This window comes from Pleurodeles waltl, chromosome 4_2 (genome assembly GCF_031143425.1).
Source record: "Pleurodeles waltl isolate 20211129_DDA chromosome 4_2, aPleWal1.hap1.20221129, whole genome shotgun sequence".
In the NCBI taxonomy this organism is placed as follows: Eukaryota; Metazoa; Chordata; class Amphibia; order Caudata; family Salamandridae; genus Pleurodeles; species Pleurodeles waltl.
Window position 1 is genome coordinate 854,133,980 of NC_090443.1, and position 144,179 is coordinate 854,278,158.

Genomic DNA, 144,179 nt, shown 5'->3' on the forward strand with positions numbered 1-144,179 from the left:
ACCCCTGCCAGCACTACCAATGACACTACCAACACAGCTACTGTCCATCATATGCCTGCAAGCGTGACAATACAGACTATTCCAGGGTCCCAGAACTATAAGAATGAATTGGGTGGTAGGTATTAGTAATTTTTTATGTATATTGAAATAGTAAACAAATGTTGTTTTACTCTTCTCTAAATTAGATAAGCAGCACCACCATGTGACAGTTTATCTAAGTATCAGAGTTGACGACAAGTTGCTGGTGCTGAGCCCCAGAAACCACTGGCTCAAAATATGCACTGATGGTAGAGCATTCAGAAACTCGCCATTTGGACCTCTAGTTCATACAATTTAAAATAAATATACTGAATAGTCGAATATAAATAAAAACATAACAATAACCCTTTTTAGTAAACTCATAATAAAAAACGTTTGAAACTCCATCTTTGACAAAGGCATGAGTTAACTTACCCTTACACGCTACAAAAATCCAATGCTAAAGTTAAAAATAAAAAAAAATCTCCTTTTGCCACTTAGGGGTACATTTACTAAACCTTGACACAATGCAGGACAGCAAGCAAAGTTGCTGTGCTGCGTTGTGTGAAAGGGGGAGAGCACACATGCTCCATATTTACAATTGTGTTTACAAAGTTATGGAGAATTTCTGATGCCTTCTAGCGCTGGTGCACAATGGTGCCATACTGCCTTCTGTGTTATAGGAAGGATTGTTTTTGTGCAAGAAGGGAGACCTTCCTCCACAAAAACAAACCTTTGAGGAATTATCCTCTTTCTAAGTGTGCTGAAGAATGCAGCACACCAAAAAAGAGGAAACAACAGAACTAACGATATTTCCCCTCGCTTAGGAAGGTGTAGCATTTAGAAACATTCCCAGATTTACACCAAAATGTAAGAGTGGATGCATGGAAACGCCCATGCACCACCCATGAAATGCCTCCCAAGTTGAAATTCAATGTAACACAGCACAAGCAGCTGCCTTGTGTTAAATTCCTTTACAAAGCCACCCAGAGCCAAGCAAATCAGTCCTTGCATGGCTTTATAAATATTACTCAAGGCTTTGCGTTGGCCTTGCATCGCCTTGCATGACACAATCATAACGCAAAGACTTATTAAATATGGGCCGTAACTTTCATGTCAAAATAATCTGGAGTCAGTACAGATTGTTATGAAGAACACTCTCATATTTTCTAGGCCGATGGGGAAAATATTTCTCTATCTAGAAATGTATCTCCAAGGTGGAAAAATAAATTCACTGTGCACCTTCGCACGAGCTTTAAACTTGCAGCCATTATGAAAATGGAAAACCCATCAATTTAGGGCTTAGTATATGTACAGAAATGTAAGATTTTGATATATTTAAGTGTCAGTCACTGGGACAGTTGTGAATCCTGTAAAAGTAGTGTCTTTAGGAAAGCCACAGCCATAAGCCTGCAACCTCTTATTCCTGGAACGTCTGCTTGAAGAGTAAATAAAGGCTTTACCTTGGCGTAGCCTCCTGTTTTAAACCCTAAAGAAAATCACTGACCTGAGGGGTACACTCCAGCCCCCTTCTAAAGTGACACACAACTTAAAAGGGACCATTTTTCACCGAAGAAGGGAGCCACTGCCCATGACTGATGGCCCAAGAGGTTAATTACGAGTTCAACTACCAGTTAATTATTCAAACTCAAAGGGTTTCATATTAACTCAAAGTTTGTGGCCATAACAATTAGAATGCAAAATGCTCTTTGAATATACATGTTACCTGTAACCATGGCTACAGAAACATCGCTCTCCATGGGTATTAGCTATTGCATAAGAAGGATAAAAATAGTGCACATGATACTGCAATGTTATCATCTTCATTGCCAAGTACTGGAGGAGGCCAACAATTAAGTATATATATATTTTTTTCAAACACAGAGTTACTTGATTAAAGCAGCTATTTGCAGTTCTTATTTGGGAGTGGCTATGTGAATCATACTGTTTCGAAAATACAACATAAATTGTTAGATTGTTGTTTAGCAATAACACACTCGCCTAACTTACATCTCATTTTCATATGTAATATTCTGAGAACCATTTTATTCCTGTCCCAGTCTTGTCTGTTAGAATATAAAAAGAATGTCAGACACCCATCTACGATGAGTGATATTATTCTTTGAATATTATAAAGCACGTCTCTTAGAGCAATTGCATTAAATGTCATTCACCTCCAGCTGATTTCTGGGATGACTTACTTCAGCTGTTTTTCATTTAACATAGCTTTCTGTTTAAGGTTATATACTATCACTTACTTACCAGTCTCTTCCTGAAAAACAGAGGATATACAATATAGGCTAAGGATTGTACTTTCAAATAACAAAAAGTCACATTTCACCTATGTAAGAATTTCATATTCATCACTGCCCAATGCGTACGTGTGGCGATGCTGTGTTAGCAACGTCATAGATAATACATTCCTCGTAGTAGAAATCAGTCACGTGGAGCAGTCTTTTCTTTATTGCTCCCACATAAAGCCTTGTTGACTTCACTTCGTAGTTCTGGACACGCATAATACAATACAAAAATGCAAATACATGGGATTGGATAATCATTCGGATACTGGCACGGCCAGACGGGCCATTCTGCCCTCTGGTATTTTGCCACATTTTGCCATTTGCTTCAGTCTAGGAGTCTGCATTTAAGCTGGCTTTCGCCCACTCAAGTACCAGGATGCTGCAGTGTGGGCTGGTGTGAATGTTTCTGACAGGGCTGTTTTTGGTTTCAAGCCTGGCACTGAATGATAGGTTAAAACATCATTTGTACAGAGCTATGCTTTGAGGAGGTCAAGGAAAGGTCAATGGGAAGATGGCGTATGGGACAGTTTCCAGTGGGTATCAACTCCAAAGGATGATAAGCATAAAAAGGCAGTCGGTTTGACCGTTATTTAAGTCTACGGGGCATTGGAAGGTGGTACATGTAGTGGCCTGGATTTTTCCCAGTCCTTGGAGTTACCGATACCACAAGTATCGGTAACGCCCAGGGATGTGGGGAATCCAGGTCATGTTCTGGGCCACTTTTAGTGAGGGCCTTGGTGTTGAATACTTGGGCTCAGATTTACGAATACTTTATGCTGTGTTTGTGTTACTTTTCAAATGTGAAACCGAGGTAAAGTGTTTTGCTAGGGTTTACTATCCAAGTCCAACTAGGCCATGAGTTGGATGATCTACTCTGGGGCTTAGTATCCAATGAAAAATCCTTCTCACTTTGCTTGTCTCATGACACTACAAAGCACTCTTACATTTAACAGCTGCCATACTTTTTTGGGCAGATTACGAACGAAGGCAATGCAGTGTAGCAATGCAAGTTTCCGTGCTGTATGGCATGAAAGGGAGAGAGCAGACATGCACCATATCTACTAAGATATGGTACACGTCTGGTCTCTTCCAGTGGTGGCCCACTCTGTGCAGGCTGGCATCAATGCAGGCACCCTTGCACTATGATGCAGGGGTGCCTGCATGACAGGTAGAATTGTTTTTGTGCAGGAAGGGACACCTTTCTGTAGAATAACGAAAGAGGAAGTCGCAAGGAGAAATAAATATCTTTTTCTCATTACACCTGTCGGGTAGCAACCACATTTTGACCCAAACCTAGGTCTACAAATCTTTGTAATTCTGGGTTTGCATTACCATACATGGATGAATATATGGGAACGCTCATGCTTCACACAACTAATGCTCACTCGGGCCAAAGTAAAGAGAGACAGCACTATTATGCTATCATGCAAATCCATGGAAAGTAGATGTGCGTGGCTTAGTTAATACCAAAAATGATTTTGCATTATGCTCGACCACAAAAGTGATGCAACCCTAATGCAAAATTATAGTAAATCTGCCTCTTGATATCCAATATAATGTGACTAAGGGCCAGATGTAGTAAAATTCTGAATTGCGACCCGCAAATTGCGAGTCAGACAGACTCGCAATTTGAGAGTCGCAATGCAGAATGTAGGATGGTGTCCCTGACACCATCTGCAACTCACAAGGGGGTCGCAAAGGCCCACCTCATTAATATTAATGAGGTGGGTCGCAATTTGCGACCCCCTTGAGACTCGCAGCACTCACAGGGATGGTGACCTGCTGGGGACAGCACACCACCATGTCTGTGACTGCTTTTAAATAAAGCAGTTTATTTTTTTTGTAATGCAGCCCGTTTTCCTTAAAGGAAAACGGGCTGCATTACAAAACTAAAAAATTAAACGTTCCGTAGGACCACTGCCTGCTTTGAAAAAATGTTTTTAATGCCATTCACTAAGGGGAAGGAGTCTCATGGGGACCCCTTACTTTCTGCGAATGGGTTATCACCCATTTGAAATGGGTGCTAACTGCAATTGTTTTGCGACCGCATTTGCGGTCACAAAACATTACAGCATCACGCTGAAACTTGCAATTAGGAAGGAGAACATTCCTTCCTAATTGCGACTCGCAGTCCCGTTTTGCGAATAACCAGGTTACCGATTTGCAAAACGGGTATTGGGCATCACAATGTGCTTTTTGCACGTAGCAAACAGCATTAATTGCTGTTTGCGACGTGCAACACGTTTTGTACATCTGGCCCTAAGTTATGTATTCTACAGCTACAAAATGTATGGTATTATTTTATGCATAATTAAAATGTGCTTTACCTTTGTAAACATTAACTACATGCTTATGTTATCTATGGATAAAAACTAATCTTGGCTCCCGGCATCCTGACACAGAGTTGTCATGTACACAATGACCAGAGATACTACAACCTTAAAGAAGCAGAATGTATAAGTGACATGTTGTTATGGAAGTCATGAACACTTGCATATTTGGAAGATTAATTAATGACCTTTTAAATTCAGAGGAGATGTTGCAATGAATTAATATAAGAAGTGTCCTGCTTGAAGGTAGAAAAGTGATCCAAAGATATACAGGACAGATGTGAAGCCTAATAATGTGTGAGACATGAATACACCTGAATGTGCAGTAAAATGCCAATTAATCTTCCCATTGTAGATAGCTTTTGTAAAATCCACATGATGCATAACTTTAAAGAAGAGAATTTAAAGAACTTCAGTAATATGTTTCAAAGATAAAGCAAAATGGCTGATTGCTTTAGTTCACCATAATTGAGAGTGATGTTTTGAAAATAAATATTTGTTAGTTATTGGAACGGTTGTGGTTTCATTTTGCTCTAGAAAGTCCCTCTTTAACTGTGTGGGGATACCCACAACTCAACATTCCAAAGTCTGTGGTTAGCCATGGCAAGAAAATAGAGTCTTGTGGCTAATAGTGTGTCCCATATTGCTCTTGAAACAAGGCTGGGAATTGAAATGTCATTTCTACTGGAGACGTGCTTTACAGAAATGTAACCATAAATTACATATTTGTTTTAGTGGTGGCTGCTGGAGCATAGCTGAAACCACCAGAAAACCTTTGGACAATTTTCACCCCATAGAGTTGTCTGCTAGTTCTTGTTAATTTAATTATCTCCTACTGCTGTGGTTTGAGGGAAAGATGCAAAGGCACTACCTCTCATGGGGAAGTAGCTGCTGCAGGAACTGTTTATGGAATGTTAAGTTGTTCTGTCACCATGGTAAAAATTGGATTCTAGATTTAATATTACTATTATAATCCCTGCCACAATTCCTTATACTTAATGTTAATGGCCATTTGCAGAAGCCATTTACAACGCCTAGTGTGGCAGAGAATTATTAATGCACCAGCTTCTAGGAAGCTGGCCATCAGGCTCCCAAAAGGTTTCAAGGACATGATGTACAATGTTTCCATATGCAAAAATGTCCGCAAATTGTACACCAACTTTTTGGGCATGGAAAGGAATTTTGTGAACCCACCTATGTATTATTAAGTTGGTTCACAAAAGTTTGCTTGTAGTGGGTAGCAATCCAACATATGTCATCAATATTCTGGTCATAAATTACGACTCACTAGGATTGGATATAAACACAGTAACTACCATGTCTGTGATCGTATTTTAAAACAAGCATTTGCAATGCACTAGGGTCTCGCATTTCTCTGAGTTACAGCTATTTGCAGTTGTAAACTCCCAACCGGATTTTTCTTTCCACATTGAAAGAATAAAACAGCGCGATCGCGCTGCTACAGTTCACTCGTAATGAAACCTATCTGCAAAACTGCCATTAACTTTAACCTTAACAGCACTTTTGTCGATAGGTTTCATTACGAGTGAACTGTAACAGGGTGGATGTTATGCAAAGCGCTCGACTTCTGGCAAGCGAGATCGCGCTGCAAACAAAAGATAAAAAGTAGTCCACAAACCTGATTGGAAACAGTGAGCCTCGCATGTTTCCAGTACTTGGTCGCTGCGTTCGAGGAGGGCTAACTACCAGAAAAGGCATGACGTATATGCGTGCCTTCCAATAATGAAAGCAAGCAGATTTTAACAGGAAAGCCCACGAACCAATGAAAGACAACTGACGTGACGTCAACGGGGCTCTGAGCCCTTTTCTAATTCCTAAAGCATCTCGCAAGTGACACAGGCTCGACCCTAAAAAAGTTAAGGTTTTTTATTAATGAGTCAGTTTTCCTCAAATGGAACGGGACTGCATTTAAAAAGAAAAGAGATAATTTTTTTTAATTTGTGTGAAACTTAGCAGTGGTCTAATAAACCATGTCCTACTCCTCAACAAATATTTTGTTACATGCAGAAAGGGGAAGAGTCAAGAAGGGACCCCTTCTCGTTTGAGGACAAGTTAACACCTCCTTTCATGGGTCGGTAAACTTTCAAGTTTTGAGACTGGATTTTTGGTTGCAAACCAATGAAACATACCTTCATGAGTGGCTTTGTAGAATGTATGCCCTAAACAAGCTCTTTCCAAAAAGCAATTTGTTATGTTTCAAAACCTATTTTGCAATTCAGTAATGTGTGACTGAAATGCAAAATTGGTTTAGCACATAACAAAAAGCCATTTTTTTAGTTGCAAACTCTGTGATTTGTGTGAATCACAGGCTTTGTGACTGCAAAATGGCTTTGTACATCAGGACCCAAATTACAGGTCAGACCTTTTACCTGAATTTCCAGAGACCAGGTACTTTATGGGCTTATGGGAGCTTTGATGTTGACCTGTTCAGACATGGGTTCTAGAGATCCAATTGAAATTACTTTAGTAATTCTACTGTTAGTTGGCTCGTTAGTATTTTTGATTTCGTGAACATGTGAAATGGGTGTGGTTAGTGCATGATTGCTATATGAGATACACCTATTTCATGGTGTGTAATGCAATGCCTGCATCTGTTTAGGTTATCATCATATTCACGTACAATTTTCTGTTTGACATATACTGTATGATACAAATGTATATAGTTATTGAACACCTGTCCCCTGTTTCTGCATTTTGGATTTTTTATTATCCTTTTCATTAGGACACTATTCTCCTATCACTAACATGTTATGTTATGTTACACAATTTATAGAGCGCATGGCTACCCTCGGGTTTCCCAGCGCTACTAGAACCTAACGACACAGAGGATGAGAAAGATACGTAGCAAGAGAGGAAAAAAAAAAACATGTACATTAGTAAAATTAAAATATGGTCTCCCCATATTTCATGGGGTGAAGAATATGTTACCTCATTATCCTATCTGGGAGCAGAAGAGCTGCCACATTTTATAACGATACTACTTTGGGCTAATAACAGAATCTACTAAAAAGGGCTGTATGTGCTGCTGTCTAAGCTGACTAGAGTGTTCTCGGAGAAGCTCCCTGTGCCTTAATATTACAAGTCTACTAACATCCACATTAAAATAAGTCCATGAGCATAGGAGATGCTTAATATTTTCGCTGGGGAGAAAAGGACTGAGTGATGTGGGAGGGAGAGTGTAAGAAATGCGGTCTCTAGTTGGCAGTGGTTTGCACCCCGTCCAAGTCGGGACCCTCATTCTAGTCAGGATAAGGGTGTCACACACCTTAGATAACCCCCTTCTCACCCTCTTTGTAGCATGTGCTGTAGCACGAGCAGTCAGGATTATCTCAGAGAAAATGTGTAAAGTGTTTGTACACACACACACACACACACACACACACAGTAACACATTGAAAACACCACAAAAGTACTCCACACCTGTTTGGAAAAATAGCCAATATTTGTCTGACTAAAGCAAGACCAAAAAGACTAAAATCCAACATACACAAGCAAAGATATGAATTTTATGAATTAAATCTCAGTAAAGAGCTTAGAAACACAGTAGCTCCAAATGGGGCTGTCACAACGTTGTTGACCTAGTTGTTCCCAACACTCCAACTCTACTCACAAGGGAGTGAGAGTCAGTCACAGAGTTGCATGGACCCGAGGTACAATACCTTGGAAAACGATGAGGAAGCAAAGACTGTGGAGGTGAGGCATTGGTTACTTGTGGTTGCAGGGGAGGTGATGTGGCATCGGTGGTGAGGCATCAGTTCCTTATGATCTGGCAGGGTTGATGAATCCAGCAGGTCAAGATATGCAGCGTTGACTTCATGGTGTCACAATCACACCACAGGGCCACAGTTGCTGTGGCAGAGTCAAATTCGGGTGTCCCAGGCGTTGGGGACATGGCACTTAGGACTCACACTGTGGTGGGAAATAGGAGGTGCTGCAGCAGCATCGGGCCTGCGGCGTCGGTCCCAGTCATTGCACTCAGCGGGGACCACAAGCTCCTTTTACAGACAGCGGCATGGAGTCAGACAGTGGTGCCGGTTCTAAAGTCACTCTGGAGTCGATGCACTTGGTTTCTTCTTGTTTACACCAGAACTCAATCCTAAGGGTTCAGGGACTGGATTCGGTACCACTTGGTGAGTCCGGACTCTCAGCCAGAGAGCCCAGGTGCTGGCAGATGAAGTTGATATTTCTTAACAGGAGGCAAGCTCAGTTCAAGCCCTTGGAGGAACTAGGAAAGCAGGATGTAGAAAGCAAAGTCCAGTCCTTTCACTCTTAAGACAGAAGCAGCAAGCAGCAAGGCCAGCACAGAAAAGCAACAGGCAGAGTGGCAGTCCCTTTCATCATCCAGCTCTTCTTCCTGGCAGAAGATCCTCACTTCAGATGTGTTCTGAAGTTGTGATCTCAGAAGCCCATTAAATATATTCATTTCTGTATTTGAAGTAGAAAAACTTCAAAAGAAAGTTGTTGTAGTGCACAAAACACTGCCTTTCCTGCGCCTTGCCCCAGACACACTCCAGGGGGTTGGAGACTGCTTTGCTTAAGGACAGGCACAGCCCTATTCAGGTGCAGTTGTCAGTTCCTCCCACCACTCTAGCTCGGGAAGACCCATCAGGATATGCAGGACACACAAAAGCTCCCTGTGTGTGACTGTCTAGAGTGAACTCACAAACAGCCCAACTATCATCCTGACCCAGACATGTATTCCACAGCTAGGCAGAGGCCCAGAATGGTTAAGCAAAAAATGCCAACTTTCTAAAGGTGGCATTTTTAAACGTGCAGTTTAAAAACCAACTTCACCAAAAGATGTATTTAAAAAAAAATTGTTTAGAAACCCCAAACTCCAAATCTCGCTCTGCCCCCAATGGGAAATTACACTTACAATATATTTCAAGACAGCCCCAATGTTAACCTATCAGAGAGATAGGCCTAGGAATAGTGAAAAATAAATTTAGCAGTATTTTAGTATCAGTACATGTAAAGCACCCCTGTACATGTCATACCTTTTAATTACACTGCACCCTGCTCATGGGGCTACCTACGGCCTATCTTAGGGGTGACTTACATGCAGTAAAATGGAAGGTTTGGGCCTGGCAAGTGGTTCCACTTGCTAGGTCGAACTAGCAGTTCCAAACTGCACACATAGACACTTCAGTGGCAGGTCTGGGACATGTTTAAACAGCTACCCATGTGGGTGGCACAATCAGTGCTGCAGGTCCACCAGTAATATTTGATTTACAGGCCCTGGGCACCGCTGGCACGCTTTACTAGGAACCTACTAGTAGATCAAATATGCCAATCATAGATAAACTAATCAACAATACAAATCCATCCTGGTGGACATCTGTTGGCCCTCCTCTGTGCAGCTCCACCTGTTTGCGGCTGCTGCTGCCTCTGCTGCAAGCGAACTGAGAGTCTGCCTGAATTTCAGTTCGAGGCTCCCACCTGCGCCTTATCCCTGGTGGCCTAGTGGCCATCTGTATGTCAGTATCTTGCTGTCACTCTTTACTTCTGCTTTTTACTTCTGCTTATTTTTCTGTCATTTTTATTTTACTTTTTCTTTTCTTTCTTGTTTCTTCCTCTGTCCTTCCACCCTCCCTGCATTTTCCCATGCCGCTGCTGCCCCTGCGTCGCTGCACGCTCCCTCCCTGTGAAGTGATTTCCCCTCCCTGCCACCTCCCAGCTGACTGGACCCCCCACCTCCCTCCCCTTTTTAGTGGGGGATGTGTACAGTGGGTGTGCCGCTGACATACCACAGGCACATCAAAAGCAAGCCTGTCTGGACTGAGCCCAGCGCCACAAACCCTGGTTCTCCGACATTACATAGCTAAACGTGGAGGCCCTCCATGCACTGAACACAGAACAATCAGCTGCCTGCCATCTCACATCACCCAGACACACCCATGGACTGGTTTCCTGCCTCCACTACCACCACACACCCACTGTACACCAAGCACCGGACCCTCCCACTGTGGAGACATTAAACACCAACCCGGAGGATCTCAGCTGCCTCCTCCTCAACATTCGCTCCCTCCACAAACACGCCGGAGAACTCTGCGACCTACTGGACTCTACCCACCCGGACATCACCTTTCTCACTCAAACTTGGACAAACTCATCATCTACACCAGACATCACCATGGCAATCCCCAGCGACTACAAACTGCTCAGCAAAGAATGGCCTTCTCGTCGGAGCCCATCCAAGCCCTCCAACAACTACCCAGATCCGTCTCATTGAACCACCACACACCCTGCACCACTGGCCGCCGCCTTCTCGCCTAGGCGGCCTGCCCATCATTCATAAATCCTCTCTCTCTGCTTGATAACCAATGCAGAAGAACAGTCCCCCTCAATGAAGCACCTCAGTTTCCAGACACATGCCACACCCTTTGTCAACTTTCCGCAGCATCCTCATCTACAGGCCACCCGGCCCCTGACCAGACTTCCGTGACTCCATTGTCAACATCATTGCTCCTCACGCTCTTGTCTCCTCGAACTACTTCCTCCTTGGCAACCTCAACTACCACATTGACAACAGCGATGACGCCAACACCACTTCCCTGCACAACCACCTTGCCATAATAAGACTAAATCAACTGGTCACTCCCCGCCAACACACACTGCAGTACACATGCTCAATGCCATTTTTTTCACCAGCAACATCACCATCGACAAAACCTCCACACTTCACTGAGCTGACCACCACTGCATCCATTTCAACATCACCTCACTGACCATCCATCTGTACACACGTGAAGCTCCAAGTAAAAAATGGAACCGAAACACCGAGGAACATCTCTCCAACACCCTCAGCAAGTCTGCCCCACCGCAGATGCTAACATCTCAGCACGGAACTTCCACCAATGGATCTCTGAATGCGCCACTACCGTAGCACCTCTCCGTAATACCTCAGCTAACCCCCACCTCAAGAGGGCCAGCTGGTTCTCCTCCACACTCCAGGAGTCCAGGTGCACATGCAGATGGCTAGAGAAAAGATGGAGGAACAGCAAGTCCCTGGAAGACTTTGAGGCTTTCAAAGCAGCCACCAAATCCCACCACCACCTCATCAGAATCACCAGGAAAGACACCTTGCAGGACCGCATCAGCGCCACCACTCACAACACCAAAGAGGTCTTCACCGTGGTCAAAGAGTTTGCCAACCCCTAATCAGAAACAGCAAGCATGCCTCCATCAAAAGACCTCTGCGACAGGCTAGTCAACTTCTTCTATCGGAAAATCAAAGACATGTACGACAGCTTCAGATCCCAAGACCATCCAAGCCCTCCAACAACCTTCCAGATCCATCTAATCGAACCACCACATACCCTGTACTGATGGACCACCCTAACCACAGACGAGGCCCACACCATCATGGGCAGCTTCCACTCCGGAGCCCACACAGACCCCTGTCCTTGCCACATTTTCAACAAGGCCAACACATCCATCTCACACAAGCTCTGACACACCCCCAACTGTTCCATAGAGAAACACCCCTTCCCAGAGGACTGGAAGGACACAGAGATCCGCAAGGCTGACCCCTTGGACCTCAAGCATTACCACTCCATCTCTCTGCTGCCTTTCCCAGCAAAGGTCATCAAAAAGGCCATCAACACTCAGCTCCATAAGCACATTGAGGACAACAACATCATGGACACCTCCCAATCAGGCCTCAGAGCAATTACAGCATGGAGATAACCCACTTTGCTGCCACAGATGACATCTACTCACTCCTCAACCACAGCCATGCAGCAGCCCTCATCCTACTGGACCTATTGGCTGCCTTCGATACGGTCTCACACCTCACCTTCTGCTCCAGGCTCCACTCAGCTGGCATCAGTGGAAAGGCCCAACAATGGATACTCTCCTTCCTGTCTGGCTGAACATAGAGAGTCAGACTCCCATCTTACCTGTCTGAACGGAGAACAGCTGCGGAGTTCCACAGGGCTCCCTGAGCCCCACATCCTTCAAGATCTGCATGGCCCCTCTCGCATCCATTGTCAAGGATTACAGACTGAACATCGACTCCTATGCTGACGATACCCAGCTGATCATCTCATTGACCGAAAACCCCACTACTGCGAAGAAGATTTTCCACAATGGGATGGAAGCCATTGTCACCTGGATGAAAGACAGCTGTCTCAAGCTCAACTCTGACAAGGCAGAGATCCTCATCCTAGGACCATCCACATCAGCCTGGGACTATTCCTGATGGCTATCGACCCTCAGCACCCCCGCCACCCTAACAAACCACACATGCAACCTCAGCGTCATCCTGGACTCATCGCTCACCTTGACCCCCCCAACTCAACTCAGTCGCATCCTCCTGCTTTCACACACTCTGAGTTCTCCAGGAAATCTACAGATGGATCTCAAAGGACTGCTGCAAAACTGTAACCCATGCCCTGGTTACCAGCAGACTTGACTATGGCAACACCCTCTATACCAGTACTATCCAGAAGAAACTCAAGAAGTTATAGCACATCCAAAGTGCCTCCGCCAGACTCACCCTGGACAGTCCCTGCCACAAACGTATCTCCAATCACCTAAGAGACCTCCACTGGCTTCCTATTGAGAAGATAATTAACTTCCAGCTCCTCATACATGCCTACAAGGCCCTCCTTGACCTAGGATCCACCTACCTCAACCACCCCATCACCTTCTACTCCACCACCAGACCTCTCAGCTCCCCTCAACAAGCACTAGCCACTGTACCTTGCATACGCAAGACCTCGGCTGGTGAGAGATCCTTTGCCTACCTCACAGCAAAAAGCTGGAACACCATACCTGTGCACCTCAGGCAGTCACCATCGCTACACCAATTCGGGAAGGACCTTCAAAACTGGCTCTTCAACTGAAGCTCAGAGGACAAAGCCCCTTAGCACCTTAAGACCCTTATGGGTGGGTTGTTGCACTTTATAAACCCTGGTTTGATTTGATTTGATTTGGACAGAGAACACTTGCACTTTAGCACTGGTCAGCAGTGGTAAAGTGTCCAGAGTTCTAAAGCCAACAAAAACAGGTCAGTAAAAAGAGAAAGAAGGAGGCAAAATGTTTGAGATGACCCTGCAAAAGAGGCAAAATCCAACACAGAGGGTGAGCAAAGTTAAATAGTCAACAGTTAATTTAGTAGTCTTCTCAAGTATTTTCTTTGGGACATGCCATCTCACAAATTTGTCAATGAATGTCCACATTCATAGAATTCATTGACATTCGAAAATACATTTTGAAGTCCCCAGAAACCAGTCCATGTGGTCTAGAAACCATCAAACTAATTGTCCTACTCCACTATAACAGCATTGAAAAAAAATGACCTAAGAAGCCTACTGTTTTAAAGCCACAGATGACACTTTTCAGTGTAAAGCCCCCCTTATCTGGAAATCTGTTTATAGTTGCATGTTTTTACTTGCAGAGTTGCCAGATTTGCCTTGTTTACTACATTTAACAATTGTATTTGTTACTGGTCTCCTTTGTTATTTGTAAGGATTGGGTGGAATGATAACTATCACAAGCGCTGTGAAGTCAGGAGGCGGGGCAGGAGCCCTTCAAAAACCCTTTCGCGCTCCCGCCGCGCGGGAAGCGCTGTGAAGTCAGGAGGCGGGGCAGGAGCCCTTCAAAAACCCTTTCGCGCTCCCGCCGTCGCGGGAAGCGCTGTGAAGTCAGGAGGCGGGGCAGGAGCCCTTCAAAAACCCTTTCGCGCTCCCGCCGTCGCGGGAAGCGCTGTGAAGTCAGGAGGCGGGGCAGGAGCCCTTCAAAAACCCTTTCGCGCTCCCGCCGTCGCGGGAAGCGCTGTGAAGTCAGGAGGCAGGGCAGGAGCCCTTCAAAAACCCTTTCGCGCTCCCGCCGCCGCGGGAAGCGCTGTGAAGTCAGGAGGCGGGGCAGGAGCCCTTCAAAAACCCTTTTGCGCTCCCGCCGCGCGGGACGCGCCCGGGCGAAGCCCGGGCCAAGGGCGGGCCCATCCTGCGCCCGTCAGCGGCTGACAGAGGCTGGGCTGGGCCACCCCCCTGACATCTATCTCCCAAGAAGGCCACATTGGACTTAGTCCCACTTGTTTTGTCATTGCCAATTCTGTATCCCGAGTCAGCTGCTCCATTTAATCTGACACCTTATCGTTTAACCTTGCACCTACACTAACATCAGATGGGCAAAAGGAAAGCAATAGAGGCAGGGGCCGGGGCAGTGCTAAAAGTCAAGCGAAAAAGGCATAAGCATGCAGCTAGCAACTGCGTCATGGATAGGATCGACTCTCTCCTGGGCGAATGCAACGGAATACTAACTAGCCCCCAGGGAAATATTTCTATTGAAACTGGGGGGGGGGGCCCACTTCAACTAACAGGAAGGATGGTCCCATGAAAATCGCTGAGATTTTCGTGAAACGTGGGCAACTAGTCACTGACACTACAGGGGTGGGTGAAAGTAGGAATGTTATCACCCATGCCGCCCCCTCCCCAGTAGAAGACCTACCATTTGCCACCAACGATTCCATCCAGCTCAGTAACCGATTCAATCCCTTAACCAACATCCCTGAATCACACGACTACATCAACCCAGACACCCTGGCAGATGGGCCAGCAGCAACCAATATGCACTCTCCTCATGTAACCCCACAGCATATCGAATGCATACAAGTTCTAAGGAAGGAAGTCACAGAACTCAAGCATATGGTTAACTCATTACTTGCAATAGTAAAACAGCTAACCCACGCAAATAACACGACCACCACTAACCTTGCCCAAAACCCAACCCTATCAGGCATCACAACAAACCCGCCCAACCCCTCAGCTTCTTGCCACGTCGGCCCTCACCCTATCGGAGAAAAGACCACGAACTCTCACCAGACACCCTTTTTCCACAACTCAGGCATAGAAAACTCACTAGACATCTATCATAAAACCCTCAAACCCATGAGCAATACCGCCTCAAAATACTCTGCACAACTTGCCACTGATCAGTCCCATTTAGGTAATATAGTTCTAATGGTTAACGTTCCCAAGTTAACCACATTGACACGCAAGGAAGGGGTAGACTCTATCAAAAACAAGGCAATCCATTGGATTCGCCATGTTAGAGGCTGCCGATCCATAATACGCGAGGACCTAATTAATGTAGTACGACGGCCAGACCCGGGAACTCACTTTGATATCCTAAAACTGACACTCAAGAACAGGACCATGGCGAACAATCTGGTGGCCATAGACGCAAGAACAAGCCCACCAGCACACTCATGCATCCAGTTTAAACACCCCAGGCCACCACGCTCCACGAGGAGTGCCCGAGATACCACCCAGCAGAAAACCTATCCTCTCTCGGTAAATACGATTGACTCACAGCCCCACCTAAAATCCTTGCAGGCAAACCTTGCAACCCTCTAACATCTATCACCCCCAGATCCCCCTTTTACCCTACCACTGTTTGTCCATGTATTCTCCCCCCTACCCATGACACCGAGACCACTTCTGGTTCACTGAGCAATCATGACAACGATGCTCCTTCCATCTTGCAGGCACATTGCCCACCAAACCAAGTGCTGCTGCCTAGGCCTGCAAGCACTTCCTGGATCAGGACCAGGCCAGTTCCAACAGAAGAACATCACCAACCACCGCAAGCCTCACGGGCAAACATTGGTATCAACCCATCTCTGCTCCCTCAACCACATCTCCCAGACCAACCCCCGACAGCCAACCTTACAAACCCCAGGCATCTAGACAGGATAACTCAGCCACAATCTGGGGTACGACTTGTTTCATGGAACGTGGCAGGTCTGAAATCTATTCTTCCCCTTCCATCCTTCTCCTCATTTATTGACGAACATGACATATGTCTCCTCCAGGAAACATGGTCACTCGACCCACTCTTCCGAACAGGCTACACAAATTTCCACATCCCCGCTGTGGCCAGCACGAGAGGCAGACCCTCAGGGGGTCTGACCATCTGGATCAAAACATCACTTAGCTGCCATATATCACAGCTACCTACCGTCTCTCCCGACCTGTTAGGCCTTCGTCTATCCTTTGGGCCTGACTCTGTGGTGAACATCTTTAATATCTACACTCGAGGGGTCAGGGGGGGTCAAGTCTCCAAAATCCTCTGCGCCCTCGTAGCCCTCTTACAAAATTATCCCCGCCATCACAAAACCATTGTGGCTGGGGACTTCAACGTCACATTCGAACCCCTTGACTGGGACGATCTCAGGTCCACCCGCGAGGAAGATCAAGCCTGGTCTATCCCCGCCCTGTCAATCCCACCCATCAAGAGATGGACGTCGGTCGCTATTCAGGTCAAATCACTGACCATGGAGTTTGGACTCAGGGCGCTAAATGGAAGAACCAATTCAGACACCAACGGTAGTCACACGTACAACAAAACGAACCACTCCAGCAGAATCGATTATTGCCTATTCGATATAAGATTATGGCCTCTAGTCATCGATATGACGATCATCGAAAGGACTGAAAGTGATCACAACCCTCTCTCTGTCCACACATTAGACCTAGGTAACCTCCCAGCTATGTCTAACCCTGCAGCAGTAGCACCTGAGGGTATTAGCCTGGCCAACAATAAAAGACACCTAAAATGGGACAATATCGTGGCTCGGCCCGCACTCATCAACGCTGCCAATAACACCCTAAAATCCACACTAATGGACCTAGAGGCAGGTTCTGCAACTCCCCACCAGGAAATAAGCTCAATCCACACCTCCTGCTTTAGGGACATTGCAGCTCACTTCTCAGCACCCCCAGCCCACGACGACAAACGACCCAAAGGCAGGCACCGCTGGTTCAACAAAACGTGTCGGTCCCTAAAGAAGCACCTAGTTCAAGCCATTAAATCCAAGGACCCCACCGCCATCCGCGTAGCTAGGAAGTCCTATAAATCTGCAATATGCATAGCCAAGCGTGACCAAGATAACAAATGGTGGACAGCACTCAGCGACGCTGTGCGCAAGAGGAATTATAGTCTGTTCTGGTCCCTGGCAGCGCGAGGCCCAGAAACCAGTGGTTTGGACATTACAACCAACATTGCCCCAAGAGACTGGATAGTTCACTTTAGTAATCTGTACTCCCCTGATCATGATAGCCCCACCTCTGTTTGTACGGGCCCCCCCCTAATTCACTCATTAGCACCCACCACCGCAGCACCCCTGTTGTTCTCTCAAAGTGATATAACCTACTCTCTAAGCACTTTAAAACGCGGCAGGGCCCCTGGATCAGACTGCGTCCCAGCAGACCTATTCTCAACAGACCTAGCATCCTGGTCAAGATACCTCACCATTCTAGCTAACGCAATAGCATCTGGGGCGCCAATTCCCGACACTTGGAAAGCGGCCATTGTTATTCCAATTTTTAAAAAGGGCGACAGATCTCTTCCCTGTAATTATAGACCTATTAGCCTAATTGACTGTGTCCAAAAAGTCTTCTGCCATTGCCTCCTAGGGAAGATCGAGGAATGGATAACTGACCACGATATCCTTAGCCCCCTCCAAGCCGGTTTCCGAAAGAAGATTTCCACCATTGATCAAGCCCTCAGATTCCTATTATTATATTGGAAAACAGTGTTCATTGGCAAAGGCAGCCTTTATGTAGCTTTTGTGGACCTCAAATCTGCTTTTGACCTAGTACCTCGCAACAAACTTTGGGTCACTCTCTCTAGGATGGGAATCCCGGAGCACATCTTTGCCATTTTGATACGACTCCATGAGGACAACTACGCACAAGTCAGGTGGGGCAACAAGGGCCAACTAACTGATAGAATCCACGTTTCCCGGGGTGTGCGGCAAGGTTGCGTACTTGCCCCGACCCTCTTCTCCCTGTATATCAATGAAATTGTCCCCTCCCTCCTCAGACTGCAGGCTGACGCACCTTCACTTGGCACACAAAAAATCCCAGTCTTACTTTTTGCCGATGACACTCTTTTGATATCCAAGACCCCCAGTGGTCTAAGGAATCTCCTTGCGTGCTTCGAGCATTTTTGCTCATCTCGGGGTCTCGAAATCAACGCCTCGAAAACAAAATTAATGACTCTTAATCCCCACAGATCCTTCAAAGGGAAATTTTCTTTAGAGGGCTCCTCACTTGAGAAGGTGGGCATTTTCAGCTACCTGGGCATAACACTCACTGACAACATGTCCTGGAAGCCACACATAGGAAAACAAGCCCTTAAATTAAGACAAACAACTGGGGCTCTACTAAAAAATTTCCACCTCTCACACACAAAACCAATTCGCCCAGCATTACAGTTATACGAAGCCCAAGCCGTTTCGTCAGCGCTTTACGGGGCTGAACTTTGGGGCTATACCAAAACCCAAGACCTAACCACCGCTGAAAACAACTTCCTAAGAAACCTTGTGTCCATCCCGCTAAGCACCCCACTGTTCCCTCTTGTCAAGGATCTCGGCATCAAACGCATTGGTCACAAAGCCCGCCTGCGACCTCTGCTGTACTGGCGGCGTCTCTGGACCACTCCGGAGCTTGACATCTTCACTGAAGCTCTACAGGTCATCCTAAAAGCCGACCACTCTCACAGAATCCCCTGGCTACGATCTATCAAGGTTTTACTATACTCACTCGGGCTCGATGATCTCTGGAACTCACCAGCCACGTCAGTCTTTCCCTCGAAAAGCGAACTAAAGAAACTATACTGGCAAATGGCCAACCACGAAGACACAAGGGCTGCACTCCACACTACATTATCTTGTGACTTTGTCAACCTAAAAGAGTCATGCAAGTACGAAACTTTTTGGGACCTAATCACGGCCCCAAGGGACAGGAAACTGTACTTCCAGCTCCGCATTGGAACACTCCCATTAAGACTTTTCACCAGCAGCTGGTCACACAATGAATCCACTGCATGCCCTGCTTGCAAAGCCCCCGTGGAGAATCTCCCTCACCTCCTTTTTGCATGCCCCGCGTATACCGCCCCCCGTAGGAAATGGCTGGCCCCGGCATGCTGACTACTGGGAGTACTCTGCTCTGCGCTAGCCCTGCGAATCCTTAGATCAGACACCAGGCCAACGCTAGTGATCGCTATCGCCAAATTCCTCGGAGCCAGTTGGCTTGTCAGAGGGAAAACTCTTCTGGACAAAGACTCCAAATAAGACAGTCCCAACATCCTGCGCAGCGCATTTAATTTCATTTCATTTTATCTCATTTTATTCCATTTTTACTCCATTTTTATTTCACTTTTTTCATTTTCTCTTATCTTTTACTCCCTTTTATCATTATATTTACCTGCAATTTTATTATGTGTATTTATTTGTATTTATTACTGCTCGCGCTTTTTTGGCTCTTGTAGCCGCAATAAAGCTTCTTTGAATTGAATGATAACTATCACAATTCCTACAAACCATTTCATTGTACAAAAAATCTTATTTCCTATTTTGTTTTTGATTGCCACAATACTCTGGACATTGATACCTTCACTGGATTCCTTTTCCTTCCTAGTATATACACTACATATTCATACTAACTTTACATGGTTGTGAAAGAGTGCACCACAGTATTCTGCAGGCAACTTGGATCTTTTGCATTTTTGGACTATAAACCAAATTGTTGTGAAAGGATATCTACCCCTCCTGTATCTGAAGTTGAATGTGTATGTGAGAATGTTAAGGAACTGTCAGAAGATTACCCATTAAATCAAACTTCCACAGGAGCAGATTAATTGTTTCCAACTCCCTCCAACAGATGTGTGCTCAGACTTTAACTGATTAACTGATTATCTGACCCCTGTATCCTCTAGGGGGAAAAGGGAATGGGAATAGAAAAAGAGAGACCGCCTCCAGATCCAGTTCCAGCTTGTGTTTCCCACGATATTCAGTCTGTGTCTCTGAAAACCTGCACCTTTCTTCTTATTGGGATTTCTTTAAAGGAAGGACCTGCAGTCGGGTGAAAAGAGTATAGAAAGGTACATTCCTATTGTGCATTCAACTGTTCAGCCATACACATTCACTCAATTCTATCATTCTCCTAACCTGGATCTTTTGAGAGACTAGCCTCTCTCTAAGAGAACAATGCTAACTTAATAACTTCTTTTATCCAGGAGTCAGATGTTTCCAAGATTCTCTGGAGCACAGTTTAAAAGTTCACAAATACACAAACTACTAATGTCTTTTACAGGAAATGAAAACTCCTTCTCAAGGTTCAGTTTTCTCAATCACAGTCTCTAGGAATTAGTCTAAGAACTGAGGTATGTCTCTAAGACCGACAAGTCTGCAAAGCAAAGAGTTCTTAAATATATTTGTACATATGTATATTGGCAAGTCTGGAAATCATACAAAAGGATTTCTTACTGCAGTTGCTTGAAGTTCTGTTAAGCCAAAATGAATTCTCCTCAGAAAGTCGATAGCCAGTTGTTGGAAGAAGGAAAAAATTCAGCTTCTTCAAAAGGGGAAAGTAGCTGGTGTGCACACCCTAACAAGAAAAAGAATTAATTACTCAAAACTGGAAGAATTTTCTATGAAACAAAGCGCCTCAGGAACACTGCTCATTTTGCTCAGGATGACAGTCGAAGTGCACAACTCCCAGAGAGAAACAGCTGGAGGGAAGCTTCAGCACAAGACTAAAGTACAAAACACTAGAGTGCTGACCTCACAAGGATTTGCGCCCACCATCTTGAGTGGCAGTTAAACCTGAAAAAGCTAACGAACAGCCTCCGCAAGAGCCACCAAGGTGAGGACGCCGCTGCAACCAACGTGGGTACAAGGAAAAGGGGAATCGTTTTTGCTGAGGGAAGCACTTAACAACGCTGGCAATAGTTTTCCTGACAGTACCCACCTCCAAAGAACTCCCTCCCACAGAAGGATTGTTGGGGAAAGTGTTGTGAAATTTCTTTATCAACCTTGGAGCAGGCACATTTTGGAAGGCTTCAGAGGACCTTTCTTTTGGGCCAAAACCTTTCCAACCAATGAGGTAATATAATGTACCTTTTTCAAACTTTGAGTCTAAAGTTCTATTCACTTCATATTCTAAATGTGAATCTACTTGGATAAGATCCGGAGGGGTGGTTGTCCTAGCATTGGGAGGGCTTCTTTTAAGTAGCGAGATGTGGAATACTGGATGAACCTTAATCTGAGGGAGCAAGGCAAGTTTGACTGTTACTGGATTTACAATTTTCATTATTTTAAAGGGTCCTACATATCTAGGCTGGAATTATTTGTTCCCTCTTAAATGTAAATGTCGAGTGGATAGCCAGACCTTCTTACCCTCGCAATAACCAGGGTTGCCTCTCCTCCTTTTGTCAGCATGTTTCTTGTAAGAAACCTTCACCTTGGTCAAGTATTCTCTAGCAGATTGGTAGGTCTTTTGAATTTTCTTACTGAATTCAATTGCAGCTGGGACTGAGCCTCTTTACCTTCCAAAGATAATGTTTGGGTGCCTACCAGACTTCAAATAGAAAGGAGAATAACCAGTGGAGACATGAATTGCTTTCTTGTATGCAAATTCTGCTGTCCACATTAAATCCGGCCAATCATTATCTTGGTCAAGGAGATAAAAGCGGTGTAGGTACTGCTCTATCTCCTGGTTAACTCTTTTTGTCTGTCCATCCATTTCCAGATGATAACTGATAGAAAACGTGAGTCCATTCCAAGTTGTTCCATAAAGGCTCCCCAGGATTGGAAAACAAATTGGGGACCTCGATTTGAGATTACAACCACCGGAATGCCATGAGCTCTCAATATGTGCTTTGAAAATAACTGTGCTAACTGAGAGGCTTGAGGAACCTTTTTCAGAGGGATGAAATGACTCATTTTAGAAAGGGTGTCTACAAAAACTAGGATTGTTTCAAAACCTTGACTTGAAGGTATATCTACAATCAAATCCATAGTAATGGTGTGCCAGGGATATGGTGCAATGGGAAGAGGCTGAAGCTCACCTTCAGGAGCTAATCATGTTGTCTTTCCCCGAATGCATTTATCACAGGTTTGAACGTATTGTCTTATTTGAGGAATCATGGCAGGCCACCAGAAATACCTCTTAATTAATTTTGTAGTCTTCAATATTCCTTTATGGGCAGCTAAAGGATCATCATGACACTTTTGTAGCACTAGTTCTTGCAACTCATGAGTTGGCAAATATAAAGCATTTTCAACAAAAAGAAGATTTTCTAAAAACCTTCTTCCTTCTTTTTTTTTGGGGCCAATCTGAAATTTCTCGGACAGACATGGATTCTTGAACCTTCTTTTTTATTTCGGAAAATTGTAAGGTACAAACTAACTTGTCTGCTGGAATAATAGGAATCTTTTCAGCTTCTCCGGCTCCCGGTATATTATTCAATGTTGATAATGCATCTGCCTTACCATTGGCAGAACCCGGTCGATAGGTAATGGAAAAATAAAAATCTGCAAAGTATAAGGAACATCTCAATTGCTTTGGAGTAAATGTCTTAGCAGACTTTAAAGACTGAAGATTTTTATGATCGGTGAACACAGTGACTACAAGACGAGCCTCTAATAAATAAAGCTGCCACTCCTAAAAGGCATCCTTCACTGCCAATAGCCCTTTGTCAGCAATTGGATAATTTCTTTCAGGAGGAGTTAATTTCCTGGATCGAAATGTCACTGGGTGAAGTTGACCTGTTTCCTTGTGCCTCTGAGACAATACACCACCAATTGCTTGGGTTAGGGCGTCAGCTTCCACAAAAAATGGCTCCTCAGGGTTAGGATGGAGAAGGATCGGGGCTGTCATAAAGGCTCTTTTGAGGAACTCAAAGGATTCTTCAGCATCAGTTGACCAATGAAGGGGCCAAAAGGTTTGTAATGGGGACCACCTTTTTAGAAAACTCTTCTAAAAATCTGAGGTAGAAATTGGCAGAGCCAATAAAACTTTGCACCTCCTTCACCGTTTTAGGAGAAGGCCAATCCAGGATTGTTTGAATTTTAGCAGGACCCATGAAAACTCCATTTTCTGATAAGACGAATCCCATGAATTCTACTTCCTTTGAATGAAAGGCACACTTTTCTAACTTCACATATAGGTTATTTTCCAACAATTTCTTTTTTAACTGCTCTCAGTTGATCTACATGGTCTCAGAAATTCTGGGAGAAGAATAAAATATCATCAATGCAGACTACTTCAAATTGATCTAAAAACTCTCTCAGAACATCGGTCATAAAGTGCTGGAAAGCAGCTGGCGCATTACATAGCCCATAAGGCATCACTTGGTACTTGTATAGACCAAACTGGGTTCCAAAGGCCATTTTCCATTCGTCTTCCTTAGCAACTTGAATTAAATGGTACGCTTCGCGAAGATCTAGTTTGATGTAGCTTTTTGCATCTTTTACCTGATGTAGCAATACTGAAATCAAGGGAAGGGGATATCAATTCTTCATTGTAACTTGATTTAACCCTCTATAATCGATACAAGTTCTTAACTCTTCATTCTTCTTCTTCGGGATGAAAAAAAGGGGGGAAGAGACTGGGGATTGAGAGGGACAAATAAAACTGTTTGCCAAATATGTTTCCAAATATTCTTTTAGGAACTTGCTCTCCTTTTCAGTAAGTGTAGGAAAGTACCATCTTGCCTGGCATGTTACCCCCATATTTCACTGTATGTATGTTGTTTTAGTCTGTGTGTCACTGGGACCCTGCCAGGCAGGGCCCCAGTGCTCATAGGTATGTGCCCTGTATGTGTTCCCTGTGTGATGCCTAACTGTCTCACTGAGGCTCTGCTAACCAGAACCTCAGTGGTTATGCTCTCTCTGCTTTCCAAATTTGTCACTAACAGGCTAGTGACTAAATTTACCAATTCACATTGGCATACTGGTACACCCATATAATTCCCTAGTATATGGTACTGAGGTACCCAGGGTATTGGAGTTCCAGGAGATCGCTATGGGCTGCAGCATTTCTTTTGCCGCACATAGGTAGCTCTGACAATTCTTACACAGGCCTGCCAGTGCAGCCTGAGTGAAATAACGTCCACGTTATTTCACAGCCATTAACCACTGCACTTAAGTAACTTATAAGTCACCTATATGTCTAACCTTCACCTGGTGAAGGTTGGGTGCAAAGTTACTAAGTGTGTGGGCACCCTGGCACTAGTCAAGGTGCCCCCACATCATTCAGGGCAAATTCCCCGGACTTTGTGAGTGGACACCATTACACGCGTGCACTGTACATAGGTCACTACCTATGTACAGTGTCACAATGGTAACTCCGAACATGGCCATGTAACATGTCTAAGATCATGGAATTGTCACCCCAATGCCATTCTAGCATTGGGGGGGGACAATTCCATGATCCCCCGGGTCTCTAGCACAGAACCCGGGTACTGCCAAACTGCCTTTCCGGGGTCTCCACTGCAGCTGCTGCCAACCCGTCAGACAAGTTTCTTCCCTCCTGGGGTCCAGGCAGCCCTGGCCCAGGAAGGCAGAACAAAGGACTTCCTCTGAGAGAGGGTGTAACACCCTCTCCCTTTGGAAATAGGTGTGAAGGCTGGGGAGGAGTATCCTCCCCCAGCCTCTGGAAATGCTTTGATGGGCACAGATGGTGCCCATCTCTGCATAAGCCAGTCTACACCGGTTCAGGGATCCCCCAGCCCTGCTCTGGCATGAAACTGGACAAAGGAAAGGGGAGTGACCACTCCCCTGACCTGCACCTCCCAGGGGAGGTGCCCAGAGCTCCTCCAGTGTGTCCCAGACCTCTGCCATCTTGGAAACAGAGGTGTTTGTGGCACACTGGACTGCTCTGAGTGGCCAGTGCCAGCAAGTGACGTCAGAGGCTCCTTCTGATAGGCTCTTACCTCTCTTGGTAGCCAATCCTCCTTCCTAGGTAGCCAAACCTCCTTTTCTGGCTATTTAAGGTCTCTTCTTTGGGGATCTCACCAGATAACGAATGCAAGAGCTCACCAGAGTTCCTCTGCATCTCCCTCTTCACCTTCTGCCAAAGAATTTACCGCTGACTGCTCAGGACGCCTGCAAAACCGCAACAAAGTAGCAAAGACTACTACTAGCAACCTTGTATCGCTTCATCCTGCCGGCTTTCTCGACTGTTTCCAGGTGGTGCATGCTATGGGGGTAGCATGCCTCCTCTCTGCACCAGGAGCTCTGAAGAAATCTCCTATGGGTCAATGGAATCTTCCCCCTGCAACCGCAGGCAACAAAACACTGCATCACCAGTCCTCTGGGTCCCCTCTCAGTACAACGAGCGTGGTCCCTGGAACTCAGCAACTCTGTCCAAGTGACTCCGACAGTCCAGTGACTCTTCAGTCCAAGTTTGGTGGAGGTAAGTCCTTGCCTCCCCACGCTAGACTACATTGCTGGGTATCGCATGATTTGCAGCTGCTCCATCTCCTGTGCACTCTTCCAGGATTTCCTTCGTGCACAGCCAAGCCTGGGTCCCTGACACTCTAACCTGCAGTGCACAACCTTCTGAGTTGTCCTCCGGCGTCGTGGGACTCCCTTTTGTGACTTTGGGTGGACTCCAGTTCACTTTTCTTCTAAGTGCCTGTTCAGGTACTTCTGCGGGTGCTGCCTGCTTCTGTGAGGGCTACCTGACTTGCTGGGCGTCCCCTCTGTCTCCTCATCCAAGTGGCAACATCCTGGTCCCTCCTGGGCCACAGCAGCATCCAAAAACCATAACCGCAAACCTTACAGCTAGCAAGGCTTGTTTGTTGTCTTTCTGTGTGGGAACACCTCTGCAAGCTTCTTCACGATGTGGGACATCCATCCTCCAAAGGGGAAGTTCCTAGTCCTCTTCGTTCTTGCAGAACACCAAGCTTTCTCCAACCAGTGGCAGCTTCCTTGCACCCTCAGCTGGCATTTCTTGGGCTCCTGCCCACTCTCCACACTGTTGCGACTCTTGGACTTGGTCCCCTTGGCTTACAGGTACTCAGGTCCAGAAATCCACTGTTGTTGCATTGCTGGTGTTTGTTCCTCCTGCAGAATCCCCCTATCACGACTTCTGTGCTCTCTGGGTGTAGTAGGTGCACTTTACACCTACCTTTCAGGGTCTTGGGGTGGACTATTTTTCTAACCCTCACAGTTTTTTTACAGTCCCAGAGACCCTCTACAAGCTCACATAGGTTTGGGGTCCACTCTTGTTTCGATTCCACTTTTGGAGTATATGGTTTGTGTTGCCCCTATACCTATGTGCTCCTATTGCAATCTGCTGTAACTTTACATTGCTTGCATTACTTCCTTTTGCTATTATCTGCATAATTTTGGTGTCTGTACATATATCTTGTGTATATTTATCATCCTCATTCTGAGGGTACTCACTGAGATACTTTTGGCATATTGTCATAAAAATAAAGTATTATTTTTAGTATATCTGTGTATTGTGTTTTCTTATGATATTGTGCATATGACACCAGTGGTATAGTAGGAGCTTTACATGTCTCCTAGTTCAGCCTAAGCTGCTTTGCCATAGCTACCTTCTATCAGCCTAAGCTGCTAGAAACACCGCTTCTACACTAATAAGGGATAACTGGACCTGGCACAAGGTGTAAGTACCTCTGGTACCCACTACAAGCCAGGCCAGCCTCCTACAGTAAGGGCATAGATTCTATTGCAAGGTAGATTCGCACCTGGCTCAAGTTCGATCCTGTAATCATAAGATCTGTGAGGAGGTAGCTTCTGTGCTTCTGGTTGGTCAAACACTGCAGACAATTCTTTATATTCTGGGGGAATGACAACCTTTTCCGGAGCACAAACCACATTGGATTTAGTAGCTACAACTTGAGCAGGAGATGGTGCACTACTTATCTCTTGAGGACCATAACAATGCTTCCGACAGTAACTTGAATTTAATTGGACAGTCCTCTTTTCCCAATTAATTTCAGGGTTGTGTTCCGTAAGCCACGGTAAGCTCAAGATCAGCTGAAATTGAGGAGCATCTACGAGATTGAAAGATATCTTTTCTTGGTGTCCTAGATGATCTTTCAGAACTATAGGTTCAGTTTCATCTGTGATTGGACCTGAAGACAAGTTTGTTCCATCCACACCATGAACAGGCCCTGCTATTCTCTTTTCTACAAAATGTATTCCCATTTTTGTGGCATACTGGATGTCGCAGAAATTTCCCGTAGCTCCTGAGTCAATCATCACTGCAACCTCCTGCAGCTTCTTTTCTCTGAAGCTGAGGTCAAAAGAGATGGTAAGATGAGGTTAAGCAGACTGGGAGGTGTGTGCCACTAATTGGGATTCTGGGCTGATTGGTGTTTTAAGTCAACCATGGCTACTCTATTGGTAGAATGAGTTCTCTCTTTTCCTGAATTATCTTGTTTAGGCTTCTTTGGGCATTCTCTTACAAAATGCCCAGACAACCCACAATAGAGACATAGGCCCTCATTACAACCTTCACGGTCGGTGATAAAGCGGCAGTAATACCGCCAACAGGCCAGCGATAATTATTTTTTAATTTTGACCACGGTGCAAACCGCCAACACAGACAGCCACTTTAACACTCTGACCGCCTCGGTGGTAGCAACAGGCACTGCGGCAGTAACCGCCAACAGCTAGGCGGAAGACAATGTACCGCCCACTGTATTATGAGACACCAATCTGCCACCTTTTCCGGGGTGGTACCAATGCCATCAAAAGCATGACGAAAACAGTACACGAAAGGGAACTACTCACCTCTAGACACTCAAGGAAGAACCACAACACCATGGAGCCCGAATTGCATATACTTCCCATGCTGGTCTACCTCCTCCTACACCAGGAACACGAACGGCGGCGAAGACGACGACGGTGAGTACTGCACCTAGCACACACGCGAGGGGGAGAGGAAAAAGAGAGTGACACACACACAGGCAACACCCCCACCCTCACCCCCACTCCCACCCCCAACACCATACACATAAACAGATGCAACAACATTACATATCCAACCAGTAACCCTCAGGAATAATGCAAGGACAAAAGAAATTTATTAAAGTGAGTGTAATATTAAAAATTTAGATAAATACGTCCTTAAAGCACAAAACAATATGTACAATATATACAAATGGAGGGACAATGCCCACTTCAAAATGTCCGTGGCCCACAGAGCCATAACACATAGGCCAAGGCCGCACTTGACTCCTGCCTCAATATGGAGAGAACACTGCTGGGGCATCAGGTCGAAGATACACAGGCACCTCAGGGGGAAGGGGAACGGGGGGCACCTCAGCCGGAAGATGGTGCAACGCCACTGCTCCTGGAGGGGGCTACATGCCCTCTGCTTGGTCCTGGGGAGTGCAAAGCCACAGTCTCTCTAGTGGGTGGTTTGCCCACTGTTTGTTCCTGGGGAGTGCAAGGTCACAGTCTCTCTAGTGGGTGGCTTACCCACTATTTGGTCCTGTGGAGTGCAAGACCACAGTCTCTCAAGTGGTTGCATTCTTCCATTGGTTCTGGAGGGGGCCTTGTGCCCTGTGTGCTTCATCCTGGCAAGGAGGGGGTGAGTGGATGCCTTCTTCCACTGGTTCTGAAGGGAGCCTTGTGCCCAGAGTGCTTCATCCTGGCAAGGAGGCGGTGAATGGATGCCTTCTTCCACTGGTCCTGGAGGGGGGCTTGTGCCCTGTGATGCAGATCCTGGATGGTGCAAGGTCACAGTCTCTCACCTGGGTGTCACACCTACAGTATTCCAGGGGCCAAGACGCACTACAGCCCATGTAGTCACGACTACACACTGCTTGCCAACGGTGTGGGCTGCTCAGTGGTGGCAGTTGTGGGGCTGGCGGCGGTGCTTTCAGTGGTGGAGGGAGGCTCCAGCCCTTCCCCTGCAGCCTCGGACGGCTGCCCACTGGGGCTGCTGCTGCTGGCAGTTGTGCTGCTGGCAGTGGTGCAGGAGGTGGTGCAGATGGCGGTGCTGTCTGTGGTGGGGGAGGCTCCTGGCAGTGGTGCAGGTGGTGGTGCAGGTGGCGGTGCTGGCGCCGGTGCAGGTGGCGGTGCTGTCAGTGGTGAGGGAGGCTCCAACCCTTCCCCTGCACCCTTGGATGGCCATCCCCAGCTGGGCCTCCTCCGTCTTCCTTGCCCAGCGGCACATGTCCTCCAACCGTTTGCGACAGTGGGTGCTCTGCCTGTGAAAGACCCCCAGGGTCCGCACCTCCTTGGCGATTGCACGCTAAATACCCTTTTTCTGATGAGCGCTGACCTGCAGAAAAAGATATATTAAAAAAGGTATTAGTCATCCTGTCCGGACTGTTACACTCATGGCCCACCATATCCCTCCCATCCCCTTACACACAGACATTGCCCACCAAACATGCAGCACTCTGCCCAGGACCCTTCAGCCCCCCAACACGAGGCTTACAGCACTCCATACATTCATGCCCCATGCATCGTGCTCACAGTGTACACACCTGTTTGTCTGGAGGACCATAAAGTAAATGGTACAGGTGTAGGACCCCATCCACTAGTCTCTCCAACTTCTCGGAACTAAAGGCAGGGGTCCTTTCCCCAGACACTCGAGCCATGGTCGCTTCTAGACACAGGTCACAGCAGCATTTGCAGTGTAGGTCCTCTCCTGTTGAAGGTCAGGTAGCATGTGAGTGAACAGAAAGAAAATGGTGGTCACGTCCGTGCCGGTGCATACCGTCACCACCGGCGTGCATCACCATTGGCTCCTGAAACCCTTAGGCCCCAATGACAACCAATGATGTGTTGCACAGCGGTCGTTGACCGCCTCCCACAACAGTGCACAGCGTCAGCGGAATTACCTAATTTCCACTTGTTCCTCCTCACACGTCAGGCGCCCACCATTTCAGGGGGGAACAGGCCATGGCACCTAACTGCGTCAAAGCAGACATAGGCACATCAATGGACCTACACGTTCACATACTGTTTCTGTAAAAAAATGCAAGGCATATTAATCTGAGGATATGTTTGAATATGACCATCTGCTCACTGTTTTTCACCCTAGAGTTCAACCGGTGGTAATGAATAGGAGATGGAGACATACCCCCGTGTACAGACCCCTGGTGGACCTGATGTCAATGGAGGACACGGACATTATCCTAACCTATGGACTTGATAGGGCCACAATCCATGGGCTGTGTGCCCAATTGGAGCCAGACCTGATCTCAGCTATCCGCCACCCCACTGGTGTCCCCCGTCTTGTGCAGGTCCTGTTAGTGCTCCATTTCTTAACAAGTGGGTCCTTCCAACAACAGTGGCAATGGCAGCAGGGATGTCACAGCCTATGTTCTCAAACATGCTGACCAGAGTGTTGTCTGCCCTGATGAAACATATGCGCAGCTACATCGTATACCCCCAGGTGGAGGATTTGGTCACAGTGAAGGCTGACTTCTATGCAATGGGACATATCGTCAACATCATTGGTGCTATTGATGGTACACATATTGCCTTTGTCCCTCCCCCCCAGAGAAATGAACAAGTGTTTAGAAATCAAAAGAGCTTTCACTCTCTGAATGTGCAGATAGTGTGCCTGGCAGACCAATACATCTCCCATGACAATGCAAAATATCCTGGATCTGTGCATGATGCCTTTATTTTGAGAAATAATAGCATTCCATATCTGATGTCTCAACTCCAGAGGCACAGGGTGTGGCTTATAGGTGAGCCCATGGTCTTCACCCAGTGTCTGTTGGTATATGGGTGTGGGTTTGGCCCTAAGGGTGAGTGTCTCCAGCTATTGGCTAACAGGTATCCTTTGATATTTACAGGTGACTCTGGTTACCCCAACCTCTCATGGCTACTGACCCCAGTGAGGAATGCCAGGACAAGGGCAGAGGAACGTTACAATGAGGTATATGGGCAAACAAGGAGGATCATTGAGCGCACCTTTGGCCTCCTGAAGGCCAGATTCCGGTGCCTCCATCTGACAGGTGCACCCTGTGCTACTCACCCAAGAAGGTGTGCCAGATTATCGTAGCATGTTGCATGTTGCATGTTGCACAACCTGGCTTTGAGATGCCAGGTGCCTTTTCTGCAGGAGAATGAGGCTGGAGATGGTCGTGTGGCAGCGGTGGAGCCTGTGGACAGTGATGAAGAGGAGGCAGAAGTAGAGGATGTGAACAACAGAACAACTATAATTCAACAGTACTTCAGGTGACACACAGGTAAGACACTGTAACTTCACCTTCTATTGCAGTTTTGTGTTGGACATTATACATGGCAGCCCGATTTTACAAATTCTATGGCCACTTAATGTACCCTTTGGCATCTCTATTTTCAGATATCTGTGCCCCACTCTGGCTCCTGGTGTGTTTACTGCTGCCCACCACCGGCCATACCTATGTACATATAACTGTACTTTTGATTTGCAATGTTTAAAGCTCGTTAAACTAATACATATTTCAATCAATTGACAGACTCCATACTTGTATTAGTTTCAAGGGTGTTTATTTATGTGATAATAAGTGTAGGGGGTATTGCAATGGGCTGGGTTGATGGAGGAATGTCCAGTATAGAGTCCAGTCTATTGGTATCACAGGTGCATTGTCCAAGGGGGCACATGGAGTGGAGCAATGGCAGTTCAAGGTGGACAGGGTGACAGAGTGGGACAGAAGGGTGACATTCAGGAGAGTCTTATTTCCTGATGGGGGTATTGGCAATGTTCTCTGGCTTCTGCCTGGATCACAGGGACCGTTTGTGGGATGGTTCTCCTTCTGCAGGGGGTGGGGTGCTGGTGGCCTGTTGGTCCTGTGGCGGGCCTCCTGTGCACTAGCGGCACCAGAGGTGGAAGGCTGTTCATTGGTTTTGCGAGTGTCAAGGACCCAGTGGTGTGCCACTGCCTCCCTCATGGTGTTGGCCATGTCAGCCAGCACCCCTGCAATGGTCACCAGGGTGGTGTTTATGTCCTTCAAGTCCTCCCTGATCCCCAGGTACTGTCACTCCTGTAGCCGCTGGGTCTCCTGTAAATTGTCCGGTATCTAGCCCATCTTCTCCTGGGAATGGTGGTATGCTCCCAATATGGTGAATGGCTCCTGGAGAGTTGGTTCCCTGGGCCTGTCTTCACCCTGTCACACAGCAGTCCGCCCAGCTTCCCTGTTGTCCTGTGCCTCTGTCCCCTGAACCGTGTGCCCACTGACCCCAGGTTCCTGATTGTCCTGTGTTTGTGGGGTGGCCTGGGGTCCTTGTATTGGTGGACACACTGCTGATTGACATGTCCTGGGGACTGAGGTCTGAGCCCGCTGGGTGGGTACTTTGCTGGTGTTTCCTGAGGGGGGAGGCTCTATGGTGGTATGGGACTGTTCCTCAGTAACCGACTGTCCGGAGATCCCTGATGGGCCAGGTTGGTCAGAGCTGCTGTCATCACTGTGGGCCTCTTCTGTGGGTGGACTGGAAGTTGCTAGCACCTCCTCTCTGGTGACATTGGGTGGGGGATTAATGGGGGTGTAAATGCAGTGTTAGTGTTTCTGCGTGTGTCATCTTGTGCATGGGTGTGTTGTCCTGTATGGTTGTTATTGCCCTGGCAGATTTGCTTTTGAGTGAGTAGCTTTTTGGTGGGCTAGGTGATTTTCTCCAGTGTGCATGCAGTGTTGATAGGTGTCCATGCAGGTCTGTGAGGGGTGTCCATGCACTGGTGTTACATGCAGGGCTTGGTATTGGGATGAGTGGGTTGTGATGGTGGGGTATGTGGGAGGTGGTGAAGTGATGGGAGTGAGGGTGAGGGTGGGGGTTTGTGATGGCATGCAGGTAGGGGGGTGATAGTAATAGAGAATTGACTTACCAGAGTCCAGTCCTCCTCCTAATCCTGACAGGCCCTCAGGATGCATGATCGCCAAGACTTCCTCCTCCCATGTTGTTAGTTGTGGGTGAGGAGATGGGGGTCCACTGCCAGTCCTCTGTACAGCTAGGTGGGGTCCTGCTGCTGTGGAATGTACCGTCCCCCGTAGGTCGTTCCACCTCCTACTGATGTCGTCCCTTGTTCTGGGGAGCTGTCCCATGGCGTTGACCCTGTCCATAATTCTCCGCCATAGCTCCATCTTCCTTGCAATGGATGTCTGCTGCACCTGTGATTTGAATAGCTGTGGCTCTACCCGGATGACTTCCTCTACCATGACCCTTAGCTCCTCCTTTGAGAACCTGGGGTGTCGTTGCAGTGTCATGGGTGTATTGTGAGTGGTGTGGGTGAGGGTGTGTGGGGTGCTGTGTGGGGGGTGTGTGATGTGGGGTGCATGGATGGTGTATAGGTGTTGGCAGTGTGTGTCTGTGGTCTTTTCTGTGGTCTTGCTATCTCTCCTGTGGCACTTGTTTGTAATGGTAAAGGGTAGTGTGGGTGTGTGTATTATAGTGGTGTGGGTGTGTGTATGTGTGTCAGATTTGTGTTGTTGAAATTGTACAATGTGGTGTTATTTTGTTTTAGTGTGTGTATTTTTTGCGCCATTGAATGTCCGCCGCTGGGATTCATGGGTCATAATGCTGTGAGAGTAGTTCTGTTGGCGTAACGGTGTGGGTTTGGATACCGCCAGTTTATCACTGACCTTTGGGCTGGCAGACTTGGATGTGTGGCTGTATAGTGACGGATTGCTTTGTGTCCCACCCTTCTGCTCCGAAGCCACCAACATCATCTGCGGCGTCCCCCAAGGCTCCTCACTGAGCCCGACGCTGTTCAACATCTACATGGTCCCCCTCGCACAACTGGCCCGTCAGCACAACCTCAACATTCTCTCTTATGCCGACGACACCCAGCTCATCCTCTATCTCACCAAAGACCCACGCACCGCCAAAGCCAACCTCCACGAGGGAATGAAGTCCATCGCCGAGTGGATGAGATACAGCCGCCTGAAGTTGAACTCTGACAAGACGGAGGTCCTCATCCTCGGATGCACCCCCTCCGCCTGGGACAACACCTGGTGGCCCACCTCGCTGGGAGCCCCGCCAACGCCTACCAACCACGCACGCAACCTGGGTTTCGTCCTCGACTCCTCCCTCTCCATGTCCAAGCAGGTCAACTCAGTTTCCTCCTCCTGCTACAACACCCTCCGCATGCTCCGTAGAATCTACAAATGGATCCCGACGGAAACCAGAAGAACGGTGACCCAGGCCCTCGTCAGCAGCAGACTAGACTACAGCAACGCACTCTACACAGGCATCCCAGCAAAAGACATCCGACGCCTCCAACGCATCCCAAACGCCTCCGCCCGGCTGGTCCTCGACGTACCCCGCCGCTGCCACATCTCCAACCACCTGAGAGATCTCCACTGGCTCCCCGTGGACAAGAGGATCACCTTCATGCTCCTCACCCATGCTCACAAGGCACTCCACAACGCCGGACCAGCCTTCCTGAACAACAGACTCAACTTCTACGCCCCCAACCGCCAACTCCACTCTGCCAACCTCGCCCCCGCCATCGTTCCCCGCATCCAGCACAAGACCTCCGGTGGCAGATCCTTCTCCCACCTTGCCGCCAAGACCTGGAACACCCTCCCGACCGCCCTGCGACAGACCCAGGACCTACTCGCCTTCAGGAGACTTCTTAAGACCTGGCTCTTCGACCAGTAGCAGCACTCCCTCAGCTCCTTGAAACCCTAATGGGTACGTAGTGCGCTCTACAAATGTTGTGATTGATTGATTGATTGATTGTGGGTCATAATATGGGTGGCGGTAATCCGCTGAGGCGGCTGTATGTTGGCGGCAGTCAGCATGGCGGTAAGTGTGATTTACCACCAATTTCATAATGAGGGCCTGAGTCTCTGGTGTCACAAAGCTTCGGTTAGGACCTATGTCGTATTTCCCCAGATTATTCGGTGGAGTTCTGGAATAACTTGTCAATTAACCTGTCATATCAATTGTCAGTTTCATTGGAGTCATCATTCCTGTATGTACATCGGACCTTTCCATTTCTATACTTGTATTCCAAATATTCTATTCACTGCTTTTATTGTTTCCCTGGGCAAACAATGGTATAACTGGACCAATAGTAACAGGTACAGACACAGCATCTGGACTTGATTGAACATTTTGATCTCTAGGGTACATTGATCCTGTATTCTGACTTGCTTATGCAGACATCTCTGTTGGTGACCCTATTATGGGGCGCTATCCTGGGACTGTCTGAGCTTGCATTGGAAAAATTAAATTAGGGGTAGACTCCATCTGGATTAGTGTTGGCTTCTGATAAATCTCTCATTTGGGCAGCTTGTATCTACAATAGGTACATCTGGATAAATTCTTGGTGCATCTACATGCGGCATAGGTATCTGTGATGTGGAAGTGGTAGAAACATTGTGGCTAATATGTATTCGCCTCTGTGTAGTTTCAATAGACACCGGAGCTTTAGGGTCTGCACTGCACTAGCAGGTGTCTCATGTGCTGCATATGGTGGGGGACAACGTCTTAGTAGCTGCAAAATAAACTCATCATCATCTAAGTCTTTGTCATAGGTCAAAGATTTTCTAGACTCTTTTGTACTATGCTCCATTTCCTCAGAAGGATATGAATCCCTCTTTTCAGTACTCTTTCTGTTATGGCTTTCATTCTCCTGCGTAACAGCTGGAAACATCTTAATTCCCTGTAAAGTCTCAGTTCTCCAATTTTTTTCCTCACTATCCCATTTTGCCTCAGCTAAAGTTTCTCAGCTTTTCGCATTCTCACAAATTTATGTTGCTGTTGCTGGTTGGACATTAACTCCCAAATAGCTAAAGCTTCAAATTGTGCAGGTCTCGGAGGAGTTTTCGAATCATACAGTACTCTCCTCAAATTTTCTAAAATCCTCAAATTAAATGTTCCATGGGCAGGAAACGCTAAGCTCCCCTCTTTCTCTGTGTCTTTGCACCATTGTTTTAACCAACGACATGGTGCAGCACCTTGTTCTTCAAATACGATATATGCGGGTGTACCTCCTGGCAGTGTAATCTCTCCTAACTGGAATTAACACATCTCCCCTTAAGGGACTCTTTAATGCTTTGAAAATTTTCATTTCTGTATTTTACACCATGCTTCAATCAAATCAGGAAGCGAATTTCAATCTCAAAATCCTTTTCATTTGCCTTCTTGACTAATAACGCCTCATGGTTGTCCACCAATCCATTTGCGGCCTTTCTCAACAACCAACCTATCCCAGTGCGGCTCTAGTGATGTCACACTCACACGTACAGCAGCTGACAAAGCCCTTCAGCTCGTCTTCCTCAATTCAGATCCGCACCAGTAAATGCAAATATCGTGAGCACTAAATAAAATCAGCACACAAACAAATCTGTTTACTACAGGTAGGTAACACAGGCCCTCATTCTGACCTTGGCGGGCAGCGGAGGCCGCCCGCCAAAGTCCCGCCGTCAGGTTACCGTTCCGCGGTCGAAAGACCGCGGCGGTAATTCTGACTTTCCCGCTGGGCTGGCGGGCGGTCGCCTTCAGACCGCCAGCCAGCCCAGCGGGAAAGAGGCTTCCACGATGAAGCCGGCTCGGAATCGAGCCGGCGGAGTGGAAGCTGTGCGACGGGTGCAGTTGCACCCGTCGCGTATTTCACTGTCTGCGCAGCAGACAGTGAAATACATGTAGGGGCCCTCTTACGGGGGCCCCTGCAATGCCCATGCCAGTGGCATGGGCACTGCAGGGGCCCCCAGGGGCCCCGCGACCCCCCCTACCACCATCCGGATCCCGGCGGTCCGACCTCCGGGATCTGGATGGCGGTAGGGGGGGTCGGAATCCCCGCGGCGGTGCAGCAAGCTGCGCCGCCGCGGAGGATTCAATGGGGCGGCGGTACACTGGCGGGACCCCGCCAGTGGTGCCGGTCCGACCGCGGCTTTACCGCTGCGGTCGGAATCCCCATTGGAGCACCGCCGGCCTGTCGGCGGTGCTCCCGCGGTCCTCCGCCCTGGCGGTCAAAGACCGCCAGGGTCAGAATGACCACCACAATCTCTTCAGAAACCTTACTGAATTTTCAACTGCGGCATTTAGCTCTAACAGATACTCCTTCTATCTTAGTTTCCCTGACACGCAAGCAAAATTTGACCAGCAAATTTTACTCTCAACTGATCATTAGATCCTCCTGGTGCACATAGGATTCACCAAATCTCCGTTGAAAACTATCACTCCTTTAACACACACTGAGTTCGTTAACCATGCCTGATTGACCTATTAAACGAGTGTCTCCTACGCTTATACAATACTTCGGAGTCTTAGAATATGCAGGGTCCATATACTAACAACCATGTGGGCAATTTTTTAGCACAAAGTGCCACACACATGTGAAGTTTGATGACTTCCCTATACACACATGTTGGAGTATGCAAACTCCCTAAATAACTTCATTGGAGTACGCAAACTCCTTAAACAATACTCATTTGGAGTATGCAGACTCCCTATTCACTCGCAAACATCACAATTCACCTGCGATTTGATTAAGCCATGCAAGCGTAAAACCTATTCCATTCACACTCTCACTAGGAATACTGAGAACATCTCCAAACAAGCACTGGCAAAGGTTCTGGGAAAGTCACAGTAGGTTCTTAGGGAGACACAGGGGTACATTCTAACATTGGCGGTAAGTGCCGCCTGCCACCGTCGCGACGGCCACCAAAAGACCGTTGCCGCGGCTAACATCCATCTGCCAAAATATGACCACAGACAGATTTCCACCACAAGAAGGGCAGAAATCTGGCTGTGACCATACTGGTGGACGGTGTTAAGGTGGCGCTGATACCACCAGCAGTGCCACGCCAGTAGACCGCCGCCAGCCGTATTATGTCAAATAATATGGCCTGGCAGTGTTCTGGTGTGGGTGGTCCTCCTATCAGTCACAGGGAAGGACTTCCCTGTTACTGGTAGGTCCTACCTCCATGGTTTTCGTGCTGTTACAAATGCCACAAAAACCATGGCGGTAGGCTGGGTTAAAATGCCGCCGGCGGTACAGTAGCGGCCGCCGGGTTGAAGATTGTTATCTTCAGCCTGGTGGCTGCTACTGCCATGACAGACGGTGTGGTATGTTGGCGGGTTGGCTTCAGCCAACCCGCCAATGCCATAATGTGACAGGATGTACCGCCAGCCTGTTAGTGGTACTACCAACACATTTACACCAACCGCCGGGGCCATAATGACCCCCATAATCTTTTGTTTCCACTACCAAGATCTGGAATATTATGGCTGATACATCTGGGAAACCATAGCGATCTCTTAAGGAGATGCAACACTCCATTGCTGTTACCAAAATCAGAAAAAAATATCAATACCTGCAAGATTATGGTGGCCTGCTAAGGCGGCTAACCATCCGACTCTTCTAACAATAACTGGACAATTATGGTGACCTCTTAAGGAAACTAACCATCTGACTCTGTTACCAAATTCTGAGAGCGTGTTTAACCTTATTTGATCTCTGGTAATTTATTCATAAGTCAGAGGTTTGATGGATCTTTTGACTATATTGAGAGTGATTCCCCCCATACACAACCTTAACTCTTGGTTGGATCAGCAACAACATAACATGAACAAGAAATCCATTATCAAAGACATTGACTCAGACTCACCATGACCCATGTGGCCATGAATAACCACGCCTTTTATTAATATTAGAAAATGTATTTACCTCTATTAACAATGATAACATCACATACGTAGTTTAATCTCAAAACCAAATGATAAACATATACAAACAACACAGGCTGACCAAAGCATTGAAAGAATCTCAATTTAACTAATGCATTAATTATTAAACCTTCCAAAGTTACGGTACATATTAGTAGCATCAATAACTGAACCACAAAGATATCATGCATCTAGCTTCAATAGGTGAACAAAATCAATTCTTAGTTAGGGACAATTATAAAGACATTTGGACATCCTAACAAACCCTCTAATCCAAATGGCATGTTTGAGCTTCATGCAAAAGCAATTTTAGGCAAAAGTTAATTTTGAAAACATCTAACTAGAATGCAAGCAAAATAACAGTTGGTACCTAAAAGAACAGAACAAAGATCTACAATATAAACAATAGCATTTTGTTATACCTCTCCTCAATGGATCAACAAGCAGCGATTTCTATTCGCCAGTTGGACATCCGTCTGGTCAGCCTCAGCAACGGTACAGTAAAAGGGAATGACTCAGACGCGGATGGCCTCTAAGTTAACTGAACCAACTTTAGAAACCTTGAACTGAGTACACATCATCCACAGCATTCACGCAATTTCTCTATGAGGATGGTTAAGGGAGTAAAAGACATCTGGAACTGTGGTACTCCACGAACAGGACTTGGACAAGGTTTACAAAAGAAAGGCTGACTGCTCTGCAAAGTATAGTCTGGTTATACCAAATTCCACAAAGCATATTCTCACGCTGTCATTGGTCAGGAAATTGTACGTTCGCAGTAGGACCAATAGATTCAAAATCCTAATTCTAAAATATGACTAGACAGTCTTTCACACATCGAGGATTGGCTACTCTTCTCCCTTTCCCATTGTCAGGGAACTTCTTTGTTGCAATCCTAGCTGTGGTCAGTGCATCAATACCATTGTATTTTGTATGTTTACGCCGATTTTGCGTAAAAAAACAACGCAACTGCAGCGCTAAAAAATTATAAATATGGGCCCTGTTATTTTGGCAAGTTGTCAAGTTGAATGGCATTTATTTATGCCATTCAACTTAAATGAGTCTTAATCAATGCTCATATTCTAGAAAAATACATAATATTAATACGTTATTATGTTCCACCAATACCTTTTATTCTACATGTGCACATTATCTAAACTATAATTGTGAATTCTTTATTAGTTCTATACGCGTGATGGTGACCACTGAAGTGGGCACATTCTCCAAATCACACTATTTTTCTACTTTAGCCTAATTCATGTAAATTCTTAACCATTAATCATTGTAAATGTATTAGTAATTAATTCAGCTTCCACATTAGTACACCACTAGTGATAAGCATTGAAATATGTTTACTTCTCTTTTCAGCTTGTTTTTTGACAGGCTGTTTTTGTTGTTATGATTCCGTACACAGAAGGAAGAATCATAGGAATGTAGGCAAAGATCTGGAAAAGCTAATTGCTGAATATAATAAACTTCATTCAGAAGACTTAAGGCGGCGTCTTGCTTCAGCATGCAGGTTGGAAGGTACTGACTAAATAGTTATTTAAAAAATACATCGCTGTCTATTACATGAAGTCATGGGTTGTGGGTAGTACTTTTAACAACCATTCCCAGCCTCTCAATGGAAACAGAAATTGTTTCAGAGGGTTTTAAAAAATACTTACGTATTGATGCTATGGAAATATGAGAGCAGACAAGGGGCTGACAACTAATGGTAAATGAATCTCACATCAGTTAAAGAACTATTCTTTAAGAAACCTAGAAGCGAAAGACTAGTAAAATGTTTGAAAAGGGAAATGGCTTCAGATTCATTGCCATTAGGATTTGCGCAGGACATGTAGATAGCAAACAAGCAGTGCTTAATTTGTAAATAAAATTGTGCCGGTGCCCAAAACTCACTGCTGAAAGACGCGACTACTGCAATTAAATGTGGGATCACAGAATACTGAGGCAGCGTAATCCTGAAGCCATCTTGGGCCTCTTCAATTCATTTACAGCCCCTCCCTGCCCCTTCAGCTCAATTTTGCAGCTTTCTACTTTCTCCCTTTGTGACGCGTTTTCATTTCTCTCTTTCTCCGTCTTTCCCAAATGTGTCTTTTGCTCCCAATAAATCCTTGAGGCAGAAAATTAAGCCCCGGCCCTCAAAAAGAAGTGCCGGTGCTCCGCATCGGAATCAACAAGCACAAATTAAGCACTGCAAACAAGCATCATTGAGCTTTTTGGTTTAGTGATAGACAGTGAAAAAAACTGTTACAGATCTGAAGCTGCAGAAACGTAGGAAAAAAGAGGCCTGAGTAAGCAATGACAGAAACATAATCCAAATAGCTTTTTTAAGGTTCTGTGCAGTCATTTTGTTAAGCCCAAACATGGTAATGTTGTAATGAGAGCTTTATTGAGAAACCACCAACCCGACAGCAGCGTCTGCTCCCATCCCTTCAACCGTCCAGTATCTCTGCTCCAGATTCCGAGCTCGGGTCATCTCACCAAGAATCTGTATGGCAGAGATTCTAGACTGTGCCCAACATTCTTAAGCAGCCACAACACATCCCCCTTATTACACTAAATACATAAGGAGAACAGGAGAAACCAAACGAAAAATATATATATATATATATATATGTGTGTGGAACTTAAAAGACAAATAAGCAACAATATGACAATACGCTGAATGACAGAAATTAACAAGGTCATAACAGAAAATCATATTGCACAGAAGTATGTAGAAAAGGAAGCATCAGACTTCAAGAAACATAGGGGGTCATTACAACATTGGCGGTAAAAGCCGCTAACCGCTGTGCAGAAGACCGCCAATACACCTCCATGGCCGCGGAATTCCGCCACAGCTATTATGACACACATCACGGAATCCACCGAAATTCAGACACCCACACAAGTCCGCCACACCAAAGGTCAGTGTTAAACTGGCAAAAACAAAACCTCCACCTCCACGCCAACAGAAACACGCCCATGCTATTACGACCCACGAATCCACGCGGCGGTCTTTCAAACGCGGTATTCCATTGGCGGTACACACCGCCGCGCTCAAAATACACACATATCTCCAAAACACCGCCACATTGGACAATTCCAAATACACACACCTGATACACATACAAACACCACTCCCACACACCCAACACAATATAAAACACACACCCACATCACCCACAAACACCTACGACCAAAAATTAGTCACGAAGGCCAGAGAGACAGCACAGAATAGACAATCCCACCACACAGAGGCACACAACACCATCACCCACACAACATCCACGCACAAAACACCACACACCACTACACATCACCACACACATCAACACTGACACCGCCCCACACATCACACACAGCACCCCATGTCACGCCAAAGACACCCACGGTTTTCCGAGGAGGAGCTCCGGGTCATGGTGGAGGAAATCCTACGGGTAGAGCCACAGCTATTTGGCTCACAGGTGCAGCACACATCCATAGCCAGGAAGATGGAACCATGGCGCGGAATAGTCGACAGGGTCAACGCTGTGGGACAGCATCCAAGAAATCGGGAGGACATCAGGAAGAGGTGGAACGACCTACGGGGGAAGGTGCGTTCAGCGGTCTCCAGGCCCAACATCGCGGTTCAGCCGACTGGCGGTGGACCCCCACCTCCTCCCCCACAACTAACAACATGGGAGGAGCAAGTCTTGACCATCATGCATCCAGAGGGCCTCGGAGGAGTCGGTGGAGGAATGGACACTGGTAAGTCAAATCTTAACTATCAGACCCCCCACCCTACCTGCATGTTATCACACACCCCCACCCTCACCCCCTCCCCTATCACCCAAACTCCTCACTAATATACTAAGAACACAAACCACACATCTCAACACCAAGCCCTGCACGACACAACTAAGCATGGACACCCATCACTAAAGCATGCTCACTGCACATACCCAGAACACCCCCCCCAATCATCATCACACAAGCCCCAACACAGGAATACTTGCACTGGGGTACACGCACACCCACCCATTGCACACCATGACACACACACATGCAATAATCATGCTCTTATGCCCCTGCAGGATCACGAAGGACCGTCACCACACAGGAGGGTCCAGACAACTCCACTCCACCCACAGAAGAGGCCCACAGTGACGATAGCAGCAATGCCCTACTGGATCCTGATGTCCATCCCGGACCATTGTGGGCCTCAGGACAGTCGGTTCCCTTTGCACAGGCACAGCCCAACACTGACCTTCCACCCTCTGGTAACACCAGCACAGCACCCACCCAGCGGCCACAAACCTCCTTACCCAGGACAGGTCAATCAGCTGTGTGTCCACCACTACAGGGAACCCAGGATAACCCACCGCCCCAACAACAACAGGGACCTGGGGGCAGTGGTAGTGGGCACATGGTCCAGGGGACGGAGGCACAGGAACACAGGGGAACTGGGAGGGCTGCTGTGAGACAGGGGGCAGACAGGCCAAGGGAACCCACTCTCCACGAGGCCCTATCCTCCATCATGGGAGCATACCACCACTCCCAGGAGACGATGGCGACGGTCCTGGTCAAGTTTCAGGAGACCTAGTGCCTTCAGGAGGACCAGTATTTGGGGTTCAGGGAGGAGCTCAGGACCATCAGCTCCGCCTTGGGCACCATCGTAGGGGTGATGAAGGACAAACAGCTGACCTTGAGGGACATTGTGGCACTCCAAGGGGCCCCTGACACTAGCATGGAGGACGAACTGCCCTCCACCTCCGCCGGCGCTAGTGGACAGGACGCCCCGCCACAGGACCACCACACCAGCACCCCACCCCCTGCAGACGGAGAACCACCACGCAAGCGGTCCCTGAGATCCAGGAACAGGACAGAGCAAGATGGCAAGACCCCCGCCAGGAAATGAGACCACCCTGATTGTCCTCCCACTGTCCCACTTTGTTACCCTGTCCATACTTAAACTGCCCCAGCTCCACTTCCTATGCCCATATGGGCAGTGCACCTGTGAGACTAATAGACTGGACTCTGCCATGGACACTCCTCCACCATCACCCGTCACCATTTTTCAACCCCCCTCCATTTTTGAGCACTTAAATAAACACCCTTGAACCACAAAACAATCTGGAGTCAGTCTATGATTTGGTAAAATCTAGTTTCTAGTTGTAAAGGCAACATACCTATGTCACACATCACAAGTCCTTGAAGGATGCATGCAGATGACACACGTTGGTAAGCACACCTGTGAAACCGTAATGGAAAGGTACAACTCAGTTACCAAATAATCCTATGAAATTACACACACGATAGAGGAAGACGTGTGACAGTGAATGTAATGGTAAAAATGAAAATGTTCTCACCTGTGTGTCACTGGAAATATTGCTGTATGACTGACTCCCTGTTGTCTATGTCTTCTTCCTCAGCTTCCTCCTCTTCACTGTCCACAGGCTCCACAGGCTCCAGAGCTGCCACAACACCACCATCTGGACCATCCTCCTGCAGAAAAGGCACCTGTTGTCGCAATGCAAGATTGTGAAGCATAGAGCAGGTGATGATGATCTGGCACACCTTCTTCGGTGAGTGGAATAGGGAACCACCTGTCATATGGAGGCACCTGAACCTGGCCTTCAGGAGGCCGAAGGTGCGTTCGATCACCCTCCTAGACTGCCCATGGGCCTCATTGTAGCGTTCCTCTGCCCTGGTCCTGGGATTCCTCACTGGGTCAATAGCCAGGACAGGTTGGGGTAACCAGAGTCTCCTAATGGCCACACACGGTGCCTCTGGAGTTGACCCATCATATCAGGGATGCTGCTATTCCGCAGGATGTATGCGTCATGCACTGAGCCAGGAAACATAGCATTTACCTGAGAGGTGTACTGGTCTGCCAAACATACCATCTGTACATTCATGGAATGATAACTCTTCCGGTTCCTGTACACCTGTTCACTCCTGTGGGGGGGGACCAGAGCTACATGGGTGCCATCAATAGCACCTATGATGTTGGGGATATGTCCAAGGGTATAGAAGTATACTTTCAATGTAGCCAAATCTTCCACCTCAGGGAAAATGATGTATCTCCTTACGTGTTTCAGCAGGGCAGACAACACTCTGGACAGCACGTTGGAAAACATAGGCTGGGACATCCCTGATGCCATGGCCACTGTTGTCTGAAAAGAGCCACTTGCAAGGAAATGGAACACTGACAGCACCTGCACGTCAGGGGGGATTCCAGTGGGATGGCGGATTGGTGACATCAGGTCTGGCTCCAACTGGGTACATAGTTCCTGGATAGTGGCACGGTCAAACCTGTAGGTGACGATTAAATGTCGCTCCTCCATTGTCAACAGGTCCACCAGCGGTCGGTACACCGGAGGATTCCGCCATCTTCTCAATTGTCCCAAATGACGGTGCCTAGGAAGGACAACAGCGACCACAGAGTCAACTTTTTTCCAGGTATGTAGCCACAGTTACACAGAACACGACACCAAACACAAAACCCTTCCTGTATGTGTGTTGAGTCTAGGCCTAGCTATGTGTGATGCAGAAGTAAATGAAACCATGTGGGCCCCTGAAATGGCAGCTGCCTGACCTCTAAACTGGGACACTGGGATTGTGGGGTAACTGCGCTGCCGTTGCATACCGTCGCAGTAGGCGGTCGTAGACTGCGGCGCAATGCTGCATTGTTTAACATTGGACCCTATGGGTCCCAGGAGCCAATGAACAAGTGCGCCGCCGGTGATGATACGCACCACCGCGGACGTCACCGCTGTTCAATCGCTAGATACCTGATCTTCGACAGGAGAGGACCTACACTGCAAGTGCTGCTGTGACCTCGGTCTGGAAGCGACGATGGCAGCTGCGTCTGGGGAAAGGGCCCCTGTCTTCACTGCTCAGGAGTTGGAGAAACTAGTAGACGGGGTCCTCCCCCAGTACACGCTACTCTACGGTCCTCCAGACCAACAGGTTAGTACACAGGTAGCACGTTGTATGGGCTAGGCCTGGGTGGAGAGGGCTGGTTGTAAGAGGGAAGGGGGCAGAGTTCAGGGAACATTAATGCATGTGAATGAATGTGCCACATGGCTAGGGTAGGGAGGGGGGACACTCACATCGACGGTGCAGTTGGTAATGACTTCTCTTCTTCCCTTGTGTATGTCATGTAGGTCAGCGCCCACCAGAAGAAGGACATTTGGCGTGCCATCGCCAAGGACGTCCGGACCCTGGGGGTCCACCAGAGACGGGGCACCCACTGCTATAAAAGATGGGAGGACATTCGCCTCTGGAGCAAGAAGACGGCGGAGGCTCAGCTGGGGATGGCCTCCCAACGTGGGAGGGGTGCCCGTCGCACCATGACCCCCCTGATGTTCTGGATCCTGGCGGTGGCCTACCCGGAGTTGGATGGGCGCTTGAGGGCAGCACAGCAGACACAAGGGGGTGAGTACAACCTCATTCTGGGTACTTGGCGCGCAGTGGAGGGGCTGGGTGAGGGAGGAGGGCTGTGGGTGTACCTTGGCCAGGCAGAAATATGTAGGCTAAGCCCCTCCGTAATGCAGGCCATGTGGCACTCTACCCCACCGCAGTAGAGTGCCAATTACAGGTATACATGCCCCTGTGGCATCTATGTGTGCAGATGTCCAGCATAGCCATGTAGGCCAGATACCAGAAATTGCATCTGTAGAGGCCAGGAGCACGGCGTAGTGCAGGGGGCTGCTGTGTCTGTATTGTCCGCCAACGGTAGCGGTATGCCATGCACTCAACCTGTCTTTCTTCTGTCTTCCCCCCCTCCTTTTTGTGCTCTCCCTGTTCTTTTGTGCATCAGCATCATCAGGCGGAGGTACAGTGGCACCGGAGCACGAGGGAGCTGCAGCCCATATGGCCATGGAGGGCCACACCACGGACTCAGAATGCACCAGTGGGACGGAGGGCGAGGGGAGCTTCATGTCGGCCACCGGATCACCAACCAGCGACACGGACTCGTCCGCCGATGGGAGCACCCTTGTGGTGGCGGCACCATCTGTGCGCCCCACTTCTACAGGTACATCCGCCACCTCCCCTACCAGCACCGCCCTCCCAGCAGCCCCTCAGCGTTCGCCCCGTGCCCGCTCACCCAGGAGGGTGGGCATCACCTTCGCCCCAGGCACCTCAGGCCCTGCCCCAGTCACCCCTGCTGCCCTCAGGGAGGAGGCCATTGACCTCCTCAGGTCACTCACTGTTGGGCAGTCTACCATTGTGAATGCCATCCAGGGTGTAGAAAGGGAGTTGCAACACGGTAATGCATTCCTGGAGGTTATTCATTCTGGTCAGCCTGTCCTTCAGCGAACCCTGCAATCTCTGGCCTCAGCACTGATGGCAGCCATTGTCCCTGTGTCTAGACTCCCCCCTGCAGCCTCCTCCACCCAGACCCAATCCCCTGTACCCCAGCCCATCCCAAGCACACCATCAGACCAGCATGCACACACCTTAACACACAAAAGTAGCTCAGGCAAACATAGACACCACACATCCCACAGGCACTCACACAAGCATCACCCACATGCAGACACAGCAACATCCACTGCCTCCACTGTGTCCCCCTCCTCATTGTCTCCCTCCTCCCTCCCAGTGTCGTCTACACTCTCACCTGCATGCACTACATCTACAGGCACTAGGACTCGCACCAGAACACCCAGCACCGCACCCCGCTCACCTGCAATCACCACCTCCACTCCCATTTACACGTCCCCTATGTCCTCTCCCAGTGTGTCTGTGATGCCCCCTCCCAAAGTACACAAACGCGGGCACCCACACACACCCAACATCCATCCACCTCACGACAGCCTCCAGTACCTGCACCTGCACCTGCACCCAAAACACCTAAAGTGACACCTCCTGCAACCACCTCCTCTTCCTCCACTCCCAGACCCCCTCCAGCTACCCATCCCAGTGTTCGTCAGAAACTGTCCCTCTGCAAAGTTGACCTTTTTGCCCCCACCCCCACCCCTCCAATTCATCAGTCCCGTCGTAGCGCCTCAGCCAAAAAGCCTCCAGTACCAGTGATGCGTGTTCAAGGTGTGTGGAGTGCACCGGCCACCAGGGCAGGCAGTGTGACATGGAGCCAAGGCACTGCCAGTCCACCCCCTGTAAAGGCTCTGAAGTTGGAAAGTGGCCGACGGGACCGTGTGAAGACTCCTCGAGGCAAAACAACTCACAGGGGTCCCAGGGGGATTGCAGAGTCAGCTGTGACTCCTCCAAAGGTGGGGAAGGGCCAGAAGAAGTCTGCACAGCCTGGTGTGAGCATCACTGTGGAGAAGGGCGGCATCCTTCCTGGCGGCTGGGACACCACCGCCAGCACCGTCGTCACTGGTCAGGAGATCACCGCCAAAGTCAGTGCCCAGGAGGGCCCAAGTATCGTCACTGGTCAGGAGACCACCGCCGGAGTCAGTGCCCAGGAGGGCCCAAGATTCGTCACTGGTCAGGAGACCACCGCCGGAGTCAGTGCCCAGGAGGGCCCAAGTATCGTCACTGGTCAGGAGACCACCACCAGAGTCAGTGCCCAGGAGGGCCCAAGTATCGTCACTGGTCAGGAGACCACCGCCAGAGTCTGTGCCCAGGAGGGCCCAAGTATCGTCACTGGTCAGGAGACCACGCCACCGCCGGAGTCAGTGCCCAGGAGGGCCCAAGTATCGTCACTGGTCAGGAGACCACCGCCACTGCCGGAGTCATTGCCCAGGAGGGTCCCGGCAGCCACAGCCCCACTGGGCAATGAGGGACCATCATGCCACACAACAATTCCCAGTCCAGAGAACGTAATGCCACACACCAATGCCCAGTCCAGAGAACGTCATGCCACACACCAATGCCCAGTCCATAGACCGCCATGGCAAAGCACTGCTGAGCAGTCCAGAACCGCCATGGCAAAGCACCGCTGAGCAGTCCAGAACCGCCATGACAAAGCACCGCTGAACAGTCCAGAACCACCATGGCAAAGCACCGATGAACAGTCCAGAACCGCCATGGCAAAGCACCGCTGAACAGTCCAGAACCGCCATGGCAAAGCACCGCTGAACAGTCCAGAGACCGCCATGACAAAGCACTGCTGAACAGTCCAGAACCGCCATGGCAAAGCACCAATGAACAGTCCAGAACCGCCATGGCAAAGCACGCTGAACAGTCCAGAACCGCCATGGCAAAGCACCGATGAACAGTCCAGAACTGCCATGGCAAAGCACCGCTGAACAGTCCAGAACCGCCATGGCAAAGCACCGGTGAACAGTCCAGAGACCGCCATGGCAAAGCACCGCTGAACAGTCCAGAGACCGCCATGGCACAGCACCGCTGAACAGTCCATAGACCGCCATGGCAAAGCACCGCTGAACAGGGCATGCACCGCTGAACAGGGCACGCACCGCTGAAGAAGGAAAAGACCGCCACATGAAGCATCGTTATCCCATGTGCAGCTGGGACAGTCTGGGCACCAGTCCCCCTCCAGAACCAGTGGAGGCTGTTATCTACTTGAGAGACTGTGGCTTTGCACCCCCCAGTATGGTCCAGTGGGCAACCCACCCACTGTAGAGACTTGAGAGACTGTGGCTTTGCACTCCCCAGGATGGTCCAGTGGGCAAACCACCCACTGTAGAGACTTGAGAGACTGTGGCTTTGCACTCCCCAGGATGGTCCAGTGGGCAACCCACCCACTGTAGAGACTTGAGAGACTGTGGCTTTGCACTCCCCAGGATGGTCCAGTGGGCAAACCACCCACTGTAGAGACTTGAGAGCTGGGGCTTTTCACTCCCCAGGATGGTCCAGTGGGCAAACCACCCACTGTAGAGACTTGAGAGACTGTGGCTTTGCACTCCCCAGGATGGTCCAGTGGGCAAACCACCCACTGTAGAGACTTGAGAAACTGTGGCTTTACGCTCCCCAGGATGGTCCAGTGGGCAACCCACCCACTGTAGAGACTTGAGAGACTTTGGCTTTGCACTCCTCAGGATACATCAAAGGCCATGGAGCCCTGTCGTGGATGTGGCGTGGTGCTGTAATCCGGCTGAGGTGCCCCCCCTTCCCTTCCCCCTGAGGTGCTTGTTATATTTCTCTCTGATGCCCCGGCAGTGTTCTCTCCGTTTGTGGACGGGTATCTTGTGTGGTCTTCGCCCATGCATTTTTGGACTAGTGGTGCATGGACATTGATATGTGCATATCTGCACTACTTCTCGTAATGTATATACTTTTGAATGATTTTATAATATATCTGTATACATTTGAAACATGTATATTGATACATTACAATGTTTGAACTGATTTCGTTTTGTCTTTACATTCTTCCGGGGGGGTTGTGGGTTGTTACTGTGATGTTTCTAAATGCATTGGTGTGTGTGTTGTAATATGCATGGGTGGGGGTGGGGGTGGGAGTGTTGCGTGTGTGTGTGTCCCTGACTTTTGCCTCCCCCCTACCCTATGTCATGGGTGCAGTACTCACCGTTGTCTTCGCCGGCGCTGGCGTTGGTTTTCGGAGATGAGTAGGAATACAAGGGCCATTAGGATTTGTAATTCCGGCTCCGTGGTGTCCTCCTTCCTCGTGGGATGTGTTAAGGTGAGCGTTTTCCCATTGCAGAAACTGTTTCTGCCGTGTTTTTATCCACGGTGAATCAGCCCCGGAAAAGGTGGCGGATTGGCGGGTTGTGATACTATGGGCGGTGCATTGTCTTCCGCCTGTCTGTTGGCGGTGACCTCCGCGCTGCTTGTCTGTACCACCGTGGCGGGCGGTGTGTTAAAGTGGCTGTCTTAGTTGGCGGTTTCCGCCAGGGTCATGATTCCCTTTTTTTGTCCGCCGGCCTGTTTGCGGTATTACCGCACCATTAACACGATCCGCCAGGGTTGTAATGACCCCCTCAGTCCTTCCACCACAAAGGTTTAGAACGGAGCCTGAAAGGAGTTTTCTTGTATGGTGTTATCTTGGACTCATCCCTTGTGGTGTGATTCGCTCCATGATTAACCAGATTGTCGGAATCAATTCTGGGTTTGTTCCATTTCATAATTATAGACATACTCCACACATCACCATTGTCCAGTACAACCACATTTTTTTTCACCTCTTTAAAACGGAAAGGACCCTTGAAACTTGACTTCCCTTTAGTTTTGTAACTAGGGTCTTTCAGCAACACCAAGTCATCAACCTTCCATGCAACATCGGTCACACAAGATTTGGAATCATACTGCAGTTTGTACTTTTGTTGATAATTGTTCCTGCACATAGATGCCTTACCAAGTTTCTCCTGGTCAAGTTTCTCCCGCACCAGAACACATGATCTCAATTTATCTCTGAACCACGCTGGAAACATCTTGGTGCAGCCCAACCTTCCTCTCATGTCCTAAAAAGGGGTGATCCCTGTAACACTATTGGGAGTACTACGATATGCCCACCATTGGTCTCTCAGGAGATTCCTAAGTGAAACCCGAGTTTCAACTGCTTCCTGGACACAATACTTCACCATCCTGTTCACACGCTCTGCCGGACCATTGGCCTGGGGTAAGTACAAGGCAGTACAAGGCAGTTCTCAAATGCACAATAGCTAAAGAGTCTAAGAAGGACTTCATCTCCACAGATGTCAACTGCACACCGTTATCTGTAACCAGATGGCTGGGTACACCCTCTTGTGAGAATTCTTCCATCAAAAACTCAATCACCGTCCTGGTATCTATAGAGTTAACACACTTGGTCACTATCCACTTCAAAGCATAGTCTACCATGAGTATGACGTACCGTTCATTAGCAGGGAGAAGATAGAAAGGGCCCATAAAATCTAGACCTAGCTGCGCCCAGGGCCTCTCAGGCACAGCAACTGGGGAAAGTGGAGGTTTCGATACTACTTTACTCTTTCATTATGTGCACATGTCACACAATCTTTAACCACTGCTTTGACTTCGCAATCCAAACCTGGCCACCAATATATCAATCTCAACCTTGATTTGGTCAGGTTCCTGCCCAAATGACCCTTGTGAGCCAAATTGATGATCTTACCTCTCAAACCAACGGGAGGTATACATTTGGTACCCCTTAATACTTCACACCCACTTAACGACAGTTCATCCCTAATATTCCAGTAACCCATCTCCTTATCCTGGGGGGTCAATCCTTCACTTTTCTTGGAAGAGAAAATTTGGACGAGAGGTCTGTGGTCAGTTCTCACAACAAAGGGTAATCCCCACAGATAGAACCTGAAATGCTTGACTGCCCATGAGCATGCAAGAGCCTCCCTCTCAATAATGGAATACTGTTGTTCAGACCCCGTCAGGGTTCGGGAAGCAAAAGCAATGACTTTCTCTTTTTGATTCACTCTTTGGATTAGCACCACCCCCAGTCCTTTTACACTGGCATCAGTGTACAAAAAGGTTTTAGCATGTGTGTCAAAATGGCCTAAGGTGGGCATCCTCCCAATGAGTCCTTCACAAAGGCGAAAGCAGCTGCACAGTAACTAGTCCAGACAAATTCATTTCCTTTCTTTAAGAGGGATCTCAAGGGTTGGGTCATGCTCGAAACGTTGACAACAAATTTAGAATAATACTCTGCCAGCCCTAAAAAGGATCTCACACCCTCTTTGTCTTTGGGTTCAGGTGCATTGACATTGGAATCAACCAACTCAAACTTGGGTTTAATCCCTTCACTGGAAATAGTATGACCTAGATAAGTTACAGAAGAAACTCTAAACCTGCACTTTTCCTTCTTTATCGTAAGGCTAGAACCAGCCAACCTACACAATACTTCTCTAAGGATTCTGTCATGCTCCTCTAAAGTTTTGCCATGAACCAAAATATCGCCTTGAAACAATAGGACTCCCAGGACCCCTTCCAAAACTTTCCTCATAATGCGTTGGAAACAGTCGCCAGCTGAGGCCAACCCGAAAGGCATTCTAAGAAATTGATAGGCCCCTAGCGGTGTCACAAATGACGTGAGGTGTCTGGAATCTGGGTGTAAAACAACTTGATGTTACACTGACGACAAATCTAGTACACTAAATACTTTTGAACCACCCAGCCCTGACAATTCCTCAGAAATATTGGGCAGGGGTTGGCGATCAACCCAAATATGCTTATTAAGTTCTCTGAGGTCCACACACACATGCAAATTCGTCTCCCATTGTCCTTTGGCGCTAGAACAATGGGAGCCAACCATTCAGAGGACTCTATCTCCTCAATCACACCAGCATCCAAAAGCTTGTTCAGCTCCACCTTGAAGGGTTCTAACATTAATTTTGGAACTCTCCTCACTTTATGCACAGAAGGAACAGCATTCTTCTTCAGAATAATCCTGTGCTCAAAATTGGACAGACACCCTAGTTCCTCTCTGAACACAGTAGGAAACTCCTTCAGAACTTCGAGATCCATGTTACTATCATTCACTACCATAACCTGGCTCTTGGCGTTAGGGTCCAATTTAATCCCCATATCACGTTGGTGGCGCCAACCTAGAAGATTGTTCCCTCATTTTGCCACATAAACCTTTCCCAAGGTGGCCTTACTTTGGAATTGAATGCGCATGATCTTATGCCCAATCACTTCTATTTTGGATCCCCAATAACTGACAGGGTTGATATCAGGTTCTGTTAACGAATGGAAATCCTCCCCAAAAATTGCCCTGTAATTCTTGTCCCACACCATGGTATAAGGAGAAACTGAGTCAGCCAACACTGTCACAATTTTTCCATCAAGCTTAATAACACACTCAGGCATGGCTACAGGCCCCACATCTACCATTCCAGCATCATTTTCAATGTTATTGGTATCTGAATCAATACATAAGATCATCTTGTTAACATTCTCAGTGACAGCATCTATATTGCTTTTGTCACTATTGCAGACTCTGGCATAGTGCCCCTTTTCCCCACACTTCCTGCACTGAGAATTTTGTGCGAAACAATTAGGACTGTTCGCAGTGTGCCCCGAAATGCCACAGCAAAAACAACGTTGAAGTCTAGGCTCCTTCTTCTTCTCCTGTGTAATTCCTGGGGTTTTACTGTCACTGTCTCTGCTAACCCTCAAGACTTCCTCCCGAAGATGTGGTGCTTGAACCATGCACAAATTGTTCTCTCCATGGTCATTCATCTCCTTAATCCAACTGTTGGTGCTCTCCATCCCTTCAACAATTGCAATGGCCTCTCTTAAGTCAGGGTTTTTCATCAGTAATTTTTCCTGAACTCTCTTGTTGTTAGTACAATGGACGAGTTGGTCGCGGATCAGGGAGTCTGTGATATCACCAAAATCACAAGTGCGTGCTAACGTGCGCAAAACAGCAACGTAATTACCCACACTTTCAGACTTCCCTTGTGAACGTGCAGAAAAAATAGTGTCTCTCGAGAATAACATTGAATTTGGATTAAAAGTGGGCTCCTAAAATGGCCACAGACATTTCATAGCAGTCTCTGGGTTAGCCTTCTGCCCCTCCAATAGACAAGGTCTCAAGACTATCGTAGATATTCCTGCCTTCAATACCTAAATTGTGCAATAAAACTGCTTGTTTTCTGGCAGGAGAAAACTTTTCTCCCCCTATCATTATTAGATAGGAATAAAAAAGATTCTTCCAGCGTTTCCACTGAAGAATCGGGTCACCTTTATCTGATAGAAAGGGAGGTGGCTGAGACATTGTAGGGGTAGCCATAACGTGTATACAATAAGGTAATGAAGATTTGTTGAAGAACTAGAATTGTAAAACTTGTAATTGTAAGTCTTGTTAGACTTCAATGTAGAAGGAAGTCTCGTGAGAAATAGTTATCACTGTGCAATGTACGGAGTCCGCAAATGATTAACCAATTAAATTGGTGCTCAACAATATCTGGCTTTGCATGGTTGAAGAAACGTGAGTGCCTTGCTAGGCAGCGTTGCTACGGCTGTGCACGCAAACGCAGGCTTGCGTTGTTGGGGCCGCGTTACTAGGCCTCCTGCACGCTTTAGTGCACGTGTTCAGCTTCTTCGTTGCCAGGGCCGCATTGCTAGCCTCCTGTAGCGACGCCACACTCAAACGTGCGTGCGGCCTTCACATTGAGTGCCTCGCACCATGCAGCTTCCTCGTTGCCAGGGCCGGGTTGCTAGGCTCCTGTAGCGACGCTACGCTCAAACGCACGTGCAGCCTTCAGCACACAGGATCCGTTAAGGGCCTAGCACCACGCGCCGGTATTAAAAACAACTGCAGGGGGCTCAAAATCGGAAGAAAAGGAAAAAGAAAAATGGAATAAAACAGTCTCAGAAGGGAAAAGAAATGGTTCCTGAACCGCGTCGCTTGGGGACATCAAATACCCCACTTCCACTCAGTGGAGGCCGACGCCCACGCTGCCGTCGATGCAGAGAAGTCTTCACCTGTAACCAGGATAGCTGGTACCTTCACTTGAAACAGGTAGGAAAAGCGCAGCAACTTACGCAGGAGATGGTGAAATAGAGGGAGAGCACAGTAAGAAAATCTGTGGGTTCTGGGTTGGTGGTGACCTCGTCGCCAGTGTTAAGCCCAAACACGGTAATGTTGTAATAAGAGCTTTATTGAGAAACCACCAACCCGACAGCAGCATCTGCTCTCATCCCTTCAACCGTCCAGTATCTCTGCTCCAGATTCCGAGCTCATCTCACCAAGAATCTGTATGGCAGAGATTCTGAGCTGTGCCCAACATTCTTAAGCAGCCACAACACATTTGCATACTTGTTCACTCAAAGAAAACCTTCCCTAAGGATAGTATAGGCTGGAAAGTGACGGTCTATCAGTTACAAGCTAAGAGATAGTTCCGAGGGCTGTCATGTCAGTTGCCTTCAAATTGATGACATATTGTAAAAAATATCCTGGGACAGTCATGAGGAATTTGAAACGCACTAGCAGAGGTTCAACAAAAAAGTAAGGAATGGCACTATCATTGTGCAATTAGCAGAGAAGGCTTCACTAGGGGTCCGTATACTAAACATTTTTGCATTTTCTAACAATGGGATTTTAGAAATTGAAAATGAAGGTGTGAGTGAGTCAGAAAGTCATTTCCAACTGGCAAAATAGGGCTTGCGGCCCATTCAGAATTGCAATTAGAAGAGAGCGTGAGTTGCAGTCTTATGTATCAGTGGTTTTCAACCACACTGGCCTTGAAGAATGACTTCGAGCATATTTCATTAGAGAAAGACGGCTTCACTGTGGGCCCTGAACAGTAGCCAAAAGAGAATCAATCTCACTCTGAAGATTATTATATTTGATTTTGCTTGGATTTTCAGATAAATACCGATACATATTTTAGATACATAAAGATGTATAACAAAGTACTGTAATGCTAGTGTAACTTGTAAAAGTAGTTACAAAACTGAAATACTCAAGATAGGTCAACAGAACTTAACGTTTATTTAAAAAAAGGTATAGGACCAAAGAAAAGAAGGAGTAGTAAAGAAAGAGAAAGAGAAAAGGAAGAAAGAAAACACAAAAGTGGAACCACATCTAAATAGAAATAATTTAACTGGTATATAAAGGTGTAGTTATAGAAGCTAAAATAGCTATTTCCAAAGAAGGGCGAACTGTTGCAAGGTATTGTCATTTATAAACGCACACACTATTTTGTCAGGAAAACATGTTACAAGTACTTAGGGAGGTGTATAGCCTTCTTCTTCTAGAATAATAACTACATATTCATTTGTATTAGATACGTATATTATGAATGGGGACTATAACATAACTATCTTATTATATATCACTGGAGATAGAGGGGTAGCTTTACCCATTCTATAGTTATAGTAAAGGCTATTCCTAAACCTTTAAAAGAAATCTTATTAAGACTTTTTCAAATGTCATGTTATCTCTTGGAACACTGTTGCCAACAGTTGTCCTTTTTCTGGTAAATTAATTCCATCTTAGAACCAGACATCCCAGACATATATTATGAAATTGCAGAAGGGCCTCAATTCTAAAAATAGAAATAATACATTTATAAACTTTATTTAAACATTGAATAATCAGATTACATTTCTATAGCATATGTACAATATCAGCCTATTCTCATCTACAATCAGTAACTATGAGTAGTAACTCAGGGGGTCAAGAATATTCTATTATAAATATAGACTATATTTTGCATTGTATTTGCAGTTCAAAATTTAGAAATGATTTAAAACTAAAGCTTTTTTCCAGATCTGAACTGAGCAAGTAAGATCAAGGTATTTTCCCATTTCCCCTCTGCATTAGATTTTCCATATGTAATAACATTCAGTATTAGATCCTTATCAATCATGAAGGCCTTTGGACATTTCCACACATCAGACAGTTTCTTACCATTTTCCAATTTCTATATCCTAGTTTAAAAAACTGGGGGGAAAACAGGTAATAAATGAGAAATGTCATTCAGCTAAGAGAATGATGAGAATTAATCACTCCTAAACAACTGCTGAGCCCAGTCAATGCCATGGTTTTCTGATCTCACACATATATGATTCCTATGCTAATCTTACACTTTTTCTTATTTAATATCAGAGAGTTCAATACAAGCCCCCTCTCCAAAAGATAATGGGACCGTTTTAACATAGTACTGCATTATCCTTGGGCCTCGCATGGTGTTGCCAGGGCTTGGTAAACCTAGAGTAATGCAAGGCAGGACAGATGCTGTCTTGCATTACTCTACCCGGGGAGGGTGTTCCATGGGTAGAGTGTGGGTGTTCCTATGCATCTACCCAAGAATTTCAGCACATTCCCAGATTTACTAAAACTGGTAAGCTTGGGAATGCATCAAAATTCTATGCCTTCTGAGGTGGATGCAACATGGGGAAATATCTTAATTTCCCCCTTGTTGTTCCCTCTTTTTATGTGTGCTGCATTCTGAAGCACACATAGAACAAGGAAAAAGCCTTGGACGCTTGCTTTGGTGCAGGAACATGTTTCTTCCTGAACAAAAACAATCCTGCCTGCATTGGCACTAGGCAGCAGATAGTGCGCCAGCGCAGGCAGAGAGCACGAATGTGTTATATATTGTTAAATATGGCACCTTCCTATCCTCTCCCTTTCACGCAGCGAAGAAAGTTGTCTTGTTGCCTTGTGCGACATAAAAGATTGATAAATTTAGCCCTAGATGTTGTAATCATCAGTAGTATCTTTAACATATAACTAATGGTGAATAACATGAACAAGTTTAGCTTATTAGACATTAATGCAAATAAAAATGGGCTATCATATACCTCTCCATTGAGGAAAAACCCTGGAACTTTAACGCTGACAAACCAGACGTTTAGTGGCACCAATGACTATTTAAAGAGAGTCGTTGGTGTGAATCACTCTCATATATAGACCTAGGCTGAGTTCGCAGCTGGGGCTGGATTGGGGACTGCTCAGTGTAACTGCCATTTCAGTTCTGAGTTTAGTGTACTGTTAACAAGATAATCAATGTATCAAAATTCCCACTTACTTTAGAGTTATTATGTATGACCCCAGGGTTACATATATAAAATAATGTTGTCCTAATGGGCTTTACATTACTTTCTGTAATAGGCAATGCTGTCGAGCAAAAACTGTCTCTTGCCCAGACATTGTTTTGTTGAACCAGTTTCCTGCAGGGGAAAATTACAGGAAACTGTGCAATGCAAAACCTTTAGAAACCTAGAATTTTGAAAACCTTAGCTGCAAAATTTTAATTTCATTCAGACCTATCTAGGCTGGCAAGAACAACCTGACTGTTAATCTAGAAGTATGTTATTTATGTAATCTGGTTCTACAATACCTTTTTCTCAAATATCTTCTATGTACAATTTTTCACATAATATGCACTCTGCGTATCATAAAGTTTGTAATTTGACTTAACATGTAACCAGTCAGTACCTCTCCAACACTCCCTCTTACTCCAGTTCACCTCCTCACCCACTGGCAAATACCATTCACTCTAAAGTTGCACATAGCTATAAGCTTCTGATTCAACCTGACCTGATCAGATGTAAAACTCACATCGAGACATTGTGGGAAAAAGGTTTTGGTCTCTCCTGGTCAACCCTTGTCTGGGATAGATACGGAGTAAAATTCACTCCACAGCATGCACTGCTAACTGCACACAAACCCTGTATTTCTTCTACAACAGATTTTTCTACGTTCCTGCAAAAACTTAAACTTATGCAACATGACACTTGCTGCACCTTCCACAAACATCTGGGTACAAATGTCCACATGTTATTTTCATGTTCACCCATATCCTCCTTCTGGGCTTGAATATGGAACCACATTACAGACATCACTCAGATTCACATAACATTTTCATTTGACCTGCTGTTTCCAGGCAGTGCACATGTACTTTGGAGTTTGCATAAATCATTTGGAAAATTAATTGATCTCCTCATCTCTATAGCCATATCAGTCATTACCTCCAGTTGGAAATCTACAAACAATATGCTTTTATGCTTGTGGAATCTTGTATGCCATCATCACAGACTCCACTATTACAAACTTGCCTCGTTTCAGCTATGGATGCCGCTCACTAATTATTTAAAATGTAATGCTAAAAACATGGATTATCTCTTCCTTGATTGTTTACTTATAATCCTTACATATAATTGTCAACTAGTTTATATTCAATGTTTAACAATGTTAAAAGTTGTTATATATTTAAACAAGGCCACTGATAAATAATCTCACTATCCTTGCTACAATTCCTTTTCTTTTCTTTCTACTATTCCTCTTCTTCTCTTTCTTATATCAAAATGTTTGTTTCTCACGTTTGCAATGCTTATTTCAACTTTCTATCTTAATTAATTCCCTCTAATATTTTGTACACGATGTTATAACTCAACTTAATACTTTGTATTGCAATGTATACATAATATTGTTAATAATGTTTTGCTCAATAAAATTTTAATAACAAAAATAAGTTAGTAATGTATCATTATGTTCCTAAGTAAAAGACCTATTGCAAGAAGTAAGCATTTTATCATCTGGAATTATGTACAAAACTATCAACTACAAAGTAGGAAGTAGGAAGGAAAAGGTAGAATCTGGTGAAATAGCAGATAACAGAGAATTAAAGGCACAGAGAAGGCATGAAACAGACTCAAAGCCAATGGTATGGATGCAAAAACAATGCGTGAAATTAAATGATGTAGAAAACGCACAGCAGAACATAAGTGTAAGGGTCTTCAAAGTAAATTTGGTGCTTGTGTCCCATACTTTGGAAATACTTTGGTAGATTCAAGAGTTCAAATTTATTTAGCAGACAAGCAATGCAGGTCAGTAAACAAAGCTGCCGTGTTGCATTGAGTGAAAATGTACAAAAAGGACAGTGCCAGTGGCTGTCTACTAAGATATGGTGCTGTTGCTCACTCCCTCGGCTGAAAGAAACAGAAGAGTAGTAGCAAGAAAAAAATAAGCAAGTGCGATAGGTGAGTTAGAGTGACAGAGGGTGAAAATGCAAAATTGATGTTATGCATTAAGAGCGAGGATGAGTCTAGAAAGATGAGGCAGGAATATAGGTGTGGTGGAGAGTGGTGAGGGAGAGAGAGCTGTGAGAGAGGTAAAGAGAGGTGTAGTATAGTGAGGTGGAGAAAAATACAGAAAAGTAAGAGAGAGCGATGAGATTAAGAGGTAGATGAATCAATAGGGTGTGGAATGGAAGCAGAGCAGTGAGAAGCAGTAAGGAGACAGACACCTCTCAGTGGACTCTATAAAATCAAGTTGTGCTTGCAACAAGTTATTTCTGGTCCGCCATTCTGGAGAAATTTAAGGCCTAGGGCAAATTGAAAGTGAGGGACCCCCAACATGGCTGCATGTAACATGGACCTGGTACCACAAGCACTGTTACTCGAGCATTAGGGATACTCTCAGTTAGTCTCTGGGGTCCCACTCAGAGTTAGTGTCGACTGTGTGCGCCTTTCCTGGTTGCTGAATTGAATGGCCTTCGTGACACCTTTATCTGCGGGGAACCCTAATGATTGTATATTGTTTGAGGGTTTATGGTCTTCGCCGGTTGTGTTAGTTCCTTGTCCCTCTGTAATTATAAATAGTCTTAGCGCCAGAGACATACTTTTGCGTATTATATTGTGTAAAGGCATTTTATAGCGCTTTCCGCCTCCTTGGCTATGCCCCGGGGCACTTTGCCTTTTCTTTGTTGTCTAATTGGGTTTAATAAGGTTTCCGAAGAGGGCGGGAGCACAGAACCTCCTCTGCCCTCGAGAGCATCCTGTCATGCACTGGCCTGACAGTGTTTCAAACTAATTTATTAGGGAATATTCTCAGTAGAACATGTTCTATCTACCACAAACAACTTCCGCAGCCTAAAAACATCATAAAACTCAGCTTTGTGCAAACCCCAACATTCATCCTATGCATACAAATTACATTACATAACACAGAAAAGCATGAATACGCGGATCGACACAGCATCCAGAAAAACTTGAATGCAAAAAAAACCAGAGAAGGGCATCAGGGATTTAGAGGTATGCAGCTTTGAGGAACGTTCTTCATAATGCTGAGACTGAGTTTACTGAGTGACGTCATAAAAGACTGGAGCCTACATAACAAATCATCGCAGTGCAACACCATTGGAACTATTGTGCCCTTGTGCCTGGTAATGGTAAAATTCATATAAGCAATCGGCCGTGTTGCGATTACAGTGTTCTTTTAATTTTTCCTTCGGTATCATTTTTTACAGAATTCAAAACAGCGTGACGGGAAGAGAACATGTTCCCCTTTTAGAAAGAGGTGTGTTCACAACAAATCCCACTGACAGACGAAATCGTCGTACAGTGTGCTTTGATCAACAGAAAGGGTTCAAACCAGGATATTCTGTACTTGAATTTCACTTCTCTTGCTTCAAGGGTGGCTGGATTCTGTTTAAACTAAAAAGTGAATTGATATGCTCCAATGTTGTGTGTCATCTGTATTACAAATTAGGAACATCTGCAGACCGAAAATAATGTTAGATGTCTATTTAGTTTTAGCCACTGTAACTACATTGAAAAAAGTATCTTCTCAATCATATTTCATGGTTCATTTTTTATGAGGCATTCACAGGGTAGTAAGTGCAGGAAATGTAATGTTGTTTTCTTGAGTAACCTTTCTAGGAATATGTTCTCTATCGTTGTATCAAGGGTTGATTTCTCATTATTTCCTCACAATCATGCACTATATGAAAATATACATTCAAAACCTATTGGGACCACCATTTTTAGAAAATACTAAACAATGTCCCACAAGTTTACTGGGATCAATGTTGGAAAGTTGCATTTTTTAAAGTCCATGAGCTTTCAAAATATGGAGCTCAAACCTTCAATTAAAAAGAGGGGCCACTTCACTGGTATCGGTGCAATGGGGAACCAGTTCATTCTGCAGAAAAGGAACACGCAGGGGAGCAGTTGCATGGCTGGCACATGCCGCTAGTTCCCTGTCCCTTGTTTCAATTCTACGCTCCTGGCAAAATCCAAATTCGTGCCCCTCGCAAGGATTCAAAAACATCCTAAGGAGCCCTGTTGAGTTCAATCTGAGCCCTTCTTACCTACTGCTTCTTGATGACTGACCCCACCACACCTATATCCACTAGCATCATGTTCTCTCCCCCCAACTCAACAATACATTCACAGGAAGTGTTATGGCTGTTTCAACACATAGGGGGTCCCGCCCTGTTCATGCTGGCGGTCTAAACACAGACCGCCAGCCTGTTGAAGACCTGCCGGCCCAATAAAGAACATTCCGCTGTGCCGGCTGGCGGAAACAGTGTCTCTGCCAGCCGGACCAGCAGAATGCTGAGCCTGGACATTGCCGACGGCTCCACATGGAGCTGTCGTCAATGTCACAGTGCGGCGGGTTCAGCAGCACTTGTCGTGCATATCACTACCCATAAATTGGGCAGTGACATTCGTGACGGCCCTGTGCACAGGGTCCCTGCAGCACCCATTCTGCCAGCCTTTCCTTGGTGGGAGAAACCACCAGAGAAAGGCTGGGGAAAACAGGTTCTTTATCTGGAGGGCGGCGCTGCTTGCAGCGCTGCCCTGTCGGATTAGGAACTCCGCCATCGTCAGGCTGCCTGGCGGTGGTAGCCTGATGGTGGCGGAGTTTCGCCTGTGGCGGTCTCCGGTGTGAACATTATATGGCAGTGCAGACCGCCATGCCGGTGGCGGCACTTTCGACCACCGCCGGCATGGCAGTCTGGACCGCCATGTTCATAATGACCCCCCTAAAACTTTTCACACCCAGGATGTCCCACTCATGGAACTCTTGCCCCCATTGTCCAACTGCAGTTACCTTACTTCAAACAATCACCGACATGAAGTGTCTAGAGGACGTTTCTGGTTCATCTAAACCTAGTTATATTTGAATTTTTGAATGCATTAGATGGGAACTTCATGAGTCTTCGGAATTTTTTGTTTAAATATGTTCGGATTATCATGTTGTTGTGGTGGTAGAAGACTAACCGAATTACTCTATGAACAAGTGTATGTCTCAAACCTAAAATAAAATATGTGCAGCCTGTTTAAAGCTCACTAACCCACATAGCACGGTATTTCACCTACATATTGACTTAAAAATATGGTCTGAGAAATACATTTTAACTAGTTTTTTCAATATTACAGTAATGTAGAATTGTTTTGTTTTTTGGAATTTATTAGGATTCAATGGGTAGTAATTTAAATATCACGCATTACACTTGATAATAATTGATTAACATATTAACAATGCACATTTGTTATTGAAAACTTTTTTTTACAAGGCTAAATAGTATTACATAACTGAACCATTTCTTCTAATATTTGTATCTATATACTTTTTTATTATTTTTTATGGATTATGATGTCTATTGGAGTTTGGGTATGTAGCGTTATTTTAAAGGGTATTTTAATTATTTTGTTTAATATGTTGTATTTGTACTGTATTACAGTGTAATTTTACATGTTTTTTAATTTTATAATTATTTATTTAGTTTTAATATTCGAATGTGGGATTTATTGGAGAACCGGTGTAATAGTATTTTAAATAAAATAAATATGATCATTTTTTAGCTATGTTAATTAATATTCTTTTTAATTGAACATGTTTACATTTCTTAAACTTATTGAATCACATGATTATATGTTTAATATTAAAAAATATAACGTTTTATTATGGGTGTGGGTATATTAGGGTAATGGGTTGGTTGTGATTTTTAAAAAAGTTATTAAATTGTATTGAATTAAAGATTATAATGCATTTAGAAACTGTAACTGTATTTTTGTATTTATGATTTCTTTTACTTTTGTGTGTTTCTTTGGGGGTACTTGAGGAGTACTCTTTAAAAATGATTCAAGATTGAAAACACATTTAAATTCTGATATAGTTGTGCATATTTAAAGTTATTTAGATACATTTTTCAAATTGCAATATATTTCAGAGAAGTTAATTTTTTACAGCTGTTGCTGAAATTTCTGAAATATATTTTAATTTGTATTTATATTATTTGGGTGTTGTGAACCTGACTGCCCCTCTCCCCACACGTTGGTTGGACTGCAGGACGAATAGAATTGTAACCGTGCTTTCCCTCCCTAGAGAAAGCACTTTTCCCTAGTTTTCTTAAACTAGTGCTAGAATAATACATCTCTCCCACCATCCCGCCCCAATGTTAATCAATGTTAATTGGATAGGTATAGCTGAAGAAGTCTTTGTCTCACAATACTCTGATTCTGTTCCACACAAAGTTCAAAGACACCCTCCAGTGTAGATTGGCAACTGGTCTGCACTGCATCAAAACTGTATTTGCCACCTTTATCCCCAACAATGCCCACAGGCTCTCCCTAAAGTACCTTTTGCTCATTTTATGTTCAAGTAGGACCCTTCAATAAGTCATAAACCCTAAAGAATGCTAATGAGACAGACAGGTGTAAGGATCCAGAACAACTGAAAATGACAGTTGATCTGTTAAGGAATGTCCTATTCAAACAAAATAGGTATATTTTACCACACAGCACTCCGGGCACAAATATAAGGGACTGTTGAAAATGGGCTAAGCGTTAGGTCCTCAAAATAAAGTTTATTCCAAATGGACTTTAAAATAAAGCAGAGTCTTAGAAATGAGTAGAAGTTTTAAGATAGGGATGGCTATATGGCCAACTAAAAGGTACATCTGGTTTGACAAAGTTTCCTTCAGATGTAGGGGGTCATTTAGACCGGGACGAGTGGTCCGCTAGTTCAGTGGGTAGGTGGAGGCCCTCAAATCCAGTTATTTGGTGGATAGTCACCTGCTGCACCAAGAGATCCCACCTGTCTGACAGACATCTTCAAAATGAAAGTCCATCCACTCATACGGTGGATGAATTTTCATCACCGCTGAATGCCAATTGATTTACCATACTGAGGTGGCCTGCACAACAGTTTGTTTTGCTTGTCAGAAATAACCTCCAATTTGTGAGTATTTTTCTGAAAAGCAAGACACAAATGTTCCTCTACAGCAGAGAATACTCTGAGCACCAGCAATATGCTTCACTTTTCCTGCCTGAGTTCACCATGCCTCCCATGGTAATCACAGAAGGAATATCAGCAATGTATGCTTTGCCCTAAATAGCGTAAGGCATTCACCACTGTGACCTGGTGGCCCTGTGGTGGTCAGGCCACTGAACCAATAGTTTCTGATAGCAGTGCTGAGGCACCACCCTTTGAAACTCAGCTTGTTCATGATCTATAAGCAGGAAGGGGGAACCACAGGTTTATTAGATCAGAAGTTACACCAATTTATTATGGTCCTCCTGCCTCACCAATCTCTAAGTGACACCATTAGTCAGTGATTATTTGATGAGCCCCTGGATGAAGTGTGGTTCTGAGAGTTTGTGCACATTTTGATGACTGTCACATCAGGAGTGTAAGTTTCAAGCTTTGGTATGAACTAATCACATGTATTGCTTAAACATATCCAACTCTTGGGTGGAGTCATGGCTTGGACTAAGATAGTTTAGCTATAAAATTGGTCCAAAAGGCCCACATGGAGGGGAGAAAAATCAGCAGAGGCAACACCAGAGGACCACCACCAATGACATGCAGGAGTTCTTGAAGACTGAAGGAGTGGCAGGGAACTAAACTCAGTGAGAGCAGGAGGTGGGGTTGTCAAAGGCAGGAGCTGCTTCACCATGATGCGCAGATGCCAATATGGTAGCTGACATCGCGAAGACTGAAAATGAAGGGCTGAAGAAGCTCTTAGAAGGTGAGAAAGGAGAGGCACAAAGAGACAGGCACCCCCCACGGGCTATATATTTAGGCCCTCAATCCCATTATCTTTGCTCCAATCTTAACACATCAGTGGGGGGCAAAATGGAAAGTGAAGGGATGAAGACTTGCCTGAGGATACCACTTTCTGGATGGGAAAGGATGAGCAGGGGTACCGGGACCTCAGATAGAATTGTATGGGGGTAAGCAGACAGGCCCTGAATCCATTATTCATTTTGCCATTTTTAGATTCCCTCTCCCCCTTCTGAGATGCAGGACAAGCTACCCTAGGGCTCTCACTAAAAGGGGTAGGGATTAACCATTCACTGGCACAGTCTAGATGGTCGAAATAAGGCTTACAGAGACAATAAGAATTGCTAGAGAGACGTGCACTGCTTAACACACTGATGACTGATAAACATTAGGTAACTGGAAGGTGCAAGTACTTACGACTGTACGACGAAACAACGACTGCAAAAAAAACTACTGCCTTAACAACGAGGTCGGAACACCGACCTCGTTGCTAATACTAATGATTTTACCACGAATGCCTTAACAACGATATTTCGTTGTAAAGGCATTCCTGATAAAATCATTAGCAATAGGCACCATTCACCCTACATCCCTCACCCCATCCCCCAACCCCACCCCAAAACCTAAAACCTCCTGACCCCCCACCCACTCCCCAAAACCAAAAACGCCCCACCCCCCCAAACCCACCCCAAAACCTAAAACCCCCTGACCCCCCACCCACTCCCCAAAACCAAAAACGCCCCACCCCCCCAACCCCACCCTAAAACCTAAAACCCCCTGACCCCCCACCCACTCCCCAAAACCAAAAACGTCCCACACCCCCAACCCCACCCCAAAACCTAAAACCCCCTGACCCCCCACCCACTCCCCAAAACCAAAAACGCCCCACCCCCCAACCCCACCCCAAAACCTAAAACCCCCTGACCCCCACCCCCTCCCCAAAACCTAAACCCACACTTACCTTCGCCAAGTCCCTTCTTTGTACCTTAACCACGCATGTTCGTTGTTCAGAACATACGTAGTTAAGGCACAAAAAACCGAAGTCGTGGTTAAAAAAGCGTTGTTGTGCTTTCGTTAACCACGACCTTCGGAAAAAGAAAGTCGTAAAAAAGGATGTTTCCCAGTACTTACATCCTGTACCAACCCTTGTTGCATAGCAGCTAAGCAAATCTACACTGAGTGGCTTTGAGTGAGCAATAAAGATGGAAGGCACACTACAGGACTCATACAATTAAAACAGGTGACCTGGCTCATGTGACCCAAATAAATACACAAAAGCCACTAACAGGCTTCTTTAAATCTACCAGAACATGATGAGAAAAGAACCTCAGAATGGAGGAAAGCCCATAAGAACAAACCCATCAACATGGCTCAGAGGAAAACCTCCTCTCCAACTTGCAGTCTGTTAAAAGTGACCTACATGAAGCACTCAAGGTCAACCTTACAAAGGAACTCACTTTCAGATCTAGTGGTTAAGTATTGGTACTAAGAGCTGATATAGACTCATCTTGTACAAGAGTCATTAAAGCGGAAGGGCAATAAGGACACTGAATGAGAAGAGCACAGCCCTCAAAGAACAATGTGAAACCTGTGCCCAAAGACAGAATATCAGTGTGATGCTTACAGGAAGTGACAGAAGGGAAGGCTTGGATCTAGGAACTTTCAAGAAACGTTCTAGGAGGCAGTGGACTCAAAGCAAACTAGATAATATGCATAGATTTGTACCTCAAAGAACTGGATAAATAAGCAGATCATGTTACATTTTGGTGAATGATTACCAGATTATGGAGAAATTATTGAGAACAGCAAGAGAGAAAGATTAGGTAGGCCATAAGGCTTTGATTGCTATCTGTTCTCGGATATCACTACCACAACACTTTTAAGCCAACAACATTTTTGACCAAACAATGCAAAATATGCTGCTGATGGGTTTTCCTCTTTGTCATCGCATTTGAATTCAAGACCAAAACTCATCAGACCTCAAACAGAGCAGGGGCAGCACGAATCTTGGGCATCCAACTAGAAGAATCGCTTGTGACTACATCAGAGTCACCTGGCTGAATGGTGACTACCACTCCCACAGAGAGATGGAGAATGCTACACAAGAGACCAAAAGAAATGACATAGAGACAGACTGTGATGGCTGACCTATCTTTGCAACGTAAATCAGGAAGAGCGCAAAGAGAAAGGAGACCGGCACACAGGAGACATGCACTGCTCTTCTTCTTTAAGCCACCGGATACATAATTTAATATTCTAATAAGCAGCTCTGCTGAAGAATAATATTACCTGTCAAAGGTCCACAAACTACCATGAAGGAGATCGCCCGCTGGGAGCCTTGAAATCCAATGATTCTGGAGACAGCCCTGTAGTTATGATGCATAAAATGTCCACTGGGGCATGGGCTTGGGAAGGAGGACCTTACAACAGGAAGGGGCTCTCTGCAGCACCATAAGATATCTATGACTTTTTTTTCAAGTATTGTTGCAATGTTTTGTTCATTGGGGAAAATGGGAGGTGGGAATTAGATGATTACCATACAGCAGTAGAATCAGTGCCCCCAGATACAGAAACGTTGCACCATTTTCTAAGACATCAGTGAATTAATGATATCTTTTTTTGCATCAGATAAAAATTAGCCACCGTTGATGAGAAGATACATTTTACAAACTGATAGAAATGGGGTCTCTAGTTGGCACAGATATTCACCTTTGTTCAAATAGGGACCACAATCCAAGTCAGGTTAAGTCACACACTACCCTCTGGTAGATTGGGACTGAGCTTTCAGGCTTAATTTAGAAGGCAATGTGTGAAGTATTTGTGCAATAAATTATACAGTAACACAGTAAAAACACCACAAAAATACACCACACAGGTTTAGAAAAATATATTATATTTTATCTGGTTAAATTAAGGTCAAAACAATAACGATTCAATAAGCTCAAGTTGAGATATCACTTTTGCAAGTTTGAAAAGAGTCTTAAATCTTAGAAATCAACACAAAGTACCTGGTTTGTGTCATAAATAACACACACAGAGAACGCAGAGGAGGAGATGTCTGGAAAAATAGGGTGTGCGTCGGCGTTTCTGGTGTGGCACAGATGAGTCGTCAATTCTTTGCACGCTGCAAGAGGCTTTATGTCGATTTCCAGCGTGCAGTCTTGGTTCCTCACCGCGATGCAGAGATCTTTTTGATGCTTAGGGACAATGCAGGGAAATCCTGGGCGTGCGGGACGAAGTCACAGTCATTGCGTCAATCCGGTATGATGATGCATCAAGTTTTCTGTTGCGCTGCAGGCGCTACATCAATTCTTCGCTCGAGAAGTCAGGCTATGTCATTCCAGTTCTGCTGTGCGTTGATCCAGTACGGCTGTGTGTCGAATTTCCGGTCGCACAGCAGGCTGTGCATCATTTTGGCAGGCTATGTGTCGATTTTCAGCACACAAGGAGTTTCCAGAAGAGATGAAGTGTTTTTGGCCCTGAGACTTCAGAAAACAGGAGGCAAGCTCAATTCAAGACCTTGGAGAACACTTCTCAGCAAAGTCAGGGAGCAGCAGGGCAGCAGGGCAGCAGGGCAACAGCAGGGCAGCAGTCCTTCTCAGCATAGCAGTCCAGATGAGTCCTTTGAGCAGCCAGACAGTTCCTCTTGACAGGTTGCAAGTTCAGGCCCAGAAGTGTCTAATTTGGTGGGGTTAGGGACCCAGTTTACGTACCCAAAACAACCTTTGAAGTGGGGGAGACTTCAAAGAGTGGTTTTGAAGTGCACAAGGTCCATTTTCAGTACAGGTCTGTCTTCCGGGTTCCCAGTAGGGGATTTGGCAGTCCATTGTGTGAGGGCAGACCACTAGCCTTTGAAATGTAAGTGTCAGACCCTCCGCCCTTCCAGCCCATGAAGACCCACTCAGTATGCAGATGAGTGCAGGTGTGACTGAGTATCCTATGTTTGTGGTTGTCTGTGTGAAATGCACACAGAAGCTGTCAGCCAGCCCAGCCCAGATGTTGATTGGAGACAGGCTGTAATGCACAAATGTGTTTTAAGTGCAGAGAAATGCACACTTTTTTAAAAGTGGCATTTCTAAAATAGTAAAATAAAATTCAACCTCACCAATAAGCAGGATTTTCTATTACCATTCTGACCATGCTAAATATGACCTAGTTACCCCTTTCTGACCAGAATCTACCACTCACACAGTATATGAGGGTAGCCCTAATGCTATCCTATGAGAGGAGCAGTCCTCACAGTAATGAAAAACGAATTTAGGAGTTTTCCACTACCAGGACATATAAAACACACATGTACATGTCCTGCCTTTTTTCTACACAGCACCCTGCCCTATGGCTTACCTAGGGCCTACCTTAGGGGTGACTTATATGTAGCAAAAGGGGAGTTTAAGGCTTGTCAAGTTCTTTTACATACCAAGACGAAGTAGCGGTGAAACTGCACACACAGGCCTTGCAATGACAGGCCTGAGACATGGTTAAGGGGCTACTTATGTGGGTGGCAGAACCAGTGCTGCCGGCCCACTAATAGCATTCAATTTACAGGTCCTGGGCACATGCTGTGACTTTACCAGTTACTAGAGACAAGTAAATCAAATATGCCAATCGGGAATGAACCAATGTTACCATGTTTAAGGGAGCCAGCATATGCACTTTAGCACTGGTTAGCAGTGGTAAAGTGTGTAGAGTCCTCAAACCAGCAAAAACAATGTCCGAAAAGTGGAAGGAGACAGGCAAATCCTGGGGAATGACCACCCTGAGGCTGTCAGGTCTAACACAAACCTTTTACAATGAGCTGAAATGTAGAGTTATAACAGCAAAAGTGTGCATCCAATGGGGGAGATGTCCCCCCCCCCGATATTTGGTTGAGGTGGTAGAGTGGGCATGCACAGTGGTGGCAGGGTGCAGCCTCCATGTTGTCTGCAGACTGCGTGGCAGCAGTGGTGGTGGCTTGCTCACTGCTATGGGTACAAATTTGTAAATCAATTGAATGAGAACATGTGGGTGTGGCAAAGATTAGTGAGCCCACGAGGGAAAAGGAGTTTGGGGGCTTTACGGCACCTTTATGCAGGTATTGCCTGCTTCAGGAGTGCATCAGGGGTGACTGGAGCATGCGGTAGGGGTGAGAAGCAGGAGAGGGGATGGGTGCTGGGGAGTGGCAGAGAGGGGGCAATTGTGGAAACTTTTCCCTTGCCAGCTGAACAGATTTGTGACGAGTTTGCAGGTGGCACATAGAGCAGGCTTGGAATACCTCTCTGATGCAGAATAAGGCAACACAGTGATTTACGCTGTCTTACCTTAGTCCATATTTATGAGGCAATTCAAAGCCATGCAAAGTGGTTTGCATGACCTCATAGATATGGTCAAGAGATTTGAGCCAATGCTGCATTGCTAAAAGTGGCGTAACGGTGGTGCAAGCCTCTTATAAATATGCCCCTGAGTTTCAATGTCTTTATTGAAGCAATCGCATTTTGATATAACAAGAGTGTGGTGCGATAATTAGGCAGATGAAAGAAAGCAAGGTGACCAACATTATAGTCAAAGTGAAAAAGATAAACAACTCCACCATGTTGTGTGTTTCTAGATAGTCTAGAGGTTTCTACCGAACCCTATGTCTGGATCTGGGAGAGAAGTGGTTGTAACCCTCTGTCTTTCCTGACCTAGCGGACTATCCCGTCCGCATTCCTGAACTGAGTAGCAGGAGCAGGAGTCTGCCTGCTGTATGAATGGCAATCCTCTCTGAAAGCTGAGAAGTCATCACCAGCAAAGCTGTTTGTCGTGCAGTATGCATCCCAGGATGATCATGACCGGAATGCCCTCTACCCTCCTTGTTCCTCTGTGTAGTTTATATATTAATCATACATCATTTGGACAACAGTTCTGATGTAGTGCTGTGTCTCGCAGATAGAAGCTGGCTCCTGGGCTGGCAAACAAGTTATCATATCATGCACTGTATGTAACAGCCTTGGACAAGAAGTACAGATTATATGTGGAACAAAAGCTAATCAAATGTGCTGCATGAATGTTGCCTTCCTAGAATGAATCAGGTGAGACAATATGTAAAAACAATTGCTAAAAAGCAGGCTCGCCAAAATGTGAATAAAAATGTGTCTAAATGTAAAAATGGTACAAGCTATTAAACCAAGCTAAGACAAGGGTGTCCAACCCAGGTACTAAAAGGGTCCTCAAGACACACTCACCTTTCTAGATATGTAGTGCAGATTCTAATCTCCGCTAAAAGCAATAAAAAGATAAAAAATGTTCAGACATACACTAAAAAATAACTATAAAAATGTCCATGTTGGGGTGGGAGTATGGGGTGGGGGGCTGTTGGGGGGTGAGAAGTTTGAGTTGGGGTTAGATAGTAACATTTGGTCACTTATTTACTATAGTTTTAGTATTTCACTGTTATGTTTTAAACGGTCATCCCTGTCTCCACTGACAGACACCCAACAATGTACGACACCCACGCAGCCCACGCCTGGTCCTCACTGACACAAATCATCTCCTGGAATGCAAACGGGCTGTTAGACAAGATCAAAAGATCCGCAGTTTTCAACACCCTCCGTAGATACTCCCCCTCAGTGGTCCTACTGCAGGAAACCCATCTCCTGGGAACTAAATGCCCTATGCTCACACGGGGAGGATTTGATAGGGTTTACCACGCAGGTTTCTCCAGGGGATCCAGGGGAGTGGCCATCCTACTTAACCGCTCACTACCTATGGTGATTACATCTATGCTGTCTGACCCATAGGGCAGGTTCGTAGTAGCTTCAGGGGTGCTTCACGGTTCACCGCTGAACCTTGTATGCGCATACGCCCCCCCAGCGGGATTCAATGCCTTCCTACTCTCACTCTGCCAGGTGGTGGCGGGACTCCCTCAGGGAACCACATTGGTAGGGGGGGATTTCAATGCTGTTCTGGACCCCAGACTGGATGTATCCGGTGACATTACTACTAGTAGGTCCTCCCGGGCTACGAGTCTTAACGGATGGGTGGAGAGCCTCGGCCTATGCGAGGTATGGAGAACTTGGCACCCCAAAGAATGTCAATACACACACACATCAGCTGCCCACTGGACGCACTCCAGAATTGACATAATATTTATGCCTGCTCTAGACATCACCGGTGTCACGGGGGCAGATATACTGCCTCGGGGGGTCTCAGATCACGCACCTGTACGTGTCTGACTGGGTGGAACAGACCCCACCAGGCGCCCGATGTGGTGCCTGAACGCATGGTACTTACAAGATAGCGAATATACCCTTGAAATTAGAGACCGCCTTGCTCAGTATTTTGAGCTGAACTTGGGAACGGTCCAGTCCCCAGGTATAATATGGGCCGCTTGCAAAGTCACAATAAGAGGACATGCCAAGTGTCTCCTTCGTGCATGTGAACGTGCTCGAGACTCGCGGGTGTCTGAGTTGGAGGCTGAGGCACTGAATCTGGAGCGCCAACAAACGACCTCATCCTCGGCCTCTACTCTGAGGCAACTCACTAGGACCCAAGAGGAAATTAGGCACTTAGTGCTTGAGTCAGCAAAACACCTATGGAGAGCATCAGCCACCCGAATATATGGTTGGGGGGACAAGAATGGAAAACTTCTGCATTGGCTGGCCACCCGCCACTTGGCTAATAGAATCATACCTGAGATCAGAGACGATTCGGATGCTCTCTCTAAAACACCCATTGAGATTGCACGGAGCTTCGCCTCCTATTATGCACGCCTTTACACAGAACACCCTTGGCCCACTATTGAAAGGGAATCCCCCCTTCTGAACGACATAACTCTTTCCAGAGTTTCCCAGACGGCCAGGAGTAGGATGGATGAGTCAATCAGCCTCACAGAAATAACCAGTGCGATTGCCAGCCTGGCATCAGGCAAGACCCCAGGTCCTGATGGATTCCCGCCAGAGATATACAAGAAATGTAGTGATATTCTGGCTCCACACCTGCTCAATATGTATGAAGAAGCTGAACAGAGGGGCCACTTCCCTCCTGGGATTGACGTAGCGACAATAGTAGTGATCCCCAAAATCCAAACTCCGTCGCAACACTGCTCGGCATACCGACCCATCTCACTCCTGAACACCGAAGTCAAAGTACTAGCCTCAATCCTCGCCTCAAGACTAAGGGACGTAATGCCCGTTGGTGCATCCTGACCAATGTGGCTTCATGCCTGCCCGTAGCACTAGGCACTGTATTAGGCGGTTACACCTAGCCTTGGCGCATCAAAAGACCTTGTCTCACACCCCCCTGGCTTTGCTTTTACTCGATTTCGAGAAAGCCTTCGACATGGTGGACTGGTCCTACCTCGAACACGTCCTACAAAGAAACGGGCTTGGGCCCAGATTCTGGGGACTGGTGAGGCTACTTTATTCTAATCCAACGGCCCATGTCCAAGTGAACGGGGTAATCTCTGACCCATTCCCTATTGGCCGTGGCACCCGACAGGGATGCCCATTATCCCCCCTGCTTTTTGCGCTAATAATAGAGCCTCTGGCGAAATTGCTACGGGAAGACCCGCTGATAGAGGGCTGGCCCTGGCCCGTTTGCCAAGAGGACCGCGTGGCATTGTACGCGGACGACGTCCTGCTGTACATCTCTAACCCGGCTAAAAGTGGCCCCCGCATTTTAAAAATTTTAGGTCTCTTCTCGGAAGCGTCAGGACTGACCCTAAATCCTAGTAAATCCTTGCTGGTTCCACTCCATCAATCTCGGGACTGTATAGACTGGCAGCAAAACATTCCAGTACGAAGGAATAGCTTTAAATACTTGGGTGTGCATGTCTCCTTGCTCCCTGAGCTAGCATGGGAACTCAACATCACACCATTAACCAAGAGAATAAAAAACGATCTCCAACGATGGAGAGACCTCCCCCTTAATCTGCATGGGAGAATCGCACTTTATAAGATGATGGTTCTCCCCAGACTTCTCTACCTCCTCCAGAACTTCCCTCACCCTATCCCCATGAGATGGTTCAGAGAGATGGACTCACAGGCACGCCAATTTTTATGGAATGGCACCCGTCCCCGGTTGGCGCTTAAATCCTGCCAGAGAGAAGTTTATGAAGGGGGATTGGGAATGTCCAACATCCATTATTATCATCTAGCAATGCAACTACTAGTGATCAATGACTGGGTGGGGGGTGGATGGACAGATCCGGCGTACAGACTCGAACTCCAGACAATGAGTTATTCAAAGATCTTTGATGCTCTATACGGAGGCCTGATCTCACGCGGGACCCCGGAGGTGACCGGGGTGGTGCTGCGGGGTTGGCGGACGGCCCAAAAGGTGACAGGGTGGTGGGGGCGCCCCACCCAACAGACCCCACTATGGCAGGGAACACATTTAAGAGAAGTGGCAGGTCTGGAAAGATTCCAGAAGTGGGACAGCATAGGTATCTCTACACTGGGCGACGTATGGGACGGCTCACACATGCGCTCTTTTGAAGACCTCCAGAAAATGTTTTCACTAAACAAGACGCAATTCCATAAATACCTCCAGATCCGCCACGCCCTACTGCCAGAAATCCAGACAGGGGACAACATACCTGAGTATAGCCCTATGGAGGCGAGAGTTCTGATGGGGAACCTGGGTAGAGGGGGTGTCTCCCAGGTATATCGTTCGTTAATCGCCACCACTGCCGGCTCCCTGGAGGGGCTCCGCCGGAGATGGGAGGGGTGGGTGCGTCCTATGGAAGAGGTAGACTGGAACGAAGCATTAGCAGCTCCACACACTTTAACGATGACGACTCGTCTCCGACTAATACAGACCTACTATCTCCATACGGCCTACCTAACACCCGTCAGGCTGCACAGGGCAGGTCTCCGTACCGCAGCCGACTGTCCACGTTGTATGGGCCCAGATGCAGACTTTTTCCACATGGTATGGACTTGCCCAACTATTAAAGCCTATTGGGGGCTGTTACAAAGGAGATCTCAACGGCCTTACAGACGGACATGGGGTTGACACCAATGCCGCTCCTGCTGGGGATTATGGGTGATACTGGACTGAGGAGGGCGGAACGGACCTTTCTGGGGGTGGCGTGCCTGGTGGCCAAAAGAGACATAATGACAGACTGGAAAACCAAAAGCGCACCGGCTTTGACTAAATGGAGGCGAGGAGTGGATTGGTGTGCTCAGCGTGAAAAACTCGTTTACGAGGCTAGAGGGTGCCCGAATAAATATAATAAGGTGTGGGGGAAATGGGAGGCCGCAACAATCAACCTCCCTGCACTACCGACTGGCTCAACACCAGAAAGAGCCTGAACAAGCTCCTTCCTTCTCCCCTTCCTAATGGGTGAAAACATTCAGGAGACACTTTTACAGGGAGGTGCATAATCTTCCCACTCAACGTGTTGTCCAGGACTCGGGATTGACCATCGCTCGGTGCCCGTTGGCGCCTAGTTACATGTATGTATCACTGTTTTACCTTTTGCAAAACCAATAAAAATGTCTTTATAAAAAAAAAAAAATGTCCATGTAGAAAAGCAGAACAATCCAAAAGGAAATGGGCAAATTAAGACATAGGGCCTCATTTACAAGACCTTTGTGCCACCATTGTGTCATGTTTATAGACGCAGAGATGGCGCTAAGCAGTGCTTTACAGTGCTCCAGATTTACAAACTGACGCATTGGCCCATTGCATCAGTTTCTAAACCTCTGCATCACATTATACCTACGCCAGACATAATGTATGCAAGGTAGGTGTTCCCAGGCAAAAAGCCACGCAGAACTGATGCAGTGAAATTTACAACATTTCACTGCATCATTCTGCGACTTCACTGTGTAAACATTTTAACACCTGCTCACAGCAGGCATTAAACATTTGCAGGACATTTGTCAATGGGAACCTTCCTTGCATTGTTGGAGTACTGTAATTTTTTTGACGCTTCTGCAGCAATGGGTCAGATTAGCGCCACAGATACATCAGAATGTCTGATGCATCTGTGAAAGCATACTCCATGGAGCTCTGTATATTAAATACAGCTCATCCATGGCACTGTTAGGGAATCACTGCACTTTTAGGGAATCACTGGGCAGAGCAAGAAATCTGACGCATCGGGCCAATGCGTCACTTTCTTGTAAATGAGGCCCATTGTTCATTCTGGTAAAAGGGGGTTCAAATTAAAAGCCATCGAAGTCCTGCATGAGGTCATCAAACACAGCAGTGGAGATGGAATCTAAGAAGGACCCCACATCAGCAGATTACATCATCACCAAATCCTCCTTAGAAAAGTCAAAGGAGCACACATGATTCATATCCTCAGGTGCAGCTGAGGAGGTAGCATTCCGTGTCATGCCAGATGAAGGGGCACTGGGAGCCAAGCATCCTGGTCCATAAAGGATGGCTTATAGGAAGCATCACAAAGCAAATGCAATCTCATAGGACAACTCTGGGAATGAACCCTCAACAGGAACATCATCAGATTTATGTCCTTAGAACGCACCTAAAGCTGAACAAGACACACTTCTATTGCATTCCGAAAAGGGCACCACAAGCAACGGAAAGCAGGCTGTACGCAGCAGAACACTGGTCTAAATGTAAAGGGCCAGTCCTTAAGTTCCTCCAGCATTGATACCCCAAAAGTACTGTATTATATGATCATGACACATTTGGGCTGGTGGGAGCTCCATCACTCTTCTAGTATGGGATGGGGCAGCCATTGTGAATCAAACAGAGCAACTGCATAATACCTTATACTCCAGCTGTTAAGGATTGCTTTAAGCCTTGCTTTTTTCTTTCCACTTTGAATTTCCCTCAGGGTGATATGGAGAACAAGAATGCACTGCTACACCCAATGTTCCTATGGTGTCCCTGTAAGCCTTAGAGCTCCATATTTCCTTACAAATCTTTAATAACAGTGCAAGCATTAGCTGATCATTGCCAAACCCAAAGGAATCTGCAGCCAGTAGAATATTTGTGTATGCACCACCTGAACTTTTTAATGGACCACAATGGTCCAGATACACACTGCATAGGCATGTTGGATACAAAGAGGGGTGTCTGTAAGGGACACTTGATGGTGGATCCTTTTATTTGCTGACAGATGTCACAACTAAGAATCTACTGTTCGGTCTATTTGTATAGACCGTTCCACCAATAGCCTTTTTGTAAAAGTGATATTGTAGCTGCCACACTGGCATGGGCAGAAGCAACACCCTCATGAGCTGCATTAGTTAGTTCTAGCCTATGATCTTGGTTGGGGATTACACAATCATCCACTGCTGATATTTTTACATTAGGAATGTTTTGGGCACTCAAGTGGGAAGAATATTTTGTTGGGTATGCTTTTCTTAGGTGCTTGCTGTCAGCTGAAGGGTTTACAGTAGCCAAAATGTCTTCATCCACCCTCGTATGGGAACAAATTATTGCAGCAACAGTTGCTGTAACAACTGCAGATGTGGCAGCTTCATCAGCCAACAAATTCCCTACAACGTGTATTCCAACACATTGATGAACCAATGTATTAATTACATGAGCCTGTGGCAGTTTACCTTTTACCTCTGCCACCTTCCTCCAGAGCGACTAATGTTTTATGGTGTTTCCTTTAGACTCTCTGAATTGGTTAAGGTGCAGATTTTCATTGAGAGACTCGACACAGTAATACGAATTGCACACTATAAGTGTAGGGAATTCAGGATTCATATGTTCCAGTGCTTTGCGCTTCGCAAGCTATGCTGTACAAGAGGCTGTGCATAAGTTTGTTGAGGGTGGAACTCACCATCCCTTATGATTCTGTAAACAGCTGAGCAAATTATTTATGTTTAGTACCTACAGCAAAATGAGCTGTACCTACAGCAAGTTGAGCTGCACCATCAGTAGATGATATATTTATAGTGATCTATAGGCAATGCATTAGTGGGCAGGGGGTATTTAAGTCTGTACTGGAGAAATTATTGGGTCTGTACTTTTGTGTCAAAAACATAGTCAACATCAGTGGTCGACAAGAAGGTGACCATTGTATCCATCGTGAATGCAATGCTTTGCATTTGGAACACTGGCTTTAGAACCAGCCTCAATGGCTGGGACTGGGGTAACATCAATAGTGCGTTTACCCTGGGCCAATGGTCTCGCCTTAATGACAGCCATTCGAACTGCAGTCAGAATCTTCTCAGTGGATGTGAAGCGCATTTCTGAATTTGAGTATATGTGTGATTTGTATGCAATAGTTACTGTGTCCCCTTTATTAAATGTGATGAATGTGATTCCAGTGGCACTCAGAATTATCCAGATTACCAAATTTGTTTTGTTTTCACATAAATGCAAGTGTTTTGCTTCAAGCATGTCAGGTTGTAATGCTCCCAAAATCTGTGTATGTCATGGTGTCCAGTGTTTGCTTGAAAAGTCTTGACGTATTAGATCATAAAGTGGTTTAATGCATTTGTGCATACTCTGGTATGCATGTTCTGACAAAGTTGAAGAATCCTAACTAGGATTGAAGGGGCATAATTACAAGCCCCTAGTGCTACCGCACCATCATTTGTTTTAATGCTCTGGTGGTGCAGAGTGCCATCCCATATTTACAAGGGCACGCAAAGCCATCCTGCACATAAACATGGTGCAAGGGTGCCTGCGTTGGTACTAGGCTGCCAATTGTGCACCAGTGCTGAGGAAAGTACAGGAATGCATCATATTGTGTCATATTGCTGCAAATACAATGCATCCCTGCACTTTCCTAATGGTGCAGCTCATTGATGTAAGATGGCTTGCAGCGCCGGGCTGCATCATTATTTTGTAAATATGCCCATATTTTTTCTGGTGGTTGTAATTGTGCACACATTTCTAGGAAGTGTAGTGCCAGACTCTTCCCCTCATTTGAAAATGTGTATCCCACAAACAGGACACTGACAAATGCAATTTTTGTTTTCTTGAATTTAAATTCGTAGCCTTGTTCTGCAAATCTCAATACAATGTGATCTACCCTGGCCAAATAGTTATTGAGGTTGCATTCCGTCAGATAAATGCCATCTACATAGGACAATGACTCAAGATCAATATTGTGTACTATTGACGTTACACAGGCTGAGAACAATCCTGAACTGTTCTAATACCCATAGGGGAGTCAAGAAAATGGGCTCTGAGAGCCGAGCACAGAAAAAGCAGTTAGATCAATGCTTTCAGGTGCTATATTTTGGCAGAAAAAAACCCACTAGAAGTATCCAAGGTTGTTTTGTATATTTTACATATAATATTGTTCATGAGGGCTGTGCTATGTGAGTTTTGTATTGCAAATGTGCATGTATGACAATTTAGGTGTCTATAATTTGAGAATATTCTATATGAATGGTCTGACTTAGCTACTGAAACAAAGGATTGTTCACTGGGGAGACACATGGTTCGATCACTTCCTGGCAGTCTAGTTGTGAGAGAATTTCCCTCACAGGGCTTTTGTATCATGTTTTATAGGGTACTGAGGTTGTACTTGTGGGCTGGACCCCAACACGGTACAGGGGGTCCCTCTCCCAGTCCACACAGTTGTGGTACGGTGCTGGAGCCTTTGCTAGAGCCCCAACTGCAGCATAAGCTTCTTTTACTGGATCTGGAACTAGGACTGAAAAAGATAGCAAACGTTAGTGGCTAATCCTTTTCTGCCCAAAGAAGGTGATAAGTGAGCATTAAACTTTCTTAGAAAATTACTTTAATTGTGTGAATCATGTCCACCTCAATTTGAATATTTAATGTATAAACCGATCTGGAAGGGTGACCCACCTATCTGGGGATTCGACTTTAATATAGCTGTTAGTTGCTCTCTCATCCAGAAACTCTTGAAAATTCTGGTGAACTATTGTGACCTCTGCTGCGCTGTTTAGCAGAGTCACTGCCCACATCCTGTTCTTCAGTAGTGTCCTTGATATGTGTCGAATACTTAGCTCAAATCCCTGCAACCTTCTTCTTTTTAAATTGTTTTTTTTTTTGTGGAAGTTTCTCTTTCTTTCTTATCCTGACGTCAGATGAGCATTGTGAGTCCTTCTTTGGTTTCACGTACTCCTCTTTTCTACATTCTGACCACCCACCTCGCTCAGTCTGTTTATCGAATGAGTCCTGAAATGAATGAGAAGGGAGTGTATAAGTATACTGATAGCTGTCAGGTTGTTTCAAATTATCACAATTTATTCAATTCTAGTGTTACTCCGAGGTCTCTGAATGTTGAGATTCTCCTCATTGTTTTACTTTAGCTTTATTACATTTTTGTTGTCCCAGCATTTTTTAGAAGACTCTTGTGCTTGCTTGATACTATCCTTTCCGGAGTTACCTTTAAGTTGTGGTTTATTTGGTCTGGCCCCCAAATTAGCCTTGTGCTAGTATAAGTCTCAGAAGATATTTTTGGTAGTTATCGTTCCTGGTCTATTTGAGGAACTTCTGTGAGCTGTTGGCACACTGCTAATGATGCTGCTTTCCCTTTGATATTTCCTAAAATTATTGAGGATACAGTGGCAACATTGTCCATTAATTTCAACCCCAAGACCAGGGCAAGAGCAGCCCTGTGCTCATTTTGAATTTGTTTCAACACCACCAGACGAACTGAAAGAAATGGTGTACCATGCGTTATGGTATATATTGCAGCAAAAACTGCGCCCCATGTAGCACAATCATCCACAGAGGGTACCATCCCAAATGGCAAGAACATTGTGAGAATTATATGTTTATCATGGAGTCCAGCTGGTTTGTTATTTTGTGAAATCCATAATGGAATTGCTTCACATTTGGAGGGAATTTTGCCAATTATTGGTATTACTGGGGTTATCCCCTATGTAGCCAATTGTTGTTGACCAGCTGGAGCAGCCCTCTCTGGGGCATCATAAGACTCTTGCCAAAGTAAAAAGACTTCTGAATTTTGGGCAGCAGCACCACCGAGTATGGGGGACAGAGTCCGATCCCAAACTGCGTGGCAGCTGTTGGCCTAGCCCTTCTGGCCAGCTAGCAGCACCTCACAGGCACCATAGGTAAAAGTGATTTGTGGCAGCCTATTGCATGACACTTTTAGACTACTCGGGAAGTTGTGATGTAAACAGATCATACCTTATTCTCTCAGTTACATAAGTCTCACACATGTAATGGCAGGAAGAAGCATAACTTGGTTCAATAGGATTTATTGAAGCAAATGTATTCCACCTAAATGGTATGAAATGTGAGGATGATGAAACCATACACTAATACAAAGATGACCAAGAAAGTGAAACATAGAAACAGTCCCACCATATTTGTCACAATAGCATTACCAATATTCCTACATACAATACTAAGATTCCTACATGAGAGCCAATAGCAGTGATAGTCCTAATCTGCCCGTTTATTCCCTGTAGCCCAAGACCTGTGTTTTAAGTCATGGAAAAGTCAATTAGTCTGCTGGAAATCCTCCTCCATGGCAAAAGAGGGAGCACCAAGTTTCAGCTTAAACGGCGAAGACGACATGCAGCTTGAGATGGCGAGCTGACAAGAATGTCCCCTCTAAGGAAACTAAGGCAGCCCAATGTTTTATAATAAACAATGTGTCATTCTAAGAACTGCCCTGATGTGATAACACGTCCCTTTTTGTGCAAGATAGACACTGTACTCTCTGGACTGGAAATACCCAGAAACCTATCACATGTTGCCTTAATGTAAGCATAGAATGAAATGTCGTGCAAAGGAATGAATAACACAACTCTGCAGAGAAGGACAATAGATAAGAATAATAAAACATCACCACTGAAATTATGCCTAGCTAAAATAATAAAAGGAATAAAATGGCAAGTGACTCAGTGAAGGATCACATGCCTCGTGGTGAATGGTGATTACGGCAACCTAAACATGACGCTCTGACTCCTCAGGGAAGTCGTGAAGACTGATCATACCCCTTTCATTCTGTTTCTCACGCATGCTAAGGCAAAACACAAAATACAAACGGAGTATCAATGCATTTACTGAAGCAATCACATTCTGGTATAAAAAGCACGTGCTGCAATAATTAGTCCCATGAAACAAAGCAAGGTGACCAACATTATAGTCAGAGTGAAGAGGATAAAGAACCCCACCATGTTGTGTGTTTGTAGATAGTCTAGAGGTTCCTACCAAGCCCCATGTCTAGAACTGAGAGAGTAGTGGTTGTAACCCTCTGCCTGGCCTGACCTAAGGGGACAACCCTGGCTCAATACCCGAATCTAGTAGGAGGGGTCTGCCTATTGTGTGGATGGCATAGAAGTCAGCGCCAGCAAATCATTACATGATCATGACCGGAATGTATTCTACCCTTCTTGGGCCTATATTATGTAGTTTATATAATCCCCATACATTGTCTGGGCGACAGTTCTGATGTAATGCTGTGCCTCTGATATAGAAGCTAGCTCCTAGGCTGGCAACATGAGTTAGCATATCATGTAATGGATGTGCCTTGGACAAGTAGTATAGATTATACATGGTACAAAGGCTGATTACATTTGCAGCTTGAACCTTGCCTTCCTAGAATGAAGCAGCTGATAAAATATGCAAAAGCAATTGGTACAAAGCAGGCTCATTAAAAGATTAAAACAAATGTGTATAAATATAAAAAGAGCACAAGCCATAAAATTAAGCTAAACCAGGGGTGCCCAACCCAGGTACTAAAATGGTCCTCACGATAGGAGGGAGGGGAAGACATGGTGTTTGGTGGTGGTAGGGGAGGCAGGGGGTCAGGAGGTCAAATCATTGCACAGGAGTAGACTGGGGAGAAAAGGGTGGGAAGAATGGATGAGGTGGCTCCTGGGTTAGAGTGGGTTTCTGTGTTGGATCAGGTGAGATCGGTCTGGAGTGAGGAAAAAGATTGCAGTGTAGGTGAGAAAGGGGAGAAGGTACATGATTTGAAGACACCCTTTTGAGTTCAGAGGGAGCCTGGCAATTCACATTAAGGTGCATGCGAGGAAGTCAAAGTGGAGGGGGGACCATGAGGCCGTTGAAAGGGACTCTTGGTGGAGGAGTTGGGTCAGGAGAGAGGAGCAGAGAGAGAAAGAGATGAGGGGCATCATGGGGTGGGACACAAGTGCGGTGTCAGTGATTTGGGGGTCTCGAAGGATGGGGAGGGAGGTCAGGGGCACTGGGTGCAGGTGGAGGTGATGGGGGCGGAGGCACATTGTGTAGCCTGTAGTTCAGTACACCAGGCCTAAAGGATGGTGAGTTGGTCCTCAGCATAGACACTGGAGGTGCTGGTGTGGCTCACATACCCCGGGCAGAAGAAAAGGTGTGGTCCAGGGCAGCCAATTGGACAGCATCAGGTCAACCGCGACATGATATTTTGAGGAAGATCCGTAAGGAGGTCTGCTGTGGCCTGTTCAATATTGATGGTGGGAAGGTCTAGAGTGGCCTCCCAGGGAACCAGAGAGCATCAGAGGCAGCAGAATTGTTGGGATACTTGCACCTTTGATGATGAGTTGCGCGGCACGAGTGGGTGTGGGTGATGAATTGGTGCTTGACTATGAGGGAGATGAGTTGGACGAAGGTGAGCCAGTTGAAATTATGGAGGAGAAGCAGGGGACAAAAGGGGGGTATGATAAACAGGCTATTACTAGTGTGTTGCAGGAGTTGGTATGGTGCACATCTGTTGAGAAGGCGAGCGGGAAGGTGGAAGATGACCAAAGACTGGTGGGGTGACAAGCTTCCATGCGGGTTCTGACCTTGAATGCAGGTAAGAGAGGGGTGACAGAAGGGCAGTTTTTGATGGTTTCCACAGGGTTCAGGAGTGAAGGTGACAAACTAGATGTAGGTGGCATGTGTGGCTATGGAAATGGACATGCGTAACGGATAAGGGGATGGGGATTGGCACAGTAAAGATGACAACTACCCTGGAGGAGGAAGGGCAGGATGGGAACAGGGGTGGGGGAATGAGGGGAAGGGTTAAAACACAGGAGGAAGTCAGGTTGAGGCTGCAGGATCAGAAAAGCAAAATATCACAGAGGGACTGGAGCATAAGGACAAAGGCAAAAATGAAAGCGAGGAATTGGAGGTCAAGAGGTTGCCATACATGGGGATCACAAATCCTTTAGGAGCCCATTTGATGAGCCCTACCAAAGAGAGAATTTGGAAAGGTGAGTACATGGAAGTTTTTAAACTTCTGCATAGAGAGGCGAGGGCAATGAAGGGTCCAAGAAAGAGAAGTATGAGTTGGGTAAGAGGCTGAGAGTCCCAGTAACTACTTAAAATTGGACAGCAGCATTTTTTATTTTTGCCAGTGTATATTCCAAAATGTTTCCTAAGAAATATGTTGCCTTGTTTAAATACATTGCTGTCATATGAAAGGTGGACATAACATTTGGGGGGGTTATAGGAGGGGGGTTATCTGGGTCAGGTATGATGAGGAGTTTCTGTCCAGGCTGGTGGCAAGGCTAGTATAAGGAAAGTTTGGAGAGTTAGACAATGATCTATAGTTCCACACTATGGGTCCAGCAAGCCCAACGCCAATGATCTTAAATGCCAGTGGTTTACCAGTGGTGTACCAGCCCTTTTAGGGTTGTGCCACCCAAGGAGGAGTGGAAACAACAGGGCAAGGGCAGACAGGTCAAGGGGGAGCATGTTGGGCATTCAACAAGGCCATATGTAACAGAGAGTACTGTATGGTTTGACCTAATGCTCAAAATTGGCAGCTCAGCACCCAGTCATTTTTTGCACTGGTTAGGCCGTAGGACTGCAAGGGGTGCCGAGAGGGTTGTGGTGATGTGGGCACCGAGGAGCACAGGGGTTTGCTGGAAACAACTTACCCCAATTAAGGTGTACATGCTGGAATACTGGCTACAGTGGTATGGGAAACAAAAGGGTACCACCTTACTACTCAAAGGTTTTCAAAATGGGTTCAAACTAAGATATACTAGCCCTCACTGTGGGTGGTGCACAGAAAATGTGAAGTTTGTTAATTGGCATAATGGAGTGGTGGGCGAGAGGTTGGGGAAGGAAGTGAGAGAGGTTCGAATGGTGGGCCCCTTTGAAGGACTGGCAGATGGAGTCACTCAGAGCCCGCCTATCACAATAGTCCTGAAAAAAGTGAAGGGCCAGTTCAGGCTGATACAGCATTTATCTTGGCCGAGGGTGAGTCAGCAAATTATTGCATTTCAGAGGACTTGACTTCGGTGTTGTAAGCAACAGTAGATGTGGTAATTGATTTGGTGAACACAGCAAGACAGACGTGCTGATGGCTGAAAGTGACATAAAATCAGCCTTTCGATTGTTGCCAGTGCACTGAGATTATTTTGAGCTGCCGAGCATTCACTTTGGGTAAGTTGCCATGTGGACAAAGAATTGTTGATGGGCTGCTCTATATCTTGTGCATTGTTCGAGACATTTAGGGCCACATGTTCGTAAGTTTTGTGATTCAGTAATTTGCGACCGTGAAAATGGTAAAATGGTATGCACAAATGCCATTTCCAAATCCCAAATAGCGATTTTGGCAGTCACAATTAAGAAATCACAATTTGCGACTTGTGAACCATATGTTCACAACAGATGCAATTAGCGACTATTCACAAATAAGGCCATTTTGCACATCCAGATTAGCACTGATTCCAAATAGGTGGTAAGCAGATTCAAAGTATAAAAGCAGACCCAGAAGGCATCTGGGTTTTCCACAATGGCTGCACTCTACGTGATTGCATTGAGGAAGTGATTCCAGGTTGCCCAGCAGAAGAGGAGGCGGCAGAGACAGGGGAAGATATACAGAATCAGCCAGACCACATTCCAATAGACAGAGAACAAAATCTATGAGAAATATAGGCTGAGCAGCCCAGTGATCTTAGAGCTGATAGAACTGCTAAAACCTCAGCTAGAAAGTTGCACCCTGCACAGCTGCTCCATCCCCACACATGTGCAAGTGCTGTGCTCACTGCACCTTTTGGCCTCAGGTAGCTACAAGGGGGTGATTGCTGACACTGGTGGTGTGTCCCAAAGTGCCTTGTCATGTTTCTTCAGATGATTCTTAGATGCCATTCTCTCAAACATGCCCAACTAAATTTACCTTCCCGGGAATGAGGATGAAATACACATCACAAAACTGAACCTTTATAGGAATGCCAACTTCCTCCATGTATTAGGGTGTGTGGATGGGCCACATGCACCCATCTGTCCTCCTGCACACCTTGAATATGTGTTCCACAATAGGAAAACTACTCATTCCCTGAACATCCAGGTGGTCTGTGATGCCCACAATGTCATCACAAATATAGTGGCAGAATACCCAGGGAGCACACATGACACATATCTCTTCAGGCACAGTGGAATACACCAACACCTAGAACGTGGGGAGTTTGATGGTGGTTATTTACTAGGTGAATTGCAGATATGTGTCAGTGCATAACCAGGTAATGCCATGCTCACAATTGCATTTTTGTTACACAGGTGACCGTGCATATGAATTGAGGTCATGGATACTGACCCCATACCTATCCCCAGCAAATCAGAATGAGAGGCAGTACAACATAGCACACTGGCACCCCAAAGCCATTAGAGAAAGGACCTTTGGCATGCTAAAATTATGTTTTCAATGCCTTCACAAAAGTGGAGGTGCACTCCAGTATGCCCCTGAGATTGCATGCCAAAATGTGGCTTCATGTGCCATCATATACAACATTGCAACTAGGCATGGGCTACATCTCAACTTAGGTGACACAGATTCTAAATATGAGGAGCAGGGGCCACCACTACGATGGTAACATAGCAATAGAGGGTAGACAGCAACACAATCACATTGCAACCCATTACTTTGCCATGTAAGTGAGGACTGACACAGTCCTCACAAATATCAAACACACATAGCCAAGTTGTCGAAATCAAACTTTAATCTCAGGATAGCCTTTTGAGAATGTGAGTAAAGTTGCATGTACAAATACAGCAAAATAAATGGGGTACATCACCTAACACATTCTAGTCATGTGCATTAGCAAAAACGAAACTTAGACCATCACACCCATCACACCCACCATGGTCTGTGCCTGGTTTGTCTACAGATGCTGGGGTGCACTGCTACACTGCAGGATGCGGGCATCAGAGTGAAATGCTGCTTACACTGGAAATCTCCTCACTGTCCTGAGGAGTGTCACCAGTGCATCTTGCTGCCCGGGCGGTCTGTAGTAGGTCAACAGCTTCAGTAATGCAGCCTCATTTCCAGCAAAATATCCCAATTCTACCTGGAGTGTGATTGTGGGTCACAACAGGCATGTTGTTGTTTTGGCCCATTGGTCAATGGACTGATTCAGGCTTTTCATTGGTGCAGCAGCACTGCGCTCGTGCCGCCTTACATGGGCACGGTCTGCCACCATTTCCCTAAATAGGTCGTTGATGGCAGTGGTGAGGCTGACCATGTTGCCATTCATGATGGCCAATTGTGTCCCTAGACTCCGAAAGCCCTCTGTTAGGGTCTGTATAGGGGTTGGCTGCACTGACTGGCTGCAGGCCAGGCCTTGTGGCCAGCCCCACTGTGCAAGGCTGAAGGCTGTGCGTAGTGCGCAGTTGGGTGGTTATAAGAGTTGGAGAGAGGGACTGGCTGCAGGCCAGGCCCTGCTACCAACCACAGCCACACATGGCCATGGTTGGGTGGTTTCAATTTTTTTGATATAGGTATGATTGCATGGGGTAGCACAAATATGTGCACCTACGATAGAAAGGTTTTATGAATAACTGTTCCATCGTTCCTACGTTAATGGCTGAGTCAAATATTTCATAGCCCACTTGGGCTGAATTGTACTAATAGTGCCAAGTGCCAAGAAAAAGAGGGGGGTCCCAAAATGCTTTTTCTCCATGCATTTTTCCCTAGGGATGCCGAACAGGAATAGCACCCAAACCACTGGACAGAATTACACTAAATTTGGCAGAAAGGTAGCTCTTGATCCAGAAAGCATCCTTTTTGTTATTTGGTGTAAATCTGTTGAGTAGCTTTTGAGAAATTAAAGAAAATACACATTTTTATATATAGGGATGCAAAGGGTTCCCCAAACTCTTCTGATCTCATGCTGAGATCTGATTGGCTGCCAACACTTCAACAAGAGAGTGTTGGCAGCCGTGTTGGGACTTGGTTTTAGCTGAGTCCTAGAAAAAAAGATTTTAAAAAAGAAAAGGGGCCATGGTAGGTACACCCTGACCCCTTAGCTCTGGTTCTGGGGACCCAGGAGGACCACCTCCCACCAGGGCAAAAAACATTTTTTTAAAATTTTCAAACAGCTCCCACTTGAAGAAAGCAGAGTTTTCACCTGTTTCTGTTTCCCTGCATGCAAATATGCGTTCAGGGAAAGAGATGGAAAGATTGCACCCACAGGCAGGGAGCTGCTTTGTAAAGCAGCTCCCTGTTTGTGGGAGCAATGCTGGCTCCCGCAGGACATGGGGAGCCGGCTAGGACTTGGGGACCTTGAGAGTCCCCCCACGGTCCTGTAACTCCCTTCTCGCTCTCTCTCTGTTCCACTCCATAATGGGAGGCAACACAGAGAGAGAGAGATTAGTATTCCAATGGTCTTGCTATACAATGATTTCAAAGAGTCAGACTAGCAAGATGTTTGGTAAGACACATTGGCCCTCATCCTGACCTTGGCGGGCGGCGGAGGCCGCCCGCCAAAGTCCCGCCGTCAGGTTACCGTTCCGCGGTCGAAAGACCGCGGCGGTAATTCTGACATTCCCGCTGGGCTGGCGGGCGGCCGCCTTCAGGCCGCCCGCCAGCCCAGCGGGAAAGAGGCTTCCACGATGAAGCCGGCTCGGAATCGAGCCGGCGGAGTGGAAGCTGTGCGACGGGTGCAGTTGCACCCGTCGCGTATTTCACTGTCTGCGCAGCAGACAGTGAAATACATTTAGGGGCCCTCGTACGGGGGCCCCTGCAGTGCCCATGCCAGTGGCATGGGCACTGCAGGGGCCCCCAGGGGCCCCGCGAACCCCCCTACCGCCATCCGGTTCCCGGCGGGCGGACCGCCGGGAACTGGATGGCGGTAGGGGGGGTCGGACCTTGGAGGATTCCAAGGGGCAGCGGAAAACCGGCGGGAGACCCCCGGTTTTCCTGCACTGACCGCGGCCAAAGCGCCGCGGTCAGAATGCCCTGCGGGGCACCGCCGGTCTGTCGGCAGTGCTCCCGCCGACCCTGGCCCCGGCGGTCTAAGACCGCCGGGGTTAGAATCACCCCCATAGTCACTGTTGGCCTAATGGTAAAGCTCTTGGACTGTCACTCAGTAGGCTGAAGGTTCAAATCATTTTATGGCAGTGTGTCTGTTTATTTTCTAGTGATTTGACTGATTAACATTCCTTGCGATGTAACATTGAAGTCTTTTTCCACTCAAAATCTTTGGGTTCAATGTCATAGCTAAATCTGGGCAACACATGCTAATGAGTCACTTTTGGCCTAGTGGTTAAGGTCCCATACACTGAAGGTTGAGGGATCAAGTCTATGTATGTCTGTGGTCATTTTCCTGGGTGCCCGGGGCTGAAATCGGTCAGGGTAGGGGGGCAGCATAGCCCTCCTCCCCAAAAAATATTTTTAGAAGGTTGGGCCTCAGGGGATGGGGTTACCGGGACCAAAATCGGCTGAGGACAGGGGGGCACACGGACTTGCTGGCATCACCCACTGCTGATGACCAAAGGCTGTGCGCAGCGTGGGGGTGTGTTATTAGGGAGTTGGCCACAGGATCTGCCCGCAGGCCGGGCCCTGCAGCCAACCATAACACGCATGGCTAACGGCTGTGCACACACAAGGTTGGGTGGTTATAGGGGGTTGGTTGTAGGCCAACCACCACCACGCACAGTCGAAGGTCATGAGCAGTGCAGTTGGATTAACATATGGTAAGGAAAATTACTTGATGCTAAAAAACACTAAAGTTACAGGGACCTTATAGATAGGAAATAGAATTTTAAAAAACATAGAAATTCACTTAAGAAAACAAAAGTTACAGTTATGTTATGGTTTTGTATGAATAAATTCAGAAACTAACTATTACGTCCCTGTAATCTTTGTTTGTGGATATATATATATATATATAGTCACTAAAAACCAAAGGTTACAGGGACCTTATAGTTAGGTTTATATTTTACAAGCACAAAAGAAGATGTAATATCTGGGGTAATAGAAGAACTGTAATACATAAAGTATTTCATTTAGAAATTATAAAAGTGAGAGGGTCTTATTCCTGTAGAAATTATGGTTGGTGCTCTAAAAAACTAAAATGAGGACACATTTTCTGAGTTCTCAAATAGCAACAAAACACTTTTAAATTACTTACTATCTTGATTTCTTTTTATCTAGTGGAGCTCTTGAATATATATTACGCTTAGGGCAGAGAATGTGGCGTTACAGCCAGAGCTGCAGTCTTCGCAAATGGGGAACCAGGTGTTTTGGCGTCAGCTCGACATTCTGTGATTTTGGGCAAATCAAAAGGAATGCGTCCTTGTGTAATGTAACTGATGCTCATGTAAAGTACTCCAACACCTTTGGTTAAAGTCAGCACCATGCAGAACTGCAAAAAAAAAGTTTTTTTGCACACTTCTGTCATTAGGCTTTACTTGCACTAAATGTGGGTGATATTTGTGGTATATTTTGGCTCTTTTGGCTCTGGTGATCGTCTTAGCAGACCTATTGGTTATGAAGCTCTCTAATCTGCTCATTTACTGCAGTATCCTCAGTGAAAATGCTTTCAGTTTTCAATTTTGATTCCATCAAGATGGTGGTCAGATGTGCCACACTTTTGCATAAATTCAGAATGTTAGCACTGTAGTAAACTGCTGATCACCATGGAGTTAACTGTCAGCCCGCTGCTGGTGTTGATAGGTCATGTTTCAGTTTACAAGTCAAATGTTTTTAATGAAATAGAAGAGAAAGATATTTGAGAACTCACTTAAAATGTGTCCTAATTTTTCTTTCTAAAGCACTAACATAATTTCAATGACAAAATGAAACCCCCCAATTTGTTCCTTTCTAAATTAAATGTTTTAAGTTTTACCAAATTGATTCAATGTAGATGGCTTCAGCTGTCCCACACTTTTGTCGTGAGTAAGTCTGTTAGCGCTCTAGTTGTTTTCTAGAGAAGAAGCCTTTATTATATGAGGTTATTTAAAACCATTACAATTAATGGACACATAAAGACATAATACACATATTAAAACAGTACAGCTAACATTTATGTAAAATTATTTAAAACTATTACAGTTACTAAAATAAAATGCTTAGTCCATATGAAAACAGTATAATCAGCATTTACAACAAATAGGGGATACCACAGATCAATAGGATCAAAAGTGCTAGTCCAAAGAAGGCCGCAGCAAATTATTCTTTGAGCGACATACCAAAAAAGTGGTGGCACACTGACAGGCTTCAATACAATAAGAAGGGGCAATCTATCCTGTCAACCTGACAAATAATCCCTTAAAATTATATTTTTTAAAAGCACCAGAGTAATCTTCCAAAAGTGCTAGTGCAACAGGTGAGCAGCAAATTATTCATCATTGGTACCAGCAGATTATTTCTTAAAGTGGTAGTACAATCAGTAAGGTGGTCATTTGTTCAGCAATGGCAGCAGCAATGCATTCCTTAAAACAATCCCCATCAAAATTGAATCACACTAAGGTAATTTTCTATTACTTTATCTTAAAAGATGTTATGGTGCTTATGACAAAGGACCTAACTTGTTGATCTTCTGATGCTCTCAAGTTTTCTAGGCATGCTGCTACAGAAAAAAATAGTGGTAGGCTTGTCATAAAAGCTGTCAACAACAGAGATTCAATGTATTTAAATCTGCTAAGCCATGTGTGCACCCGGCCCGGTGTGAGTATCAGCGTTGCATCAATGAGAAAAAAATGTGTAAATATTGGTACAGAGGTATGTAGCAGATCAGTCATTAAACTAATGACCTAGGAAGTTAGGCCTCGTGGGGCGGAGTCCCGGGGGTGACAATAGAGCCTCCAGGTGAAGCCCCCAGATGGCTGAACCTATTTTATTAAGTGGCAACTTTTGTTAGCAGGATAGTCAAAGTTGTATTGTCATGGGTTAAGGATGGAATAATGCTTGCCAGCATGTGCGAGCTCCCAATTTGTTCCACTCGCCCCGAAACCTGGTTCTGCTTTCATGCAACAGTGCTGGGCAGAGACATACAACATGTTAGAAGGATTCTTTGCAGTGCCCACAGCCCCTATAGGTTATTCCATCAGTAGACCGACGTCAGCTGGCTTGATGTTTCAAGATAGCCCACTCCCCTAGCCCAAGGGCCTTAAATCTGACCTTCAAATGTATGGTATACATATATATAAGGTATGACACTGGGAAAGCTGGCTGGTACTTGTTGATGACTGCCCAAGCATGCTTACACTTGGCGAGGAGAACTCTATTTGAATGGTAGGACCAATGGCGGACACATATTTTTAATGGCCCAAAGTCCTTTTGCATTCAGTAATTGCTGGCAGTCCTCAAGGAACCGATGGTGCTCTTGGCTCGATCCGGTAGAGCGGATTTCAGTCCATAACAATGCCACTAGACAGCCAATTCCAACCTGATCTGGCCAGCAGATGAGACTTCAGCAGTCGGAAAACCCTTTTGTATATTATTATAATGAGTTTATTCAGCAGACTGGTGTTAGCGCTCTAGTTGTTCTTTAGAACACTCTGGGAGGCTGCAGTAGAACACAAGGGAATGAACTGACAACCTGCTTCTGTTGGAAGTGCATGTTCTCCTGAGAATGTCAGACTTCCTTGGCATATGGCTGAGAAAGATAATGTGAATTTACAGAAAATATATAATATATATATATGTATCTATATACACACATACATATATAGATGTACATATATATATATATATATATATATATATATATATATATATATATATATATATATATGCACTTTGACATGCACGGTGCGGTACTCTAGCGGCTCAACCACGCCTCTCAATATTTACCATGGCGTTGCTCCTCACCACACAAAAATGAGTCATACAATTGTTCAGCTGCGTTCTCTCTCACTTTTATTGCCTAAAATGTACAGTATGCAGAACCCAATGTGTTTCAGTCCCTCCTGGATCTTGATCACAGATGGTATGCAGTCCTCTATCCATGTTTAAAAAGCCCGCTATCGATGTCATATCATGATTTGTTCCATTTTATTTTCCCTGGGATTTGTAGTTGTAATACTAAGGTGCTCATTATAACCCTGTCAGTCCACGAACCACTGTGGTGGAGTTGGCGGATCCACCGCCTTAGTCCTGGCAGTGAAGACCACCATATTACGAGAAAGGAGGTGTGGCCGACGCCAAACAGCCACAATGCCACCAGTCCCGCCTGTGCGGGAGGACCGCCGCGGCCGGCGGGTGCCTTTTCCTGGCCGGCGGCAAGGATGACACCCCCAACCGTATTACGAGGGTGCATACTGCCAGGGTTTTTGCGGCGGGTGCCCCACCACGTAAACTCTGGCGGTAATGCACCCCCAGAACAGGAAAACTCATTCCTGTCCCATCAGGCCTCACCCCCACACATACACACACTCATTCCCACGTACACACATTCCTGCAATCACACACACACCCCCAAACATACACATCACACAAACACTCCCCCCGTTATAGTCATCCCACATACCTGGCAGGAGTCAGCCATAGAGGTCGACAGGAAGGGGTCAGTTGAAGGCAGTGACAGTCACCATGTACCAGACAGTCACTGCCGGCGTATGACATTGAGGGAGCATAGATTATATAATCAGTATTAACATGAAATGTTTATGAACTAACTGTATAATAATGTCGCATAGAAAATTGTATTAATGTTTTACTAAACGCGTGCTTGAAAATGTGCCCACGGGGAGTGGCCAGCAATTTATACGGGGACTATTAAAACTGATTAATAATTATGAAATGTTGATTTTGCACTAATATTGAAAGAGTATATACTAGACTTCTGCTAATAAATCATTAGGCCTTAGTTAGTATGAGTCGAACCCTAACTGCCTGGCTCTCATATTAAATGTGTTGTTTCTAACGTACAGTATGCTGACTTGCTGAAGGACATGAACTCTTGTTTTTCCAAAGCTAGAAGCTGAATGTAACTGTAGTAGATCCGTTCTCATGAAATTCGACTTGCTTATAGAAACATTTTTAGTTGAATGCAACAGTGTAGATTTTTACCTGCTACAAGGTCACCTAAACCGGTACAGACAATGGAGCTACTGACTGAAGATGTGCAAAAGACCACGAGAGGATGAAATCATACTGGACATCCTACCCCCTGAAGACGTCAATCATAAGAACCAATAAACTACGTGAGAACTGTTATGGGGTGACAAATTCGATGAGCTTATTTAATCCTTATTGGAGGGAGATAGTGGGGTGCAATTCATTGACCAATGAACTTTTAGGGGACTGTACAACGAAAAAGGGATAAAAACCTTTGACACAAGAAGCAACGTTAGACCGAGGATAGATTGGTTAGGGAAGTGCTATAGATATGATCCAGAAACTTTGTCACTCTGCTTGGTGACTTGCTAGATTGGTTCTTAGAACCATCCCTGCCCTTAGATTGCCTGTTTATACTTTACCTCCTTATGAGGGAAGTACCCTTTGCCCTTCCTGCTTGAGCTGAGTTCCTGACCGATGGCGAATCAACTGATGTCCTGAGGACAAAGACAGAACCTGAGTGCTGACCCAAATACGGAGGGTAACTATATGACAATGAAATTGTGATTGTCTTTTTGCTTTTCCTTTCTAGGTACCAACTGCTTCTCTTTTGACAGAGACCCTAGTTAGATGTTTTCCAAATTGGTGCTGCTAAATTGTTTTTGCATGAGGCCCATCATGCCAATGCTAATTCGAGGTTAGTTGAGGGGTTCAATAAATGACGCAAAAAGACAAATGACTGAATCTATGCTTTGTTGAACTAACGCGTTTATGATACCCTGCTGAGGTTAACCTATGTTAACGCCGTGTTATGTTCTAATAATTGTGATTCTTGCTTTGATGAAGTCTTATTCGAGTTGCCAAATTATGACAATGTTGATGAGCTTTTTGCTATTGAGATTAATAAACGTGCTATTAGAACTGTAATCAATAGAGAATAAATTACACTAAAATCTTACCAAACTTTTGGTTTCATGACCGAAAGGTCATGGTGGTTTCTGAGTTTTCTTAATGACTTTGACTAAAGTGAATTGTCTTGTTATAATAAATATTGATGATGTAATTGAAATATTGATTGCCATGTTGATTAGCTATCTTGTCCTAAGGTGTCTTCAATCAGGGTCAAAAGATTCATCGGCCTAAAACGAGTCCCAGAGTGTGTAAATTAGCCATAAAGGGACGCGTTAACAACATCATGGGCTCCGGTCCCCCATAGGCAGCAACAGGACTCCATTGATCGTTGCACGGCAGTGCAAACCACCAATGGTTCACCGCCATGCAGTGGCCGCCGTGCAGAAATGTGGCTCGTAATATAGCGGGCTGAGTCTTCACATTGTGGCGGTGCTGGTGGTGGGACCACCTCTCTCTCGCCGGCGGTTGTCCTGGCGGTGGGTGTAGTGTGGCCATATTTCGTTAGTCTCCTGTGTGTGCCTTGTAATACGGCAGTCAGGAGACCACCATCACTGGTGGTATTTTAGCAGGCGTCAACACAGCGGTCTTGCCGAAATACTGCCAATGTCGTAATGAGGGTCTAAGTGTTCTACGTGCTAGATACATGAGTTGTGAAAACATGTTCATCCCATAAATGTCACTAATATGTGTGAAATCATTCAGTGCCAATATATTCCATCCCAGCTGAGAACACAAGGGCTTTGGAGTGAAGTGCTAGCATTAGCATTAACATTAGCATTAATCTGTTCCATTACGCTCATTAGTTCAAGGATAACAGGAGCCCATATTTTTTGTAATTTTTTTGTAATTTACCACATATTATTTCACATGGTTTTATGGAGGCCACACATGAGACCAATGCAATTTTAGTTAAGGTTCCTTAATCCACATCTGTCCATATTTTCTAATGTACCCCGCAAATCATTCTGGTTTGTGTGGTCCCCAAAATAATTTTGGAGACCGCAATTGTAATGGATTGAAGCTCAAACTTCACCTCCTCCCTCCCAAACAATTCATGGCATCTAGTTTCCCCATGCTTCCATAACTGAAACACCATTAGTTCATGTCTTTCTTCGGTGAAGGAGGCAGTCACCAAGACATTCTTCATTCATATTCTTAACGTTATGCCATTGGGTTTCCAGTTGTGGTTCCTGTGAACCCATGTGTTAAATTCACAATAGTGCATTGCGGGCATTGTGTTCTTCCTTATACCTTTTGGTTAGACACAAATGTATCACAGTCTGGATCTAACAAGGTAGCTGCTTGGATTCTGGACATGCTGTGTATTCAAGTTCACAAATGGACATTAATTTCCTTGTCCTGGTTCAACCCTTTGGGGGTGTCAGGAGTAACAGTATGCAATGTGACTCTTTTGCCTTAACTTTCATTCCCTATCACCCTATCACCACTCCGCTCTTACTTCAATTGTGTGACTCACTTTTGTTTTGTGAGGAGCAACGCCATGGCAAAAAATATATGTGTGTTTATGATTTTATCAATGCTGTCATAGAACATGTCATGAGTGATCTAATATGTGAGTTTATGAGCAGTGCATGGTGAAGCTTCAGTAATAGTTACTTTAGGGCTCAAATTATAGTTACTTTTGCTATTTATAACTGGTTAATTTCAGTGGTTTTGTTAGTTTAAAAAGGTATATTTTAACTAACATTTTCACCTAACTATAATGTCCCTTAAATATTTTTTTCAGTGAACTTCTAGTTTTCTTGATGCAAAGTAAGACATTATTATCATACCTAACTATAAAGTCACTGTAACCTTTGTTTTTTTCAGTACATTCCTAGATTTTTTAATGTAGTGTGATAATTTATCACCATACGTATCATCATACCATACCGTGCAGGCAACCAACCCCACGCCATGTATGGCCAAAGGGCACCGATGTTCCCATCTGGCTCCCCATCTGGGATATATGGTGGGTACCTGCAGAAGCCAGCGTTTTTTCTTAAGTGGGTACCTCGGTGACTGCACCCTTCCCCCTCCCCTCCTCCCCCCCCCCCCCCCCCCCCCCCAGGGAACTACAACTCAATTTTTGTTAGGGCGACAGAAGGAGCACCAGGGCCTGCACAACCTATGTTGTTTCCACGGGTAGGAGACAGTCACTTTTTTAAACTTGTGGTGGGGCCAGATTTCTGTTGTAGTCATGGATCGTACTGGTTATTTTTGTGGGTACTGTGCCTCCTCACTTTCTGCTATAGACTGCAGTATTTCATCATCCTTTTCTGTTCTGAATTAGGTTTAAGCAGCTTAATGTGTTAAGTTGTCATTGTGTTTTTTGTCGACCTGGGCTCATCTACAAATAAGCATTTTCTGACTTCAAGCAGGGAGCAGTGCTTTCACCAGTGGCTGAGAAGTGCCATCCCCAAGGACTGGAACGGCACTGCCATGCCTACATTAGGAGCCTGCACAGCACCACAAAACATGCACTCTCCTGGGCATTTGTAACACCTCTTGCATTCACACTTGCGCTGTAGAGAGCACTGCTGTGGAAGACGGAAATGTAGTTTGGAACTGATGCTATCTTTCACTGCAGGTGGGGGACTGGCCTGACTGAGGAGTGGCACAGGGATCTCCTCACTGGTGGGTGCAATGTCTCATTACATGTGCCTGCTGAAGGAAACCTGTGGGGCATTGGTGCCCTGGGGCCCCACTCGAAAGGCTCACTGACTGTATTCCACTTCCTCGTTGGAGCACAATCTCAGTGCATCTCAGTGAATAATTTATCCTGCAATACAGTGTAATCACAGACACAAAAGTTCCCTCACTTGCACGTGGTAATGCTTCATCTGTGATACTTCAGCATATGTTTCTGGCAGCAAAAATGGGAAAGTGATATGAATGGTTTGTGGTTCAAGATTGTTCATTCATTGATCATGGCGCTTTAGTTGAGGATGTGCCTACCCTTAGTTATGCACACGAGGTTTCTGTATGAATGTCAGCTTCTCCACGTAAATGCTACATGTATTAATGCTCAATGACGCTGCGTTCCTCATCGGAATGCGCATCATCTGCGTGATGTGAGTTTTGCATTGTTTTTTGTGTGGATGGGAGCACCAGAAAGGTGTACTGTGTGTGACCTAAACATCCCGGTGTTAGGTTTGGCACGTATCTGACTTCTGACACTACATTTCATTTTCTTTTTCTCTGTAGACCCGTTCTTCGTTGGCTGTATGATCATCCACCCATTCACACACCCCTGCAACACCAGCAGCAAAAGATGAATCTAGCTGTGCAGACACACAATCAGTCATATCAACGAGGGTGCACCTGTGCTTGGTGATGTGTAGTACAGTCACACAAGGATAATTCCTCACTCTAGCAGTGAACAGTTCATATATCATCAAGGCAGTCAAATATTATATTAATAGGATGTTGGCTAGCTAATGGAGAAATTATGTTCATTCATTCCCCTTCCCAAATGGTGATTGATTGCTTCATCCATAAGTCTATTTTCAATTGAATTTATTTTCGGCTACAAACTGATATGCTGTACGGTGAGCAATGCATATATGTGTTATGGATGACAGTGTATGTTCGTGATCGGAATTATGCGGTGCAGTCAAGTCACACGGTATTCAGCACGCAGTCTTCGCACATACCAGCAGTTAGCTCAGTGACGCAATGACCGTTTCATAATGTAATGCTTTTATTGGCAGCACCAGGGTCGTTAGACTTAATATGCCACATGATGTTCTTGGCATAGCACGGAGACTTCAAATTGATGAAGTGTCAGATTTTGCAACTTCTGTGTACTTGTCAAGTCACTGCACAAGGATACAGGTCTGTGCTGCCAGTGTTTGCAGCCACCATCGGGTAACATGATTTTTGGCAAAGTGTTTTTCTCGTTTGTCAAAACTGCTAATTTGTCGGCCGGCAGTTACTGTACACGTTCTAGAGTAGTTTTTCTATATGGGAAGCAGTAACGTAGCAACTATTTTTTGGAAAACCTAAAGCTTGCAGCTCAGGTAGACATTTATAAGAACGTAATAGCAAAAAAGAGAGATACCATTACACTCAGGCATTATATATACTTGCTTTACTTTGAATTGTATTTGCCAAAAATATTCCAGCCCTGGATTTATTTTTTAAATATGTATATAAATAAAAAATACTCCACCCACTTGTAAAAGTACCAGATATGGTAGACATGATGCACAGAATTGATCAACCATTGACGCTCAAGTACAAATTTCTCATCCCAGATTTAGAGGATGTTAGAAATGGGGTTCTGGTTGTTATGGTATGCACCTTTTTACAAGCAGGAAACACCACTCTAGTTACGATATGTCAGATACACACTTTAAATTAACCTCTGCTCACCCTCTGGTAGCTTGGCGCAGGGTAGGCAGGCTTAACTTAAGAGACAGTGTGCAAAGTGTTTGTGCAACACACACACAACAACAACACAATGAAAAAAACACAAAAAAACTCCACACAGGTTTAGGAAAATAGAGATTGTTTATCTCAGTAAAACAGGACCAACACAAAAATACAATCAGTAGAAGTCGAGCTATGCACGTTTAAGTGTATCCACACAGTGCTTCAGAAAGTAGGAACATTTCTGACAAATACAGAAATTATAGTAACTTCAGAAACAGATGCAGTTCTTTTAGGGCAATTAGAGCTCCACTGGGGATTGCGAGGAGCATAGCAGACAAATACAGGAACCGTTGGGGTCTGATCTCAGTCAAAAGTAAATATGTGTGATCAACTGGGAGAAGTACAACCAAGTGATGAGACGGCTGCTAGGGCCGGATCCCAGACAAAAGTAAATATGTATGATCGGCTGCATGGAGCACAACCAAGTGAAATGAAGACTGCTCGGGTTGGATCCCAGGCAAAAGTAAAGATCTTCACAAGGTAGTGGTGAATTCCCCATCAGTGCTGGCCTCAGCTAATGCTTCATGAGTCACAGCATGCGACTGGGGCGGCAAGGACTTCGCTAAGGGCTCTGGTGGTCTCGTTGTCCTGGAAACGGGTAGAAAAAGGGCAGTGGCACTCAGGAGCAGTTGCTTTTGTTTTCTCCTACCCCGCTCAAGAGAGCAGTGTATCTCTGCAGTGCAACCTTAGCAAAGAGCATAGAACGGCCTCTTCAGTAGTTCACAACCCACAAGGCTGTGCTGGAGTTTGGTAGCAACCTTCAGCAGGACTAATGTAGTTAGGAAATGATAGCGCGGTCTTTGAGGGCCATGAGACCACGTGGAAAACACGGGGCAAGCCAGCAAGCCCTTTAAGTCACCGTGGGATTGTTTTTAGTTCTTGAGTCTTTTAGCAGGGTAATGATGAGTAGGCTGCAAGGCTGCTCAGTTCAGGATGGAAGCAGTTCTTCAGAACAGTCAAGCATAGCAAGATGGCAATCCTTTAGCTTACTAGTCTTTACTCCAGTGTAGTTTATTCCAGGTCCAATAGTGTACTGATTTCAGGAGGTCAGAGCCCCAGTTCCTGTACTAAAAAGTGCCTTTGACGTGGGGAATGACTTCAAAGGATCCTTCTGAAGTGTGTAGGTCTTGCTTTCAACCCAGCCCTGGCTCCAGTAGGGGGTAAGCAGCCCCTTGTGCGGGAACAGGCAGTTCCCTCTTGAAGTGTAGGTGTAAGCTCCCCTCCACCCTTCCAATCCAGAAAAAAACATAAATATTTAAATGAATGCAGAGGCAGTTGAGTGTCGTGTGCTGTGGGTGTTTGGAGGGAATGCACAGATGTAGCTGTCACCCAGACCAGATGTGTAATGGAAACAGGTTGTCATGCAAACAGTGTAGTGAGAGCAGAGAAATGCCCACTTTCCAAAAGTGCCATTTCTAAAATAGTAATAATAAATCCAACTTTACCAGTGAAGAGGGTCTATCATTACACACACACTTTCTGATCAGGAATTTCAACTTAAAAGTATATTAAGGAATTCCCAATGCTAGCCTATGAGAGGATCAGGCCTCATTGTAATGAAAAATGACTTTAGGACATTTTCATTGCCAGGACATGTAAAACTAAAAAGTACATGCCCTGCCTTTGACTTACATGGCAACCTGCTCTATGGGCTACTTAGGGCCTCCCTTTGAGATTAATTATATGTAAGAAGGGGGAGGTAAGGCTTGACAAGAGGTTTCAAGTGCCAAGTCAAAGTGGCAGTGAGAAGGTACACACAGACTGTAAAATGGAGGGCCTGAGGCATGTTTAAGGTCTTCTGGAGTTAAGGGCACAATCAGTACTGAATGACCACTAGTGGCATTTAATTTACAGGCCCTGCGCATATTGAATACCTCTTTACAAGGGACTTACAAGTAAATTAAATATGCCAATTGTGGATACACCAATATTACCACATTTACGGGAGATGCACATGCACTTTAGCTCTGGTTATCAGTGGTAAAGTGCTCAGAGAACTAAGGCCAACAATAAGATACAGCAAAAAACAGGGGATAATATATTAGTCAGTGTTCATAATGGTACAGGGTTTTAGGGAGGATATAGACATTGATCGATTGGCCCAAGTAATAGAGGGCTGTTGCAACACATCAGAAATAAGATGTAACTCTAACAGAGTGAATTTCAACTTTTCAGATTGTTATGCACATCTTTTTTCTATTAATTGAACTACATACAGTAAAGTGTCAGATAAATGGATTGATCTTGAAATTGGATTGTGGTTGTAGACAAAAGTGATAATATTTTGTATGTCTTCGGCTAATTCACAAGTTCTGGGATCCTAGAGATACTAGTGTCTAGCCAGATGTTTAGCCCACTGGAAGCTTGAACCCTGGAATAACTAAAGGAAAAACAGCTGTGCTCCACAACAACTGTTAGGTCATGAAGAGTTGTTCTTAAAAAACAAACTCTGTTGACTCTAACATTGTTACACAGACATCAAAGTTGCCTATATTAAAACACTGCTGAAAACAGCACTGGATGTCACAGATCCTGCCACCTATATATATATATATATATATATATATATAGGAAACATTTAATGGTTAAAGTGATGACAAGGGCACCTGACCTGCTGGTGGTGAAGTTTACTGAAGAGAATGGCCTGATTACAAATGCCCACACATTCTTTCATCCTCGAGGTAGAATGGATTGAAATTTGATTTCCAGTAACCTCAAAATCAAAACGGGGATGGAATGGTATTCCCATCCTCCAGAGCCTGCCTTCAGCCTTTGGTCCAGTACATCAAGCAAGAACTCTCGTCGATTCAATACTCAGGCCAATGCTTGGAAGATGGCAGACCAATATCTCCCAATCACTGATCAAGACCAGGTCACATGGAAGTCTCCTGCGTCCATGTTGCACTTAGAGCATGTGGGCAATTGGCATCAGCCCACACTCCAAGGTTTCAAATGTGTCAGATATGTGGCTGTAAGCCATTCAACTGGATCAGGTAGAACCTAGGTGATATTATCAATTCTCTAGGTACCAAAGGGCTTCCCTCTATTCACTATCCTCCAAGGGTCCAATGCATGATTCCCAATGGGCCCTCAGAGAGATGAATAAGTCAGGTGATTTACTGATGAGGGAATGGTAAACCCAAGAAATACCACCCTGTCCCAGGGAGACCAATTAGCAATTTGGCCTCCTGGAAGCTGAACTCAGGAACTTCATCTATTGACTCTCGATGAGAAGCCAGGGCATGGCAGACCTGTACAATTGGGACTGTGAGGGTTAAAGTCTGTCTGTTGTTCCTTAAAGGACCGATTATGAGCTCCCTTCCAAACATCACCTAGCCTGGAGATGTGTATGAGGTCCCATGAGCCAAACCCCACCAAAGTTAGCTACTTGGCTCAACCAGTTGCCCTTCCAAAGGGGGATCTGCAGCGTAATCTTGCCCACTCAGCCGGTACAGCATAATGTTGATCTCCACACCAGAAACAAGATTCTAGTGGGGTCAGCAAGAGGGTGAGGTTAGGAATTCCATAAAGCCTGTCCTCTATGGTGTCCCAGCCAATACAAATTAGTTGAACCTTGTAGGAAGGTTCACACCTACCTCCAAGAAGCCAGTCATTAAGGACCAACATATGAGAGACCCAGTAGTATAGATGCAGAGTGCCGCTATCAAAGGTAGATTGTACACATTTCCCAAATGCGATAAGTGGCAGAAAGGAGCACACTCTGGAGTGTATTTTAATGATCCATTGTTTGGGAAGGGGTTGTGCAAAGTTTTGCAGGACATATCTTGAGAAGTGCTACCATCCCTAATATATTAAGTATCAGGTAGTTCCACCTATCCAGGTCTTTTGCATCCTACAAACTAGTGTTGTCAGGTTAAATGACCAAGTGAGTGTTGGGAGCAGTAATATATGTGGGTAAAGGAATCACATTTTTAGGATTCGTATATGAGTGTTCCATATTGTGTCCATTGGAGGGTCCTGCCAGGGCAAGCAGAATCAATATGGACCAACTGACAAATAGGCTAGAAGCCCCCCCATATTGTTCTGAAATACTCTCAGTCCTGTGGTCTCTGGGTCAGAGACAAAGAGCAACACGTTCTCTGCACATAGAGCTATGTGATCATCTATGCCATTCCCCCACCGGAATCCCTAAACTTGTGCATCACACCACATCCATTACACCAGCAGTTCTATTGCCAGGGTGAAAAGGAGGAATGACAGGTACCCTTGGCACCATTGTCTGGTGCCACGTTCTATCTAAAAAGTCTGTGACAAACCCCCATTAACCCACGCCTATAAATTTGGGTGGGATTATAGCGCCTGCAAGTACAACACAAGGCAAGGCAAAAACTGAAACTTCTCAGTGTCCCACAAAAAGTCACAGTCAAGGGAATTGAAAGCTTTTTTTAAATCAATAAGTAAAAAAAGTGTTTGCACTCTACCAATGCAGCGCTGTGTACTGCGTTGGGACAAAAGCTACATTGGTCTAGATGGATCAGCTTGTGAAGGACTATGAGGAGTCTTTGGCCATGGCCTTGTTATATAATTTGAGTTCACTGTTGATGAGGGAGATCAGGAGGTAGGACACACATTCCTTGGACGGTGCCCAGCTTTATGAAGAACCATTATAGTCACTACGTTCACTCCGTATGGGAAGTGACCTTTTGTTATGGCTTCCTTATATAGGGCCAGCAGCTGGGGAAAGAGGGGCCTGTTGAGTTTCTGACTGAGAATCCGTCAGGGCCCGGCGTTTTGCCAGGTTTTATGTGAAAGAGAGCCGCATTCCTCTCTTCAAGGGTAATTGTTGTTTTAGTTCAGCTCTGTCAGGCGCTGGTAGGTTAGATAGCGGTAAATCTGCTTTCAATGGGATGGCAAACTCTCTTGGGACCCTACTAGGTTTCACATATAGGGGACTGCAACTGTGCCTTCCATCACCACGCACCTCCCTTATGAATCGGACATGCTACCACTAAGTCCGCACCCAGCGCCAGACCCCCCTGGCCAACACGCCCCCGTACCACCAATCACCACTACACCCCTTACGACCTCCACGCCCTCAATCCAGGACCCTCCTCCACTTGCTTCCAGTCCACCCCGATGTGCACCAAAGGACCCTTCTCCTGCAAAGCCTGCAATTTCACCTGCAACCTAACCTCCAAGCTCCAACTCAAGGCCTCAGACTGCCACCTAAGATGCATCCTGCTCAACACCCCCTCTGTCCACAAGCAAGCAATTGAACTCTGGGACCTACTGACCACATCCTCGCCCGACGTCGCATTCCTCACAGAAACCTGGATGAATTTGGCCTCGGAACCAGACATAGCCATAGCCATACCAGAAAACTACAAGATCACCAGGAGAGACCGCAGCAACAGACTAGGAGGAGGAATCTCCATAGTCTACAAAATCACCTTAAGAGTCTCCACCAGCTGCCTCAACACCATCAAATTCGCCGAGCACCTCCATTTCAAAATCCACATCAATGCCAACACCACCCTCAGAGGAACACTGGTCTATAGGCCCCCAAGCCCCAGACTGCAGTTCTGCGACGGCATTGCCGACACCATCAGCTGCCAAGCCCTCGCCTCAATGGACTACATCCTCCTCGGCGACCTGAACTTCCACCTAGAAAACAACACCAACACCACCAACCTAATCGACAGCCTCGCCAACCTCGGCCTCAAGCAACTCGTCATGTCATCCACCCACACCGCAGGACACACACTCGACCCCATCTTCTCAGCCAGCAACCACGTCTCCTTCAGCCACACCACCGAACTCCAATGGACTGACCATCGCTGCATCCATTTCTCCTTTCAGAAGCTGGTCACCCACCACCGCATCAATAAACCCCCCGCCGCTAGTGGAACAGAATCTCAACAGAACAGCTGATCTCCACCCTCACCCATGCACCCCCCCCAAGACCCAGGACCCCAGCACAGCCGCCACCTACCTGCACAATTGGTTAGAAGATTGCGCCAACACCCTTGCACCACTCAAACAACCCTCAGACTTCCACCACAGACCCAAGGCCAGCTGGTCCAACCCCGACCTGCAGGCCTCCAAACGGGAATGTCGAAGAATGGAGAAGACCTGGCACCTTGCACCCACCGAATCCAACCACACCGCCCTCAAAACTGCCATCCGAAATATCACCAGATGATCACCATGACCAAAAGAACCAACTACAAAAGCCGAATAGACACCAACACCCACAACAACAAAGCGCTCTTCAGCATCATCAAAGAACTCTCCAGCCCCAGGACCTGCTCCCACGAACCCCCGCCATCACAGGAACTCTGCAATTCCCTCGCCATTCACTTCCGTCGAAAGATCGAAGACATCTACAACAGCTTCGAACCCCAGACACATCAGCCAACCCCAGACACCCAAGAAACCAACGCATCAAACAACACCAACTCTCTATGCTCCTGGACCCACGTCAACAATGAAGACATCATCAACACCATGGCCTCCATCCACTCCAGCTCCCCCTCGGACCCCTTGTCTTCAACAAAGCCAGCAACATAATTGCATCCCACCTCTGCGCAATCATAAACAACTCCTTCGAGACAGCCACCTTCCCGAAGAGATGGAAACACGCCGACGTCAACGCCCTGTTGAAGAAACCCAAAGCAGATCCAGATAACCCCATTAACTACCGACCTATCTCCCTCCTCCCCTTCCCAGCGAAGGTCATCGAAAAAATAGTGACCAGCCAACTTTCCCGCTACCTGCAAGACAGCAAAGCGCTTGATGCCTCCCAATCCGGATTTCGCAAAAACCACAGTACGGAAACCGCACTCATTGCTGCCACAGATGACATCAGGACCATGCTCGACAAAGGCGAAACCGCAGCTCTCATCCTCTTGGACCTTTCCGCAGCTTTCAATAACGTCTGTCACCACACCCTTTGAACACGCCTCCACAACACCGGCATCCATGGCAAGGCCCTCGACTGGATCTCCTCTTTCCTCTCCGGCAGAACCCAGAGAGTCCGCCTTCCACCCTACCTGTCCGAATCCTCCAAAACCGTCTGTGGCGTCCCTCAAAGATCCTCCCTCAGCCCAACACTTTTCAACGTCTACATGGCTCCCCCCGTCAACATCCCATGATCCCACAACATCAACATAGTATCCTACGCAGACGGCACCCAGCTGATCATCTCCCTCATGAAAGACCCCACAACAGCAAGAAACAACCTACACAAGGGACTCCATGCTATCGCCAACTGGATGGCATCAAGCCGCCTCAAGCTAAACACAAACAAAACAGAGGGTCATTTCCTTGGCAGCAACCTCTCCGCCTGGAACGATTCCTGGTGGCCTACCTCCCTCGGAGACACCCCCACCACCCAAGTACAGAACCTGGGCATCATTCTTGACTCGGCACTCAGCATGACTCAGCAGGTCAACGCAGTCTCCTCGTCCTGCTACAACACCCTCCGAATGCTCCACAAGATCTTCAAGTGGATTCCTGTAGAAACCAGAAAAACAGTCACCCACGCCCTAGTCAGCATCCGACTGGACTTCGGCAACGCACTCTATGCAGGAACCACAGGCAAACTACAAAAGAAAATGCAACACATCCAAAACGCCTCCGCCAGACTCATACTTGACGTCCCACGCTGCAACCACATCTCAGCCCATCTCAGAGAACTACTCTGGCTACCTGTATCGGAGAGGATCACCTTCAAACTACTTACCCATGCACACAAAGCCCTCCACAACACAGGTCCGGCCTATCTCAATGACAGACTCACCTTCCACACCCATGCCCGCCAGCTCCGCTCCGCCAGCCTCGCCCTCGCCTCCATCCCCCGTATTCACCGCTCACCCACAGGAAGAAGATCCTACTCTTACCTCACCGCCAAGACCTGGAAATCCCTACCGCTCCAACTACGCCAGACCCAAGACCTCCTGGCCTTCAGAAAGCACCTCAAGACATGCCTCTTCGACCATTAACCCCCCCTCCCCAGCGCCTTGATACCCTAACGGGTGAATAGCGCGCTTTATAAATTGTCTGATTGATTGATTGATTGATTGAATCTTCCATACCTATGTTCCTGCTCTGCCAGCCGGTTACCCTCATAGGTGATAAGCTGCCCCCTATAAGTCTCCATAACATAACACAACCTTAATCTTTCTTATCAGTAATTGAGATTGTTGGCTGCAGTGTTGTGGCTAGTTTATTTCTTGGTAGCATTTACCACAGCTGATCGTTAAATTCTCCTGTTTCAGCTCTTCAAGTCTTGTAAGTTGGCTCTCGTATCCCAGTGGGTGAATACATCAAATGCAGGGATGTACATTTGACCTCATGCTCACAGGTTGGAATCCCTGCACATCCACTCAAGCCTTATCTTCTTCTGAGGTCAATAAAATGAGTACTATTGGGTCTGACAGCAAAAACACTTATTTTACTTTCAGTGGCCTTACACTTTGCAAATACTCATATTATGAAACATTGATGGCTCACCATGAGGTAGCTGGAATATTTTATATTAAATAGCACTGAGGCAGTGCGATTGGGTCCGTTTGTGTCTGGCTAAGATGAATGTCCTGGGGTGTATCACATGGTTTGGCATGAGCAGTGCAAGGCTCCCCCTCTGGCCCCCAGCACTTGTTCTCCACCAGCCTTTTCATGACGGGGTCCCTGCCAGGGAAAGGCTGGCAGAGAACAAGGTTGGAATCAGCCAGGTTTTGCTGAGTTCAGCACTGCCCTGGCTGACTAAAACCAAGACCGCTGTCACCTTGTTGGGATCTATGATCCTGGCGGGGTCTGAGGTCCTTAGGCAGGTCCGCCCGCTTAACTCGTAATGTGGCAGTCAGACCGCCAAAGCTGCGGCGGTCCAATGGCCACCGCGAGGCTGACAATCTGAGGACCACCAGCCTTGCAATCACACCGTTAGAGTCATATAGGAGCCAGTGACTGGATTCAACTGGAGGACAAGCATATTGTCTAATAGGCAGTGTATTTAGGAATAAATACTACGAACAGAGTTGAAAAGATAGTTGTTTTAAATTTGGCTCCAGTCTTTCAAAATTTATATTGTTGTCCATTGGTTCACCAGCTGCAAGAAACACGTGTTTTCTTTCTATTTCATGTATGCAATACCTGATACCTTTGAGCACTGAAGGAAAGAAAGCTTTGGAACCCTGGTGTTGGAAGTTGTCCAGTGGTAGATGAAGGCCAGAGGCCTCAACTTGTCCCCATTGAAAAAGGAGATTCTGCTTACTGGAAGCTCACTCAATGTTTAGGAAAATATGCTCTGTCCTTAGGGCATGTGCCCATCCCTAAAGAAGTTATGTTTGTTTTTCCAAGTTACATTGCTTTGTAGAATGTTGCCTTTTCTAAATGTTAAGAATAAAATCAAGGCGACCATTGCATTTGTTCTCTTGTGTCTTGATTTGCAATGCAAACCTTATGGGAAGGTCTTCAACTCATTATAAAGCCTGCAGTATATTCAGATTGTTGCAGCAAGGGTTTTATTTTGCCTCAGAAAATTAGACTCTGTGTTGGAAAACAATAAACATATTCATTTTAATTGTGGCATTGCTGACTCAGTCTTCATCCTTTTAAGATCAGTACATTGATTATCATTAAACTGGGTAATAGTAAGAGCTGTTATTTCTAGTGCTTAAAAGATATGCTATACAATAGTAGTTCATGTTAAATAAATATATTTCGGTAATCAAATCAGATTAAGCTAATATGCAAAAAGTACCTGCCTTTGGATCATACAAATGTAGGTTTTCATTTTGTTCCTATCAACACTGAAACACAGTCATCCGAATCATTTTTCCTTCCTATTCCACCAATGCAGAAGGCAGTACTGACCCACAATTTACATGCCGTCCACAAGTTGCAGATGAGAGCAGATGTCTACCTCAATTTAAATCTAATGAGCCACAACTCACCCTTTTGCCAGGCCACCATTTGATGATTCACGCAGTGGTTCAGGAAAAATAGCTTTTCCTGCCTAGAGCGGCTAAAATGACACAGGCATCCATGGCAGTGCAGGAGATGGCTCACTAGACAAAGGGATGACCACTGCCATCTCCTCAACCCTTTCTCTTCTTAACCAGAAGTAAAACTGACAGCAAATGTGCCATCAAAATAATTAACAAAGGTGTATTGCAGTCAGCTGCTTGTTTACCACTACAGATTCTGGTAGTAGTGCTTTCTACAACTTTTCCCTTATATACTGGGGGCTCTCAGCTCACAACAAAGAGCCAGAACTTGTAGCCCATTTGTTGAAGGTAGATATGCTGTGTTCCAGAAAGGCATACAATCTGTGAAGAGACTGAGAGGAAATGTATATTCATTGAGCAAAACGTACAGTTAGTCGGGTCACATCATATTGCTGTGAATGCTCAGCATCTGAAATGTGACCTGAACAATTCTATGCACTGTGCTGGATGTACAAATTTTGCAACAATAAAAATGTATTGGGGGAATGCTTGAATTAATCTTAGCCACTGGTACTAACGTGAGACGTATTGCAGAACGTTGGTCTGCTCCAATAGAAACAGTCCAGCCCTAACTTCCAGGCCACCTCCCTTGTAGACAGGAACACAAATAACAACAGGTGCTTTAAAGCTTTTATTGCCACATCAGCAAGATTGAGCTTTTGTCCAATGTCACAGTCATCACATGACCCAATGTGTTAACCTTGTACACCACAAAGAGGCTGCTGACAAAAAATGCCAAAGTCCTGGTGTTATCAGTATTCAGGAGGCAGGATTCCTTCTGTGAAACCTGGTGACTAGATGTGAATACAGAAATGGAGGCCTGCAAGGGAAAGGCCCATGATTATACATTTGTATTTCCAATGGGTCCTTTTGTGTCATCGTTGCCTTGTAGTGATAAGGCTGGCAATGCCACTTGCTGAAAGGGACATTGGAAGCATGCAGCGAACATGGTATCACTCTCTGTGCCCTTTCTGATGCCCATAGTTATTTATTAAGCATTGAGAACTGCAGATCGTGAACACTTTCTACCTTTCAAATGGTAATGGAATGGAAATGCCAGTCAGTAACCATCCAGTGCATTGCATCCACTGAAGGAAGCACACTCTTTCACAAACTTCCATTGCAAATAAAAATAAAGAACGGAAAGATATCGTGCCACCCCAATTCCTTGCAAATTACAATGTTGACATTGTAAGTCACACAAATATTGTGACTTCCAATCAGAGGCATTTTGAGGCATGGGCAAAGTGGTCAGTTGCCTTTGGCCCCCACATTCCAGCAGTCACTCTGTAAAAGTTATTTCTATTTGACCTCTGTCTATTTTATTTCTCTTTCTAAATCTTTCTCCCTCACTGCCTACCTCTACCTCTGATGCTGCCTGGTTACCCTGTGTAATTTTAATGATTTTGGGGTCCAAAGTAAGACATATCTCAACTGTTTTGCTATGACCTGTGTCAGAGCTGCCAGCCTTAGGGTGATCATTCCCCAAATTGTTTGCCTCCTTGCCTCATATTTTTTGCAGATTTATTTTGTTAGCCTTAGGACTCTGAGCACTTTACTACTGCTTACCAGTGCTAAAGTACATGTGCTCTCTTCCTAAAACATGGTTTGATTGGTATATACATAATTGGCATTTTAATTTACTTATAATTCCCTAGGAAAGTGCACTGCATGTGCCCAGTGTCTGTAAATTAAATGCTACTCATGGGCCTGCACTGCTTGTGCCACCCACTTAAGTAGCACTTTAAAACATGTCCCAAGCCTGCCATTGCAACCTGAATGCAGTGTTACACTGCCATGTTGACTTGGCATTTAAAACCCATTGACAAGCTTGAAACTCTGCTTTTATTCCATATAAGTCACACCTAACATAGGCCATAGGTAACCCATAGAACAGGTTGCTGTGTATAAAAACTCAGGACATATACCTTTTAGTTTTACATGTTTGAGTAGTGAAAAACTCTCAAATTCGTTATCCACTACCCCTCCCATGGGATAACATTGATGATTCCTTACTATATTTAATAAACTGTAATTCCAGATTGGGAAGGGGTAGATTTATCATGTTAGTATCCATGGAATTGTAGTGATTAGTCCTCTTCGGTGGTAAAGTTGGATTTACTTTTTTTTTTTAAATGCCACTTTTAAAAAGTTGTTATTTGCCTGCTGTTAGCCCTGTGTACTTGTGGCTTGTCTCTAATACACTTCTGGGATGGGATGACAGCTGGAATTCCCTCTAGATAGCCAAACACACAGAGAATTTAGATGTGATTGACGGGCCATTAACATCTTCATGGGCCATTGTAGGAAAGTGCCCTTTTTGACATGGTTAATCCCTCCCCACATGGTTTGCTCACTGGTTCTGAGGTTTTGCAACTGAAGTGCACTGGATCTTTGCTAAACTGGTCCCCAGTGCCAGTGCTCTTCCCTAAAAACAGGTAACAATGTGTAGAACTGGCACAATCCTGTACCTATGTAAGTCCCTAGTAAGCGGTACAGTAGGTACCAAGGGCATGCGTAGAGAAGAGGGTCCCTAAGGGCTGCAGCATGTATTGTGCCACCCTCAGGGACCCCTCTAAAAAAATGCACACAGCTGCCATTGCAATCTGTGTGTCCTGGTGCAAGCCAGATGAAAGCATGAAATGGCACACCCATTGTGTGCCATGTTACTATAGCTGCATCTAGATACATGTATTCACCCCTCCAGAAAGTCTGGGACCTCTAAAGCAGGGTGCATTATGTTTGATGTGGGGTCATATCTGAATGAGCAGATATGTACTGTGGTGTCCAACCCCATTGCAAGTGAACAGGGAAGCCATCTTAAGGTATGTGCTGGACAAGTGTCAACAGAAGTGACCCAGTCACATAATGGCTTCACTACACCTTATGGTGTTTGGTATCAAACACTTTGGCCCTCATTACAACATTGGCGGTAAATCCAGCTTACCGCCGTGCAGAAGACCGCCAACATATCGCTGAGGCGGTGGAATTCCGCAACAGTTATACGTCCTACAGCTCGGTATTCCGTCAAAATCTAGACACCCACACAAAAGTCCGCCACACCAAAGGTCAGTGATTAACTGGCGATAACAAAACCTCCACCATCACGCCAACAAGAATACGCCCACACTATCAGGACCCATGAATCCACGCGGCGGTCTTTCAACTGCGGTATTCCGTTGGCGGTACACACACACACACATTTACAAAACACAACCACATTGGACAATTCAAAATACACACACCTGATGCACATATACATACCACACCCACACACCTAATCCAATATAAAGCACACACCTACATCACCCACTAACCTTTATGACCAGAATTTCTAAAGAAGGCCAGAGAGAGACACCACCATCAACAAACTAGCATCCACAGGCACACAACATCATCACTCACACAACATCCATGCACCTCACACAACACACACAAACACATCCCCTCACACATCACAACACACACCACCTCACACATCACCCACACCACACCATGGTACCACAAAGACACCCCAGGTTTTCTGAGGAGGAGCTCAGGGTCATGGTGGAGGAAATCATCTGGGTAGAGCCACAGCTATTCGGATCACAGGTGCAGCACACCTCCATTGCTAGGAAGATGGAGCTATGGCGCAGAATCGTGGACAGGGTCAACGCAGTGGGACAGCACCCCAGAACACAGGATGACATCAGGAAGAGGTGGAATGACCTACGGGGGAAGGTGTGTTCTGTGGTCTTAAGACACCAGATTGGAGTTCAGAGGACTGGCGGCGGACCTCCACCTCCTCCCCCACAACTAACAACATGGGAGGAGCAGGTCTTGCCTATACTGCATCCTGAGGGCCTTGCTGGAGTAGCCGGAGGAATGGACTCTGGTAAGTCAAATCTTTACTACCATATCCCCCACCCTACCTGCATGCTATCACATACCCCCACCCTCACCCTCACCCCATCACTCCAACACCTCACATATGTCCCACTATCTCAAACCACCCATCCCAACACCAATCCCTGCATGCAACAACAAAGCATGGACACCCATCACCAAAGCATGTCCATTACAGATACCCACACAGACCCCAAAACAATTATCACACAAGGTCCTACACAAGAATGTAAGCACTGGGGTACAGGGTCACCCACCCATTGCACACGATGGCGCACACGGATGCAATAATCATGCCTTTACACCCCTGCATGACCCCTACCCAACGTCACCGGACAGGAGGATCCAGACATGTCCACCCCCCCCACAGAAGAGGCCCACAGTGATGACAGCAGCTCTGTACAACTGGATCAAGATGACCAGACCGGCTCATCTGGGACCTCGGGACAGTCGGTTCCCCACACATTGGCACATGCCACCACAGAGCCTCCACCCTCAGGAAACACCAGCACAGCACCCACCCAGCGGGCCCATCCCTCTGTCCCCAGGACACATCAAGCAGCAGTGTGTCCACCACTACAGGGAACCCAGGCAAACCCACCAACCTAAAAACAGCAGGGACCTGGGGGCAGTGGCAGGGGGCACATGGTTCAGGGGACACAGGAACAGGAGAACTGGGGAACTGGGAGGACTGCTGTGCGACAGAGGGAGGACAGGCCCAGGGAACCCACTCTCCACGAGGCCCTCTCCAATATCATGGGAGCGTACCATAATTCCCAGGAGACGATGGCAACGGTACTGGCCAAGTTTCAGGAGACCCAGTGGCTGCAGGAGGACCAGTATTTGGGGATCAAGGAGGAACTCAAGTCCATCAACACCACCCTGGTCACCATTGTAGGGGTGCTGAAGGACCTTGTGAACACCAGGAGGGACACTGTGGCACAAAAAGGGGCCCCTGACACTAGCCTGGGCGATGAACTGCCCACCGCCTCCGCCGGCACTAGTGGACAGTAGGCAACGCCACAGGACCACGACACCAGCACCCCACCCCCTGCAGATGGAGAACCACCCCGCGAACGGTCCCTGAGATCCAGGACAAAGACAGAGAACAATGCCAAGACCGCCGCCAAGAAATCAGACCACCCTGAATGTCATCCTTCTGTCCCACTTTGTCACCCTGTCCATCCTTAAACTGCCCTAGCTCCACTTCCTATGCCCCTTTGCCCCTTTGGGCAATGCACCTGTGAGACAAATAACTGGACTCTGCCATGGACATTCCTCCACCATCACCCCTGACCATTTTCCAACCCCCTCTACTATTTTGCACTTAAATAAACACCCTTGAATCACAAAACAATCTGGAGTCAGTCTGTGCTTTCACAAATGTGTATTTGCAATAACTGAGGAAAATAGCAATGTCCATTGTATTGTCAACATAACTATGTCACACAGCTCTAGTTCATGAGGTAACATAGCAGAGGTCACACAGTGGGACCAACATTTGTGAAATGGAAAGGCAAAGTGACAGGTCAAGGTCCACACACTGGGTGAAAGTGACAGACATATGATAGGTCTAACAATTGTATGAGATGTAGGAGGAAGTGATGTGTTCTTACTTGTGTCTCACTGGAAGTATTGCTGGATCACGTTGTTTCTGTTGTCGATATCCTCTTCTTCTGCCTCCTCTTCTTCACTGTCCACAGGCTCCACAGCTGCCATAAGACCTCCTTCTGGACCATCCTCCTGCATAAAAGGCACCTGTCATCGCAAAGCCAAAATGTGCAGCATACAGCAGGCCACAATAATCTGGCACACCTTCTTTGGTGAGTAGTAGAGAGAACCACCTGTCATATGGAGGCACCGGAACCTGGCCTTCAGGAGGCCGAAGGTTCTTTCTATAATCCTCCTAGTTCACCCATGTGCCTCATTGTAGCGTTCCTCTGCCCTTGTCTTGGGATTTCTCACTGGGGTCAGTAGCCATGACGGGTTGGGGTACCCAGAGTCACGTGCAAATGTCGAGGGACAACTGTTAGACACACACTAACCCTAAGGGACAACCCCAGACCCAGACAACTATTCACAGGGTATAGGGTCCTTGTCCTCACCTATTAGCCACACACAATTTCTCTGGAGTTGCCCCATCACATAAGGGATGCTGCTATTCCTCAGACTGTAAGCGTCATGCACTGAGCCAGGAAACTTGGTGTTCACATGGGAGATGTACTGTTCGGCCAAACACACCATCTGCACATTAATTGAATGGTAGCTCTTCGGGTTTCTGTACACCTGTTCACTCCTGCTGGGGGTACCAAGGCCACATGTGTCCCATCAATGTCACCTATGATGTTGGGGATATGTCCCAGGGAATAGAAGTCACCTTTCACTCTAGGCAAATCCTTCACCTGAGGGAAAACGATGTAGCTGCGCATGTGTTTAAGCAGGGCAGACAACAGTCTGGACAACACGTTTGAGAACATAGGCTAGGACATCCCTGATGCTATGGCCACTGTAGTTTGAAAAGACCCACTTGCCAGGAAATAGAGTACTGACAGGACCTGCACTAGAAGGGGGATTCCTGTGGGATGGCGGATAGCTGACATCAGGTCTGGCTCCAACTGGGCACACAGTTCCTGGACTGTGGCATGATGAAGTCTGTAGGTGACTATTACATGTCTCTCTTCCATTGTCGACAGGTCCACCAGTGGTCTGTATACTGGAGGATGCCGCCATCTCCTCACCTGCCCCAACAGACGTGCCCTATGGACGAGAACAGCGAGCACAGAGTCAGCCAACACTGAGGTAGTATAAAAAGAATTCATTGCACACATTTGTCAATCCGCTATGTGCCTGTCTCTGTGTGTATGCAAGGCCTAGATATGTGTGACACATTTAAAAATAATGCCATGTGGCCCCCCGAAATGGCTGCTGCCTGACCTGTACTGTAGGACAAGCGGATATGAGGTTACTGCACTGGTGTTGTACACCGTCGCAGTAGGCGGTCGAAGACCGCAGCGCAATCCTGCATTGGTTAACATTGGGCCCTATGGGTTCCAAGAGCCAATGACGATGTACGCCGGCGGTGACGGTACGCACCGCCGCGGATGTGACCGCCATTTTCTGTCTGTTCACTCACTTGATACCTGACCTTTGACAGGAGAGGACCTACACTGGAAGTGCTGCTGTGACCTGTGTCTCGAAGCGACAATGGCTCATGTGTCTGGGGAAAGGGCCCCTGCCTTCACTTCGGAGGAGTTGGAGAAGTTAGTGGATGGGGTCCTCCCCCAGTACACACTACTCTACGCTCCTCCAGACAAACAGGTGAGTACACTGTGAGCATGCTGTATGGGCAATGCATTTTTGGAGTGGTGTGTATGGAAGATACGGCAGGGCTGAGGCCTGCATGAGCGGACGGTGAGTGTATGTGCGTCAGGGCAAGGTTGGGAACATGGGACAATGACTGTGACGGTCCGGACGGTTAAAGTTTTTCATTTTCCCCTGTACTATTCCTCTAGGTCAGCGCCCACCAGAAGAAGGATATTTGGCGTGCCATCGCCAAGGACGTCCGGACCCTGGGGATCCACCACAGACGGAGCACCCACTGCCGGAAAACATTCATTGCACACATTTGTCAATCCGCTATGTGCCTGTCTCTGTGTGTATGCAAGGCCTAGATATGTGTGACACATTTAAAAATAATGCCATGTGGCCCCCCGAAATGGCTGCTGCCTGACCTGTACTGTAGGACAAGCGGATATGAGGTTACTGCACTGGTGTTGTACACCGTCGCAGTAGACGGTCGAAGACCGCAGCGCAATCCTGCATTGGTTAACATTGGGCCCTATGGGTTCCAAGAGCCAAGGACGATGTACGCCGGCGGTGACGGTACGCACCGCCGCGGATGTGACCGCCATTTTCTGTCTGTTCACTCACTTGATACCTGACCTTTGACAGGAGAGGACCTACATTGCAAGTGCTGCTGCAACCTCAGTCTGGAATGGCTCATGTGTCTGGGAAAAGGGCCCCTGCCTTCACATCGGAGGAGTTGGAGAAACTAGTGGATGGGGTCCTCCCCCAGTACACGCTACTCTACGGTCCTCCAGACAAACAGGTGAGTACACTGTGAGCATGCTGTGTGGGCAATGCCTGTTTGGAGTGGTGTGGATGGAAGATAAGGGGGGGATGAGACCTGCATGAGCGGACAGTGAGTGTATGTGCGTTAGGGCAAGGTTGGGAACATGGGACAATGACTGTGACGGTCCGGACGGTTAAAGTTTTTCATTTTCCCCTGTACTATTCCTCTAGGTCAGCGCCCACCAGAAGAAGGATATTTGGCGTGCCATCGCCAAGGACGTCCGGACCCTGGGGATCCACCACAGACGGAGCACCCACTGCCGGAAAACATGGGAGGACATTCGCCGCTGGAGCAAGAAGACGGCGGAGGCCCAGCTGGGGTTGGCCTCCCAACGTGGAAGGGGTGCCCGTCGCACCATGACCCCCCTGATTTTCCAGATCCTGGCAGTGGCTTATACGGAGTTGGATGGGCGCTTGAGGGCATCACAGCAGCCACAAGGGGTGAGTACCGTCACATCCATCTGAATCTGCACGCATTAGGAGGTGTCTGGTTGGGGGAGGTGGGCAGTGGGTTCCCCTAGGTTAGCATGAGCTTTGTAGGCAAGGACCCTTTGTGAGGCAGGCTAAGTGGCACCCCAACCCCACCAGTGGTAAGAGCCATCTACACCTAGCCAGGCTCCTGTGACTTCCATGTGTGCAGCAATCGGGCATAGGCCATGTACCCCATGTCCCTGTGATTAATTAGGGAACTCTAAGTGCATGGTGTAGTGCAGAGGGCTGCTATGTCTGTAGCGTCCGCCAACGGTAGCGGTATTGCATGCACTGAACATGTCTTTCTTCTTTCTTCCCCCCCTTTTTGTGGTCTCCCTGTTCTTGTGTGCATTAGCATCATCAGGCGGAGGAGTAGTGCCACCGGAGCAGGAGGGACCTGCATCCCACATGGCCAAGGAGGGCGAGACAACGGAGTCTGAAGTCACCAGTGGGATGGAGGGTGAGGGGAGCTCCACGGTGGGGACAGGAGCAGAGACCAGCGACACCGACTCCTCTCTGATGGGAGCTCCCTTGCGGTGGCGGGCCCCTCTGTGCCAACTGCATCTACAGGTACAGCCACCACCCCCCCTACCAGCACCACCCTCCCAGCAGTCCCTCAGCGTGTGTCCCGTGACCGCTCACCCAGGAGGGTGGGCATCTCCTTCCCCCCAGGCACTTCAGCCCCTGCCCTAGTCAGCCCTGCTGCCCTCGGTGAGGAGGCCATTGACCTCCTGAGATCCCTCACTGTTGGGCAGTCTACCATTCTGAATGCCATCCAGGGTGTAGAGAGGCAGTTGCAACAAACAAATGCATACCTGGAGGGCATTCATTCTGGCCAGGTAGCCCAACAGTGAGCATTTCAGGCTCTGGTCTCAGCACTGATGGCAGCCATTGTCCCTGTGTCCAGCCTCCCCCCTCCAACTTCCTCCACCCAGACCCAATCCCCAGTACTTCAGCCTATCCCAAGCACAACATCAGACCAGCATGCAGACACCTCAACACACAAGGGTGCCCCTGGCAAACATAAGCACCACACATCCCACAGGCACTCACACAAGCATCATACCCATGCACACATACCAACATCCACTGCCTCCACTGTGTCCCCCTCCTCCACATCTCCCTCCTCCCTCCCTGTCACGTCTCCACTCACACCTGCATGCACTACATCCTCAGCCACTACCTCCATCACCTGCACGCCCATCACCACTCACCGCTCAAGTGCACTCACCACCCCCACTACCATTCACACATCCCCTCTGTCCTCTACCAGTGTGTCTGTGAGCCCTCCTCCCAAAGTACACAAACGCAATCACACACCCACCCAACAGCCATACAGCCCATGCACCTTCACCCAAAGTCACCAAACGAACACCTCCTACAACCAATACCTCTTCCTCCACTCCCAAACACCCTTCATCTACCAGTCCCAGTGTGTCTAAAAAGCTTTTCCTATCACATTTTCACCTCTTCCCTACACCTCCTCTCCCGTCCTTCCCCTAGGGCCCGCCTTTCCAGGTCCCAACCCAGCACCTCAGCCACCACATCACCGGGTACAGTGGTGCCAGCAATAGCGGGATTTTGGAGTGCGCCAAGCAAAAACAGGGCTGCCAGTGTCCCAAGGAGCGAGGGCAAGGACATTCCGCCCCCTCCAAAACAGAAAATGTTGCCCACATCCCAGAGGGAGAAGGCGAAAACACCTGCCACCAAGGGCTCAGGCAAGACAAAAGTTGAAAGTTGCAAGACAGCTGCGCCACCATCCAAGGTGGAGAAGGGCCTGAAAATGAAATGCAAGTCCACGTCGATGCCAAACTTCACAGCGGACAAGACTGCCACCGCCACCGCCACCTGCACCACTGCCAGCACCTCAGACACTATGCACTTCACCAGCACCGCAGTCAGTGAGCCATCAGCACCGCCGCTACTGACACCGCCGCCAGCACCGCAGTCAGTGAGCCCGCCACCAGCACCACCGCTACTGACACCGCCGCCAGCACCGCCGATACTGACACCGCCACCAGCACTGCAGTCAGTGAGCCCACCACCAGCACTGCAGTCAGTGAGCCCGCCATCAGCACCGCAGTCAGTGAGCCAGCCACCAGCACCGCCGCCACAATGACTGCCACCAGCACCGATGCCACAGAGCACGCCGCAAGCACCGCCGCTACTGACCCTGCCGTCAGCACCGCCAGTGGCCCCACACATCCTGAGCCAGTGGCACCACCGCAGACATGGCTGCCATCCCCAGTGGTCATTCATAGGAGGCTGGTGGTCATTTCCAGGGGCATGGGCAGCCGTCAATGGAGATTGACATCTACTACCTCAGTCCTTGGCAGGATGAAGCACTCTGGGCACAAAGCCCCCTCCAGAACCAGTGGAGATTCACATCCACTACCTCAGTCCTTGGCAGGATGAAGCACTCTGTGCACAAACCCCCATCCGGAACCAGTGGTGAAAGGTTGGTGTACATATTTGTTTATACTGTATATAAAGTTTTGACTACTAGATTTTTATTGATTACAATCGTTCAACTCATTTCCTTTTGTCCTTGCGTTCTTCCAGGGGGGGTGTAAATGTAATGTTGCAGCATGTATTGGTGCGTATGTTGTTGTGGGTGAGGGTGGGGGTGGGGGTGTTCTGTGTTGCATGTGTGTGTCACTCTCTTTTCCCTCCTTCCTCCCTGTGTTGTAGGTGCAGTACTCACTGTGGTCGCCGCCGCCGTCTTTTGTGCTCCTGGTAGAGGAGCAGGAATACTATCGCAGGGAGTATTTGGAGTTCAGGCTCCATGGCGTCCTGGTTCCTCCTGGGTTGTGTAGAGGTGAGTGTTTTCCCCTCCAAGTCCTGTTTCCGCCATGTTTTTATTTGCGTTGAATCCGCCCCGGAAAAGGTGGCGGATTGGCCTGTCATAATAGTGTGGGCGGTACATTGTCTTCCGCCTATCTGTTGGCGGTGACCGCCGCTGTGTTTGTTTGTACCGCCGTGGCAGTCAGAGTGTTAAAGTGGCTGTCTATGTTGGCAGTTTCCACCATGGTCGTGATTCTATTTTTTTTACCGCCGGCCTGTTGGCGGTCTTACCGCCACTTTAACACCAACCGCCAGGGTTGTAATGAGGGCCTTTGTCTTAATAAATCCAGCCTCCGATTTATTATGACATATACCCGGAGGGCACCTTAGCGGTGTCCCTTGAGCCCCACTAGTCTCTCAGCATGTTGGCTGACTAGATTCAACCGGCATGCCACCACCAAACAAGCTTCTGAAACCTTGAAGGAGAAAGCCCGCTCGGAGGTCAGAAACAAAGTCTGCTCTGGAGAGGAGTGTTGTTACCCACTCCTGCAGGATGGCTAGCAGATCTGCACACCATGGCCAAGACCTTCAAAGGCCTTGCCGCCTTAGGTTTGCAACCCCCCCTTCCCTCGGCTTCCCCACACCTAGGTGAGACACCCCCTGTCCTGAGGCCCATTTGGCACAAGGACAGGTGGGAAAATTAGATAGTCAGTAGGCATGTACCACCTCTGGACTAACTACAACCCTAAGGTGAGCTACCCGAGGAGAACACTCAAGGAATGGTATCACCATCTTGTTTTTGGTTGGAAATAGGCCTTCTGGGACAGCAATATGCTCACTCCCCACAGGAAGTGGTCATAAACAGGGTGTAGGCACCCCAAGAGTAAATAGCCTACTGGCTACTACCCTGCACACCCCTAAACACCTCTAACTGCAGTATTTAGCTGGCTCCCAGACACCGGAAGACAGATTCTCTGGACCCAAGAACAAGGAGCCCACTGAAGAGCCACGAGAAGCAAGAACAGAGAAGCATCTACTGACTTGGCCCTGACCCTGCCAGCCTATCTGCAGACCTTGACAATTGTGCCAAAGTCGGCTCATCCTATAGCTGCTCTGCCTCCAGAAACCTGGGCGGACTACTTGCAATTCTATAAAGCACTATGATCTCCTGTGGAGTAGCACAGCTCCTTCCTTCCACCCTGCAGCCCCCTAGCCTGTGCCAAAGTGAGCTAGTAGTGCCAGCCTGGTCCCCAGGCCCTCCTGGACACAAGCCCACACTGAGTTCCTCAGCTGTGGACTCCCAGATGCTGCCTCCAATCTCTTTGTGCAGGGCCCCCCTATCATGACTGTCTCTGTACAGCTCTGTCCCGATGCCTCTGGACAGCTCTGTACCAGTCCATCCCCTACTGGGTAGAAGAGGACAAATGGTGTCCCTTCATCCCCAAAAATCACAAGACATGAGCCCACCTGTTGATTCAGTTGGACTGCCCTCCCAGTCTTAACCTGCTCCCTCTTTTCCCCAGGACCGTTTCCTATTGAAACCAACAGGGCTTTTGGCATCATAAAGTACCTCTGTACCTGGATGCCCCATAGATCCCCCAGGTGATCTGTTGGTGCTGCTTTGGACAGTGGCCCATACGTATCTTAACTCCTGAAGACTGGTCCTGTAAGTGGCTGCTGAATACCCTTAAGGAACACATGTGTTTTTATCCAAATGTCTGCATTACTGCTTTTAAAGACACTTCAGGATTTTTTTTATTTCTCTTCAAAACTGCATCAATACTTATTTTTGTTAAAGTATTCTAGTATTGAAACATAATATAAACAAAGTGTCTATTTTTCTAACAATTCATCTTGAGTTTCTTCCTGAATGGGTGTCTCATGTATTGCCTCTGTGAGTACAACAAATGCTTAGCACTACCTCCTTATCAGCCTAACTGCTCGCCCACACTACCACAAAAAACTGCTTTTGGGATTGTCTTTTGGAATCCAGCAAACCAATATGGGTTGCCTGGACTGTCTGCATAGTGCCCCCATACATTGGTGCACTACATAAATAGCCGGCTTCCTACAGACATCCTGGGCAGGATCGAAGCGAGGAGCTGACCACAGTCGCACACTTACATCTGAATAAGCTGAGTCCTGACCCCACACAAAGGACTGTATAACCCCATGTAGGGAGTCTGGAGCCAGGGCAGGAAGAGAGGACCTCTGTGCACTTCAAAGCCCTTCTTTGAAGTCACCCCCACTTCAAAGGCAACACTGGGTATAAGAACTGGACTTCTGACACATAAGTACTCCAACTCATCACCTTCAGGACCTGGACTTTGCCATCTGTGAGTCTTGCCTTGCCAAGCGGTGCCAATCAAATCCTGGGCCCTTGGAAGTGGGTATAAAATGCTGCTTCAGACTAAAATCCACATAGCAACCATGTTGCACCACCTAGAACTAGCACATCTCTGTCAGAGCCAATGCATTGTTGCTGATGCATGGATTGTGGACACTACATTGCTGTCTACACTGGTGCATCACTGCTGCTGTGAGGATCAGGAACACCACATTGCTGACTGCATGAGGTATCGCCTTCATTCCCAGTGCATCCCTAACTTTGTGCGTCTTGATGCCGACGCTTTGCCTACATCTTTGGGATCGATGCCATAGCATTACCTCCTTTGCTCCTCTCATCTCATTTTCAATGTCAATGCAACTCCGAATGAAGGTGCTGTTTCAGTGAGCCAAGGCTGGTCCTGTAGCTGACCTGTGCTCCATCACGTTCGGACTGGTTTTTCAGATTTGACCTGACTAGTATGACCAAATGGCCTGAGCTAACCTTTTATTCTTCTAAGCACTGCATTTCAGTTTATTCTTTAAAAATTCATTTCTCAACTTCTACTTATTGGATTGTTTTTTTTTCCTAACCAGGTGTGGTATGTTTGTTATTGTGGTGTTGCACTGTTTTTACAATTTTAAGTGTTGCACAAAACACTCTACACATTGCCTCTTACATTAAGCCTGACTGCTCTGTGCCAAGCTACCGGGGTTGAGCATAGGTTACTATAGGGTGTGTTTGTGATTTACCCTGACTAGGATTGTGGTTCATGTTTGAACAGGGGGCATGCCTCTGCCAACCAGAAACCAAAATTCTAACATCCACAACAAAGGTTAACATATATTTAGTATTGTTTGGCATCATAAAAAATTGAATGAGTAGAAAATGGAAAATTAATTTTGATACCAGTAAGCACAGCAGCAGTGATTGAGTGTTCTTGCAGCATTATTCTAAACTTTTGTTCTCTTCAAAGTGAAGTTAATTTTCTGCAATTAACTCAAAGAAGTCATGACGCTGTCATACCTGCAGCATTTTTTTTTCAGTCAGCTCACGTGCCCAGTAGCATAGCATAAATATCATGGGCCCTGGTGCAGGAAATAAAATGACCCCTGTTACTTATGTTGGGGTAGTAAAATAGAGTAATTATCAAGCTTCTGGGCCCAAGTTCCACTGCTCCTACTGCACCAGTGGCACCTACGCCCCTCGACGTGCCCCATCTGCACTCAAAAGTCGAATGGCTGTGGCCTTCTTGTTCAAAAACACATTTGAGTGCAAATTGTCTTGGAACGATTACCCTTCCTTTAGCAACTTTGAGAAAATAATGCCTTGCTTTTATCGAGCCCAAACAGTTTTTTTCATATAGCATGAAGTAATCGTTTCTTTTTTAGGGCAGGTTTTATTTTTTGATGATTATTGGATTAGACTCAAATAAGGGGTGCAAAAGGTTAGCACATGTTGGCTTTGGAGAGAGGCATTCCAGGCTGCTTAGGAGATGCAGTGTTTTGTGTCTGATGGTTGCTCCTGCATGGAAAAAGATGATGTTTCAGTGCTCTCACACAGTTAAAATAAAAATAGGACCAGTCTGGATTTATTTATTTTACATTTTGCTAGGTTCATGGTGTTCTTCACTGTACAAAGCAGCAATCAAAATACTTGAAAAACAACTCTGACATTGACATTTAGAGAAGGAATATGCATACCAATAACACAGAGGGGAGCACAACGGAGTGAAGAACAGCCTCTACCCAGGCAGAGCCAGGGCATGCACTCTTTGTTGCCACCCCAGAAAGAAAACAGGCCTACAGAGCTTGGATTTTGCAGTCATGTAAAAGTATTAAATTATTTTTCATAATGTAAAGTCTTCTTTCAGATTTTGTTCCCATGGGAAGCAAAGTCCTTTTAATACGTTCATTGTTAAGGCATGGAAAGTTGTACCCATTTGTCCTTGGAAATGTTATAGTACAGGAACAAGGAGTGAGATAGTATACATTTGTTTTCAATCTGCTTGGGGTTACATGGAAAGGAGATGTTTCCATGACAGACTAAGGAAATTGCCAAACTGTTGCAACCTGGAACCTGGTGATAATTTATGATTGGGTGATGCATATTCAACTAATATGAACTGACACCTTTGACAAATTATAATTTTTGTGAGCTGATATACGAACGGACATTCAAACTTTAGTCAGTCTGAGTCCAGTCCAGTCCAGTCCAGTCCATTCTTGTGTTGGTCAGCACCATACGCTTTCCCGATGCTTGCCGAAGCCTTGCTGACCAGATGTTTTGCTTATCCCTTGGAGAGGTATCTTCCTCTCTGCCATTTGCCAATGCCCTTTGAAATGCTTTTTTAGGCTAAAAACTCCATTATGCTGACACTTTTCTTTTTTTGTATTTTTAGTTAGTGACCTGTAGCCTGAGTTATCCTTTTTCTAAATAATTTTTATCCTTTTTGTACTTTTAGTATTTTGCCTGCATGTGTTCCTCCCCACACATGTATTTCACTAATTTGGTTAGCCGTAGGGTTGACCTGTGCCCAGCCAATGATTATTTTAACTCTTCTTAATTAGAATTTACTAATGATTGCAAATTCTGAGCACTGTGTAATTTCCGTGCCACAGATATTCTTGTTGACATTATGCAATATTCTTCTTGAATGCTTAGTGTTATTAATGTTAGTTTGTCTGAATATATCTCGTCACCTTGGGCAACCCTTGGTGATTATGTATCTTTATAATTTGGTTTTGCTCATTTCCTACATGACTTTGAGGTTGTGCTTGTGATAACTCTTTTAACTTTATTCCTGATTGGAATGTTCCTTCCGTGGCCACATAGGCCATGGTGTGTAAATTGTTGGGGTGGTGTTGGAAGATTGTTGATGGTTCACCACACATCTTTCTGGGTCCAAAGGTCTGTTAACATTGTTGCCCATTTGAATCCTGCAAAGGATGAAAAATGCATCCACCGATGTAAAAGAGAAAGCACTCTGCATCAATAGCAAAAGACAGCAACATGTCTGTCTGAAAAGAAGGTTGTTAGGAAAATGAGAAAGCAAAAATGACACAGACCTGAAACACATTATTAACTTGCGGCTGATGTCTGCCCTCCTAATTACTAATGCAGTTCAGGTGGGGTGTTCTCATACTACATTTAGGCCGTATGTACGAACACATTTCCCATAGACACAGAATGGGTAAAACCCTTTGTTACATCTGGCCCTTAAACACATATATTTGGTGAGAGTTGAAGCCCAGATTTATTATTTTTTGCTTCAGAGCTGTGTCACGCAAAATCCATTTTGGAATTTACTAAGCCACACAAAGGTGATTTGTGTGGTTTAACAAATACGTACTAACACAAGAGAGTGCATAGTACAGATGTTATATAGGTGGATCACAGGCATTCCAGTGCCTCCACCCAAGTATTTTAAGCCAAATCCAGATTACCAAATACTTGTAAACCTGAGTTTGCGCCAAAATCGTGCACCTACCTGACAGATGCTTAACGAAGAGAAATATCTTTACTTCTCCTTATTACTTCCTCTTTCTATGCATGATACAGAATGCATCATGCACAGAAAGTGGAAATTGCATTTTAGGATTGGTTTGGTGCTTGAAAGTATTCCTTCCTGCACAAAAGCAATCCTGCCTCTAACGCAGGCACCCTTAAAGAATGGCATAAGGGTGTCCGTGTTAACGCTCAGCATCACACAGTGGGCAAGTGCTAGAAGAGAGCAAAAGTGTGCCATATCTTTGTAGATGTGGTGCATTTCTTTTCTCTCCTTTTCACATAACGTGACACATAAAGTTGTCTTGCTGCGTTGTGTTGCGAGAAATAGTAGTAAATCTGCCCCTGAAGATAATTTTTTTGGTGCCACAAACAAACTGATTTGTTTCATATCTGAGAGTGTGCCTTACTTTGCTAAATTAACCACTGTGTCTGTTTTTGGTTCAAATCATTCTCATTTCTAGGTCTATGAAACTTCAGAATTAAAAAGGAATAAACAAAATTTGACATCCTCCTATTTTGCAGAGTTCCAACGTGCTTGTGTAATGTCTTCTTATACTAGCCTCCCCTAAAGAGGAAAATCTGGCTTAATAATGACTTGTTCTAAAATGGAGTTAAACTGAATTGATTATGCATCAGAAAATTCAACTCCATCTTGAAATTAAAAGTGGAAGCGCAACTATTTGGCCCTGTCTTTACAAAAGGAACTAGTACGGAAAGATATTTATAAAGGAAATATCAGCTACCATTGAATAGCTGCCCCGAAGAAATTGGTGGAAAGTAATCCATGTAGATTTCATAGGGTATACAAAACACATGTTCGGTTCATGGCTTTTAAGATGTCTTGGAAGTTCATACATTAATAATACCTTAGAAATGTCTAGCAGGTGACTTTTTTTCTCGAGCACAATTAACATTTTCCCATCAGCATAAAGTTAAGTCCTTCTCCTTTCGCACTAGTGGTACTTTATAACTCTGTTTAGAGTTTTCAAATCGTTTGTACAGAATCCTTTATTTTTGCCACTGTTCAGTTTTTCACCTAATAATTCTCATCATGGCATTGTAGGTGACCTTTCCTATATTGTCACTATTATTCTCCTGACATAAATTAGAGTTGCAATTGTTTATTCTACTAACACTTCAAGAAATGTTAATATTTCATTAGTAGGGTTACCTTTATTTTACCCTATCAGAATTAATACCCTTATGTATCAACGCATTTCCTCACAGATCCCCATTAGGTTGGGGTCTCATTTTATAAAGCTCTTGATGTCCTCACTATTGAACGTTTGAAACCTAACTTTGCTGACTGCCTGACTAAAAGTAGAAGCAGATAGGGTAACTGTCAGGAGACAGTGATCACTGTTACCAAATAGTTTATACCACAGAGTATTGTGCCATTCGCTCTCCCTGACATCTCATTCAATTTTCACAACTTGTGTCTACTCATCAGTGTTGTCACTATCCACTTGCTCTTTTGATCCGCTACTGGCAGTGCTTAATTTGTGCTTGTTGTTTCCGGTGCTGAGCACCGCCACTTATTTTTGAGGGCCGGCGTTTATTATTCTGCCTCAAGCATTTGCTGCGCGCAAAAGACACATTTGGGAAAGACGGAGGAAGAGAAAAACGAAAAAGTGTCACAATGGGAGAAAGCAGAAAGCTGCAATAGTGAGCTGAAGGGGCAGGGAGTGGCTTTCAATGTATTGAAGAGGCCCGAGATGGCTTCAGGATTACACTGCCTCAGTATTCCATGCTTGCACATTTAATTGCAGCAGCTGCGTGTTTCAGAGGAGATCTCTGAGCACCGGCACGTTTTTATTTATAAATGAAGGACTGGCTACTGCTTAGTATCTTAAGCACTCTCATCAGCTCTCCCTTTGTTCTAGGCTTCAGCAGTCTTTTACTTAATTTTGCATTGAAGTCTCCACTAACTATTAAACATATTTGTGATCATTTATGAGGGCATGCCCGATCATTTTCTTTCACAGCGTTTTATCCCACCAATAGAAGAAGATGTATATTTAAATTTAGAAAACATGTCTTCTTTCCCACTTTCGTCATCTAACAATCATAATTACGTCAGACCTACTTCACACTCACACTGGACTTCAGAAAACTGCATTCTTTTATCAAGGCTATAAATCCTCACTTGCTCTAACTCTTAGAAGCTTCCATCGAGTACTGCATAAAAGCTTATTGTTAGATCTGGTCTTCCCCCAAATGTTTTGTCTTCACTCCTCTTTTTGCAGAAATTTGTTTATGTTGGCCTTAAGACTGCACATTTTACCACTGCTCACCAGTGCTAAAGTGCTTCTGCTTGCACCTTTAAGCATGGTGAAATTAGCTTACACCCGATTGTGACATTTAATTTACTTATAAATCCCTAGATAATTGGTACTACATGTACCCAGGGCCTGTAAATGCTACTAGTGGGGATGTAGCACTGATTGTTCCATCCACTTAAGAAGCCCTTTAAACCTGTACCAGTTATACCATTGCAGCCTGTAGGAGGGAAGTTTTAAACTGCCAGGAGACATTTGTCCAGCACCCTTTAGGCCCCCCTAACGCCACCATGTGTGTGCTGTATTTAACATAAGGCACACCATGGTGGTAGTTGGGGGACTAGCATCAAAATGTTTGACACTAGTTTGATGCTTTGCAGGATTAGCACCCAAAAATTTGAAGCTCATCCTGCAAAGCACCTAGAGGCCCATTGAAAACAATGGGAATCTCCTTTTAACACCTGCTTTGTGTAGGAGTTACAAATGCTGAAAGAAATGGCACAAAGAAATCTTGGTGCAGACAAAATGTGGCACAAGGGGTTAGAAAGTGGCACAATGCATGACTTGAGACCCTTTGTAAATATGGTGCAGCTTTTTTCGCCATCTAACGCCACATTAGCCTAAAAAAATTGATGCTGTGTAGTTAGATGCCCCCTGTTTGACTTGGCAAGTTAATCTTTTGTCAGACCTAAGCCTTTCTTTTAATGCATCTAAGCCCCTCCACACCCCCTTTAGCTAAAAGGATGCAGGGGGCAGTGTATTAAAAAAGTTGGCCATGTACTTTTAAGTTTTGCATGTCCTGATAGTGAAAAATGATTACATTTGTTTTTCGCTACTACAAGGCCTAGCTCTCCCAAAGGATAACATTTGCTTGCCTAATTAAATTTAATAAGTGATAACTTTTGATTAGGAGGTGGTAGGAATGACTAGTTTGGTCTCTACGGAATTGTAATTTAAAACCCTCTTTAATGTTAAAGTTATGGTATGTTATATTGATTTGTATAGCACACTAATCACCTGAGAGGGTATTCAGGTGCTTGGACAGCTTGTGTAGTAGTTTTGTGGTCCCAAGGTGCTTAAATGAAGAGCAAAGTCTTCCGCTTCTTGCAGAACTCAAGAAATGAGGAAGAAGCTCTGATGTGTAGAGTGAAGTTGTTCCATGTCTTGGGTGCAATGTAGGATAATGAGCAATCTCCAATTTTGCTTTTGCAGATGCAGGGAATGTGTGTGAGTGAGCAAGAGCGGAGGTATCTAGTGGGTGAGTGGAAGTGTATGAAGCTGCTCAGGTATTTTGGTCCTGTGATGTGTAGGACTTTGAATGTGTGTGTGTGTGAGAATGTTAAATTGGCTATGCTTGTGAAAAGGGAACCAGAGAAGCTTCCTGAGGTGCAGTGTGATGTGGGTTGGGTGTGGGAGGCTGAGTATGAGTTTGAAGCAATGTTCTAGATGGTCTGGAGTCTGTGTAGAAGTTATTAGGAGATTCTGGTGTAGAGAGTGTTGCTGTAGTCCAGCCTGCTGCTGATGTGTACTTACGTGATTGTCTGTGTGGTGTTCTGAGACAGCCATTTAAAGTTTTTTTGCAGCATACATAGGAAGCAGGAGGTGCAAAATGCGTTGACTTGAGCTGTCATGTTGAGCTTGTCATCTAGGATGATCCCTAAGTTTCTTGCATGGTCTGTGGGTGTGGGTGTTGGCTCTAGCTCCAATGATCACCAGGTGGAGTCCCATGGGGAAGTCGTTTTGCTGAAGACCTGTACTTCCATCTTGTTGGAGTTGACCTGCAGGTAGTTGGTTCGCATCCAGTCTGCTACCATGATCATTCAGTTGGTGAAGTTGGTTCTGGCCAGGGTTGTTTTGTCCATCAGGGATGGGATGAGTTGGGTGATGACCGTGATGTCTTGTGATCAGATTATGTTGGTGAGCGGTGGATTTGAAGTCACAATTCTGAGAAGCCTTTTTTAGAAAGTTGTAATTTTCTTGTCTTAACCATTTAGTGCATGCAGACTATATCCTGGGTCACATGGCTAGTCATATTTTACAGTTGGCCTTTGTGTATTCCCCCCAAACAGCCACATATTAGAAGAACTGGTGTCGGTAGGATTGACCATCACTGGCATTATTGGACAGCAGAGTTGCCACTTATCACACTTGCACTTCAAATGCACTTCCCTATCACACTCACAAAAGAACTTCACACTAGCCTATACTGTACACAGAAAGATTATGACTGGGGCAGGCAGACAGGGAATTCCAGGCACTTCTGTGAGGGGGCAAACCTTCAGTAGCTAATCCACTGAAAGAGGGCACTAGGTAGTAGTTTGATTATTTCTAATACATGCCAGAGATAGTATAAGTCACTATATATGGCAGTGCATACATGGCATCCTAGAATTTCTCTATTCTTGTCCTTCTCAATATGTCACCTCTTCCAGAGGCACATGATTTTAGGTTTTTATTTTACAGTTGTACGAACAACTTCCACAACACTCACATTAAGGAAGCATGCAGGTGAAGCCTAGGCCTTTATTGGAAACATCCCCAAGTATACTAGGTATTTTACTATATCAAAAAGTAACTTTTTGTAGAATTCATATTTTTCTGGAAGTAGTCATTGTACATAAATATCATTATTTAGTTTCTTACCTCCTATTAAATCAATCTTGCATTTCTTGCTCCCTGTTCAGTAGTATTATGCAGTTTATCCTCCCTTACCTAAACTTCAGCAGTAGGACATACATCTCTTTTTGTATCTATCGCCTCATCATCGTTATTACCAGTTCTTGTACTTCTCTTACCTGTCATCTCTGATTTTCTATGCAATACTACTGACAGTGTAAAAAGAACTCCGAATAATGCTGCCAGGGTCAGCATTCTAGCTTCTATGTCTTTTTATAAGTGTGTTTACATTATCTTCTGTATTCAGTAGGGGGCAGGAAGAAAGGGGATTCTCTTTTTCTCATAATGTTTACATGATTTCTAATGGTTCGATCAACAAAGCATTATCTCTCTATTGTCTGACTCTTAAAGCCCACAGTTCCATACCAAAGGCTTCAGTTAAATTTTAATGAGGCTTCATATCTCATAAATAAAGGCATCAGTGCCTCTTTTCAGAGTGGTAGAGTCAGCGCACTTCCATGCTCCATAATTATGCCAGAGATTGTTTGAAATAGAACATTTCTTTCCACATTAGCCATGTCCCATGAGGACTCAAGCACATTTATAATGTCCTTGTTTGACTGACTATATGAAGGCTCTCGTGCCAAGGTACTTTTATTTCTAGGCTTTTGGCCATTGATTTTCCAAAGTCCTCTACAAGTGTTAAACCCTGCCCTAGAGGGTCATGTGAAACTGATGGTTGCTTCCTTTAGATGTTTCTAGTATCTTGGAATAGTAAAACAGTCAGTGGCAGCTTGCACTAGGCTTGCAACTCAGCAGGAACTCTAAAGTCTCTGGGACCTTTATAATATTTATTTTTCCTCGGAGTAGGTCCAGGAGTGGTTCATTAACTGGTTGTTTGACAGATGGCTTTACAAAGAGAAAAAAACAATTGGGAGTTCAGTATAGTACCTTGGAAAACAATGAGGAAACAAAGATGTTGCATGGAGTCCTGGAGGTGAGGCGTTATTGGAGCCGATGCAGTATCAGTTCCTCACTGCTACTGGGGAGGTGAGATGTCAGTTCCTCTCTGCTAGACAAAGGAGGTGAGGCGTTGGTTCCTTATGGGTGCAGGGAAGGTGATGCAGCGTCGGTGGAGAGACGTCAGTTCTTTATGACAAGGCAGGATCAATTAATCTAGCAGTTCAAAGTTTGAGGAGTCAACTTTGCAGCATTGCGATGACACCACCAGGCCACAGGTGCTGCAACCAAGTTGTGTGTCATGGATATTGTTGACATGGTACTCAGGACTCATGCTGTGGCAGGACTTCAGAGGTGCTATGGAGGCATAGTGCCTGTGTTGCAGGTCGTGGTCATTGCAGTCAGCAGGGACCATGGCTCTACTGCAGGCAGCGGCATGGAGTCAGACAGCAACGCTGGTTCTGAAGTTGCTCTGGAGTTGATGTGTTTAGTTTCTTCTTGGTTGCACCAGAGCTCCCTTCCAAAGGCCCAGGAATTGGATTTGGCACCACTTGCCAACTCAGGACTCTCAGCAGGAGAGCCCAGGCACAGGCAGGTGAAGTCTTTGAAGGCCCTGAGACTTCTTAAAGGAGGCAAGCTCAGTTCAAACCCTTGGATATCCTTGGATAGCAGGATGTAAAACAACAAGTCCAGTCATTTCACTCCCAGGGCAGAAGCAGCAAGAAGAAGGCCTCCACAGCAAAGCAACAGGCAGAGTGGCAGTCCCTCCTACGTCATCTAGCTCTTCTTCCTGACAGAATGTCCTCAGTCCAGAAGTGCTCTAACTCTGTGGTGTCAGAGGTACAGTACTTATACACATTTCTGTCTTTTAAGTAGGCAAACTTCAAAGAGAAGTCTTTGTAGCGCACAAGCCCTGCCTTTCCTGCCCTGGTTCTAGACACACTCTGGGGATTGGAGACTACTTTGTGTAGCACAGCCACAGCCCTATTCAAGTGCAAGTGTTAGCTCCTCCCACCACTCTAGCTTGGTTGGGCAGACTCACCACCCTGATGATGGGTCACCAGAACATGTAGGGCACACCTCAGCTCCCCTTGTGCGACTGTCGAGAGTGAATGTACAAACAGTCAAACTGGCATTCTGACACAGACGTGTAGTCCACAGACAGGCAGAGGCACAGAATGGTCAAGCAAGAAAATGCCCACTTTCTAAAAGTGGCATTTTCAAACCTATGATTCAAAAACCAACTTCAACTAAAGATGTATTTTTAAATTGTGAGTTCTGAGACTCCATGCTCCATATCTCTATCAGCTCCCAATGGGTAATTACACTTAAAAGGTATTTCAAGGCAATCCCAATGTTACCTTAAAGGAGAGATAGGTCTTGCTGTAGTGAAAAAAAATGAATTGTGCAGCAGTTCACCATCAGGGTATATAAAACTCAACAGTACAAGTACAACCTTTTAAATACACTGCATCTTGCCCCTGGGGCTGCGTTTTTGCCTACCTTAGGGGTGACTTACATGTAGTAAAAGGGAAGGTTTTGGGCCTGACAAGTAGGTGCCCTTGCCAGTTTGACATGGCAGTTTGAAACGGCACACACAGTCACTGCAATGGCCTGAGACATGTTTGCAGGGCTACTCATGTGGGTGTCACAAGCAGTGCCACAGTCCCACCACTAGCTCTTAATTTACCGGCCCTGAGCACACATAGTGCACTTTATCAGGAACTTACTATTAAATAAAATATGCCAATCCAGGAGAAACTAATTAAAATATCCTAGAATTTTCCTGTACAGTTTTACAATATACACTGAGCATGCTCTGCTAGGAAAACACAGAAATTCATAGTATCTGCATATATTTTTATTTCACTGAAATCATAATGACATGCCATTTTACCAGTTCTATATTGTGAACTCTCTGACTGTGTTTCCTCCAAAAAATAGAAATATGTTTTTAATGTATCTGCAAGGCATACTAGAAACGTGACCCTTTTGCAGACTCCAACAGCCTGTTTCTCCTTTCATGTGTTTTTAATGTTGCTCCTCAGTAGAAACAGGGCAGTGTTGGACTAGGAGTGCACCCAATTTCCACCTCATCACACAGATGGGCATGCTTTCTTACCTCCATGTCAGCCTCTTAACTTGTTCCCATAGCAGATCAATTTGCATACCTTCTAAAGGTAAAATCAAACCAGTTGCCCATATCATGTTATTTTCGTTATCATGAGGGCACTTTTCATATCTGGGAGACAAGGTTGTATTGGAGACCTTCTGTAATAAGAATAGTGTGGTCTGAATGGAAGTCAAACCAAGGTGAGCTTTTTATTCTCTGCCTAAGAAGCAAATATCCTATTCAAAGGACAGGTTAGATTCTGCCTTCTTTGAACAGCCGCTGGGCTGCACTTTAGAGTCCCCATGGTCATCTGATTGCAAACAGGATTCTGAAAGTTGTGGTTTTCATTAATCTTGGGAGAAAATCAAGAACCTTCGAAGAAGCCCCGTTGAGATGGCCGGTCATGTAATCAAGTTGTTGGTATGTGGCCAAAATGACCCAGAGCAAAACTCAGCCAATTGCATCCCTTCTAGTCAAATCTGAAGACAGTCTGTAGAAGATATGTAGGTCTCAGGGTGTGCAGCCTCACTGTGGCCTACGTTTAATATTCTCTGAATAGAGAGTGTCTCATCAAATTTCCAGGCTGAGAAGAATGCAAGGTTTTTTTTTTTATTATACTTTGATTCTTACGGTAGTGTCCAAATGGCTGAAACTTGTTGCCTGATTCTAGAGCTCATCTAATCATTGTACTAGTCTCTAAAATATCTGAATTATTGGGTTACAGATGAAATTCAGACTTATTCCCAAATCATAGTTCTCTGGTTGTCACTAGCAGTCCAGTGGATGTTAGAGGTCCCACAGGTGCCTGGTCGTCTGAAATCAATGATCATTCATGAGGTGTGAGCCTTAATAACAATTAAGGCATTCATTCATTTCCCATGACCATGAAACATGTTACCTTAACTACCAAGCCTTGGAAACACAGTAAATAGGATATTCTAATGTGTAATTAGGACTCTAGAACTATCAATATTGTCTGCAAATGGGAACACCAATTCACCTTTGGCTGGTGGGGTTTCAGCACCTTGTATTATTACAATATCTCTTTGATGTGTGACATGTTAGAAGATTGTAAGCTGCAGAGACTCAAACCACCTGAGTTCTCAACACATGCCCCAGGACTCCAGGAATTCAAGACCAAAGGCAGATGTACAAGAATGCAAGATTAAAGAGCTGATGTAGCAGATCATCTTTTTCTGCAAACTCCACAGATTTGTCGCCCATTTTGAAAAAAAATTGGTTGTGTAATGGCTTGGAACAATGTGACTGCTAAATCCTCAAGCATCTATTGTGCAAAACTGGTTCCCTTTAAAAGGCCTATTTAATTTTAAAGAAAGATAATGGGAAGTTAGTGCTGGAAATGCAACAGTGGCAAAGACGGTACATTTAATATGTGGTCTGCAGTGTGTTACTACCCCCCATATATGTAATGAATATATATAACTCCCATAACACCATTGTGTCCTGGTTAGGCTGTGGCTTTAAAACCAGTGCAGTGAATCTTGGCATGGAAAAGTGTATGAAATCTACTTTTATACAACTAAAAACTCATCCCTAGGTATTCCCTGCAAACCTACAAGACAAAACGATTAATGTTTAAAAGTGGGACATAATAAATATATTAAGAAAAGTAGTTCCTAACACAGGGAAGTTGCCAAAAGTTCTTCATCAGCTTGTAGGCAAAGTTATATTTAGCATAAGCAGGTGTGATTGTCAATAAACATTACTTTTTACAATTCAGCCTGGGAAAATAATAGAAACTTGCTTACAAGTTTTATTTTCTTTTTGTTAGAAATCTATTCCCACGTAAAAAGTAGAATTTTGATAACTGTAGTGGAATAGTATTTTTAAAAATTGCACACCTCAGTGCTTGAAAGTAAAGTGGCCATAATTAACTTCCGAAATAGGTGTTAACTGTCGGCCTGCTGGATCAAAATGCAGCTACACCTCAGGGCTGGAATTCTATTGTAAGCTCATCTAGGTGGGTACAGAAACAGATAGTAACACAAAGGACTACCACAACAATATTCTCTTTCATGCAGAAACACCAAATGGGGACCCAACTGAGAGATGCCTTTTCATCCTCAGTGTTCTCCCAGACAGTTGTCACTATCTACAGCTGAAGTGGAGGTTTTGCTCAGAACAAGGTGTTTCCTCAGTTGGTTGTGTCTGAAAGTGGAATACTAGCTCCTGCCTGCTAAAAATTGTTTGGGCCATTTTGAACCCTTGAATGAATAACAGTATGGTGAAACATGAAGCAATGAACAAGGAGGTTGGATTTTGGTAGAAATCCTGCCGGGATTGGGTGTAGGAATTTTCTATTGGCTGACCAGTGCATAACATACAAATGGCACATCACCACTGCCTCCTCAGACCATTCCTAGACTTAAAAGAACACCCAAAGAAAGAACCATTTGCATGATTGCTGGGAAAAGAAGAGTGAACGTGTCCTGATATTCATTGGAAATCATGGAGTGAAAATGCTCTCTAAAGATCTTCTGGAGGTTAAACGGAGATTCACATTGAGCTCTATTGTGACCAAAGCAGATTGTGCTTATTAAGCTGTCAGGGGTACCTCTTCTCCCAAATGACTAACCCAATTTCTGACAGCCAGTGCAAAAGAGGGGCACTAAAATACTATTCATTACTCAAAGTGCTGCATTGTTTTTTTTATTAATGGGCTACACCAGGAAATGTTGTGTACAGTCTACTGTGAAGGACTGAGACTGTAAGTATATTGGTAAGTTCAGGATAGCAGTGCTTTGAGTAGAACCAGGAGTGGAGAACTGTTTGGAGAAGTGGTTGCAATTGTTAGTAGAGATTACAACTCCACCAGCAGTACATACAATGCAAAACCTACTACTATACTTTGTTTACAATTTTCGTAGATCAACCACCTTCTGTGTGGTGGCCTACTTGCATAGGGCAAGTTATTAAGACTTGCCCCAATCTCTCTACCTGCCTGGTAGAAACTCTGTTATCACTCTGGATACACTGTAGACATACACAATGGCCCACACCACATTTGCACTTGACATAGGTCCCGGACTCCATCCATACTTTGAGTGTAGTTTGCTGGGACCTGTGTAAACTCATATTAAGCTCTTACTTGTTACCCATTTATTGTATTCATTAGCCTCTTTGTGTTCTAGGATGACTGAACATGAAGACTTCCATTTGCAGGTGGAGGTGGATTTATTGAAGCAACTTTTGTAGGGTGTAGGCATAGTATCCTATGTTTCTCTAATTCCTGTAGGTCTGTATGTCTGAGCTGGTGTCTCAGATAATGAGAGTGAATGATGTAATGTAATGTCAATGGGTGGTGTGGAGTAGTAGGAGATATAGTTGGAAGGAGGATGAAACCCTGATAGGATCTTGCTTCTGTTGCCTAATCCAAGTGCGAAGGATCAAATGAAGCACTTACCTCCTACAGCTGTGACTCTACACTCTTGAATGAAAGTTCTGCAGCGTGACTTCAAGAGTGGGGTCATGTTCTTTCAGGTGATCCATGTGAATGTCATAATCTGGCTTATCCCTATGGAGGGTACTTAATTGGGCTGGGTTTAAGCCAGGTGTTGCAATCATTTTTCCAACCAATGCTAGCCTCGTAATCAAAACATGTCTCAGACAGTGTTTGTCAACTGAGATTGTAAAGTTGTTGCATCTAGTTTGTTCTAATGAATTAGTTGGATTGGGTTATGGTATAAATTGAACATTCTGTCATGTTACTGCCTGTTCATTTATATTTGTGTTTGTATGGTTCTCATATGCCATTGTAGTGCTGAGTTCAAGATGTAAGGGCCCAGGCCAGTGTGGACTGAAGCATTAATCCTTGTGCTGGTGGCCAGTCTCAGAGTCTTGTTTTGAAGGGATTTTACTAAAGGAAGGGGTTTGGCAGTTACCTGAGGATGGCAATATTTTATTACAGAGGTAGGCATGGTGCATTTCTTTCACCCTGCTTCTTACGTTTAAAGAAAACAGTTGTAATCAGATTTGAGATCCATGAACTGATCTTTTGGCTCAGAGTGCCACAGGTGATGATCTTTTTGTGTAATTCTTGAATGTTTCTCCATATGTCTTGTGGTTGGTGCTATAAATTAAAATCGAATTGTTTTGCTTCACTGGGAGTTAGTGGAAACATGTAGCTGAAATGGTGGACATCATAAACAACATGTATTATTATGAAACAATTACTCCCTAATGTAAATATATTTTGTTTATTCATAATTAAACGTACTGAAAACTGAATATTAATAAGTGATAAAAGGATTAATAGTTTAAATATGATGAAATGTTTTATTCTTCATGTTTTAGCATTGGTTTTTAAAAGGCCTCATTTTCAGTAATTTCTAGAGGCAACGTTTTAAAAGTGTTAATGCTGTTTTACAGGTAGTGAAAAGTGCGACGGGTGCTGTCGCACCCGACGCACCGCAACAATGCCGCTGGTTCGATTATGAAATGCTTGAACTTATTAAACTGGCGTGGTGATTCATTGCCACATAGGTCATGGTGTTTATAAATTACTGACTCTAATATTGAAAGTGATGTTTATTGATTTGATCTTAATAATGTTGACTGTTAGGATGGTATCTCACTCCTATCAAAGATTTGTGTCGACCTCTAAGGGTAATTGATGGTTACCCTATACATGCCACCTGATAAACAAATGATCAAAAGAAATATTAGGCTGTACACGCCCACAGCCTTGTGTATGGTGCTGATAAATTAAAATCCAATTGTTTTCTCCACTGGGAGTTGGTGGAAATCTTTCATTCGTGGAGCGGTGTATTAAGACTTCTTTCATTTCAGGCAAAGTCTAACTGCTTTCCTACAGATTATCTGGCATTTTATGGAGTTCCTTTCTTTATGCTCCAAAATGACTTTCATTGCAGGAGTCTAACGAGGATAGCTCTCATGATCTCTATTCTGTGTTTTGCTTGTGGGAACAGGCAAAATGTTCCTGAGCATCATGATGGAGAGGTTAGTACTTTGTACGACCACAGAAATCTGATTTGTATAGGACATATCAGCATCAAACCAAATACTTTGGTTGTTAATTTTCACAAGGGAACTGGGGTAGACAGCAGATCTGGTAAGTTTAGAATAGAGCTATTACTTATTACTTAGGCTCCCAGTTTTCAATTTTTATAGATTTCTACAGATACATTTAGGCAGAAAACAGTGAGTTCCCTGTATGTAGTTATTTTTAAAAGCAGAAAAACATCAAACATGGTGCTTCTTGTGAGAGACTCTCCATGCTGCCATTCCGTGAATTCCAGGCAACAGTTGAGCAGATAACAGGGGGAGTTAAAAAACAGGAAACAATTTCCCTAAATATAGGCATATGTGAACATATATTTGTAGCATAATGCTAATATAAACCTGTGAGGGTAGTGGTTTGTTATATGTGGCTGCATAATTTGCTAAATCATGACAGCCATCCACCTACAAGTGCACGTCCAAGAGTTAAATAAATGTGTAAATATGTGTATGCCCATTCAGTCTCAAAACACAAAATAAATATGGATACATACCAATAGGATGGCCAAAATATAAATATGGATCAATAAAGATGGAAAAGTTCAAAAAATAGATACCATAAAAAGGGGAGGCCTACTTGTAAAGATGATTTCCATCCTGGATCCATTCCTGCACATGCCTCTCTCACATTCAGCAGGAGATGCTACTAAGTTACTTAAACATTTCATGTTATTGATTTGGGCTACTTTCCTGTCTGAAAGTGAAGTTGTATATCACTGGTGTACATGTGGAACTCTGCCCGGTACTGTGCATTGACCTCTGTTCTTCTGAAAGAGGACCCTGCTTATATGCAGATTGCACCAGAGCTGCTTACATCTGTTTCCTGTGGACAACGCACAGACAAGAAGCACACAACACGGAAGCCATGTACTGTGTGCAGGGCTAGGGTTCAGTCACATCCTGGGCAAAGTACTTCAAGGAGAAGGTGAGGAGCTGTGCTTTTTGCACAGTCCAGAGCCCAATACCAGTTGTTATAATCATCAAAGCACAATCTGCAGCCAGACCCTTGGCACCGTTCTTGCAGGCTCTAGTTGGTTAGTATGGGATAGCTTGTAGCATGGCCGGTGTTCACTACATTCAAGTTGTTGCCAGTGTACCTTTCACACAAGGTGACCTATGGTTATTTCCTCTGAGTGCTACACATACACTATGACATGATTTATGCGACTGCAGTTTGGTCTGATTACCTGTTGCCCAAGAGCAGGCTCACAGTTGTGGCTGGGGCTATGTAAGTGGTGAGTCTGCTGCTACAACACAACAGCTTCGCAGCCCACGTGTCAGGCTGTGAGTGAGATTGTTCGTCTCTGAGCTGTTTTCTGGTAGAGAAACAAATTACTCTGCCTGACTTATAAATGTATTCAATGATTAGTCCTGCCATATTTGCAGGAGAATACTTCAAAATACATCACAACAAGAAGAGTAAGCTCAGGCAATCAATGACTGCTTTCAAGGGGAACGAACTGCCCTATGTCATAATTGTTGAAGTTCTTTATCATCTGAGGTCCGAAATAACACTTCTCTCCTCAGTTTCAGGGAGGCAGATAAACTTTATTTTTTCAAAATGACTGTCCTAGGGAAAATGAAGATTGTTTTGATTCATCAGATTATAAGAGATACATTTTACGATACAAACTATCCTTGCTTCTTGGGGGGAATTTAATTTGCTGAAGGTGCGTAAAAATATAATGCATTTTAAAAATAGGATAAATGTACGGCATCTTGTGGCCTTTTCATGTCCTCTATTGCATGTATCTAAATTAGCCTTGAGGAAGATACAAGTTAAACTTGCTGTGAATAACTGCTATTTGCAATGCATCAAGAGAGGCATCAGGACCTCCAGTATGTTTGGAGTCATTTGGTCGAATACTAGTATACATAGAAAGAAAATGAAAGAGCTCAATAAGGAAGAAAACGTTGGGAAATCAAAAAAAGGAGAGGGAAAGAAAAAGGAGAAGTTGTAGAAGGAAAGAAAAAACAAACAGACTGCATTTTCATCTTAAAAAAATGAAAACATTGAAGGCCGACTAATGCGACAGAGGCTAAAAGAGAGATAAAAAGGGAAGAAGCCTCATTTACTTGAGTTGGAGCTATTGGCATTGTAAATTTATAGCTGGGCTTCTTTTGCCACATTAATTGGTGAATCCTGCTGCATATTTTGGTTATTTCTGCCACATAATTTCACTGTCCGTGCATATATCTAAAGAGCTAGCGGGCCCACTGGAATGTTTTTCAAACAAGGCCCTTAAAACACAAACTACTCCTAAGTGCAAAATAAAAGTTCCAGCCGTAAGAAAACTTACTAATACACTGAATGATGGGATGGATTATTATTCTGGAGTCCCCACTAAGCTAGTGCAAGGACCCAGAGATGATCTAGACAGAAAGTACACTCCGGAGTAAACACATTTTCAGGGTGGTCCCATTGTCCTAGGACCACCCTAGGCTGAGTTATGAGCAAACATGTTTTGTTAAAGGGATGTCCTGTAAAGCATTATGAGGTGAGTTTTCATGCCTGCAAATATTATAGTATGTAGGCTAACAGGACTATTACAATGATGTTACAAAAAAGGCCCATAAAATATAACATCTTCCAGCTGTAAAACAAACGTTCCATCCATAAGAAAGCTTAAAAGGATAATGATTGGTGGTAGGGGTTATTATTTTTGAGTCCCCACTAACACAGTGTGGCGACCCAGATATGATGTAGACAGAAATAGCACATTGTGGTCAATGTTTTGATTTTGAAGGTCGTCTCATTGTCCTAGGGCCACCAGAGGCTGAGTTATGAGCAAAAATGTTTTGTAAAAGTAATGCCCTGCAAAGCATTATGGGACAAGTTTCCTTGCCACAAATATCTTAATATGTTGATATGACTGTAATGCTTAGAACAGCCCCTAGAGGACACCACAGTAAAAATAATATTTGTAAGAAACATTGTCATGCAACTATATACTTAGCTCCTAGAGGGAATAACCACACAAAAAATGGCAATAAATATTGCAGTGTAACCATATATTTAGCCCCTAGAGAGCATAGTGCATTACATATATTCAGGGGTAGCAGGCCTATGTCAATGACATCACAAACAATGCCCTTAAAACTCAATCTATTTCCAGCTGTAAACAAAGGTTCCAGTCAAAAGTGTAGACAGAACGAGCATGTTGTTGTGAATGTTTTTCTGGTGGTCCCATTGTCCTAGGACCCCCACAGGCTGAGTTATGAGCACACATGTTTTGTAAATGTAATGTCCTGCAAAGCATTATGGGTTGAGTTTTCCAGAGTGCAGTGAATATTGTAGTATTGGCTCTCCTGCTGTGCTGGGAGAGTCTTCGCTTTGAGGATTTCTGTTTTACATAAAGCATTCACCTATTTCAAGTGTTTTAAAGGGAGAGCCACAAGAAATGACTCTGATTAGGTAACTGTGAACAATGTGACCAGTGCCCCAATACTGCCGATCCAGTTCACGCTGTTGTGCCTGTTCGCACTGCGAGTGATA